The following is a 144,179-nucleotide window of genomic DNA, read 5'->3' as shown; positions in this document are numbered from 1 at the left end:
TTGGCAAACTTCAGACGGCATGTATATGTATTCTTGAGCAGGGGGACCTTGCGGGCGCTGCAGGATTTCAGTCCTTCACGGCGTAGTGTGTTACCAATTGTTTTCTTGGTGACTATGGTCCCAGCTGCCTTGAGATCATTGACAAGATCCTCCCATGTAGTTCTGGGCTGATTCCTCACCGTTCTCATGATCATTGCAACCCCACGAGGTGAGATCTTGCATGGAGCCCCAGGCTGACGGAGATTGACAGTTCTTTTGTGTTTCTTCCATTTGCGAATAATCGCACCAAATGTTGTCACCTTCTCACCACGCTGCTTGGCGATGGTCTTGTAGCCCATTCCAGCCTTGTGTAGGTCTACAATCTTGTCCCTGACATCCTTGGAGAGCTCTTTGGTCTTGGCCATGGTGGAGAGTTTGGAATCTGATTGATTGATTGCTTCTGTGGACAGGTGTCTTCTTTACAGGTAACAAGCTGCGGTTAGGAGAACTCCCTTTAAGAGTGTGCACCTAATCTCAGCTCGTTACCTGTATAAAAGACACCTGGGAGCCAGAAATCTTTCTGATTGAGAGGGTGTCAAATACTTATTTCCCCATTAAAATGCAAATCAATTTATAACATTTTTGACATGCGTTTTTCTGGATATTTTTGTTGTTATTCTGTCTCTCACTGTTCAAATAAACCTACCATTAAAATTATAGACTGATCCTTTCTTTATCAGTGGGCAAACGTACAAAATCAGCAAGGGATCAAATACTTTTTTCCCCCACTGTATGGGACTTTGGTGACAAAACGGATGGCACTGTGATAAACTGCATCCAATTTGCTTAGTAGAGTTTTGGAGGCTATTTGGTAAATGACATCGCCGAAGTCAAGGATCGGTAGGATAGTCAGTTTTACGAGGGTATGTTTGGCAGCATGAGTGAAGGATGCTTTGTTGCGAAAATAGGAAGGCGATTCTAGATTTAATTTTGGATTGGAGATGCTTAATGTGAGTCTGGAAGGAGAGTTTACAGTCTAACCAGACACCTAGGTATTTGTAGTTGTCCACATATTCTAAATCAGAACCGTCCAGAGTAGTGACGGACGGGGCAGGTGTGGGCAGCGATCGGTTGAAGAGCATGCATGTAGTTTAACTTGCATTTAAGAGCAGTTGGAGGCCACAGAAGGAGAGTTGTATGGCATTGAAGCTCATCTGGAGGTTTTTTAACACAGTGTCCAAAGAAGGGCCAGACGTATACAGAATGGTGTCGTCTGCGTAGAGGTGGATCAGAGAATCACCAGCAGCAAGAGCGACATCATTGATGTATACAGAGAAAAGAGTCGGCCTGTGGATTGAACCCTGTGGCACCCCCATAGAGACTGATAGAGGTCATTTGAGAAACCAAGGCTGTTGAGTCTGCCGATAAGAATGTGGTGATTGACAGAGTCGAAAGCTTTGGCCAGGTTGATGAATACAGCTGCACAGTCATGTCTCTTATCGATGGCGGTTATGATATAATTTAGGACCTTGAGCATGGCTGAGGTGCACCCATGACCAGCTCGGAAACCAGATTGCATAGCGGAGAAGGTACGGTGGGATTCGAAATGGTCGGTGATCTGTTTGTTAACATGGCTTTCAAAGATCTTAGAAAGGCAGAGTAGGAAAGATATAGGTCTGTAGCAGTTTGGGTCTAGAGTGTCTCCCCATTGAATAGGGGGATGACTGCGGCAGCTTTCCAAACTTTGGGATCTCAGACGATAAGAAAAAGAGAGGCTAGTAATAGGGGTTGCAACAATTTCGGCTGATAATTTTAGAAAGAGAGGGTCCAGATTGTCTAGCCCGGCTGATTTGTAGGGGTCCAGATTTTGCAGCTCTTTCAGAACATCAGCTATCTGGATTTGGGTGAACGAGTGAAGGAGAAATGGGGGAGGCTTGGACAAGTTGCTGTGGGGGGTGCAGGGCTGTTGACCGGGGTAGGGGTAGCCAGGTGGAAAGCATGGCCAGTCGTAGAAAAATGCTTATTGAAATTCTCAATTATCGCAGATTTATCGGTGGTGACAGTGTTTCCTAGCCTCAGTGCAGTGGGCAGCTGGGAGGAGGTGCTCTTGTTCTCCATGGAGTTTACAGTGTCCCAGAACTTTTTGGAGTTTGTGCTACAGGATGCAAATTTCTGTTTGAAAAAGCTAGCCTTTGCTTTCCTAACTGCCTGTGTAGATTGGTTCCTAACTTCCCTGAAAAGTTGCATATCGCGGGGGCTATTCGATGGTTGTGCAGTACGCCACAGGATGTTTTTGTGCTGGTCAAGGGCAGTCAGGTCTGGAGTGAACCAAGGGCTATATCTGTTTTTAGTTCTACATTTTTTGAAAGGGGCATGCTTATTTAAGATGGTGAGGAAAGCACTTTTAACGAATAACCAGGCATCTTCTACTGATGGAATGAGGTCAATATCCTTCCAGGGCACCCGGACCAGGTCGATTAGAAAGGCCTGCTCGCTGAAGTGTTTTAGGGAGCGTTTGACAGTGATGAGGGGTGGTCGTTTGACCGCAGACTCATTACGGACGCAGGCAATGAGGCAGTGATCGCTGAGATCCTGGTTGAAGACAGCAGAGGTGTATTTGGAGGGCAGGTTGGTTAGCATGATATCTATGAGGGTGCCCGTGTTTACGGATTTGGGGTTGTACCTGGTGGGTTCATTAATAATTTGTGTGAGATTGAGGGCATCAAGTTTAGATTGTAGGATGGCCGGGGTGTTAAGCATGTCCCAGTGTAGGTCACCTAACAGCACAAGCTCTGAAGATAGATGGGGGGCAATCAATTCACATATGGTGTCCAGGGCACAGCTGGGGGCAGAAGGCGGTCTGTAGTAAACAGCAACGGTGAGAGACTAGTTTCTGGAAAGGTGGATTTTTAAAAGTAGAAGCTCGAATTGTTTGGGCACAGACCTGGATAGTAAGACAGAACTCTGCAGGCTAGTAGATTGCAACTCCACCCCCTTTGGCAGTTCTATCTTGTCGGAAAATGTTATAGTTAGGGATGGAAATTTCTGGGGTTTTGGTGGTCTTCCTAAGCCAGGATTCAGACACGGCTAGGACATCCGGGTTGGCAGAGTGTGCTAAGGCAGTGAATAAAACAAACTTAGGGAGGAGGCTTCTAATGTTAACATGCAAGAAACCAAGGCTTTTACGGTTACAGAAGTCAATGGGAATGGGACAGTGGGAATGGGCCAAAATTCACCCAACTTATTGTGGGAAGCTTGTGGGAGCCTACCCGAAACGTTTGACCCAAGTTAAACAATTTAAAGACAATGATACCAAATACTAATTGAGTGTATGTAAACTTCTGACCAACTGGGAATGTGATGAAAGATATAAAATCTGAAATAAATCATTCTCTCTGCTATTATTCTGACATTTCACATTCTTAAAATAAAGTGGTGATCCTAACTGACCTAAGACAGGGAACTTTTACTGGGATTAAATGTCAGGAATTGTGGAAAACTAAGTTTAAATGTATTTGGCTAAGGTGTATGGAAACATCCGACTTCAACTGTAGATCATTGCAGATCATTAGAAATGAAAACAAAATTGTATAAAAAAATCCTTAAGGCTTCTCTGAAGGCCCTCACAGATCCCCACTGGGAAAGGGGATACCTAGTCAGTTGCAGAACTGAATGCATTCAACCGAAATGTGTCTCCGCATTAACCCAAACCCTCAATTAAAGAGGTGCGGGGGGCTGCCTTAATCAACGTCCATGTCATCGGCTCTCAGGGGCAGTTGTAACTGCCTTACTCTAGGGCAGAACCACCTTGCCAGCTCGAGGATTCGAACCAGCGATGTTTCGGTTACTGGCCCAGCGCTCTTAACCATTAGGCTACCTAGTGTACGTGTTGGTGTGCAGCGATCCACTAGGTCAATATGTATAGAGAGTTGCCCTTCAGAACAATACAGGAAGTTATTTACCTCACATTATGCAACTTAAATGACCAAACAATTCAAATACACAACGTGCACAATTATTAGGCAAATTGTATTCCTCAGGATTAATTTTATTGTTGAACAAACACAATGCTCTCAGTCAATCCAACATGTTATTGAACCTCAAACCTGAATGTTTAACAAAGGAAAAGTGAGTTTTGTCTTTCTCAGGGAAATATATAAGTGTGCACAATTATTAGGCAACTATTCGTGTGCAGAATTATTAGGCAACTAAATTACAAAAATAATTTATCTCAACTCACTTGTTTATTCTCAATTTTTAGAGTAAGTGTAACAGATAAGTAACACAAAATGACAATTATATAACATTTTTGGCCTTTCAAAAATATTCAGTGACCAATATAGCCACCCTTATTTTCAATAACTGCCATGAGCCTTCCATCCATGGAGTCTGTCAGTTTCTTGATTGGTTCACGATCAATTTTCGCTGAAGCAGCAACCACAGCCTCCCAAATGCTGTTCAAAAAGGTGTATTGTCTTCCATCACTGTAAATCTCACGTTTGAGAAGGGCCCACAAGTTCTCAATAGGATTTAAGTCAGGTGAAGAAGGGGGCCAGGTCGTTATTCAGGCATCTTTGAGGCCTTTGCTGGCTAGCCAAGCAGTGGAGTACTTGGATGCATGTGATGGAGCATTGTCCTGCATAAAGATCATGGCCTTCTAGAATGCTGAGGACTTCTTCCTGTACCACTGTTTGACGAAAGAATCTTCCAGAAACTGGCAGTAGGTTTGGGAGTTGAGTTTCAGTCCATCTTCAACCTGAAAAGGTCCAACTACCTCATCCTCAATGATAGCAGCCCATACCAGTACTTCTCCTTCACCTTGCTGGCACCTGACTCAAAGTGGTGCCCTGTGTCCATTACTGATCCAGCCACGAGCCCATCCATTTGGTCCATCAAGAGTCACTTTCATTTCATCTGTCCATAAAACCTTTGAAAAATCTGTCTTCAGGTATTTCTTTGCCCAATCTTGACGCTTCAACTTGTAAATCTTATTCAGTGGTCGTCTTGTTTCAGTCTTCTTGACCTTGGCCATGTCTCTGAGCACTTGACACCTTGTACTTCTGAACACTCCAGGTAGGTTGCAGTTCTGGAATACGGTGGCACTGGAGGATAATGGGTTCCTGGTAGTTAGACGTTTAATTCTTCTCAAGTCTTTTGCAGATAATTTACACCTTTTCTTCCCCATGCGGTTTTTGTGCCCCAGTTGACTATTCGCAACAAAACGTTTGAATGTCCGGAGGTCACACCTCAATAGTTTAGCTATATAAAGAATGTTGCATCCGTCTGAAAGGCATTTTACATTTTTAGTTTTTCAGTGTCAGTTAAATTTATTTTTTGGCCCATTTTACCTGAGGTAATGAGGCTGCCTAATAATTATGCACACCTTGATATTAGGTGTTATTCACTTTCACCACACCCTCCCTCATTACACAAATACATATCACCTGAAAATGATTAAATCCAATAAGCATTCAAGTTTATATGGTTTGGAGTTCGAAAATGTGAATAGAAACAATGATAAGATCAGAATACTCACTTGCCTAATAATTGTGCACGCAGTGTACAGTGGCTTGCGAAAGTACTCACCCCATTGGCATTTTTCCTATTTTGTTGCTTTACAACCTGGAATTAAAATGGATTTTTGGGGGGGTTTGTATCATTTCATGTACACAACATGCCTACCAATTTGAAGATGCAAAATATTTTTTATTGTGAAACAAACAAGAAATAAGACAAAAAAAACAGAAAACTTGAGCGTGCATAACTATTCAACCCCCCAAAGTCAATACTTTGTAGAGCCACCTTTCGTAGCAATTACTGCTGCAAGTCTCTTGGGGTATGTCTCAAAAGCTTGGCACATCTAGCCACTGGGATTTTTGCCCATTCTTCAAGGCAAAACTGCTCCAGCTTCTTCAAGTTGGATGGGTTCCGCAGCAGCAATCTTTAAGTCATACCACAGATTCTCAATTGGATTGAGGTCTGGGCTTTGACTAGGCCATTTCAAGACATTTAAATGTTTCCCCTTAAACCACTCAAGTGTTGCTTTAGCAGTATGCTTAGGGTCCTTGTCCTGCTGGAAGGTGAACCTCCGTCCCAGTCTCAAATCTCTGGAAGACTGAAACATGTTTCCCTCAAGAATTTCCCTGTATTTAGCGCCATCCATCATTCCTTCAATTCTGACCAGTTTCCCAGTCCCTGCCGATGAAAAACATTTTTTCTTTAAGCAATGGCTTTTTCTGGCCACTCTTCCGTAAAGCCCAGCTGTGTGGAGTGTACGGTTTAAAGTGGTCCTATGCACAGATACTCCCATCTCCGCTGTGGAGCTTTGCAGCTCCTTCAGGGTTATCTTTGGTCTCTTTGTTGCCTCTCTGATTAATGCCCTCCTTGCGTGGTCTGTGAGTTTTAGTGGACGGCCCTCTCTTGGCAGGTTTGTTGTGGTGCCATATTCTTTCCATTTTTTAAGAATGGATTTAATGGTGCTCTGTGGGATGTTTAAAGTTTCGGATATTTTTTTATAACCCAACCCTGATCTGTACTTCTCCACAACTTTATCCCTGACCTGTTTGGAGAGCTCCTTGGTCTTTCAAGGTGCCGCTTGCTTGGTGGTGCCCCTTGCTTAGTGCAAACTCTGGGGCCTTTCAGAGCAGGTGTATATATACTGAGATCATGTGACAGATCATGTGACACTTAGATTGCACATGGGTGGACTTTATTTAACTAATTATGTGACTTCTGAAGGTAATTGGTTGCAGCAGATCTTATTTAGGGGCTTCATAGCAAAGGGGGTGAATACATATGCTTGCACCACTTTTCCGTTTTACATTTTTTATAATTTTGAAGTAATTTCACGTCACCAATTTGGACTATTTTTTGTATGTATGTCCATTACATGAAATCCAAATAAAAATCTATTTAAATTACAGGTTGTAATGCAACAAAATAGGAAAAACGCCAAGGTGGATGAATACTTTTGCAAGGCACTGTAGATCTATAACATGTGACCCTAATCTAAACATCATGTAAAAACACCTGGTGTAGCGTAACACATTCATCTACATTTTATGCAAGGACATTTTAATCAAATGTCATTCTGGAGAAAAACGAAAGAGTATAGTGTGATGAAGAGGCAGGCCTAAAGGCAGCAAACACTCAAACACAATATACATTAAAAAATGTAATATTACACTTTGAATAGAAGTTAAACACAAAAGTCCTGTTTAACGTTGTAACAGCATTTGTGAATGTGAAGTTAGCCTCCATCTTTTTGCATAGGTTCCAAGAGATAGGCGGCAGGTGGCCTAATGGTTAGAGCATTATGCCAGTAACCGAAAGGTTGCTGGATTGAATCCCTGAGGTGACAAGGTAAAAATCTGTCATTCTACCCCTGAACAAGGCAATTAATCCACTGTTCCCCGGTAGGCCGTCATTGGAAATAAGAATTTGTTCTTAACTAACTTGCCTAGTTAAATATAATAATGATAGGCTTAAGGGCAATTCCATGGTAACGGAATTGTGCTGAGACTCTGATTTTTCACTTAAAATGTATGCCAAACAAAAACCATTGATTTCAAAGTTCAACAAAAAGTGCACCTCTACAAGGACTACTTTAAAAATGTATACCGAAAATATTGAACACCTATTACCATCTAGTATGCTCGCTGGAGCTCTGAGGAAGGTGGGTTACCCTGTCCCTAACCTTAACCAGTCAGAATGAATGCCTAAACTTAACTGTCAAAATTGTACATTTACCCCCCCACCAGACAAACCATGATACCTTGTTGAACTTACAAGCCCAGTTCAAGCCAACAAGAGACAGATAGGTCCTGTTAATTGCTTTAATTTGATTAGCAACAGTGCTTCAGATGATGATAAAATAGAGAGAAATCCCTCCCCTCTGCTATCCTGGCTGACCTCTGTAATGAATAACGAGCTGACAGTACAGTGATCTCCTTATATCACACTGTGCATGTTCCCACATTAATAGAATAACAGTGAGGAAGCGATGTGTTTGTGTGCGCGTGAACTCTCTCTCTCTGTATGAAATCTCTGCAGAGAGACTAGAGCATGCCCCTGAGGTCTGTGTATCAGTGATAACCTTTAGAATAAGGTGTAGTTCACGCCTCCTGCCCTCCGCTCTGCCCCTATCTATCTTATGAAAGGATAAGGCAGTGGTGCAGATAGATTGTCATGCAGAGGAAGGGAAGACAGGCAGGCTGTCAGGCGGGCTGTCAGAGTCTGTCAGGCAGGCTGTCAGGCAGGCTGTCAGGCAGGCTGTCAGGCAGGCTGTCAGGCAGGCTGTCAGAGGCTGTCAGGCAGGCTGTCAGGCAGGCAGGCTGTCAGGCAGGCAGGCTGTCAGAGGCTGTCAGGCAGGCTGTCAGGCAGGCTGTCAGAGGCTGTCAGGCAGGCTGTCAGGCAGGCTGGAATGTGTGATTGATGTCATCTTTTTGTAGGTTTAGGTTTCATAAGGTGTAGCAGAGTATATATTCATTGTATCTTAGCTTCCTGTAAGGGTTGTATTTGACTGAAAGGAGGGTGATGTCATGTAAGGGTTGTATTTGACTGAAAGGAGGGTGATGTCATGTAAGGGTTGTGTTTGACAGAAAGGAGGGTGTTGTCGTGTAAGGGTTGTCTTTGACAAAAAAAAGGTGTTGTCATATAGGGGTTGTCTTTGACTGAAAGGAGGGTGCTGTCATGTAAGGGTTGTATTTGACTGAAAGGAGGGTGATGTCATGTAAGGGTTGTCTTTGACAGAAAGGAAAGTGTTGTTTTTCAGTTGATTGACACTCTCCTCTTTATTTCTTGTAATGGTCGTAGCTGCCTCTTTTGTGTGATATGCCTATGGCTGTGCCATGAAGAGCTCAGCTACAGTAAGTCAAAGTTTCATTCATTCATCTTGTGTAATTCTACTCTCTCACTCTCTGACAGGAAAATAAATAAATATTTGAACACATACACACACACACTTTCCTTACCAGACACTCACATTTCAATTAACTTTGATTGAGTTATGAAATATGAGTCTACAACTAAACCCTGACAAAATGACAAGACATTTTCTTGTTTGTGACATTCGTCTTCTAAGATTTTCTTAGAGTAATCTACATGACATTAAATTAATTCCGTTTGCAGTGAGACAGGTGGATTGTCAGTAAAAGTCATTTAGTCTATCAAATTTTCCGGGCCTTGTCTTCTATTTTTCAAACTAAAAAATATGTTGCTAATTTTGCCTGTGCTCTTCCTAGACACTGCAGGTTTAATTGCTAATTGTTAACTGCGAATGAATATATTTGCATATTAATTAGTTAGACCATTTGCATTTTTAATTTGCTGCCTTCAAAGGGGGTGAGATAAAAGGTCGAGCAATTCTGAATAATTTAAATAATTTATGCTCCATTGGTGAAAAGAAGCCGAACAGAAGTGCTTTGCGGATGTTAACCCCGGAGAGCTTTTAGCGAATAAAGCACTCCAAAAATTGTTTTTACAAATCTAATTAAAAGGAAAAAGGTCTGAACATACAGCCACCACCCAGAGCAGTAGAGGAGAGGGAGGGTAGTGTCCTCAGGAAGAGAGATGGAGGGATGGAGAGACGGCGAGAGAGAGGGGAGAGCGGGAGTAGAGAGAGAGGTCTGAAGATGCCACCCAGAGCAATAGGAGAGGGAGAGAGAGTAGTGTCCTCAGGAAGGGAACAGAGAGAGATATGGAGGGATGCGAGAGAGAGAGAGAGAGAGAGAGAGAGAGAGAGAGAGAGAGAGATGGAGAGAGAGATGGAGAGATGGAGAGAGAGAGAGATGAGAGAGAGATGGAGAGATGGAGAGATGAAGAGAGAGAGATATGGAGAGAGAGAGAGAGAGAGATATGGAGAGAGAGAGAGGGAAGGGGGGTGGAGAAGGTGGCCTAAGATGTCATCCTTCACATTGATCATAAAGCCCTAAAAAGATTAAGCTGATGGAGTTACTACAGTGTTGCAGTACTTGTGTCACTTTCCCACCGTTAACGTTTCTGGATCTACAATGTATTGTGTTTTAAGATCCTCCCATGGCTTTGCAGTCATCAACACCAGTGGTTCTGATTGTACAGTAAATGAACCAGCTACCTTTCCTTTCCCTGGGACGTGAGATCACTCACACAAACACACAACACAAACACACAGGGACCATCCATGCGTTCAGCGCTCCTTGTCCATGCCACAGCAGAGGTGAAACACACCAACACACCCTGGACACCCGAGACGGAGGACAGCTAGTTCCAGGGTGTGATTCCATCCCTCTCCATGGTCGTTGTGGATAACAAAAGGTTAATTACAGTGGTTCACCGTGTCATATTTGACATGACCAGTCATCGCTCTAATTACAATCATTACAAAGGTTGTCTAGTTATCCCCTCTAAACACACGGCCGCACAAAGACAAACTATTATTCAATCAGAGCAGAGCCATTCAGATCAGACCTGCCCGAGTTCACTTCATCTATAGGCCTGCCATGGCGAATACGCCCTCTGAATCCTGGATACGGAGAACCATAAAAGAGCAGTCATTTGAACCCTTTCAGACGGTCAATCACGTTATCAAAGGAATGCTTTAAGTTTATTCTGACAATCAGGATATGTGAATGCATTTCATCTGCTGTTTAACATGAGACTGAGAGGATGGGCTGTCAGGTTGGTGATGTGACATACCCACCTCTGGGCTTCCTCTCTGTTCCTCCCCCTCTTCATTCCCTCTCTCACCTCACCTCTCCCATATCCTCCATCTACTGTACCCAGTGCCCACAGAGATTGGCAGTATGTAATTTAAGAGCAATGGGTTACAAAGGCCAAATGCCAAGCAGGCATCCCCACAATGGAGGCTGGTGTGATGTGTTCTGATTTAAATGCGTTCGGCTCGCAGCACAGTAATTAAGATCACCAAGGACAAAGTAGAGGAGACAGTCTCACAATGCATAGACAGGACCTGGGAAGTGGAGGAGGAGCAAATATCATCTCCATTCACCCAGAATGGAAAAGGGGAGATTTTTATGGACACTTGAGTAGCTGAATAAAAGAAAGTGTCACAGAGGTAAGGAAGTCCTTTATATATCTAGTCTACTTCATCGCTACTGTGTCTTAGTACTTCAGATCGGCTGATTACTCAGGTGATTCATTTCTATATGATATTATGATAATTGTGGACTGGTTGAAACATCACGGCTACTGTAAGCAAATGATCTAGACTGTCCTCTCCTTAAGTTTGTTTATAGAATGTGAAATTCTGCAAAGAGCAACTTAACTTTAGAGCAACCCAAGAATGGCTGCACAGCACCCACCGCAGAATCAGCCAGTGAGAGAGAGAGAGAGGCCTCCACCTCAGTCTCAGCCAGTGAGAGAGAGAGAGAGGCCTCCACCTCAGTCTCAGCCAGTGAGAGAGAGAGAGAGGCCTCCACCTCAGTCTCAGCCAGTGAGAGAGAGAGAGAGACCTCCACCTCAGACTCAGCCAGTGAGAGAGAGAGGCCCCCACCTCAGACTCAGCCAGTGAGAGAGAGAGGCCTCCACCTCAGACTCAGCCAGTGAGAGAGAGAGGCCCCCACCTCAGACTCAGCCAGTGAGAGAGAGAGGCCCCCACCTCAGACTCAGCCAGTGAGAGAGAGAGGCCTCCACCTCAGTCTCAGCCAGCGAGAGAGAGAGGCCTCCACCTCAGTCTCAGCCAGCGAGAGAGAGAGGCCTCCACCTCAGTCTCAGCCAGCGAGAGAGAGAGGCCTCCACCTCAGTCTCAGCCAGCGAGAGAGAGAGGCCTCCACCTCAGCCACAGCCTCCTCCTCTCCTTGTCACCAACACTTCGAGCCCCATCGTCGCCCTCCTGACAAACCCCCAGAGGCGGAGCTGCCAGGCTGTGTGCCAGCAGCTGTGGAGACACTCATTTGCATATGAAGGCCTTAATTAGGCTCTGTGTAGTGCAAGCACCCGTGAGAGAGAGCGCGCTCATGTAGGGAGAGTGTGACCAGCGGGTGTGAGGTGGCACACGACTAGGGGGTGGGATGGCAACTGGGCGGTGGTATAGGGACTGGGGGTGGGGGTATTGGTGCTGAGGGATAGGCACAGTACCAGGGAGGAAGTTAGAACAGGGATAAGTTGCAGGGCAGAGGTTGAGACGGGCTCGCCAAATCAACAGCTCAAGGTGGGAGCTCAAAACATTGTCCTGCTAACAAATAAACACACAACTTTGATAACATATTAAAATTTACCTTGACATAAATAATGATGATGATCTCAAAACCAAAGTATTGATAAAACAACTACATCAAAATATTGGTTTGAGACCCATTCTCCTGCTACAGTATAGTTTATTTTATGTAACCTTTATTTAACTAGGGCAAGTCAGTTAAGAACAAATTCTTATTTATAATGACAGCCTACCGGGGAACAGTGGGTTAACTGCCTTGTTCAGGGGCAGAACGACAGATTTTTACCTTGTCAGCTACGGGGATTCGATCCAATGCTCTACCCACTAGACGGTATAGTACGTGTGTGTTCCTTAACGACTCTATAACCTGTTATCAGTGTTTATCTGACTCCAGACCTGTCTTCCAGATAGACCCAGTCAGAGAGCCATCCTGGGCAGAGTCTCCTGGCAGACACTGGCCTTTCCCTCGATGCCATGGTGACGGTTGCTGTAGTGGACTTCAGTTAAGCCCTTTATGTCTTTCATACTATTTGAGGGCCCATAACGTCCAATGAATATTTTTCTGTTAACTATATGATAAACATTCCTAGTGCTCCAAATACAATAGTTGGTTCTATTCTTCTATTGGTTAAAGGCCCAATGCAGTCAAAAATGTGATTTTGCTGTGTTTTATATATATTTCCACACTATGATGTTGGAATAATACTGTGAAATTGTGAAAATTATGATAATGCCATTTTAGTATAAAAGCTGTTTGAAAAGACTGTCTGAAATGTCCGCCTGTTTTGGTGGGATGTATTTTTGGCGACATCCCCAGGCGATAAATGAGTTAATAGACCAATAAGAAAGATAGTTCCAAACCTCTCTGCCAATAACAGCTAGTTTTCACCTCCCCACTCAGACCACTCCCAGACAGTCCTAGCAAAATTCTTGTTTGAGAAATTGTTCTTTGCTAAGAAGCTATTTTTGTTTTTGACCATTTTAATTGAAATCAGTACTACAAAACAGCCCTCCACATCCTCCTCTACATACATGTCCTCCCCACCAATACACCTGTCTGAAAAGTTGGCGAACGTTGCTACTGTCTCCTCTTACCTCCAACAGTACAACAAATTATCCACACACCCTCAACCAGTTATGACTAGATAGGATACAGCTTTTATGTCAAAATTGACTTTTCATAGCAAGTTAGGAGAACTTACGCAAGTTAGGAGAATTAATGTAGCAGGTTAGGAGAATAAGGTTAAGGTTTGGAAAAATTGTTAGGTTAGTTCAAATGAAGGAGAAAAAAAAAGTATACTTTTGAAGTTAATTTGACATCAGCTGTATTCCATCTAGACATGACCTCATCAACCTGTCTGCCATGACACCACTGTCTTCTCTCCTCTACAGCACTGGTGCAAAAAATGGATGTAGCAACTGCAGATTGTAACCTTCTGTCTTACGGTGCATTCAGAAGGTTTTCAGATCCCTTGACTTTTTCCACATTTTGTTACGTTACAGCCTTATTCTAAAATTGATTCAATTGTTTAATCTACACACAACACCCCATAATGGCAAAGCAAAAACTGGTTTTTAGATTTTTTTTCGCAAATGTATAAAAAAAAGAAAAAAACGGAAATATCACATTTGCATAAGTATTCAGACCCTTTACTCAGTACTTTGTTGAAGCACCTTTGGTAGCGATTACAACCTCGAGTCTTCTTGGGTATGATGCTACAAGCTTGGCACACCTGCATTTGGGGAGTTTCTCCCATTCTTCTCTGCAGATCCTCTCAAGCTCTGTCAGGTTGGATGGGGAGCATCGCTGCACAGGTATTTTCAGGTCTCTCCAGAGATGGTCGATGGGTTCAAGTCCGGGCTCTGGCTGGGCCACTCAAGGACATTCAGAGACTTGTCCCAAAACCCCTCCAGCATTGTCTTGTCTGTGTGCTTAGGGTTGTTGTCCTGTTGGAACGTCAACCTTCACCCCAGTCTGAGGTCCTGAGCGCTCTGGAGGAGGTTTTCATCAAGGATCTCTCTGTACTTTTCTCTGGTCATCTTTCCCTCGATCCTGACTAGTCTCCCATTCTCTGCCGCTGAAAACATCCCCACAGCATGATGCTGCCACCACCATGCTTCACCGTAGGGATGGTGCCAGGTTTCCTCCAGACGTGACGCTTGGCATTCAGGCCAAGCAAATGCACTGTATGTAAACATACAAAACGTAACATATCATACCCCTTTGAATGTCCCGGATTTGCATTTAAAGTACTATGTTACGCCTAGTCTAGAAGACCAGGCTGGGTCAGATCACTCAGTGCATCACATCACCATAACACACCTCAGTTTATCTTCTCTGATCTCCCTGAGTAGACAACTCTTTAATATTCCTGCCTTTCTGTCTCACAACAGACATTATGGTGTTTCCCTTCCTGTCTCCCAAAAGCCTCACATTATGGTGTTTCCCTTCCTGTCTCCCAACAGTCTCACATTATGGTGTTTCCCTTCCTGTCTCCCAACAGGCTCACATTATGGTGTTTCCCTTCCTGTCTCCCAACAGTCTCACATTATGGTGTTTCCCTTCCTGTCTCCCAACAGTCTCACATTATGGTGTTTCCCTTCCTGTCTCCCAACAGTCTCACATTATGGTGTTTCCCTTCCTGTCTCCAACAGCCTCACATTATGGTGTTTCCCTTCCTGTCTCCCAACAGTCTCACATTATGGTGTTTCCCTTTCTGTCTCCCAACAGTCTCACATTATGGTGTTTCCCTTCCTGTCTCCCAACAGTCTCACATTATGGTGTTTCCCTTTCTGTCTCCCAACAGTCTCACATTATGGTGTTTCCCTTCCTGTCTCCCAACAGCCTCACATTATGGTGTTTCCCTTCCTGTCTCCCAACAGTCTCACATTATGGTGTTTCCCTTCCTGTCTCCCAACAGCCTCACATTATGGTGTTTCCCTTCCTGTCTCCCAACAGCCTCACATTATGGCGTTTCCCTGCAATTGCATTTCTTTTGAAGGTATACAGTACAGTAGCATCCATCGTTTCATTGTTTTCACCTCACCTCTCAGTTTGTGAAAGCCGTTCCCGCTTTTATCACCTGTTTGCCGAGTGGAGATGCTTGAAAACAGTCAGGAGAGATTTCTTTTCAACTTGGACAATGACAGCCAGGCATCTAAGAGGGGTGCATCAATAGCAGATATAGCATGGTAAAGACGATAGCATCCATAGCAGATATAGCATGGTAAAGACGATAGCATCAATAGCAGATATAGCATGGTAAAGACGATAGGATCAATAGCAGATATAGCATGGTAAAGACGATAGGATCAATAGCAGATATAGCATGGTAAAGACGAGAGCATCAATAGCAGATATAGCATGGTAAAGACGATAGGATCAATAGCAGATATAGCATGGTAAAGAGGATATCATCAATAACATATATAGCATGGTAAAGAGGATAGCATCAATAGCAGATATAACATGGTAAAGAGGATAGCATCAATAGCAGGAATACCATGGTAAATAGGATAGCATCAATAACAGGTATAACAGGTATACCATGGTAAAGAGGATTGCATCAATAACAGGTATACCATGGTAAAGAGGATCGCATCAATAACAGGTATACCATGGTAAAGAGGATAGCATCAATAACAGGTATAACAGGTATACCATGGTAAAGAGGATAGCATCAATAACAGGTATAGCAGGTATACCATGGTAAAGAGGATAGCATCAATAACAGGTATAGCAGGTATACCATGGTAAAGAGGATAGCATCAATAACAGGTATAACAGGTATACCATGGTAAAGAGGATAGCATCAATAACAGGTATAGCAGGTATACCATGGTAAATAGGATAGCATCAATAACAGGTATAACAGGTATACCATGGTAAAGAGGATCGCATCAATAACAGGTATACCATGGTAAAGAGGATAGCATCAATAACAGGTATACCATGGTAAAGAGGATAGCATCAATAACAGGTATAGCAGGTATACCATGGTAAAGAGGATAGCATCAATAACAGGTATACCATGGTAAAGAGGATAGCATCAATAACAGGTATAGCAGGTATACCATGGTAAAGAGGATAGCATCAATAACAGGTATAGCAGGTATACCAGGGTAAAGAGGATAGCATCAATAACAGGTATACCATGGTAAAGAGGATAGCATCAATAACAGGTATAGCAGGTATACCATGGTAAAGAGGATAGCATCAATAACAGGTATACCATGGTAAAGAGGATAGCATCAATAACAGGTATAGCAGGTATACCATGGTAAAGAGGATCGCATCAATAACAGGTATACCATGGTAAAGAGGATAGCATCAATAACAGATATAGCAGGTATACCATGGTAAAGAGGATCGCATCAATAACAGGTATAGCAGGTATACCATGGTAAAGAGGATAGCATCAATAACAGGTATAGCAGGTATACCATGGTAAAGAGGATAGCATCAATAACAGATATAGCAGGTATACCATGGTAAAGAGGATAGCATCAATAACAGGTATAGCAGGTATACCATGGTAAAGAGGATAGCATCAATAACAGGTATAGCAGGTATACCATGGTAAAGAGGATAGCATCAATAACAGGTATAGCAGGTATACCATGGTAAAGAGGATAGCATCAATAACAGGTATAGCAGGTATACCATGGTAAAGAGGATCGCATCAATAACAGGTATAGCAGGTATACCATGGTAAAGAGGATAGCATCAATAACAGGTATAGCAGGTATACCATGGTAAAGAGGATAGCATCAATAACAGGTATAGCAGGTATACCATGGTAAAGAGGATAGCATCAATAACAGGTATAGCAGGTATACCATGGTAAAGAGTATAGCATCAATAACAGGTATAGCAGGTATACCATGGTAAAGAGGATAGCATCAATAACAGGTATAGCAGGTATACCATGGTAAAGAGGATAGCATCAATAACAGGTATACCATGGTAAAGAGGATAGCATCAATAACAGATATAGCAGGTATACCATGGTAAAGAGGATAGCATCAATAACAGGTATACCATGGTAAAGAGGATAGCATCAATAACAGGTATAGCAGGTATACCATGGTAAAGAGTATAGCATCAATAACAGGTATAGCAGGTATACCATGGTAAAGAGGATAGCATCAATAACAGGTATAGCAGGTATACCATGGTAAAGAGGATCGCATCAATAATAGGTATAGCAGGTATACCATGGTAAAGAGGATAGCATCAATAACAGGTATAGCAGGTATACCATGGTAAAGAGGATAGCATCAATAACAGGTATAGCAGGTATACCATGGTAAAGAGGATCGCATCAATAACAGGTATAGCAGGTATACCATGGTAAAGAGGATAGCATCAATAACAGGTATAACAGGTATACCATGGTAAAGAGGATAGCATCAATAACAGGTATAGCAGGTATACCATGGTAAAGAGGATCGCATCAATAATAGGTATAGCAGGTATACCATGGTAAAGAGGATAGCATCAATAACAGGTATAGCAGGTATACCATGGTAAAGAGGATAGCATCAATAACAGGTATAGCAGGTATACCATGGTAAAGAGGATAGCATCAATAACAGGTATACCATGGTAAAGAGGATCGCATCAGTAACAGGTATAGCAGGTATACCATGGTAAAGAGGATAGCATCAATAACAGGTATAACAGGTATACCATGGTAAAGAGGATTGCATCAATAACAGGTATAGCAGGTATACCATGGTAAAGAGGATAGCATCAATAACAGGTATAGCAGGTATACCATGGTAAAGAGGATAGCATCAATAACAGGTATAGCAGGTATACCATGGTAAAGAGGATAGCATCAATAACAGGTATACCATGGTAAAGAGGATAGCATCAATAACAGGTATAACAGGTATACCATGGTAAAGAGGATAGCATCAATAACAGGTATAGCAGGTATACCATGGTAAAGAGGATAGCATCAATAACAGGTATAACAGGTATACCATGGTAAAGAGGATAGCATCAATAACAGGTATAGCAGGTATACCATGGTAAAGAGGATAGCATCAATAACAGGTATACCATGGTAAAGAGGATAGCATCAATAACAGGTATAGCAGGTATACCATGGTAAAGAGGATAGCATCAATAACAGGTATAGCAGGTATACCATGGTAAAGAGGATAGCATCAATAACAGGTATAGCAGGTATACCATGGTAAAGAGGATAGCATCAATAACAGGTATACCATGGTAAAGAGGATAGCATCAATAACAGGTATAACAGGTATACCATGGTAAAGAGTATAGCATCAGTAACAGGTATAGCAGGTATACCATGGTAAAGAGGATAGCATCAATAACAGGTATAGCAGGTATACCATGGTAAAGAGGATTGCATCAATAACAGGTATAGCAGGTATACCATGGTAAAGAGGATAGCATCAATAACAGGTATAGCAGGTATACCATGGTAAAGAGGATAGCATCAATAACAGGTATAGCAGGTATACCATGGTAAAGAGGATAGCATCAATAACAGGTATAGCAGGTATACCATGGTAAAGAGGATAGCATCAATAACAGGTATAGCAGGTATACCATGGTAAATAGGATAGCATCAATAACAGGTATAGCAGGTATACCATGGTAAAGAGGATAGCATCAATAACAGGTATAGCAGGTATACCATGGTAAAGAGGATAGCATCAATAACAGGTATAGCAGGTATACCATGGTAAAGAGTATAGCATCAATAACAGGTATACCATGGTAAAGAGGATAGCATCAATAACAGGTATAGCAGGTATACCATGGTAAAGAGGATCGCATCAATAACAGGTATAGCAGGTATACCATGGTAAAGAGGATAGCATCAATAACAGGTATAGCAGGTATACCATGGTAAAGAGTATAGCATCAATAACAGGTATACCATGGTAAAGAGGATAGCATCAATAACAGGTATAGCAGGTATACCATGGTAAAGAGGATAGCATCAATAACAGGTATAGCAGGTATACCATGGTAAAGAGGATCGCATCAATAACAGGTATAGCAGGTATACCATGGTAAAGAGGATAGCATCAATAACAGGTATAGCAGGTATACCATGGTAAAGAGGATAGCATCAATAACAGGTATAGCAGGTATACCATGGTAAAGAGGATAGCATCAATAACAGGTATAGCAGGTATACCATGGTAAATAGGATAGCATCAATAACAGGTATAACAGGTATACCATGGTAAAGAGGATAGCATCAATAACAGGTATAGCAGGTATACCATGGTAAAGAGGATCGCATCAATAACAGGTATAGCAGGTATACCATGGTAAAGAGGATAGCATCAATAACAGGTATAGCAGGTATACCATGGTAAAGAGGATAGCATCAATAACAGGTATAGCAGGTATACCATGGTAAAGAGGATAGCATCAATAACAGGTATACCATGGTAAAGAGGATAGCATCAATAACAGGTATACCATGGTAAAGAGGATAGCATCAATAACAGGTATAGCAGGTATACCATGGTAAAGAGGATAGCATCAATAACAGGTATACCATGGTAAAGAGGATAGCATCAATAACAGGTATAGCAGGTATACCATGGTAAAGAGGATAGCATCAATAACAGGTATAACAGGTATACCATGGTAAAGAGGATAGCATCAATAACAGGTATACCATGGTAAAGAGGATAGCATCAATAACAGGTATAGCAGGTATACCATGGTAAAGAGGATAGCATCAATAACAGGTATAGCAGGTATACCATGGTAAAGAGGATAGCATCAATAACAGGTATAGCAGGTATACCATGGTAAATAGGATAGCATCAATAACAGGTATAACAGGTATACCATGGTAAAGAGGATAGCATCAATAACAGGTATAGCAGGTATACCATGGTAAAGAGGATCGCATCAATAACAGGTATAGCAGGTATACCATGGTAAAGAGGATAGCATCAATAACAGGTATAGCAGGTATACCATGGTAAAGAGGATAGCATCAATAACAGGTATAGCAGGTATACCATGGTAAAGAGGATAGCATCAATAACAGGTATACCATGGTAAAGAGGATAGCATCAATAACAGGTATACCATGGTAAAGAGGATAGCATCAATAACAGGTATAGCAGGTATACCATGGTAAAGAGGATAGCATCAATAACAGGTATACCATGGTAAAGAGGATAGCATCAATAACAGGTATAGCAGGTATACCATGGTAAAGAGGATAGCATCAATAACAGGTATAACAGGTATACCATGGTAAAGAGGATAGCATCAATAACAGGTATACCATGGTAAAGAGGATAGCATCAATAACAGGTATAACAGGTATACCATGGTAAAGAGGATAGCATCAGTAACAGGTATAGCAGGTATACCATGGTAAAGAGGATAGCATCAATAACAGGTATACCATGGTAAAGAGGATTGCATCAATAACAGGTATAGCAGGTATACCATGGTAAAGAGGATAGCATCAATAACAGGTATAGCAGGTATACCATGGTAAAGAGGATAGCATCAATAACAGGTATACCATGGTAAAGAGGATAGCATCAATAACAGGTATACCATGGTAAAGAGGATAGCATCAATAACAGGTATAGCAGGTATACCATGGTAAAGAGGATTGCATCAATAACAGGTATAGCAGGTATACCATGGTAAAGAGGATAGCATCAATAACAGGTATAGCAGGTATACCATGGTAAAGAGGATAGCATCAATAACAGGTATAGCAGGTATACCATGGTAAAGAGGATAGCATCAATAACAGGTATAGCAGGTATACCATGGTAAAGAGGATAGCATCAATAACAGGTATAGCAGGTATACCATGGTAAAGAGGATAGCATCAATAACAGGTATACCATGGTAAAGAGGATAGCATCAATAACAGGTAGAGCATGGTAAAGAGCAGGGCATCTAAAAGGAAAGGATTAACTGGGAGGGAAACTAATTAGTCAGGATACCAGAGGATTTAGCAGACTTCACAGACAGCAACTCAGAGAGGAAGAGGAGGATGTAGGGGAGGAGAAGGCAGGGTAGGAGGAGGAGGCATCCAAGGCAAAGGAAAGTCTGGTCTGTCTGTCTGTGTAGATATACATAGCACCTAATGCATGGTTGCAATATGAACTGGGCTGCACTCTCCTGGGTGCCACTTAGAGGAGAGGTTATTAAGGTCACTCTAAACCTATGTCAACTCATAATATCACTATGGCCCTATGTTAACTCGTAATATCACTATGGCCCTATGTCAACTCGTAATATCACTATGGCCCTATGTCAACTCGTAATATCACTATGGCCCTATGTCAACTCGTAATATCACTATGGCCCTATGTCAACTCGTAATATCACTATGGCCCTATTTCAACTCGTACTATCACTATGGCCCTATGTCAACTCATACTATCACTATGGCCCTATGTCAACTTGTAATATCACTATGGCCCTATTTCAACTCATTATATCACTATGGCCCTATTTCAACTCATATCACTATGGCCCTGTGTCAACTCATTATATCACTATGGCCCTATGTCAACTCATACTATCACTATGTCCCTATGTCAATTCATGATAACCCTATGTCAACTCATAATATCACTATGTCCCTATGTCAACTCATAATATCACTATGGCCCTATGTCAACTCGTAATATCACTATGGCCCTATGTCAACTCGTAATATCACTATGGCCCTATGTCAACTCGTAATATCACTATGGCCCTATTTCACTATGGCCCTATGTCAACTCGTAATATCACTATGGCCCTATGTCAACTCGTAATATCACTATGGCCCTATGTCAACTCGTAATATCACTATGGCCCTATGTCAACTCGTAATATCACTATGGCCCTATGTCAACTCATACTATCACTATGGCCCTATGTCAACTCATGATATCACTATGGCCCTATGTCAACTCGTAATATCACTATGGCCCTATTTCAACTCATTATATCACTATGGCCCTATGTCAACTCATACTATCACTATGGCCCTATGTCAATTCATGATAACCCTATGTCAACTCATAATATCACTATGGCCCTATGTCAACTCATAATATCACTATGACCCTATGTAAACTCATACTACACTATGGCCCTATGTAAACTCATACTACACTATGGCCCTATGTCAACGCATATCATTATGGCCCTATGTCAACTCATATCACTATGGCCCTATGTCAACTCATAATATCACTATGGCCCTATGTCAACTTTGTAATTAAATTAATTAATTAAAAAGTCAACGTAGAAAATAAGGAAAATGTTCTATTCATTCACTGATAGAATCCAGGCGTGCCAATAAACCAGACTTCCTAAAGACAGTACAGTACTCTCAAAAGGAGCTGAACTAAAATACAAGTCCCAGTATGCATTGCCAGACTATTCCCTCCTGGTGACCATAGTGTGTGGTCATGGCAACATAGAAGTGTGCCAGTATGTGGTACAGAGCCCCTCTGTCACTCACATGGTACACGTGTCACTTCCTCCTTGTCCCGTCAATCTGGTGGTCTAACAACCTCCAGCAGATGGAGGCCCAGCAGGAGGACAGGGGGCAATGCCCTGGGCCTCTACCCCACACAGAGAACACTCTGCTGGGCTGAGGGGCCACAACACCAGGGGTAACCCATGGCCCAGACCATTTCTCTCCCACAGAGCAAACACACCTCTGGATGAAGGCCTAACGTAGAGGATGATTTATGAGAACAGCATATAATTAAATACAACAGTAATTGAATGTGTTTCTATGGAGAATGGTATGGACGGACATCCACGCATAGAACTAGGATCACTAGAATGGACATTCTATGGTGCAGTGTCACTGCTGTGGTTAAAACGTACACGGTGGGTTATGATGAGGAGCCATCTGAATTAACCCAGCTAGAGCACCACTGAGTCTACATGTGATCACGATGCCATAGATCCATCTGAATTAACCCAGCTAGAGCACCACAGTCTGCATGTGATCACGATGCCATAGATCCATCTGAATTAACCCAGCTAGAGCACCACTGAGTCTGCATGTGATCACGATGCCATAGATCCATCTGAATTAACCCAGCTAGAGCACCACTGAGTCTACATGTGATCACGATGCCATAGATCCATCTGAATTAACCCAGCTAGAGCACCACTGAGTCTACATGTGATCACGATGCCATAGATCCATCTGAATTAACCCAGCTAGAGCACCACTGAGTCTACATGTGATCACGATGCCATAGATCCATCTGAATTAACCCAGCTAGAGCACCACTGAGTCTACATGTGATCACGATGCCATAGGAACAGCCAGCAGAGACAGTCATACAAACTACCAAGTTTAGTATTTCTTATGTACCTCTGCCTCTTTATGTAAGGGATTGCTGATTGAAAGCTGTGTGCCACATATACAGTTAGCTGTAAATACATAGGACCTATAGAGTCTAAGTTAGGTCCTATGTAAAGCAGAGACATGAACACCTTACCATATTGAAGCAATAAGTTAAAGGAGTGATAATGATGATCTGGGAGTGAATAAGGTGGTGTGTGTATACCATAATATTATTCAAAAGAAGACAAGACCACCTGCTGAGCAAGGAGGAAGGCTGTTCCTAAGCAACAAGAAACTCTTGTAAGATCCGTATAACGTCTTGGGAAATTCGGACCGAATCAGGATGCAGACAGGAATAACAACAGACTACAGACACCTTTAACTAGGCCGAGTTATGAGCCTGCTCTCTGGGTAGCCAGTTTCCAGTCTTTTACATTTCCTTTGTGATATTTCAGAAACTATTGTCTGACTTGTGATTCTACTCTCTGGGTAGGAGTCTCTTCATCTACTAGGAGTTGAAACTTTTTCTACTTTATAATTTTCTCAGATTTTTAGGATTTCTTCTGTGATTTCACAGAAAAATTTTAACCACATTTTAAATAGTAATGAAAATGTCAAAACCACCAGCAATTATTCAAAAATGTGATGAAACATCTGATGTAAGCACTGCCAAAGTAATTTGAACCATCTCCTACGGCACCACGAGGCTCCTTCGGCACCACGACGATCCTTCGGCACAAATGAAAGAACGAAAACCGATGACTCGTTGACCCGTGGTGTTGGGAAGCCGCAGCGGGGGGTAAGAGTCCGATGTGGCGTTATGTCGCTGTTTTGGAAGTGCTCACTATTTTTGTTCGCGATGGTGGGGTACTTCGAACAAGAACATAAGACCAATGCATCTTTGCAACAACGTAGAGCTTTATTTTTGAGGGAAAAAAAGTACAATACCTCGTCCTTACAAACACACCTAAGAAAAAACTTTGAACTGAAAAAGAGCATTGTAAGAACGGGAAATAATGTTTCATCATTGAAGAAAATGATCTATTCATGTAGATTAACGCACCATAGGTTGACAGTGGTCTAAATTCAGATTCATCGTTAACATACGAGTCCCACACAATTAGCACAAAACAATCGAGACAAAAGCTACATTTTGTTAATACATCAACAAAATACTGACAAAGTGAAAATTCAGTACACATCGTTTTAAAACTTTTCAAAAAAACTGTGAATCAAAATAACTGTTGCGTCGTCCTCTAACAATACTATCAAGTTTTCAACCCGTTGACTATTCTTGCAAATTCCAATTATGTTATGACCTAGTAAATCAGAAATGAATAGCCAACAAAGAACATTGGTGCTCTTAACCTTCTGCGTGATGGTTGAGTAATTATATTTCTATTCAAAATCGCAACCACTTTATGCAACATTCAAATAATCCATCAATGCGAAAGCTCAAGTCTTTAATGTTCCACGCAAAAGAAAAAGCATTGTTTTTCATCATTTTAATGTTTTTGGTACACGACACTAACAGTTACTGTACAATGCATGTAAACATAGAATCGGAATGAATAGAATGGTCAGAGGTACTACGCCCGTTCTATTCATTCTAATTCTATGCATATATATATATAACTAAATGGTCTACTCAGACACCAGACCACTTCTCCACTCAATTTGCCAGCCATAGCACTCTACTACCATATTTTCCTGTAGCATTCATCTGATATAATCTGAACATTCCTGTAGAACTCAACTCTTAACTCCTTGTCATCTCTAGATTATAGACCTGTATCGCTATTGACTATCCTACCCTGTCCAAATATTGTACTAGAAATTGTGACTTCCTGTTATTATACTTATGATTAAAAAAAAATAAAAAAAAATGGTTTATTCTATTCTACCGAGACATTTACTTCATGTTCCTATTCTTATCTTTTATTTGTTCTTATTATTGTTGCATTGTCCAGAAGGAACCAGTTAGTATTTCGTCAGACGATGTTTTCCAGGTGTATCCTGTACATACGACTAATAAAACATGAAACTCTCCTGAAGAGACTAAGCTATTCTGTTCCCACAGAAGTTGTGAGCTTTTTTGGTCAAAGTTATTGTGTTGTGTATGTACTCAAACCTGAGCTAGTTCCTTTAGCAAGCGGTACTTAAACCTGAGCTAGTTCCTTTAGCAAGCGTTAGCTGCATGTGTCTGACTGTGTCCATGTCTTTTTGATGCATCCCAAACACGCTCATACCCTTTTCTATACATCTCCATACAACCCCAAGGCCACCTCACATCCCAACAGTTGACTGACTGACAGTGATTAGCTTGGGTGTCCCAAACGGCACCCTATTCCCTTTAGTGTACTACCTTTGACGCAGCCATAACCTGTCATCTGTTATACACTACAGTATATCACAACAGTAACAGGAAGACATCTAACACCACTGACCCAATCTTCATTTTCCGTTCTGCTCTTCTCTGTATTACTCAAAGTACGTTTTGACATCATACCAAGGTGCTTCACTCACGCACACACCGTAAACCACCGGGACAAAGAAATCCCAACATCATTAGTCAACAGAGCTTGTTCCGTCATCGTCTGTTCTCTGGACAACACAATGAGGAGAGAAGAAGAGAGAACCAATGAGCATCCACGTACACGCACAGAACACATGTCTGCTTGCACAGGAATGACGACATCTTTGTGCCACGTTGTTTATTCCTGGTAACCAGCAGCTCTGGAAGGAGTAGGATGAAGATGCCTCGACATGTTGATCTAGGGTCCGTTTTGTGTTTTACTAAGACTCAGCGGAAGGTGCGCTGATCCTAGATCTGTGTCTATGGGACAACTTCTACCCTTTAACCAGTAAGGTATAGGTTGGAAGCCACCTAGGAGAATTCAGCAGAGGAGCAACATCGCCCTCTTGTGGAGACAGTTGCAGCTACGTCCTGCATGTCAACTGACAATGTCCCTGGTTGAAAAGAGTGCCGTCTGTCTGTCTAGTCGCCTGTCTGTGTCTTTATCTGCAGCACTGTGGGCATTCCGTGGCAGACTGAGAATGTCTTAGGACATCCACAGTAGAGTTCAGGGTAGGGGGGGCCGGGGAGGCGAGTAGAGGCGTCTGTCTGTCCTCCCTCCTACCTGCTGAGGCGAAGCTTGATAGAGTTCTTCACCACTGGAATTGGGTTGGCTGGCAGGAGGGGCACGTCAGACAGGTCCGCACTGACCATTCGCTGAGGGAAGAGTAAGATAATGAAGTTGTAGTTTGGCTGCAAAACTAACAACAAACAGCCAACCCAATTCCACTCTACTGGAAATACAAACCATATAGAAAATGACCTGTACACTTTTCAGACAGGAATTATGAGTGAGTGAGTGAGTGAGTGAGTGAGTGAGTGAGTGAGTGAGTGAGTCAGAGAGAGTGAGTGAGTGAAACAGACAGAAACAGAGAGAGAGAGAGAAACAGAGAGAGAGAGAGAGAAACAGAGAGAGAGAGAGAGAAACAGAGAGAGAAAGAGAGAAACAGAGAGAGAGAGAGAGAGAGAGAAACAGAAAGAGAAGACAGAGAGAGAGAGAAGACAGAAAGAGAGAAGACAGAGAGGCAGACAGATAAATAGAAAGAGTGCATTGATACCTTAATATCTGCCTCCATCTTGACTTCCCCTTCAGAAGCAGGTATCTCCTCAGACATACTGTCCTCATTGACCTGGGAACAGCAGGACCCACAGAACAGTTTAACACAACTATCTAACCATGTTCATCTGACTCTTCTAAATCTAGCATTAATAAAAAAATATCTGCTTCTTATAATATCATCAACATGTAGCCAAACATATTCTGAAAATACAGAATACAACAATGATTATATTTATACATGATGATGTGACACTATGGATAAGCTTGTTAGGGTACCTGTGCCTCCACAGTGGTGCACTCCTCTCCCTCTCTAGCAGCTGCACCATCCTCTGATGTCCTAGTCTCTGGGACTGGGGAAGGGTCCTCCTCCTCCAGCATCTCCTGGCGAGAGGTCTGGGGGGCCGCTGGGGGGCCCATGGTGGGCAGAGGAGAGGGGGTCAGGCTTGTGGGGACTGTGTCTCCTGAAAGCTTTTTCTCACCGGCTGAATCCTACAAAGGAAGAGAAGTTTATCAGTTAAGAATATTGAGCAGATCAATAAATGGATCAGTGTTGGAGGGTAACGCGTTACGTATTCAGATGACTTTATATGAGTAACGGAGTTAAGTAACGGTTTACTTTTTAAATTGGGTCAATTATTACAGTTACTAGCGTGGTTACTTTCACAATCATATCTCGTTTCCTCATTTAGTTCTCATGCGAGCGTAGAAAAGCTGTTTAGGGAAACGCCATGACAGCTGCTGTCCAATAGAAATGTATAGAGGGTGCACTTCTGATCTTTGCCATTGATCGCTTCTGTGATCGCAAAGCCCACAGAGGACTACCCCGTCTAGTGGGAGGTGTCTCCTCTATACATCTCCATGGGTCTGTGTAGGTGCGGTCTATAACCAGAACTTGAATGAATGTTTTTTGGGGGGGAACATATGTTTGTCTCGCAGTGTACCTGGCTAATTCAGCAGCACAGGAAAGCAGTGCCACAGAGGAGGATGAACTAGTGATCAAACCAGAGATAGTCGTTTTTTTATTTAACCTGTTCAGGATAGGGGGAAGTATTTTCACGGCCGGATAAAAAACGTACCCGATTTAATCTGGTTATTACTCCTGCCCAGAAACTAGAATATGCATATAATTGTTTGATTTGGATAGAAAACACCCTAAAGTTTCTAAAACTGTTTGAATGGTGTCTGTGAGTATAACAGAACTCATATGGCAGGCCAAAACCTGAGAAGATTCTAAACAGGAAGTGCCCTCTCTGACCATTTCTTGGCCTTCTATAGCCTCTTTATCGAAAACAGAGGATCTCTGCTGTAACGTGACATTTTCTAAGACTCCCATAGGCTCTCAGAAGGCGCCAGAACGGGGAATGATGACTCTGCAGTCCCTGGGCGAAAAACAGTAGCGCATTTGGATAGTGGTCGATCTGAGAACAATGAAACGGGCGCTCGCATGCACGTGAAGAGTCCATTTTACATTTTCAGTCTTTGAACGAAAACGACGTCTCCCGGTCAGAATATTATCGCTATTTTACGAGAAAAATTGCATAAAAATTGATTTAAAACAGCGTTTGACATGCTTCGAAGTACGGTAATGGAATATTTTGAATTTTTTTGTCAGGATACGCGCCGGCGCGTCACCCTTCGGATAGTGTCTTGAACGCAAGAACAAAACGCCGCTATTTGGATATAACTATGGATTATTTGGAACCAAAACAACATTGGGTGTAAACTAGAAGTCCTGGGAGTGCATTCTGAAGAAGAACAGCAAAGGTAATCCAATTTTTCTTATAGTAAATCTGAGTTTGGTGAGTGCCAAACTTGGTGGGTGTCAAAATAGCTAGCCATGATGGCCGGGCTATCTACCCAGAATATTGCAAAATGTGCTTTCACCGAAAAGCTATTTTAAAAATCGGACATAGCGATTGCATAAAGGAGTTCTGTATCTATAATTCTTAAAATAATTGTTATGTTTTTTGTGAACGTTTATCGTAATTTAGTAAATTCACCGGAAGTTTCGGTGGGTATGCTAGTTCTGAACGTCACATGCTAATGTAAAAAGCTGTTTTTTGATATAAATATGAACTTGATTGAACAAAACATGCATGTATTGTATAACATAATGTCCTAGGAGTGTCATCTGATGAAGATCATCAAAGGTTAGTGCTGCATTTAGCTGTGGTTTTGGTTTTTGTGACATTATATGCTAGCTTGAAAAATGGGTGTGTGATTATTTCTGGCTGGGTACTCTCCTGACAATCTAATGTTTTGCTTTCGTTGTAAAGCCTTTTTGAAATCGGACAATGTGGTTAGATAAAGGAGAGTCTTGTCTTTAAAATGGTGTAAAATAGTCATATGTTTGAAAAATTGAAGTTTGGGGATTTTTGAGGTATTTGTAATTCGCGCCACGCCCTATCATTGGATATTGGAGCGGTGTTCTAGATGTAAGAGGTTAACCTTTATTTAACTAGGCAAGTCAGTTACCAACAAATTCTTATTTACAATGACGGCCTACCGGGGGAACAGTGGGTTAACTGCCTTGTTCAGGGGCAAAACGACATATTTTTACCTTGTCAGCTCTGGGATTTCATCTAGCAACCTTTAGGTTACTGGTCCAACGCTCTAACCACTAGGCTACCTGCCGCCTAGTAAGTAGACTATCTTTGGTAGCTCGTCCTTGCTCCTCCTGACAGTCAAACAAACAGATTTCTTTAATGAAGGTAACGGAAGGTAATATATAGTGTTACTTTCGTTGAAAAAAAAAAGTTTTATCCCAACACCGCCCACTATGCCAGAAATAAGTGACAGATCTGTAGACAGAAGAGAGGTGTCCTTAACCTGTTGGGGCTAGGGGGCAGTATTTGCACGGCCGGATAAAAAACGTACCCGATTTAAACTGGTTACTACTCTTGCCCAGAAACAGGAATATGCATATAATTAGTAGATTTGGTTAGAAAACACCCTAAAGTTTCTAAAACTGTTTGAATGGTGTCTGTGAGTATAACAGAACTCATATGGCAGGCCAAAACCTGAGAAGATTCCATACAGGAAGTGCCCTGTCTGGCAATTTGTTCTCCTTCTGTGGCATCTCTATCAAAAATACAGCATCTCTGCTGTAACGTGACATATTCTAAGGATTCCATTGGCTCTCAGAAGGCGCCAGAAAGTGGAATGACGTCTCTGCAGTCTCTGGGCGAAAAACAGCAGGAGTTTTTGTGAGTGATCAGGCAGGGAACAATGACACTGGAGATGCGCGTCCATGAGACGACTCCATGTTTTTCTTTCAGTCTTTGAATGAATACAACATCGCCCGGTTAAAATATTATCGCTATTTTACGAGAAAAATAGCATAAAAATTTATTTTAAACAGCGTTTGACATGCTTCGAAGTACGGTAATGGAATATTTTGAAATATTTTGTCACGAAATGCGCTCGCGCGTCACCCTTCGAATACTGACCTGAACGCACGAACAAAACGGAGCTATTTGAATATAACTATGGATTATTTGGAACCAAAACAACATTTGTTGTTGAAGTAGAAGTCCTGGGAGTGCATTCTGACGAAGAACAGCAAAGGTAGTCCAATTTTTCTTATAGTAAATCTGAGTTTGGTGAGGGCCAAACTTGGTGGGTGTCAAATTAGCTAGCCGTGATGGCCGGGCTATCTACTCGGAATATTGCAAAATGTGCTTTCGCCGAAAAGCTATTTTAAAATCTGACACTGTGATTGCAAAGGAGTTCTGTATCTATAATTTTTTAAATAATTGTTATGTATTTTGTGAACGTTAATCGTGAGTAATTTAGTAAATTCACCAGAAGTTTGCGGTGGGTATGCTAGTTCTGAACATCACATGCTAATGTAAAAAGCAGTTTTTTTATATAAATATGAACTTGATTGAACAAAACATGCATGTATTGTATAACATAATGTCCTAGGAGTGTCATCTGATGAAGATCATCAAAGGTTAGTGCTGCATTTAGCTGTGGTTTTGGTTTTTGTGACATTTATGCTTGCTTTGAAAATGGCTGTGTGATTATTTTTGGCAGGGTACTCTCCTGACATAATCTAATGTTTTGCTTTCGCTGTAAAGCCTTTTTGAAATCGGACAATGTGGTTAGATTAACGAGAGTCTTGTCTTTAAAATGGTGTAAAATAGTCATATGTTTGAGAAATTGAAGTTATAGCATTTATGAGGTATTTGTATTTCGCGCCACGCGATTCCACTGGCTGTTGAATAGGTGGGACGCAAGCGTATACAGTTTACAATATTATCTGTAAACTCCTGGCTACACAATGAAAAGGGAATTTCTCTACTGGGACAATAAAGATTGAATACCTCAGCATCTGATTTGAACCTCTTCCTCTCTTCCTGCATAGGGGAGCCAGGTCTCTTCACAGCTGGGGCCTCAGGCTGGCTGGCTGCAGCCGCGATGGGACTTGGAGGGGGACCTAGTGGGCCACACTTCACTGGGGTCGACGTGGGCACAGTGGCTGGCACGGCCGTGGGGGACGGCACTGACATACTGTTGTCACTGTCCAGCGAAAGGTCCAGACTACTGTCATTCATCTGACGAAGCCCCTCTGTCGAGTGCTGGAGGACAGAACAAAATGACACTGGTTACAACTCAATACCGCAAGCAAGCAATCCAGTCAGCTAAGAGACTGTGTGAAAAGCAGAATATAAAAACACTATAAATGAGTGTTACACCTCTATAGATGCTGCAGATGCACATACAAACGTTAACAAGGAGCAGACTAACTAATGAAATGACATGTAGCCTCAGTAGGAAGGCTGTCGTACCTTCCTGCGTTTGGGCATGACCAGGTTGGGCAGTAGCTGGTGAAGTTGTCTCCTCTTCACATGCATGGCCTGGATCTTCATGTCCGCCTCAAACATCTTGCTGTTCATCGCCTGCCGGTACACTGCAGGAAGCATTTAGAAAATATAAAATCACTTTTTAATATAACATTAGCACGCTAGTTTGTGTCAAATAATAGAACTAGATACAAATGCAGAAAACATGACAAATGTCGTTTTCAAATTCTACATCCTGAGTTGAATGAGGTGATTTTATACCTGTGTCAGTAAAGGACTGGATGTCAATGGTCAGGTCAACGTTGAGGTTCTCTGATGCCTCCATCTTCTTAAAGATGACTCCTATCACCCACATGGTGCTGACCTCCTCTCTGGAAAAGACAAGACAGGTGAGAAATAGTCCATTAAGAGCTTACTACAACCTTGCATAATATACTCACTTCTCCCTGCTTTCCTTGGGTCCAGGGAAGGACTGGGGGTTGACATGGGCCAGCGTTATGAACTCATTCTTCTCCAGGTTTCCTACTAAGATCCTGATCTTAGACTCAACCAGACCGACCCTGCCAGGACAGAGAAAAACAGCACTTTTCCTAATGTATTCCCCGACAGTAGGCGAATAAAGGCTTTAAAGAGTAACATTGAAATTGACTCAAATGTAATACACCATGTCTCCACCCTCATTCATTCAGTCAGTATTATAATCTCATCCAAAGGTTTTTCCAGCCCCCCCCCCCCCCACCCACAGTCAGTACTCACCACTCCAAGTGCTGCTTCTCAGTGGGGGCGCTTGCTAGCAACACAATATAATGCCTTGGAACATAAGAGAAAGAACATTACCATTACACCCTAAAGACAGCAGCCAGGCAACGAACCCAGGCTAGGAGAGCCCCAGGCTAGGAGAGCCCCAGGCTAGGAGAGCAGAGCCCCAGGCAGAGAGGCCCGGACCAGATCACCCAGTCCTCGCCACCACCGTACAGCAGGTCATGGAAATAGTTTTCTTTATAAACACACTTCTATCAAACTAAAACAGCCAAAAACTACAAATAATTACCAACGTCTGTGTTAAAAGGCAAACTACATTGTCCTAAACTGAACATGCAGTCGTCTTTTACACAAACATGTCACAGTAACAGTTAAACGCTCCATAGCAAATCCAACTAGCCAGAGAAAACCAATCACTCTACCAAGACAATTCATTCACCAAACCCTCTTCACGTCAACTGAGAACGAACCTAATTTAGTGTAAAATATATCTTCCACAATATTCAAGTGTACTGAGAGTCACTATTATTACACTAACTGTACAAAAGTATTCACTTACATTTCTTGTCTGCCTACATGTACAATCTCCATGCAGTTATCGCAGTAGCACCAAGCATACTGTATGCTCTGCCTTGCACCTGTTGAAAACCACACTACCTCACTGTTAGTCCAATCACTGGAGCTTGTTCTGATCATTTCCCATGAGGTTAGAATATTACAAATAGGATTACATTGCCAAGCAGATGAATGGAAAGGATAGATATTTCATTTTCAGGCCACGTTGAAAATAAAAGGTCTGAGCCCAGGACAAATGATTGATTTATTCAAACAACAACAGTACAGAGAAAGCAGTGCAGTAATCAGCAGGGTGCCAGCCAGATCAGCAGGATGGTCTGATTCTGAAATATGTTCATCTAACCTGGATAACAATCAAAACATACTAACATCTGTCTCCTCTAATGCACCGGTCCAATCCACAGGCTGGATATATACTGTCTCCTCTAAAGCTGCAGTCCAATCCACAGGCTGGATATATACCCTCTCCTCTAACTCTGCAGTCCAATCCATAGGCTGGATTTATTTTAAAATCACTTTAATTGTATCCATTTTTTCAGGCTCTCCAGTGCTGTCAAATGACTGTCCAGAATGTGCTGGTGCATTTTGTCCTTTCCTCTGTCAGCAACCCAGAGGATGAGAAGAGGTGCTTAAGCCAGGGTGTGCTTAAGGCAATACATCAACATGTTCTGATACTTCTCTGTCAAAAGAAAGGGTTACTGGATCAAACTGATTTCCCAAAAGACTTGAGGGGATTTGATTTCAAATAGAGAGACTCAGGAATAGAAGATTTTGGTAAATGAAAGGGGATTGGAACACAAGTCAATCTAGAACACTTAAGGAGGGGACTGGGCAGCAAAAAGATCAGCATTCTGAAAATAGGTCTACATGTTGATCGGGGCTGCAAAAGGAGGAAAGTCCCCTCTTCCAAGGACAAGGCCTCTTCAGTAACATAATTGTTGCCACTGTCCAAGGCTAGCATCATGCTCTTGCATATTACTGATAAACCAATTAACAAAATGATCTTTTCATTTTTACCTTTTCCCCCCCCCACTTCAGATTTCAACATTCAAGTACATTTTCAAGATTGAGCACAACTGATAAGTGAAAAGGGATGTGGTACCCACATGTATAGAATGAAGATCCAATTACTTAAATCTTGTATTCTTCACATGGCTTCCTGCTAATGTTGTGCTACAATTTACGGATTTGTCATGATCAAAACTTGATAAGAAGAAAAAAAAAAAATCTACAAAATGAAGACTAACAAGAAATACATAGTGCAAATGTTTAACTAAAGCATTTTATTTGGGAAGTAGATGTACAGTATAATAAGAAAACCTTACAGCTGAAGTACCTACCTTTAGTAAGATATTAAAATATACAAACATCAAATATTGAGCTGTGCTTACATTAGAGAAGCACAGTCTGTAGGTAATAGCAGTGACTATACTGGGCTTCAGGGTCTGCATAACATTCACATTGGATTTGTTTTTACGATCATCGTTTTGGGAATCAGAGGGTGCTTAGGGCAGAATAAAGCATATTTTGAGTCTAAGCCTGAAGTGTTTATTTAATAATACAAATAAATCAACTGAATGAGTGGATTACATATACAGAGAGGAACAAGAGAACTTCACATTTACTGAAAAAGGTGCGAGTGAGGTGGTTGGTGTATTTTGAAAATCGAAATCTTTATTGAAATAGTTGGTTTGTCTCACCATGCGTGTCCCACAGGATAAGCTGCTTAATACATACTTGTATTTCTGAAAGAAGTTTGGTGCTTCAAATAGCTTGGACCACTCTGCTTTACTCTGCAAAATTTCATCTGTGATGGACAGACCTGTAGAGGGAAGGAAAAGGTGTTTACCAAAACGGAAGGAGAACCAAAGGAAACACTACAGATGAGCCATCGTATCCAAGGCTACAATGAAGTAAGAGGTTAGGAACCCCTTGAGAAGACACCCGACGAGGCTGAATTTACTCGAGATTGGAATAAACAATTTACATTTGATGTAACTTCCCTTTCTGACATCAATGGATAATGTATGTGAATGTTTGAGTATGTTTCTTGCTCAAGTCTCTTAAAATTAGGACTCTGGCCTGAAGGGTGTTGTATTAAGAGCATCCAGTTTCAGAGAGACTACACCTAAGAGTGGATGCAAAAGTCTGTGTTTGAAGTTAGAATTTGAGACGGCTTTACGGACCCTGTTTGAACTCGTCCACCATGACAGCACGTGTAGAAGCAGAGACGTTGTAGGTGGAGTTCTGCTGGGGGTAGGCTGGTGTGATGATGGGCATCAGGTGGTACCGGTCACTGGGGGTCACCTGGAACAGCAGTTAGGACACTCAGAGCCAATCAAAACCCTCCACTACATGCAGAAGGGGTCACTTGGTACGATAGAACTCTGAGAATGTGTGTGACTACCTTGATATTAGTGTTATGAAGCATCTAACGCAGGTGAATCAACTGTGTTTGTACCGGAACAGATGAAAGAAGTGGGACTGATGTTACAGGGGAAAAAACCCTGGCCCTAGACTTTAAATGGTTAACACCATGGGATATGTCCTGGAGGAACAGGGTTTTATAACTACCTGTTTTTATTGTATTTTCCTTAACTTGGCAGCTCTGCTAGTAAAATGCTTGAGGTAGTTAAGTTCATGACAGTCCTTGATGTATCAGTGTTGCTCAGGAGCGGACTAGTATCAGTATGAACACGTGTAGTAGTTATGATCAACATTACCCCGGGGTCGAGACTGGCAGGTTTAACATTATGATCAACATTACCCCGGGGTCCCAGACTGGCAGGTTTAACATTATGATCAACATTACCCCGGGGTCCCAGACTGGCAGGTTTAACATTATGATCAACATTACCCCGGGGTCCCAGACTGGCAGGTTTAACATTATGATCAACATTACCCCGGGGTCCCAGACTGGCAGGTTTAACATTATGATCAACATTACCCCGGGGTCCCAGACTGGCAGGTTTAACATTATGATCAACATTACCCCGGGGTCCCAGACTGGCAGGTTTAACATTATGATCAACATTACCCCGGGGTCCCAGACTGGCAGGTTTAACATTATGATCAACATTACCCTGGGGTCCCAGACTGGTAGGTTCAGGTTGCAGTCCTCTGGCTGCTTCAGGAGAACAGGGTTGGGCCATTCCCTGCATAAAACTCAAGTTTAGTGTGACGATACAGACCAGGTAATACCAGTAGGTCAGTCACCCCTTTAGACATCATCTTGTTTCACTATGTTCCTAAGGAAAACTGCAGCAATAGAGCTGCCACAAGCACCAAGGAGTGAGAAAATGTGAGGACAACGTAGAAAGGATGTTCTAACAGAATCTCAGTTCATAAACACTTCACACTAAAGAGAAACAAAGAAATCTCCCTCAAAAAAGACAGAACAACTAAACGGCCATGAGAAACAGGTCACAGAGTACATCCGAATGGAGAGAGACTGCTTACCATTTGGAGAAGACGAGGAAGAACTTGTGTACGAGGGTGGAGGCCACAGCGTTGGGGTAGAGCTGGCAGGTCCTGGCTACCAGCATGGCCCAGGACACACCACCCAGGAAGCCCAGGATGTTACTGTAGATGTTATGACCTGGAAGAGGACGTGTATAGCACTGTAGATGTTATGACCTGGAAGAGGACGTGTCCAGCCCTGTAGATGTTATGACCTGGGGGAGGACGTGTCCAGCCCTGTAGATGTTATGACCTGGAGGAGGACGTGTCCAGCCCTGTAGATGTTATGACCTGGAAGAGGACGTGTACAGCCCTGTAGATGTTATGACCTGGAAGAGGACGTGTACAGCCCTGTAGATGTTATGACCTGGGGTAGGACGTGTCCAGCACTGTAGATGTTATGACCTGGGGTAGGACGTGTCCAGCACTGTAGATGTTATGACCTGGGGGAGGACGTGTCCAGCACTGTAGATGTTATGACCTGGAAGAGGACGTGTCCAGCCCTGTAGATGTTATGACCTGGAAGAGGACGTGTATAGCACTGTAGATGTTATGACCTGGAAGAGGACGTGTCCAGCACTGTAGATGTTATGACCTGGAAGAGGACGTGTCCAGCACTGTAGATGTTATGACCTGGAAGAGGACGTGTCCAGCCCTGTAGATGTTATGACTTGGAAGAGGACGTGTATAGCACTGTAGATGTTATGACCTGGAAGAGGACGTGTATAGCACTGTAGATGTTATGACCTGGAAGAGGACGTGTATAGCACTGTAGATGTTATGACCTGGAAGAGGACGTGTCTAGCACTGTAGATGTTATGACCTGGAAGAGGACGTGTCCAGCACTGTAGATGTTATGACCTGGAAGAGGACGTGTCCAGCACTGTAGATGTTATGACCTGGGAGAGGACGTGTATAGCACTGTAGATGTTATGACCTGGAAGAGGACGTGTCCAGCACTGTAGATGTTATGACCTGGAACAGGACGTGTATAGCACTGTAGATGTTATGACCTGGAAGAGGACGTGTCCAGCACTGTAGATGTTATGGCCTGGAAGAGGACGTGTCCAGCACTGTAGATGTTATGACCTGGAAGAGGACGTGTATAGCACTGTAGATGTTATGACCTGGAAGAGGACGTGTATAGCACTGTAGATGTTATGACCTGGAAGAGGACGTGTCCAGCACTGTAGATGTTATGACCTGGAAGAGGACGTGTATAGCACTGTAGATGTTATGACCTGGAAGAGGACGTGTCCAGCACTGTAGATGTTATGACCTGGAAGAGGACGTGGATAGCACTGTAGATGTTATGACCTGGAAGAGGACGTGTATAGCACTGTAGATGTTATGACCTGGAAGAGGACGTGTATAGCACTGTAGATGTTATGACCTGGAAGAGGACGTGTATAGCACTGTAGATGTTATGACCTGGAAGAGGACGTGTCCAGCACTGTAGATGTTATGACCTGGAAGAGGACGTGTATAGCACTGTAGATGTTATGACCTGGAAGAGGACGTGTATAGCACTGTAGATGTTATGACCTGGAAGAGGACGTGTCCAGCACTGTAGATGGCTGTAGACTGTAGATTAGCTATGTTGTTGTTGCCCTACATGCCAGTCGGCAGGATAGAGGTGAGTGAGTCGTAGATACATTTTCTGGTAAAGTATACCAGTAGATTCACACGTGATGGTAATTGAGCCATTTGGTCCAGGTGAGAGAAACAAAGACCTAATAAGGGCATTATGTCAATGACCACAAGGCACCAGTGTAATTTTGCTGATTTTGTCATTTAAAAAGGCAATTCCTTGATGGTTCTGCCTTGCCTCCCAATAAACTTGGAAATGCTTATTCCATATAGCTTACATCTATCTAGTTTCTAAAGATCAAAGGGTTGGGGGGGGGGGGGGGTCTGGGGATGTTTTTGGATTGGGCTTAGTTATGCACCTGACCTATCATACAAGCCAGTGAGTGACTCCGCGGCAGGTGTTCCCACAAGACAAAACATGATTGGACAGTTGGTTGCCAGGCAGCGTATGCAAGCCAAACAAATTCACTATGGCCAAGAGGGACGTGGTCTGTCCTGTGTAAAAATGCCATGACTCAGTTTATTTTAGAGGCTAATCCTGTTTAGGGAATAGGACCTGAAGGCTGTCAGTTTGGGCAAAGCTTGTTGACATGCCATTAGTTGATTGTTTGTGTGAAGAGGACAAGGTGAGAATGAGATAATCCCACCTGCCTAGCCAGAACAGTGTTACACAACAAGATGTACAAACTGATATAGTACAGGGACCGACTCAAAACACACAAGTACAGACACGCTTACAGGAGATGCCGACTCAACAGTTGTTTCCACCAAGGCAAATGATTGTATTCCTATGCTTGACACTACACAACACCATACAGATCCAACTCACGTTTAGCCCACAGCTTGATGGTCCTCAGTGTCAGTCTGAAGTTCTCAATGTTGGGCACAAGATGGAGGATTTCATCTGTAACTCTACAACCTGAAAACAGAAAACTTCCAAGTCATTATCACTCACAATAGAGACAGAGAGGGGGGCAACATAGACAATGCAGATTACTTGAAATCTACAACACAGCGGATGCTTTCAACTAAGTGTAGGTAGGGTCAGAGGTGAACCAACAACCAATTGTTAGGCCTTGTGTTTTTAACATGGATCTGATATCAACAACAGTGAAGTGGAGAAACCATGCAGCAGATGATTTTATCCAAAGCGACATCCATTTTACCATGTGACCCCAGCGATAATCGCACCAACACTGTTGACGACAGCTGCACCCTTTTACCAACAGAACCACATCAGGACCAGAGCTCAGGAGATATAAAGAGCTGTGTTACCATTAAGACTCCTTATGCAGCGGATGTCAAGGTTCTTCAGCAACCCGTCATCTCGGAGGTCCAGATTCTCTGGGATGGTTTGCAACGCTAACCGGGCAAACAGGATATCAATCTAGAAATACACAAAACTCATGGGCATTTAAAAAAACAGCAAATCTCAATTCATATTTGATGACTTGAACCAACTTCACATTTAGGCCTATAATGAAATTATAAACAATAAATACTTTCAAATGTCATACCTCAATGCTGTCGAAAGACAGCTTTATCACAGGGACAAACGCCTCCTCAACAGCCTGGGAAAAAGAGAAAAGAGTTGACGAACAGTCTGCACCTCGTTAACTTTCGGGTTCACATCTTCCCCTCCTAGTCTACCAACACCATGGAAGAATCGCAATTACATTACCTTAATTCCTCATGTCCTCTTCTGGCCTCCTTCTCAAAACCCATTGGATAAGAAGGTCAGAGGGGCGGGGCCTCTTACCTTCTCATCAAATAGCATTTGTCACATGCACAGAATACCGTGAAATGCTTACTTACAAGCCCTTAACCAACAATGCAGTTGAAGAAATAGAGTTAAGAAAATATTTAATAAACTAAAAAATAAAGAGTAACAATAGAATAACGAGGCTATATATAGGGGGTACCGGTACCGAGTCAATGTGCAGGGGTAGAAGTTCATCGAGGTAAAAATGGGTTTTGAGAAGAGGAAAGAAGACCCAAGGAATGAAGGCAATGTAATTGAGATAGTCCAGATACCTACCCTCAAATCTTTGACCTCCTCCTGCTCCTTCAGCTTGTCCAGGAACGAGGAGAAGAAGTCTGTTCTCTCCACATGCCGAGGAGCCACACACAGGGCATCAATGTCAGCACCTACACAAGGACAGGGACAAGACATAACAATTCATTTAATAAAGTTCATTTTGATGGTAAGAAGCTTTGTTTACCTTTTTTACCTGTGCGGTATGCCCAGGCTGTGTATAATAAGTATATTATATAGCGTATTATATAGTATATTATAGTGTATTATATAGTATATTATTTGGTATATTATACAGTGCTATTCGAAGAGAATCTCAAAGGAACTTTAAAAACCAAACAGGAGAAAATGTTTTGAAAACAAAAACTACTGTTGCTATTGGACAAGTCCTCCTAAGATAAGAGGACAACATCAGGCTGACCGTACAATAGGCTGACCGTACAATAGGCTGACCGTACAATAGGCTGACCGTACAATAGTTCAGTGTGGACTCCTAACCTGTAGGACCCAAATGTGTTAACCACAACTCAATAACCTGTATCCCTCCTAGAGACGACATAATTACCTTTAGTGTGGACTCCTAACCTGTAGGACCCAAATGTGTTAACCACAACTCAATAACCTGTATCCCTCCTAAAGACGACATAATTACCTTTAGTGTGGACTCCTAACCTGTAGGACCCAAATGTGTTAACCACAACTCAATAACCTGTATCCCTCCTAAAGACGACATAATTACCTTTAGTGTGGACTCCTAACCTGTAGGACCCAAATGTGTTAACCACAACTCAATAACCTGTATCCCTCCTAAAGACGACATAATTACCTTTAGTGTGGACTCCTAACCTGTAGGACCCAAATGTGAAGATCTTCCCTCCAACCGTTTCTATCACTGAGGCAGGCAGATTCTAGGAGGACAAAAAAACAAAAAACTGTACATTCAAATCATTATAACCTGCTGCATCGTGGTAGGCAACACTGTCTTGTTGTTGTAATATCATCCATGTCCCAAATGGCACCCTATTCCAGTCATAGTGCAAAACCCTGGTCAAAAGTAGTACACTAAAAAGGGAACATTTTGGACAAAGCCATTGATCACCAGACCCCTGCTGTAGCAGAGAACCGTCAGGAGGAGGAAGTAAAAGCCTACCTTTGTCTCACTGACGTCACGGATCCATTCCTTCACCAGTGTGTTCAGTTTTCCCAACACGTGTATTCTATGGAAAACGAGGCACGATTTAGAGGAAGTCTTTGGTATTTTCAGATAAAAAAAAAAAAATCATAACTAAACAAGTATAGCACTTTATAACCACAAATACAGTCTACCTAGTACTGACTGAAACACCAACCTAAGAATGTTTTTATTTTACATTTATTTAAATATTTAACTAGGCAAGTCAGTTAAGAACAAATTCTTATTTTCAATGACGGCCTACCGGGGAACAGTGGGTTTAACTACCTTGTTCAGGGGCAGAATGACATATTTTTACCTTGTCAGCTCAGGGATTCGATCTTGCAACCTTTCGGTTACTAGTCCAACGCTCTAACCACTAGGCTACCTGCCACCCCATCAGCCAAGAATAGTTGGCTAATGTACTGGCAAGATATTGGATCAAGTGATTATTCTCCTCATCCTACCACCACCCCTAATAGGCCTCATCCTACCACCATCACTACTTCTCCTAATAGGCCTCATCCTACCACCACCTCTCCTAATCTTCCTCATTCTACCACCACCACTACTTCTCCTAATCTTCCTCATCCTACCACCACCACTACTTCTTCTCCTAATCTGCCTCATCCTACCACCACCACCACTACTTCTCCTAATCTGCCTCATCCTACCACCACCACTAGTTCTCCTAATCTGCCTCATCCTACCACCACCACTACTACTTCTCCTAATCTGCCTCATCCTACCACCACCACTACTACTTCTCCTAATCTGCCTCATCCTACCACCACCACTACTACTTCTCCTAATCTGCCTCATCCTACCACCACCACTACTACTGCTCCTAATCTGCCTCATCCTACCACCACCACTACTTCTCCTAATCTGCCTCATCCTACCACCACCACCACTACTTCTCCTAATCTGCCTCATCCTACCACCACCACTACTATCTCCTAATCTGCCTCATCCTACCACCACCACTACTACTTCTCCTAATCTGCCTCATCCTACCACCACCACCACTACTTCTCCTAATCTGCCTCATCCTACCACCACCACCACTACTACTTCTCCTAATCTGCCTCATCCTACCACCACCACCACTACTACTTCTCCTAATCTGCCTCATCCTACCACCACCACTACTACTTCTCCTAATCTGCCTCATCCTACCACCACCACTACTACTTCTCCTAATCTGCCTCATCCTACCACCACCACTACTACTTCTCCTAATCTGCCTCATCCTACCACCACCACTACTACTACTTCTCCTAATCTGCCTCATCCTACCACCACCACTACTACTACTTCTCCTAATCTGCCTCATCCTACCACCACCACTACTACTACTTCTCCTAATCTGCCTCATCCTACCACCACCACTACTACTACTTCTCCTAATCTGCCTCATCCTACCACCACCACTACTACTTCTCCTAATCTGCCTCATCCTACCACCACCACTACTACTCCTCCTAATCTGCCTCATCCTACCACCACCACTACTTCTCCTCCTAATCTGCCTCATCCTACCACCACCACTACTTCTCCTCCTAATCTGCCTCATCCTACCACCACCACTACTTCTCCTAATCTGCCTCATCCTACCACCACCACTACTTCTCCTAATCTGCCTCATCCTACCACCACCACTACTTCTCCTAATCTGCCTCATCCTACCACCACCACTACTTCTCCTAATCTGCCTCATCCTACCACCACCACTACTTCTCCTAATCTGCCTCATCCTACCACCACCACTACTTCTCCTAATCTGCCTCATCCTACCACCACCACTACTCCTCCTAATAGCCCTCATCCTACCACCCCTTCTCCTCCTAATAGCCCTCATCCTACCACCACCTCTCCTAATCTTCCTCATTCTACCACCACCACTACTACTTCTCCTAATCTGCCTCATCCTACCACTATTTCTCCTAATCTGCCTCATCCTACCACCACCACTACTACTTCTCCTAATCTGCCTCATCCTACCACCACTTCTCCTAATAGCCCTCATCCTACCACCACCACTCCTAATCTGCCTCATCCTACCACCACCACTACTACTACTTCTCCTAATCTGCCTCATCCTACCACTACTTCTCCTAATCTGCCTCATCCTACCACCACTTCTCCTAATAGCCCTCATCCTACCACCACTTCTCCTAATAGCCCTCATCCTACCACCACTTCTCCTAATAGCCCTCATCCTACCACCACCACTCCTAATCTGCCTCATCCTACCACCACCACCACTTCTCCTAATCTGCCTCATCCTACCACCACCACTACTTCTCCTAACCTGCCTCATCCTACCACCCCTTCTCCTCCTAATAGGCCTCATCCTACCACCCCTTCTCCTCCTAATAGGCCTCATCCTACCACCCCTTCTCCTCCTAATAGGCCTCATCCTACCACCCCTTCTCCTCCTAATAGACCTCATCCTACCACCCCTTCTCCTAATAGCCCTCATCCTACCACCACTTCTCCTAATAGCCCTCATCCTACCACCACTTCTCCTAATAGCCCTCATCCTACCACCACTTCTCCTAATAGCCCTCATCCTACCACCACTTCTCCTAATAGCCCTCATCCTACCACTACTTCTCCTAATAGCCCTCATCCTACCACTTCTCCTCCTAATAGCCCTCATCCTACCACAACCACCCCTAATAGCCCTCATCCTACCACCACCACTACTTCTAATAGCCCTCATCCTACCACCACCACTACTTCTAATAGCCCTCATCCTACCACCACCACTACTTCTAATAGCCCTCATCCTACCACCACCACTACTTCTAATAGCCCTCATCCTACCACTACTTCTCCTAATAGCCCTCATCCTACCACCACCACCCCTAATAGGCTTCACCCTACTCCAACCACCACCCCTAATAGGCCTTGATGAAACTTGTGTCCATTCTAACATGACAATTTAGCCAACTAGTGACAACCATCCTACCTGCGCTGTAGTTCCAGCTCCTCTTCAAATACCCCATATGGTTTCAGGGCCTCAGTCAGCCTGTGTGTGAGGACCAGGTCAGCCTCCTTGGCTTGGGCCAGGCTGATAGGAGACGTGATCCCATAGTGCTTGGGTGTCTCCCGACCCAACAACACCTGGTTAGTAGACGGACTGAAAACAGGACAGACGTGGTTGTGATCAGAATAAGAAGACTTTATAGCCATGCAACAAATGTTACTAGGAATTTCTCTTGGTGTTGTCCAAAGAAACGCATTAACAAATAAAGGATTTGAATATCAATAAAAATATACCTGATAACCCGTACAGAAAGTGTTCCATGGTATCAAAAAGCACATAGTGAGCGTGCTTTTAGCTTATTTCTACACCGATTTACATAGCTACATTGCTTGCTGTGGTTTATTTGGATGTGTTAGAAGGTATACGTCTAAAATGTTGGTCTTTGGGTAAAAACATGTATGTCTATTCTCATGCCTCATACGTTATAGTCAAATGTCTTTTGACTGTGTTTGGGTGTAAAGCACCAATAAGGAAATCATGAATATCTATCTATATCGCAGTTTCATGTTGACATGACATTGCAATGGCGAAAAGATTATGTTTTACATGTCTTATTGTGTCCCATTACAATGCACAACAAAAGTAGGAACTCAAGACTCCCAAAAACGTGATTTGTCCTTCGCAATTATGATGGCATCAGCTATAGGTTCGTGTCAGAGACGGCAACAAAACAAAAAACACGATGTAACTTAAGTAGTCTACCTGAAGAATATGATCATGTTTAGTTTGAGAAAATGATTATAAAACTAGTAACGTTACATCTTACAGACAACATGAAATATTGCAAATGTTCCGTCACGTACACTGATGACTATTTAACTAAGTTAACTACTTCTGCGGATATTCATTTACACTTCAACAACATGGACACTAGTAAACACACGTAGTTAGCAGTCAATTGTGATTTGGTAACTAGTTGGGTACTACGTGTGATCACAAAATAGCTACATTTACTGCTGTGCCGAATTGCGGCGTGCTAGCGAAAATAACTAACGTTAGCTAGCGTTGTTATGCTAACTAGCTAACGTTAACATTACTAAACTACAAAATGTAGCTAACTAGCTTGATACCGTTTGGCAACTGTTCAATACCTCTTTAAAACATTTCTAGACTCGACTGTCAGACCTAAGTAACGTTAGCTTAACCAATACTCAAAAACAACGTGTTCCATCTTGTTTCAATGCCATTTCTCGCTACACAACCTACTAGCTCTTCTTTCTTTCTTTCTTTTTTTGTGCAAACATGGACTGGCAACCTCGCATCGGTTAGGCCCAATCAACCCCCTGTCCAAACACACTCAGTGCATTCTGTCCAAGAGAGATACTTACAAGGGCATTGTAACAACCTCCAGCAAATCCACTCAGCCCCCACCAAAATTCCCTTCTCATACTCGTTTTTTCTTTTTTCATCAAACTTAGCTAGCTAGCCAGCGATGTTATTTATTTCACCCGGCAACCAAGCAGTGGAACTTGTCCCTTTTGTTTCCGCTGAACATGGCGTGTGCAGCTGTTCTGTCACCGCAAAACCCCCGCAACCTTCACGGGGCGGGTGTGTTGTGTGGACGTCATGACGTAAAACACACTTTTACTTTATCACATGGGAACTGTAGTCCTTTAAATGACAGCGCCCTTCTTTATTTATTTTAATTACTTTAAAAAATATATATATTCGAATATGATTGTTGATTTCTACCGCCTGTATTCAATCGAGAGCTATGTCATGTCATGAATATGCATAGCCATCTCCAGACTTTTTTTTTTTTTTCTCTCAAAGTTGCTTGGATGTCATGAATCCTACTTATATCAGTACACTCGTGTAACAACTTATGCATTACACAACTTATAGTCAATTAAATAAGCGTCACGTAGCAAATAAGCCATTCATGTTTTTTTTAACAAATTCGACACGCTCTATTGGACTTCCATTCAAAAACTCCTTGCTTGATGGGCAAAACAACGAAAAAGCGCCACATGTTGGAGGGAGACAGATTTTCCGCCGAGTTGGGCCTCTCTTCCACTTCGGTCAAAGTGGCCAAAAGTGAATTTTAGCATGGTCACGCTCGAATGGCACAGATATAAAGATGAATCGTCTATCTATATCGCTACAGTTCCACCTCTGCAGAAGGACAGGGGAATTTCTCGTTTCAACAAAAGTCTGGCCAAATCAACCCCTAGACCAGGGTTCTATTTGGTTTGGTCCCGCAAGTATTCTGAGCAGTCCAAAAAAAACTAAATATATTTTTCATTTATTTATTGTTGGACATAAAAGGAAATCAGCTTTTTTAATTTTGGCCTGCTGACTGCAGGAATGTCCACCAGAGCTCTTGCAAGAGAATTTGATGTAAAGGTTTCTACCATAAGCTACCTCGAACTTCATTTTAGAGAACTTGACAACCGCAGACCACATGTATGGCATTGTGTGAGCAAGCGGTTTGCTGATGTGAACAGAGTGCCCCATTGTGGCGGAGGGGTTATGGTAGGGGCAGGCATAAACTACAGACAACAAACACAATTTGTATTTGATCAATGGCAATCTGAATGCACAGAGATACCATGACGAGATCCTGTGGCCCATTGTCGTCCCATTCATCCACCGCCATTACCTCATGTTTCAGCATGATAATGCACGGCCCCATGTCGCAAGGATCTGTACACAATTCCTGGAAGCTGAAAATGTCCCAGTTCTTCCATGGCCTGCATACTCACCCATTGAGCATGTTTTTGATGCTCTGGATCATTGTGTACGACAGCGTGTTCCAGTTCCCGCCAATATCCAGCAACTTCGCACAGCAATTGAAGAGGAGTGGAAAAACATTCCACAGGCCACAATCAACAGCCTGATCAACTCTATGCGAAAGAGATGTGTCACACTGCATGAGGCAAATGGTGGTCACACCAGATACTGACTGGTTTTCTGATCCACACCCCTACTTTTTTTTTAAGGTACACTATAGATAAAAAAGTATGTGGATTCAGCTATTTCAGCCACACCCATTGCTGACAGCTGTATAAAATCGAGCACACCGCCATGCAATCTCCATAGAAAAACATTTTCAGTAGAATGGCTTTAGTGAGGAGCTCAGTGACTTTCAACGTGGCACTGTCATAGGACGCCACCTTTCCAACAAGTCAGTTCGTCAAATTTCTGCCCTGCTAGAGCTGTCAACTGTTAGTGCTGTTATTGTGAAGCGGAATCGTCTAGTAGCAACAACGGCTCAGCTGCAAAGTGATAGGCCAAACAAGCTCACAGAACGGAACTGCCAAGTGCTGAAGCACGTAGCACAAAAACATTGTCTGTCCTCAGTTGCAACACTCACTACCGAGTTCCAAACTTAACAGGGGTGCCTTAAAAGTTAATTTGTGGAATTTCTTTCCTTCTTAATGCGTTTGAGCCAATTACTTGTGTTGTGACAAGGTAAGGGTGGTATACAGAAGATAGCCCTATTTGGTAAAAGACCATGTCCATATTATGGCAAGAACAGTTCAAATAAGCAATCGCCACTGCAGCATACAATGACATTCTAGACGATTCTGTGCTTCCAACTTTGTGGCAACAGTTTGGGGAAGACCCTTTCCTGTTTCAGCATGGCAATGCCTCTGTGCACAAAGCGAGGTTCATTCAGAAATGGTTTGTTGAGATCGGCGTGGAAGAACTTGTCTGGCCTGCACAGAGCCCTGACCTCAACCCCATCAAACACCTTTGGGATGAATTGGAACGTCAGGCCTCATCGCCCAAAATCAGTGTCCGACCTCAGTAATGCTCTTGTGGCTGAATGGAAGCAAGTCCCCACAGCAATGTTCCACCATCTAGTGGAAATACTTCCCAGAAGAGTGGAGGCTGTTATAGCAGCAAAGGGGGACCAACTCCATATTAATGCCCATGATTTTGGAATGACATTTTCGAAGAGCAGGTGTCCACATACTTTTGGTCATGTAGTGTATCTATGACCAACAAATGCATATCTGAATTTCCAGTCATGTGAAATCCATAGAATAGGGCCTAATGAATTTATTTGAATTCACTGATTTCCTTATAAGAACTGTAACTCAGTAAAATCTTTGAAATTGTTTAATGTTCCATTTATATTTTTGTTCAGTATAGTTGACAGTCCATGCCGTAGACCCTACGCACTTGTGGATGTGACAGGTGAAATCAATATGGTAATAGTTCGTACTTGCCCTCTGATAGGCTGGGTGGAAGTTTCACCCTATTACATAGACCCGTCAAATCATCTCAGGTTTGTACAAGTGAATAGGGCGTAGGGTCTAGGGGTCGATTTGGGATTGGGCCACCGTCCTCTCTCCTCCGTTCTCCATTCTGTCTTCTTCATGACCCGGAAACTGGTTGAGGAGTGTGTGGGCACTTTCTGGTCGATCACTTTTGTCAAGAGGTTGACCAATGTTGGTCACTGCCTTTCAAAGTGTGTTGCATTATGTGCAGGGCCAAAAGTAAGGTGGTCCGGAACGGCATCCCAGCGATGTGGTTCGAAGAGAACACTGAAATTTGAGTGGCCGGCACCGAGATACACACGGCCAGAAGTGGAAACATAAATTCTTGCCTAATGACAATCAGCAAATGTCTTTACACTTTTCGGTGTTTTCAAATGTCTTGTGTAACAAGAATTTAAGCTTTCAGCCGAAATGAGACACTTATATGTACCGACATTTGTTGTTTCTGTAAAATCTGCGATCGTGACACGAGGCGCTGCATGATTTACAACTGTCCCGTTAACGGGACGCCTATCCCTGCATGTCACCACACCCCAATAGGGATTTGTTTTAGCTTAATCATATCACAATCAACTTTTACCAGTTGAACGTAGACACACATTTTTATATATATATATATATATTTTTCAATCAATATTTTATACAAATATGCAAATTAGGTGATGTCTCATTATATGTCCATATTTGCATATCGCACAAATCCCTTTTTCTGGATGCTGGATGGTTTCACTCCAGGACCGGACATTTCCAGAGCAGATTAAAATACTAATGACATTCATTTTTTTCATTTTTCTTTCTTTTCCAAAGAAAATGTTATCTAGAATAAAACATTTACAACATATCAACAATTCCCTCAGGGCAAGTCTGGAGAATATATCTTACCACACACAAATTGGTGAATACAGATGCTTCTGATGCTGAGAAAAATGTGGTGGCAACTTTCTGACAAATACACTGAAATTAGGCTACTAAACACCTACTTAGACCCAATCACCATCTCTTCAAAGTAAGTTACTAAATATAGTCCAGTTGGTAACATTCTCTATGAAATGGGATTTAAATGATGGGGAAATCAATGTAGTGAGCTTTGAAATGATTGATATAATTCCATTTTAAAGTGGTTAAAATTCATTCAAATGAAGGTAGAATATGATCAGCTAAAGAAACTATATATTTTATATTAATAGACCAAAATACAAACAAATCTCAAAATTGATAGACGCAAAAATGTCAGCCTGTGATGCCTGGCCTTAAATGTAAGCTTTTTTTTTTTGTGAGTTTTAATCAGTTGAACTTCTTGTTCAGAAAATCACTAGCTCTGTTTTCACGCTTGTTTTTAATATTCAGCTGTGGGTTTGTAATTGGATTACAATTCATGCTAGGGTTAATGTAGAAGAGGCATTAACACACAATTGAATCAGAATATACATTTAACTTTTATTTAGTTAAAGATCATTATATTCATAAAATTATTTTGTTGTTGTTGTATTTCTTGTGGGGAAAAATAAACAAGGTAGACTTGATCAACACAGAACACTGTCATGACAAAACATTTATAATACCAGTCGACAAGGTCTCATAGACGTTTGGAATGTGTTAACCACATCACACTAATCTTGTGAATTATTCCGGAGGAGATATTCAGCCTGAAATAGATAAACACAAAAAGGTAGTATTTAGAAAAAACTAAAAAGGACAATTCGGTTGGAAACGTGACACTTGTTTACTGTAGGCCTAGCTACTTCGGTACCTGACAACAATTCACATCGGTTTATTGTTGAAGTACAACCTATATAATTGAAGAGTAGAAGTAGGCTACTACTCTATTGAATCCATTTTCTTCTATGGAAGACATGGGTTTTGCTTATTTCGCCAGCCATCAGTGCTCCGTCTACTGGTCTCTGATGTATGCGTGTGTACAGTATATTATTATGTCTCTTGCTGGTGACAAATCTGATTTCTCTTTGTGGGATTAATAATATATATATATATATATTTTAATTAAAAAAGGAATAATAACATTACCAGGAAGTCTACTGGGTCGTCTGGCTTGGCCTTGCAGCACTCCATCATGCCCTCAGTGAGAGAGGGCATTACGTAATTCATCAGGTAGTTCCTCAGGGGGGCGGAGCGAGCCTCCAGCAGCTCATGCTCCTGCCTCTTCACCTCAGTCACGTGACGGTTCTAGAGATAACCACACACAAGGTATGTACAGCTCAGCTACACAGAAACTACAGCTCCAGAAACTACAGCTTTACGTTGTTGCTGGTGGCCCACTCTTCCATGGTATAGGGTGATTCTAAAAGTTTAGAGATCTGAGAGGACTGGATAGGGGTAAGCAATGTGGAGATGAGCCTAAAAGGATTCCACAATGGAATCAAATCTCAATGAGTAATGTGAGAGAGATGTTTCCTGAAATGCCACCCCATTCTAGTATACTACTTCTGATGCAGCCCATCTCTTACCCACTGCTCTAGCTGGGTGGCCATCTTGGCAGCGGTCTCAGCCTCCCTCCTCTTCCACTCTGCTGTCTCCAGTACCAGGCGCTGTGCTGTCTCCTTTATGGACTTCCTCTCCATCTCCTCTCTCTCCTCAGGGGTGGGTCCGTAGTTCCTGGGACGCCCCACCAGCCTGGTGATTTTGTCCATCACAGCACCGTATTCAGGATCGACGGCATTGTTCACCTCTGACAGACAGACAGACTATGAAAGACTGACAGACTTCCTCTCAATGCGTTGAGTTCTAATCAAAATCACTATTTACTACAATTACTGGTTCTCATAATTACAGTTGAATATTAGGGTTTCAAAATGATTCTATCTATCGCATTATTCTCTTTTGGTAAATCAATATCTACAGTATTTCATCCTTACCAATGTGCTCTGGGTGAATCTCCAGCTCGTCAAAGTAGTTCAGAACCGTTTCATCTTCCACGTTGGCCTTTCGAAATTTCTTCAGCCGGGTAAGGTACTCGTCTTTAGAGTAGTGCATTTTCTCTACCACACTCTCAGGTAGGTTCTGCACCCGCTCCTTTAAAAAGTCATCAGATGCCTCCAGGGAGAAAATGAACTCTGCAAAAGAGCAGACGAGGGGCGGGGGGGAAAATCAGTGATAGCCATGCAATACTGTGCAATTCAGTTAAATTAACAATTACTTACCAGGAATTATCTTCTTGTTGTAGGCAGGCATTTTGGACCTGGGATAATCCAGTTCATCTGGAAAACATCAGTGTTTAAGAGAACAAGCAGGATGACAAAGTTATCTTTTTCATCATTTATTTGTAAAGTATTTTACGATATCATCAACGCTTTAATTGTAAATAATGTTCATTTGATTTATGTTTACCATAGAAGATCTCCTTGGCCTGATCGTAGGACTTGGGGAAGCCGTCGAGGACGAAGCCATGGTTCCTGCAAGGCGTTGAGTTCAGCTTATCGCGTATGATACGGTAAACAAGCCCGTCGCTCAGGCGACCTGCAAGAATAATGATGACATTCATCAATCCACTAACCAATAACACTGCTTCAGAAATGTTAGAAAACAAACATCTTCATAACTATGAAGTCAAACAAATTATAGAGATGAGGGGCGGAGTCTAAATTCAATCTACAAACACGCATTCAGGAACAACTCACGGCTGTGTTGTGGAATATTACCTAAGTTAAATCTACAAACACGCATTCAGGAACAACTCATGGCTGTGTTGTGGAATATTACCTAAATTAAATCTACAAACACGCATTCAGGAACAACTCACGGCTGTGTTGTGGAATATTAATATACCTTCATTTTGCTCCATGCTGTCCTTCAGAGAGTCCAGTTGGTCCTGAGCGTTACTGACCGCCTCCTCACTCTCTCCCTCCTGCTCAGCCCCATTCACAGCCTCCTCCTGACATATAATGGACAACTCAAATGAATACCTGGATTAATATATTGTAAGATGTTGTTTTACAAAATGGTTCACACACCTATTGATACTGTAGAGCGTTCGTGTATTGTACAAGAGAGACCTGTAATATCAGAAAATAACAAGGGTGCATTTCTTTTGATCTACCACAAAGGGGAGACATTTCCTATTTTACAAGAGAGAATAAATGTGAAGAGCTTTACAAGTGTCATTGCTTTGCTTTTACTGACCAGATGTTTCATCATCTCATCAATGACCTCTTTGAGGTTGATGTGGTGCAGTTTGTAATGTTTACACAGTTTCTCTGCCACGCTGCTCTTCCCTACTGCTGGAGGGCCCAGGAGACAGATTCTGATGGGCTGATGAGAAAACCAAAGAGCATGTTAAATATTTTAACAATTTCTGACTTGAACATGAGTATATAATATCATATAAAATAATATAATGACACTATCTATAATCTATAATATCTATCTATCTATACATTCTCTGTATTGCTGTGTAATGAAGCTTTCCTTCCAATAAGAGACAATAATCATGTTCACCTTCTAAATCGGTGCTGGGAAAATCTATTCAGACCCAAGCTAAGAACAGAAGAGCTAAACATACAGTAGTTGGTTTGGTCCCTCACCCGTAGTAGTCTCAACAGTTTGTATTCCTCCACCACCCGGTTGATGTTATCAATGATGCCAGCCTCCGACACCCAGTGAAGGTTGAAGGTTTCCTTCAGAAAGATTGGCTCTATCCGCAGGTTGACACTCAGGTAATCCATATCAGCGTTCTGGAAAACAAGGTGAAATTGATGCTCCAACATTGACCAGACCCGGATCTACTGCTGTTCTGTCAATTCCCCATGGTCAACCAAGACCACCAAACAGATCTGGGACCAGGCTAGTTAAGATATGCTCCAACTGACAACGGTCATTTCTGAATTAGCTTTCCTAAACCTGAGATGAGAGATGAAAACAGACAGACCGTCAGAACATTGGTGAGGTAGGCCTCCTCCTTAGGGACTTTCTTGATCTTCCCTGGACCGAGCACAAAGCTTATTATCTAGCAGGGGGAATACAGAAGAAAAAAAACACCAACCATTTTGTAGATCTACAAATCTATTTAAAAAAGAAAGAAATGCAATAATTTGACCAACTTGAAATGATCAACAAGATGTCTGTCTGGCTTAGCCTATTTACCTTCACAATATCCTCAAAAGTATTATTGGAATCATCCACAGCGAGGAAATAATGTATCTTTGGCTTGTGGTCTATTACATTCTGAATAACCCTTGTAGACAAAAGTAGACGATATCATAGAATTAGTCTTTTTTTTTCTTCACCCAAACTCTAACAGATGCCCTTAAATAAGCAATAATTGAACATCGAGACAATGGATTGGACACATTGAAAAATACAAACCCTGCAAGGTCATTGACATGAATAGTAGGGATAACATTTGTGCCAGGCCCAAAAACAGGAGCTCTTGAAAACTCTCCCAGCCAAGACGTCTTGAGGAGTCAAGCCAGAGAAAAGAGTGAGACAGAGAACATCCATCGAAGTATTGATAGAACAACAATGTCTCAGTTACATAGTTCAGATGTACCTTGAAGAAGTAGTGGAGGAGGTTTTCTCCCATTCCATACTGAATACCTGCTGCCACAACATAACTGGACAGCTTGGACTTTTTCTGTATGGTAAAGAAAAGAGTTGTTGTTTTTGCCATTGTTTTTGTTGTTGTTGACATTGTTGTTGACAATTGCCAAACCCTACCCATTATACTTACAGTTTTGCCCAGTTTGAGCACCGTTTTCTCTGCGTTGGTGTGCTCCTTGAAGTTAGGATGATGTTTTTTCCTCCTGTAGTCGTCCTCTGTCAGAGGAATCTCTGGGTCATTCTAAGGACAGAAAATATATTAGTAATATTCAGAAAAGTGTATTGACACATAAATGATATAGTAGTTAGGAAACATAAGATTTGAATAGAAACTTACAGGATCGGCTGGCTTGCTCATTGCCCAGGTCATGACTGATGATATCAAAATGAATATCTTCTGAGACACAAAACTCTCAATATCTGAGTGAAGAGCTGCAGCATAAAAGGAAGAGGAGACAGCTTCTTACCGTAGGTACAGTAGGCTATAGGCCATGCAGTATTTGCAATGTAACTCAAAAGGTCCAGTGAGATAATATGACAGTCTGAGAGTAGGGCTGACAGACTGAGAGTAGGGCTGACAGTCTGACAGTAGGGCTGACAGACTGAGAGTAGGGCTGACAGACTGAGAGTAGGGCTGACAGACTGAGAGTAGGGCTGACAGACTGAGAGTAGGGCTGACAGACGTTAAGAAAAGAACACATCTAGTTCATCGCAGATATTGCTGTGATTAATCACAATGGCAAATTCTGAATTTGCTCAAATTGAGCTGTAATTACATTTTCATTTTTATACAAAAAGCATTACAAGAATATTGACATCTTGATTTTGTCCAAAGTAATGGTTTGCAAAATCAAGCAAATTGATAAAGGTCACTTTTAACCTCAATGTTAACTTGTTTTGACATTGCATTGTTGTTATTATCTGTATAGATGATGTATATTTTGAATGCTTTCAGACTGCGATTAAACACTTTTTTTTTTTTAAATGAACGCAAAAAGTTAACTTGAGTAAAACTGATTAACTCTGACAACCCTATCTGACAGTGAATTTATCATGATGGTTTCATCCAACAGATGGACTGGTCCGTAGCCTACCTGAAATTGCCCAAGTTGCCTCATCTATCAGCTCTGCTGTTGCATGTTCTGAGATGTTGTAAACCACCACATCACATTCCAATAGGCTTGGCAGTAGCTGATCTCGCTTCTGTGACTGGAATGGACATGGAAAGACATCAATGACAGGCCTAGATGAAAATCGCATAGTGCTGAATGATGAAGTGTGTGGATATATCAATATTGTATATTTAATAAATAAGGCAAGAGGGGGTGTGGTATATTGGTCATATACCACAAACCCCTAAGGTGCATTATTGCTATTGTAAACTGGTTACCAACGTAATACGAGCAGTAAAAATAAATGACTTGTCACCCGTGGTATACCACGACTGTCAGACAATCAGCATTCAGGGCTTCAACCACCCAGTTTATAGTTGGTTATTAGCATACTCACTGTATAACATTCTAACGCAAAACTGGGTTTTTCCCCCTCGTTGTTTGAGATAGTTCCAACAATTTGAAAAGTCCCATCTTGCAGTGTTGTCTCATCCTCAGCGGGACCATCTTCATCTGCCTCCTCCAAGGAGCCGCCAACCATGCAGGTTGACAGAAACTATAAACAGTCGCAAAATGTGTCAACAAAAACATTGTCAGCTACATTATGTAATATTTCACCACATCAAACTCTGATACAAAGACTTATAGCGTTGCTATTTTACCTTTGCGATACATTTAGATGAATAGGTATCAATATTGTTGACGAAAACTCGTTTAGTTCGGTAACTTCCTTTCTTTTCATTTGCCATGTTTGCCGTTGCTGGGGAAAGAGGGACGCGTTGGGGTTGCTACGGTCACCACCTCAACAAATGAAATGAGTGCATTTGCAAAAGTGAACAATGAGCAAAGACTGAGCACCAAAAGCGTCTTGCTTAAATACCAGTAAATAATAAAATAGATTTAAAAAAAATACATCATTCAATGTTCATTTCATATTATAACAAATGCAATGCATAAATGTTAACTTTTTACACGGGTTATTTTTGGTGGAGTTTTGTGCAGAAGATAGCACTTGTTCTCCAGTTGTGGTGTAAAATATTAGCTATTTTTGTCAGTCATATTCTCTGTCGTGTCCTGTCATGTGAATGATAAATGCCTTCATCATTTATCTTCCTCTGTGGGAAGGGTGTTGATTGTTTGGTGATTTAAAGTATGTCTTCCTCCAAAACTCACCGCAACTAGTCTTTTAAACTACTCTCTTACGAATAGTGTTGATATTAATGCAATTCAGAATAGGACAGGTGATTGTAGGCTGTTATACAGTGAGCTCCAAAAGTATTGGGAGAGTGACATATTTCTTGTTGTTTTGGCTTTGTACTCCAGCACTTTGGACTTAAAATGACACAACAACTACAAGGTTAAAGTGCAGACTGTCAGCTTTAATTTGAGGGTATTTTCATCCATATCGGGTGAACCGTTTAGAAATTACAGCACTTTTTGTACATAGTCCCCCCACTTTAGGGGACCAAAAGTATTGGGACAAATTCACTTACAGTGCATTCGGAATGTATTCAAATCCCTTCACTTATTCCACATTTTGTTAAGTTACAGCCTTATTTTAAAATGTATTAAATGCATTTTTTTCCCTCATCAATCTACACACAATGCCTTATAATGACAAGTGAAAACTGGTTTTTCGAAATGTTTGCAAATGTATTCAAAATAAAAAACAGTATTCAAACCCTTTGCTATGAGACAAAATTGAGCTCAGGTGCATCCTGTTTCACCAAATAAATTACTGGGAGTTTATTTGTATAGAGTGTGGTACTCTCTTTATTTTTAGAGCAAAAACCAAGCCATGAGGTCGAAGGAATTGTCCGTAGAGCTCCGAGAAAGGATTGTATCGAGGCACAGATCTGGGGAAGAGTACTAAAACATTTCTGCAGTATTGAAGGTCCTAAAGAACACAGTGGCCTCCATCATTCTGAAATGGAAGAAGTTTTGAACCACCAAAACTCTTCCTAGAGCTGTCTGTGTTTATAAACATATTCTATTCTTATTTACAATGGAAATGACTCCAAAATGACACAATACATTATTTACCATTAATTTCTATTGGCACAAAATAATCTGAAACCAAAACAAACAGCAAATGCATCCAACAAATTTGTAGAAAAATATGTCACTGTCCAATTACTTTTGTAGCTCACTGTATGTGCAATGCAACCCATAAACACACACACACACACACCCTCCCCAACCCCCACACACCTGTAGCAGCACAGGACAACAACAGGGTTAGTTAGCGTTGACATGGAAACTTCCGAAGCACTTCACATATTTATAGAGCTGACACTATCTGACAAACTGCTGGCACGGCTTCATCTGCCTTCAAACGGCTCAACTACCTCTTTCAGCACACTGTAAAACACAACTACACAATGGAATGACTGTCAATGACAACACATTGTAAAACACAACCACACAATGGTATGACTGTCAATGACACTATAAAGCATCATTCCAGACATGGCACCTGGCAGTAAGTTGTAACACATATTCATAGAATAGCAAGGTAGAGTGACAAAATTAGGCAGTAGATGCCACTGGCAAACTGTTTAGATATTTCGATTGAGACCTCAGTTCTTATTCAAATAGGCAATACACTTAAATAACTCAAATAGAATACTATAAGTCAAAGTTATTTTCACCCTTTTCAAATTGCATGATTTCAAGCTCCTATCATTCACCTAGTCATTCTTTACACACTACTCAACAAGTGGTCTAGCTGCTCCTAAATCCTGTCTTTACACACTACTCATCAAGTGGTCTAACTGCATCTAAATCCTGTCTTTACACACTACTCATCAAGCGGTCTAGCTGCTCCTAAATCCTGTCTTTACACACTACTCATCAAGTGGTCTAACTGCATCTAAATCCTGTCTTTGAGAGAGTATAGAGCAGGGGTGTGCAAACTTTTTGGCTCGAGGGCCACATCGGGATTTTGAAATTCAACGACGGGCCGCATTTTGGGGGGGACCAATTGTTTGTTAAAATCCATTTGCAGGGGCCTCTGGAGTGGTGCAGCGGTCTAAGGCACTGTATCGCAGTGCTTGAGGAATCACTACAGACATGGGTTCGATCCCATGCTGTGTCACAGCCGGCCATAACCGGGAGACCAATGAGGCAGTGCACAATTGGGCCCAGTGTCTTCCAGGTTAGGGGAGGGTTTGGCCGGCCGGGATTCTTTTGTCCCATCGCGCTCGACTCCTTGTGGCGGGCCTAGCATCTGCAAACAGACTTGTGTTTCCTCAGACACATTGGTGTGGCTGGCTTCCGGGTTAAGCGAGTAGTGTGTCAAGAAGCAGTGCAGGCAGGGTCCTGTTTCGGAGGACGCATGGCTCCCAACCTTCGCCTCTCCCGAGTCCGTAGGGAAGTTGCAGCGATGGGACAAGACTGTAAATACCAATTGGATACCACAAAATTGGGGAGAAAAAGGGGGACTCCTGATACTCTAAACTTTTGAAAAGATATTGACTGAATTATAGCACATAAAACATCTTACTGGTACTGAGTTCAAGGGATTTTGGTGGGAATATTGAATGGAGTTCAGGGATTTTGGTGGGAATTGAGGAATTAAATCTATTGTCATATTCCACTTTTTTTTTCTTAGAATGCACTCAAATATAAATGTTCTAATGATATCAGGTATTTTTTTATTATATTTTGAGTTAAAATAAAGATAATGATATGCGCCTCAATTGCAAAAACACACAGGGATCATTTGCATATATGAATGTATTAACATAAAGGGGTGGAGCAGGGCTGCCACCACCAACAGCTTGCTCTGTTTAGGCCTTCCTGCACTTGCCTGTGCTGTCAAGACTGCCTCGTTAATTACAGTTGTTGTCACATACTGTTGCATCATTCAACAAGTGTGTCAATAGTAGGATAGCCTCTGATTTAAAAAATAAATAAATCAACACGCTAGGCTCTAGATTACACCTCTATACTGAGGGCGAAATTGTGGTGTAGATATTGAGAGGGATTAATATATAGACAGGGGGCTCTCCCCCCGTATCACTATAATCTGACTGTTCATTTTCGGGAAATTGCTTTCATTTCAGCACGTCTAATTTGTAAAAATGTCAACTGTATTGACTATAACTTTTTTCAATTCCACAAAAAATGAACACCCATCAAAACAAAGTTTTCTCTCGTCTCTTTCTTGTGATGTAAATGTCAAGACAATGCATTAAATCCCTGACGAAGCTTTAGGGTTCTTATTGTAATGACCTGACTAGATCATAAAGGAACAATTGTCCAGACAGAGGGTTGAGTTTACGAATTTACGGTTTATTAACCCAACTTCACACAGGCTACTGTTTGGCCGTAGCCCACGCCAAATAAATGAAGGATACCCTACAAAACAACTGTGACCTTCTCTTGAGAAGGCCAGACGTAAGAGAGAGAACAATAGCTAAACCTGGTCTTAACTTCCAATGCTCCATCCCCCTGCCTAACCCCCCTCCACCAACCACCAGGATGCCCGGCATCAGAACATTCCAGGCATTCCCATGATTGGCAGATAGCAGGTTGATTGGCATGTCGGACCCCGCGAACACTGTGTACTGGTCAGTACAACACAACCAACTAATAGCCTAACACATAGCACACAGCTGTCTGTGCGGGTCGCTACATTATAGATGCAACGTAAAGACAATGTGTTCCATTGAGCCCATTTCATCCATTACCAGGGTGTGTTTAACAAACATTTCCGTGGTCGTAACGTTAACGGGGGGAAAAACAACAGGCACAAGCAAGAGTATGAAAGAGTCGCAGGAGTAAAATTAAAGCAATCAATCCAGCAGGATTTAAGTGACAAGTGGAATTTGACCCATCAAACACAGGAAATAGATGGAATTTGACCCATCAAACACAGGAAATAGATGGTTGAAAAGGACAGATCCTCAGGTGGGTGGGGCATGCGTGTGCTAATGCTAAAAAGCCAACAGAACAGCTGCCAACAGTGATGACCACTGCTGCCATACGCGCGCACACACACACACACACACACACACACACACACACACACACACACACACACACACACACACACACACGCACGCACACACACACACACACACACACACAATCCTTGTGGGGACCAAACAATCGATTCCCTTTCAAAATCCTATTTTCCCTAACCCTACGCCTAAACCTAAACCTGAACCTAATGCCTAACCCTAACCATAATTGTAACCCTAACTCTAAACCTAACCCCTAAGCCTAAAATAGCATTTTTCCTTGTGGTGAGCGGCGAAATGTCCCAACTTGTCCGAATGTTCCTTGTTTTACTATCCTTGTGAGGACTTCTTGTCCCCAGAAGGAAAGTAAATCCCAAAACACACACACACACACACACACACACACACACACACACACACACACACACACACACACACACACACACACACACACACACACACACACACACACACACACACACACACACACACACACACACACACACACACAGGGCAGGCCAGGCCAGGCAGCTGTCAGAGACAGACACAGGCAGACATATCCTGGGCCTCCTGCGTTACCTTATAAGGAAGAAGGTCCCTTAAAATGATGACCTGTTTCAGACCTATTCTGATTATCCTGGTCAACTCTCACTGGGCTTGGTGTCACTTGACCGTGAAACAAGTAAAAAAAAAGATTTTACAATGGTGTTCAAAGTGATTTTCTTTTTCCTTTTTCACCCCTGCTGGTATCAGAATATGGTATTTGTTTAGCCTCATTATTGGAGTGGTATTCGTTGTGTATCATTGCTTTGTTGTTTATCTGTTATCTGCTAGCTCCGAATGCAATGTTTTATGTATTTATGATAAATGTAAAACATAAAGTAGTTTGGCTACATATAGTGTCTAATACATGTTGTTGAATGTCTGATATGTCTCCTCTGTGCCTGTCATGGAAGGATTCAACATGGATGTCAGTGCCGGAACTTTTGAGGAACATAAAGGCTGAATGAATCAGAGACATATTTTCACTATTGCCATCCTTTGGTGAATACCCTTCACATTTCACAGCAAACAAATGTATGGTGTTTCATAATGTTTTTATTCTCAAAAGAAAATTATAATTGTGCTTTTTTTTTGTTAGACTTTAAACGGAAACTGTTGACCCTAGCTGTGAACAGACAGTGATCTGTTGTTCAGATCATCCCTCCACCCTCTCTACAGACAGTGATCTGTTGTTCAGATCATCCCTCCACCCTCCCTACAGACAGTGATCTGTTGTTCAGATCATCCCTCCACCCTCCCTACAGACAGTGATCTGCTGTTCAGATCATCCCTCCACCCTCCCTACAGACAGTGATCTGTTGTTCAGATCATCCCTCCACCCTCCCTACAGACAGTGATCTGTTGTTCAGATCATCCCTCCACCCTCCCTACAGACAGTGATCTGCTGTTCAGATCATCCCTCCACCCTCCCTACAGACAGTGATCTGTTGTTCTTCATCAACATGGTTCCTCATCCCTCATTATGATCCATACTACAGTACAAATACAGGGAATCCTGAAGGGTTGTGTTCACACGCTCTCTATCTACTGCTGTGATAACCCCCAGTAAATATATCCCCCTAGCCTCTTCTCATCACGGTATCCAGTAAATATACCCGCCCCCCATCCTCTCCTCATCACGGTATCTAGTAAATATACCCCCCCAGCCTCTCCACAGCACAGTATCTAGTAAATATAGCCCCCTAGCCTCTCCACAGCACGGTATCTAGTAAATATAGCCCCCTATCCTCTCTTCATCACGGTATCTAGTAAATATACCCCTCTAGCCTCTCCACAGCACGGTATCTAGTACATATACCCCCCTAGCGACTCCACATCACAGTATCTAGTAAATATATCCCCTACCCTCTCCTCATCACGGTATCTAGTAAATATACCCCCCTAGCCTCTCCTCATCACTGTATCTAGTAAATATACCCCCTAGCCTCTCCTCATCACGGTATCTAGTAAATATACCCCCTAGCCTCTCCTCATCACGGTATCTAGTAAATATACCCCCCCTAGCCTCTCCACAGCACGGTATCTAGTAAATATATCCCCTAGCCTCTCCTCAGCACGTTATCTAGTAAATATACCCCTCTAGCCTCTCCACATCACGGTATCTAGTAAATATATCCCCTAGCCTCTCCTCAGCACGGTATCTAGTAAATATACCCCCCCTAGCTTCTCCTCATCACGGTATCTAGTAAATATACCCCCCCTAGCCTCTCCACATCACGGTATCTAGTAAATATACCCCTCTAGCCTCTCCACAGCACGGTATCTAGTAAATATATCCCCTAGCCTCTCCTCAACACGGTATCTAGTAAATATACCCCCCTATCCTCTCCTCATCACGGTATCTAGTAAATATATCCCCTATCCTCTCCACAGCACGGTATCTAGTAAATATATCCCCTATCCTCTCCACAGCACAGTATCTAGTAAATATATCCCCTATCCTCTCCACAGCACGGTATCTAGTAAATATACCCCCTAGCCTCTCCACAGCACGGTATCTAGTAAATATACCCCCCTATCCTCTCCACAGCACGGTATCTAGTAAATATATCCCCTATCCTCTCCACAGCACGGTATCTAGTAAATATATCCCCTAGCCTCTCCTCATCACGGTATCTAGTAAATATAGCCCCCTAGCCTCTCCACAGCACGGTATCTAGTAAATATACCCCCCTAGCCTCTCCTCAGCACGGTATCTAGTAAATATATCCCCTATCCTCTCCACAGCACGGTATCTAGTAAATATATCCCCTATCCTCTCCACAGCACGGTATCTAGTAAATATATCCCTAGCCTCTCCTCATCACGGTATCTAGTAAATATAGCCCCCTAGCCTCTCCTCATCACGGTATCCAGTGAGACTATACTGTGGTTGCATCCCAATGCCACTCTATTAACTAGTGTGCATTTCTTTGGACCAGGACCATACGGGCTTAGGGAAATAGGGTCTAAGGCTCTGGTCCAATGTAGTGCCCTACATAGGGAGAATGGTCCCATTTAGGACGCAGACAGAGAAATGCTCTCACATAATCGTGATGGAACACGGTCAGGCCAATACCTCATAGTGTTGGTTCACTGTCTGAAACGGGACATAGTGTAACACACAACACCTCGCCATCCTTCCACCATCTCTCATCTCTCCCATTTAGATGACTAGACAGGTGTAGGTATCTATACTGTCATGATACATTTCTAAAACAATGTGACCTTTTGTTCTTAAGAGAGACTACAACAATGAGAGTTGTGAAGTAGTGTTGTTGTGTGAAGAGATTCACCAGGAGATTTACATTTACATTTACATTTACGTCATTTAGCAGACGCTCTTATCCAGAGCGACTTACAAATTGGTGCATTCACCTTATGATATCCAGTGGAACAACCACTTTACAATAGTTTCTCAATATGTATTTAACCTAGCTATTATTCTCCAACATAGGTACAAGAAGAGTTGTAGGAAGCCTTGGTTTTAAACAGTTATCTTGTGTAAATGCTTAGAATAGACATATTAAAGTAGGTTGGCTAGAGACACTCCCTTTGGGTACATCAACATCACAACACACACAGTACAGCAGCTACACATGGAATACCGCAGTTCAAAATGGTGACGGTGGGGGGTCCTCGCATTCCTATTGGGCCTTACCGGCCCAAGATTCTATATTGAAAAAACCTTCTCTGTCTCCTGATAAGATACAAAGCCAGAGTGTATGGGGGGATGGAGGGAGGTGACTAATAAGGAGCTGGGGCAGAGTACGTTACTTCCGGAAGCTTCCACAATGTGCAGCCGCCGACCCCTGTTACCCAGCATGCCCCTAAAAGGAGAGAGAGGAGCCAATCGGAAAGAGGCTATCACCCGGCTGCTGCCACAGGCTGGCCCCAAGACACGTTGAGCCAAGCAGACGGAGAGAGAGGAGGGTCTGGACTCTGATTGTTATCCCCTCCTCTCTCCTCTCTCTTGGCTTCCAACCCCATTACTCCTCTCTCTCTCTCTCTCTCTCTCTCTCTCTATCATTCTCTGTGTGTCTCTCTCTCTTTCACTTCCCTCCCCCCTCTTAACTTCTAACCCCCCCTTCCTACCCTCCTTTGCCCCCTCCTCCTCTCAGCTGTCTGGCATATTTTTGGGTCCTCACTCTCAAACATTCCACAACGGCTCTTGGTTGGCAAATATACACAGGCACTATCCCACCACAGACACTATCCCACCACAGACGCTATCCCACCACAGACCCTATCCCACCACAGATGCTATCTGACCACAGACACTATCCCACCACAGACACAGCCCACCACAGACACAATCCCACCACAGACACAATCCCACCACAGACACTATCCCACCACAGACACTACCCACCACAGACACAATCCCACCACAGATGCTATCCCACCACAGACACAATCCGACCACAGGCCCTATCCCACCACAGGCCCTACCCCACCACAGGCCCTATCCACCACAGGCCCTACCCCACCACAGGCCCTACCCCACCACAGGCCCTATCCACCACAGGCCCTACCCACCACAGGCCCTACCCCACCACAGGCCCTATCCCACCACAGGCCCTACCCCACCACAGGCCCTATCCACCACAGGCCCTATACCACCACAGGCCCTATCCCACCACAGGCCCTATACCACCACAGGCCCTATCCCACCACAGGCCCTACCCCACCACAGGCCCTACCCCACCACAGGCCCTACCCCACCACAGGCCCTACCCCACCACAGGCCCTACCCTACCACAGGCCCTATCAGCAGACCCCCTAGGAGGTCTAAAGTTACACCCCCACATCATCTACCCTCTCTGACAGACACCCCATATCTCAGCTTAGTCATTATAACGTGACTGTATCTCGGTCATGGATAGGAGGATAGTTTCAGTGAATGGAGATGAAATTTCAAGCTTCAAGTTTCAGTTATGCTATGTAAATAAAATACAGTGTCTGTGTTAAGTTGTGACTTCAACATTTCACTCCGTGTTGGGATGAGATGACAGCCAGTAAGGAGTCAGTCATGATTGATGTGAATAAATAATGGTTTGCTTGTCTGTTATGAGCCAAAAGGTGTGGGATAGGGTAAACAAATCATGCCATTCATCAACATGATAACAGACCTGACGGATAAATAAGCTTCTGTCACATTCAGTGACAACACTTGTAGGCTATTTGAGATACATTCATACACAAAATAAAAATATCAACACTCTCAATGTATGCTTTAGTCATTTATAATCATTATCAATATGCAAATGAATATGCAAATTATGTAAAAACATGGCGATTAATTGTGTGTCCTCCATTCTTTTCACTTAATTTTCTCTCCTTTATAACACAATAACAAACAGGGTCAAATCTGATACAACAGTAAATTATTTTAGCTCCACCAATAGGAAGGGCCATAAATTCCTTGACAGTTTTAATGTATCTGAATACGGTCATGAATGGTCTGAGCTAATCACAGGTCTTCAAAGGTCAGTCTGTTAACACCTACTTCATCATGACACAACTATAATCAACCATAACACTATAATGGGAAAAAATCTAGAAATAATCCCTTTCAGTTCACTCTGCCAACCAATTGTTATTTTTGTACCAGCCAGCCAGTCAGGGGGCGGGACTAGAACCCTCCGTCTCCTAGGTAACAACACTCAGTTTTAGATGGCGTTCCGTCACAAAGAAGGCCCTGAGTGACACAGGATAGACTTTCTAGTGAACCGTTTATCTAGCAGCTCTTATTTGGGCTTCTGTGAACTCCTGGTCCCGCCCACAGGCCCCAGGCCCCCGGCCCCGGGACAAAGGGGGAATATTTAAGGGACACCTTTCACCCTCACCCTTTGTCCCAGTGGAAACTCCAGTCTTGGCGTACAACTTGGTGAGTGTCTTCCTTCTGTTATTGTTCCTGTTCCAGTACGGATCGGTAACACTGTTTCTCTATTGGACTCAGTACTGTCTATAACACTGTTTCTCTATTGGACTCAGTACTGTCTATAACACTGTTTCTCTATTGGACTCAGTACTGTCTATAACACTGTTTCTCTATTGGACTCAGTACTGTCTATAACACTGTTTCTCTATTGGACTCAGTACTGTCTATAACACTGTTTCTCTATTGGACTCAGTACTGTCTATAACACTGTTTCTCTATTGGACTCAGTACTGCCCTGTGCTTGTAGAAGATGTATTTCACTATTGGACTACCACTACTTCAGAGAGACGACAGAGAGAGGGGAGAGGAGGATGGCTAGATGACTTGGTGGTGTTAGGAAGGATTCACACTTTTGTGAGCTACTCTTGGGAAGCATGGTGCCGCTGTGTTGTTGTGGTTTTGGAAAGGGAAGAAGGATGTTGGTTTATCAGCCGGGAGCTGCTGCTGTGGTTGAAAGAGAGAGCACATCACCACATGTAGAGTTAATTCCTACAACGGATGTCTGTCTACTTCTAATTGGCTGTGAGAGAATGATGTTTTGAGGTTGTTGAGAGAAGGAATAAAGGGTGGAGAAAGAAAGAGAGCTGAAAGGAGCTGAATGGGGAGACAGGAAGACAGTGCATGTAGTTCAGCAGTCTGCAGCAGCTAGGCTTGTTGTCATTGATTGACAGGCCATGCTGGTGGCAACACGTGTGAACATTGATCTGTGGCTCTGGTGGATTGACCAGGGGGTCAGACAGACGAACAGATCGCCCGCTGTGGAGCGCCAGGCCTCCAGACTTCTGACCACTGGACACATCTACCAATGAAGGGAGCTGTCATGCCAGGGCTGGCTGGCCGGTTGGCTGGATGGATGGTTGGTTGGCTGGTTGGTTGGTTGGTTGGCTGGTTGGTTGGTTGGCTGGCTGGCAGGGAAGGAGGGATGAAGCGATGGAAAGATACAGCAAGAGGATAATGGATTGAGGAATAGAGGGATAGAGGGAGAGGGGGATGTAATGGAAAGATGGACTGGAGGGACAGAAACACATGCTCTGAAGGGAGCTGTCAGACCAAGGCTGGCTGAAGAGAGGGATGGAGAGGGACAGTAACTGGAGTATGGAGGGATAGATAGAGGAAAGCAGGGAGGGATAGATGGACAGTAACAGGAGTATGGAGGGATAGATAGATTAAGAGGAGGTTGGGTGGAGGAATAGAGGGACAGTAACACATGCTCTCCAGCTCCCCTACAAAGCATACAGGAGTTACTATTGTGCCGACAGTTACTTGGCCACCACTGTTACTTGTCAACAGACAAGCTACTTCAGCTGTGACATAGCTCTGTTAGAGATAGGGGAGGAGGAGGAGAGAGGGGCGGATGAGGAGAGAGGGGAGGATGAGGAGAGAGGGGAGAAGGTAGTGTTCCGTGTGGCTGCTGTTTGGAATGACAAGGGCCATGGTTAAGAATAGAGACAGTAGTGTGGGGGGGCTCTACTATGTCCCTGTTTGGCTTTACAGGGCAGCTCTGACAAAGAGGGAGAAGATTTGTTATCAGTGGTCAGTAAGAGTACTAGGTTATTTCAATAACACTTTTGAAAAGTTATTTCTAGGAACATTTCAATTTATTTGCACTTTAAAATACTGAAATTACGACAACATATAAAAAACTATATCATGGCACATTAGGCATTATATTAAACAATAATGATAACATATTAATTCACCAGTCACCTCCTTGGAGGATGTCTTTAACGTAACTGATTCCTAAATGTACTGTACAGTGCCTTCGGAAAGTGTTCAGACCCTTTGTCATTTTCCACATTTTGTTACGTTAGAGTCTTATTCTAAAACGGATTCAATCATTTTTTTCACGTCAACAGTGAAGAGGCGACTCTGGGATGCTGGCCTTCTAGCCAGAGTTCCTCTGTTCAGTGTCTGTGTTCTTTTGCCCATCTTAATATTTTATTTTAATTGGCCAGTCTGAGATATGGCTTTTTCTTTGCAACTCTGCCTAGAAGGCCAGCATCCCGGAGTCGCCTTTTCACTGTTGACGTTGAGACTGGTGTTTTGCAGGTACTATTTAATGAAGCTGCCAGTTGAGGACTTGTGAGGCGTCTGTTTCTCAAACTAGACACTCTAATGTACTTGTCCTCTTGCTCAGTTGTGCACCGGGGCCTCCCACTCCTCTTTCTATTCTGGTTAGAGCCAGTTTACTCAGTTATCTGAAGGGGAGTAGTACACAGCGTTGTACGAGATCTTCAGTTTCTTGGCAATTTCTCGCATGGAATAGCCTTATTTCTCAGAACAAGAATAGACTGACGAGTTTCAGAAGAAAGGCTTTGCTTCTGGCCATTTTGAGCCTGTAATTGAACCCACAAATGTTGATGCTCCAGATACTCAACTAGTCTAAAGAAGGCCAGTTTTATTTCTACTTTAATCAGAACAACAGTTTTCAGCTGTGCTAACATAATTGCAAAAGGGTTTTCTAATGATCAATTAGCCTTTTAAAAATGATAAACTTGGATTAGCTAACACAATGTGCCATTGGAACACGAGCTGATAATGGGCCTCTGTATGCCTATGTAGATATTCCATAAAAAAACAGCCGTTTCCATCTACAATAGTCATTTACAACATTAACAATGTCTACACTGTATTTCTGATCAATTTGATGTTATTTTAATGGACAAAAAAATGAGCTTTTCTTTCATAAACAAGGACATTTCTAAGTGACCCCAAACTTTTGAACGGTAGTGTATGTAAATGTGATACTTCAGTTTTAAATTTTATAAATTAGCAAACATTTCTAAAAACCTGTTTTTGCTTTGTCATTATCGGATATTGTGTGTAGGTTGATGAGGAAAATACAATTTAATACATTTTAGAATAAGGCTGTAATGTAACAATCTGGAAAACTTATAGGTGTCTGAATACTTCCCGAAGGCACTGTAGCAATAGTGCATAAATGTAACTGTTAATGCAGTGGTAGCCTCAACTAATGTACATGGTGTTTTCTATAGATAGATAAACTTGGGTAAATACTGTATCTATGTACATCACAGTGTTAACGTGCTCAGACAGAGCTCTTACCAACGTGTCTCTCCTCCTAACAGAAGGCCATCTGAATCAAGACCAATCATGTGTGACGACGACGAGACTACCGCCCTCGTGTGCGACAACGGCTCTGGCCTCGTCAAGGCTGGGTTCGCCGGTGATGATGCTCCCCGCGCTGTGTTCCCATCAATCGTTGGACGTCCCCGTCACCAGGTATGCTAAAAAAACGGATAGCCGTTGGCCGTTACTAACTGATTTGTTTGTTTACTTAGGTCATGACGTTAAAGATACTAGACTATATTTAGATAATGTAGTGCAGTTTACGTTTGTAGCGTTGCGTTGGTAATGAGACCCACATCTAGCCATGCGTAAAAGTTTGCGTAAAGTTCAATTAATGTGTTGTGCGTATTGTGAACTCTCCTGACCGTGTTTGATCTCTATACAGGGCGTGATGGTGGGTATGGGACAGAAGGACAGCTATGTGGGAGACGAGGCTCAGAGCAAGAGAGGTATCCTGACTCTGAAGTACCCCATCGAGCACGGCATCATCACCAACTGGGACGACATGGAGAAGGTGGGTCCCAGAGACAAGACGCTACTAGAGATATTAGACATTTGTGAATGATCGTAAGATGATAAAAGCAGAACTTCATATCTCAAGATACACATATACTTAGAGACAAGAAGCTAATGACACTTGGGATACTATCCAATATGATGCAAATAGCCTTATGAAACTTAAGATATGACGATATTTCAACACACATAACACATCCATATTAAAAATGTATAAAACAAAAAAAAAGGAATATAGGAAATATTTTATGGCTACATTATGCAAAACAACATGACTTCCAATGGGACAGCGAAATCTTTTTCTATCTCACAATGTGTTCTGTTCTCCAGAACTTCTCTGACCATCTCTCTCCTCCTTCTTCTTCCATCAGATCTGGCACCACACCTTTTACAACGAGCTGCGCGTGGCCCCTGAGGAGCACCCCACCCTGCTCACTGAGGCCCCCCTGAACCCCAAGGCCAACAGGGAGAAGATGACCCAGATCATGTTCGAGACCTTCAACGTCCCCGCCATGTATGTCGCCATCCAGGCCGTGCTGTCCCTGTACGCCTCCGGTCGTACCACCGGTGAGATTCCACAGGACACCCGACTATCACATTGCATACCACAATACCATATACACAATAAATACTATACCACAATACCATATACACAATAAATACCATACCACAATACCATATACACAATAAACACCATACCACAATACCATATACACAATAAATACCATACCACAATACCATATACACAATAAATACCATACCACAATACCATATACACAATAAATACCATACCACAATACCATATGCACAATAAATACCATACCACAATACCATATACACAATAAACACCATACCACAATACCATATACACAATAAATACCATACCACAATACCATATACACAATAAATACCATACCACAATACCATATACACAATAAATACCATACCACAATACCATATACACAATAAATACCATACCACAATACCATATACACAATAAATACCATACCACAATACCATATACACAATAAACAAATGGTATAATGCTACAGGCACAATATTTTCTACTCCTATGACGACATGGTTTGACATTAATAAGTGCTGTTTACATTACTCACATAATGTTCTTTAGACCAAGTCTGGGCAACTCCAGTCCATTGGGGGCCTGATTGGTGTCACACTTTTCCCCCATACCCTAACAAACACAGCTGATTTAAACTGATTGCATTCTAAACTGAAGATCATGATTAGGTGATTATTGGAGTCAGGTGTGTTAGCTGGGGACTGGGGCAAAAGTGTGACACCAATCAGGCCCCCAATGGACTGGAGTTGCCCAGGCCTGATTTAGACACTTTAAGGGTAGTGATCCATTGCAGTCTCACAAGACATCCAACCACAAGCTATACGTGAAAAGCAGCAGGTCTGTGTCCACCTCCTTCCTCATCTGATAATCCATCCTCTCCTCAGGTATTGTGCTGGACTCTGGTGATGGTGTGACCCACAACGTACCCATCTATGAGGGTTATGCTCTGCCCCATGCCATCATGCGTCTGGATCTGGCCGGTCGCGACCTCACTGACTACCTGATGAAGATCCTGACTGAGCGCGGCTACTCCTTTGTGACCACCGGTAAGATGGCCACCAAGAACCAAGATTTCTATAGACAGGATCACATTATACAGAGACAAGTTGAGAGAACATGATCTTGGTAAGATAAAGTATAAGCCTATCTATGATATGTTATTTAGTATACTAGGATTCAACCAACATCAAGATAAGCCTATCTATAATATGTTATTTATTATAAACTGGGTGGTTCGAGCACTGAATGCTGATTGACTGACAGCCATGGTATATCAGACCGTATACCACAGGTATGACAAAACATTTATTTTTACTACTCTAATTACGTTGGTAAGCAGTTTATAATAGCAATAAGGCACCTCGGAGGTTTGTGGTATATGGCCAATATACCATGGCTAATGGCTGCATCCAGGCACTCCACGTTGCGTCGTGGTTAAGAACAGCCCTTAGCCGTGGTATACAGTGCCTTGCAAAAGTATTCATCCCGCTTGGCGTTTTCTCCTATTTTGTTGTATTACAACCAGTAATTTAAATAGATTTTTATTTGGTTTTAAAAAATTAAAAAAAACGGAAAAGTGGTGCGTGTATATGTATTCACCCCTTTGCTATGAAGCCCCTAAATAAGATCTGCTGCAACCAATTACCTTCAGAAGTCTATGAGGCTCAATGTAGCGTCTCAGGCTCTATGTAGCGTCTATGAGGCTCTATGTAGTGTCTCAGGCTCTATGTAGCGTCTCAGGCTCTATGTAGCGTCTATGAGGCTCTATGTAGCATCTTTGAGGCTCTATGTAGCGTCTTTGAGGCTCTATGTAGCGTCTTTGAGGCTCTATGTAGCGTCTTTGAGGCTCTATGTACTCGTCTATGAGGCTCTATGTAGCGTATATGAGGCTCTATGTAGCATCTAACGTTGGACTTGATTCACCAACACCCTGAATCTCCCCACTACAGCCGAGCGTGAGATCGTGCGGGACATCAAGGAGAAGCTGTGCTACGTGGCCCTGGACTTTGAGAATGAGATGGCCACCGCTGCCTCCTCCTCCTCCCTGGAGAAGAGCTACGAGCTGCCCGACGGTCAGGTCATCACCATTGGTAACGAGCGTTTCCGTTGCCCAGAGACTCTCTTCCAGCCTTCCTTCATTGGTGCGTATCTCTCGCTCTCTCTCAATTCAATTTCAATGTAATTTAAGGGGCTTTATTGGCATGGGAAACATATGTTAACATTGCCAAAGCAAGTGAAATAGATAATAAACAAAAGTGAAATAAACAATACAAATGTAACAGTAAACATTACAGTAACAAAAGTTCCAAAATAATGAAGACATTTCAAATGTCATATTATGTCTATATACAGTGTTGTAATGATGTGCAAATAGTTAAAGTACGAAAGGGAAAATAAATAAACATAAATATGGGTTGTATTTACAATGTGGGTTGTATTTACAATGGTGTTTGTTCTTCACTGGTTGCCCTTTTCTTGTGGCAACAGGTCACAAATCCATCTTATGGGAGTTTATCAAAATTGGATTTGTTTTCAAATGCTTTTTCTCTCTCTCTCTCACTGTATCTCTGGTTTCTCTACAGTAGACCATGTTCACCTTACCATGTATCTCTTCACACACTTACTTTCAGATTTGACTCCATGTTGCCATACATCACGTGGCAAACTCATTCCACGGAGGGAAGAGTGTCTGTGGGTTTTCAATCCCTCCCTTTTATTTGATTGATGAATTAAGGTCTAATTAGTAAGGAACAGGAAAGACCAAAAACTTGCAGACACTAGGCCCTCCCTGCCATACATGTCACAACACTGTCCTTTAGTGTCCAATGGACATTGCCATTCTGTTACTGTTAGATTCCACACACATAGCCATTTAATGTAAGCATCATTTATCTATTCCTTACATGTCTAACTCCTGTTGGTCACCTACGTCCTGTCTGTGGAGGTGTCGTTGCTCACCAAGTGTCTCTTCTCATCTCACCTGCTCAGGTATGGAGTCCGCTGGTATCCATGAGACCGCCTACAACAGCATCATGAAGTGTGACATTGACATCCGTAAGGACCTGTACGCCAACAATGTCCTGTCCGGCGGTACCACCATGTACCCTGGTATTGCTGACCGTATGCAGAAGGAGATCACCGCTCTGGCCCCCAGCACTATGAAGATCAAGGTGGGGGAACATTTCTATTCAACACAGGAGGAACTAGGTTCCAATGTCCACCAGGGTTGGAGTCAATTCCATTTCAATTCTCTCCTATGCTTTTCACTTAGGAAAATTAGGATTTGATATTGGAATTTGGTGTATTTTCTGAATTGAAATGGAATTGACCCCAACCCTGATGTCCACATTAGTGTACTAATGAATGAAGCCATGTCTTGGACGTGTATTCTATGTGGTATGGTAGTATGGACATTGGAACATTGACTATTTCCAACAATGTCAGAGCCGTGGATAGGCTGTAGGTTTACAGGAGTTGCCCCACTATCCTCCATGTTCAGCCAACTATCCTTTACTTTAAATAACAAACCATGTTTGCCTAATACTGTACACACACAACGCTGGTTGAAATCAGCAACACTCTCTGTCCACTGTGCTAGAGAGCACATAAGACTTCTGAAGAGTTCTTAACCAACCCTCTTTCCATACACTTCACTACAATAACATGCTAAATTGCATTTTGACTAGAATGGCTAACTCTGTATACCCACAGCTCTGATTTAAATAAGCAACACTTGTGCACTGAGCAGCAAAGAACCTTAGCCTCTGAGTTCTTAACCAACCCTCCACATCTCCTCCACCTCCTCCTCTCTTCTCCTCCTCTAGATCATCGCTCCCCCCGAGCGTAAGTACTCTGTGTGGATCGGCGGCTCCATCCTGGCCTCTCTCTCCACCTTCCAGCAGATGTGGATCAGTAAGCAGGAGTACGACGAGGCCGGCCCTTCCATCGTCCACAGGAAGTGCTTCTAAACATCCCATCTCCCCACACCTCCTCCATACACATACACCCTCCTTCTGTTGTCTGCCTTTGTACTGTATATACATGTTCTGTTGTAATAAAATAGTTGCTTGTAACAATAAGCATTGTTGTTGGATGTCTGTTCGGTTTGAGGGAACACATTCAGAATACATAAAATAGTGTTGTCTGATCTTCATTATAATTTGACTATCTGGGCCCTGAGGCTGTGTTTACACAGACCGCCCTCTTCAGACTCCCCCTCCCCACTCCGACCCCCCCATTGGTCTTTTGACCAATCAGATCAGCCCTTTTACCAACAATTGGGCTGCCTTTGTAAACACAGCCTAAGTAACATGAACTGTTGTAAATAATCAATCAACCACATGAGGAATCATAAGCATTTCTACCAAAACAAGATGACAGTAAAAGTGTGCCCATAGATTTCAACGATTCCAACCCTAGAAAACAAACCCACCGTGACCCATTCCTGAAAGTTAGGCCACAACCTTCTTGCATCCCAGCACATCCATGCCCTTTTCATCAAGCCTCTGACAAGCAGTAACCCTTCATTTAGCCAGTTTACCTCATCTGAAATAATAGTCGGGGGCCGGTTTCCCCAAAAAAACATCTTAAGGATAAATTCATCGTTGGAGCCATTAGGATCCATTGGTTCTAAGATTAACTTAGCCTTAATATGCTTTTGAGAAAACAGGCCCAGGTTGGCTTGTATTTGACGGAACTACTTTGTTTTTGAACGTGATACTACAACGCCACCCTCAGTCTGACGGATGTATTGCATCTGCCAGAGAGGCGCTTAATTAAATGGTGTGTTTTCAAAGTGCTACAGGTGATTCTGATGGCAATAATTAAATAGCAGGAACAACTAGCGACTTCTCAGAATCGGCAGCAATTGTGTTAAAATAGTTTGCCTGGCATTTACTGGTCAATGACATTTAGGAAGACTGCTTCGTTTTCACCTGAAAAAAAAAAAGTGACAGAAATATTAAGATTTCAGATCGAGCCGAACCACTTCACTATGCCTATGTTTTGCAACGTCTTCGTGTGGTTCATGGGATAAAACTGGTGAAAACGGGTGTTTGGAGAGCCGCTGGAGAGTTTGCCACAGTGCTACATAGCTGAGTATGGGCTGCTACCCTGGTAAGAACACACCGGTTACAATTTCAATAGACCTCCAATACCTGATTTTATTTATTTTATTATTATTTATTTTTTAAGTGACAAATGATTCATATCCATTTCAATGTGGATTCTTGTGAACACCAACACGCTGGTACTAATGGCCTGTTCAGAAACTCTGGCTCTGTTGTTCGTCTGAGGACCGTAAGTGGTGTGAGTTTAACCATAGGTTCTGTGGTGTAAAATGCATGGGTCGTGGTAGCCCAAGATGTGCTCTTACGGAGCCCGTTACGCTTTAAGGTCCAACGACGTCATGTTATTTATTTTCAGAGGTAGACTGGCTCTGGCAGCCAGAACAGCCAAATATTCCATCTAAGTGTGACTCGTTTCTCAATTGCGATACGGTTCTAGAAATAAAGCCCTTTCATATCACATCAAAACAATCACACATGTGTCAAAGTTGCGTCAATTCGTTTCTGGTATCAGAACAAAATAGTCAGCACATAGTAACTTCTGATTTATTTGTACTTTAATTAACGTGTATGGTAAATATGTCGTTCGTATACGGTCTCTCTGTGACACCTCGCAGGGCAGACAGAAGAGAGCGACACATCCTATTGTTCTCTCTTATATACTCTGACAGTGATAGTTCCCGCTCAATGCTGGCCTGTCAGAGGGAGGAGGAGCGTGGTTTAAACTTGCTCCTCCTATCGTCGGCGTGCAGGCTGGTCCCAGCCTCGTGACGCACTTCCTGTCACCGGTTGTAGTTCTTGTCTTCAGCAGTTGACTTATCCGTAGTTTATATACTTAATAATGTAGCATAGCTTCTCCAGTATATTATATAAGTTATGCAAACAAATATCCAGTTTAACCCTAACAAATGTAGTTAGTTATTTATATATATAAATAACTAACTGGCTATGACAGTTGCAGCCAACAGTATTTTTCAGTGGCTCTGGCAGCCTTCTTCCATTACACCCAGGTGTGGGGACCATGCTAGATAGAAAATTAACACAGGCGGTCCCTCTGTCTTCCGTAAACGGTCTGTGTAACACGGAGATATGGCCGTGTGGGAACAGTAACCCTACGAAGTTGTATTTTTTTGTGTTTCTAAAATTATTTCACACTTATATGAAAGAAGGTCCTTATGATTCCAAAACCGTACTGAAAGAAATGCTTGGTAATGTTCAGACCGAGCGTCAGGGGGCCAAGTCAAAATTACATTTTATTCGTCACGTACACATTTTAGCAGATGTTATTGCGGGTAAACTCACCCATACAGAAGACTCATTCATTCAATGACTCTTGTGTAATGGAACTGAGTCATGGTGGTTGATCCACTGGACTTCAACTCAAGCCTGTTTTGTTGTCTGCTACATCTATTTCACAGGCTAAGCTGGACCACTGGGAAGCCTGCCTATCCACAACCCTCCCTTGTAATGTGGCCAGCCTACTGAAGCTGTTCTGTCTGGCGCTTCCATAACCTCTCTTTCCCCCTCCCTAGACATCCACTCTGCCCTGCTAAAGGCCCAGCTTCTGCCCACGGTGGAGGAGAGGACCTCGGGCCACCCAGCTGCTGCCCTGCCTACTGCCTGACAAGAACTGTGCCTTCCTCAGACACTTTCTCCATTTCCTCTCAAAGGTCTCCCGCAGGTAATGTGTTTAGAGCAGCTCCTGTGCCATTAAGGTCCTGACCTCTTCGAAGAAGCTGTAGTATGCGTACATACTGGGAGCTAAGTTACCATTCTATTTTGGGACTCATGTTCGGTGCTGTGAAATATATTTAAATGCGTTTCCCAGATTGCGACGTGTATAATTTAGCAGATGCTTTGATCCAAAATGTCTTGCTGTATGGTACAGTTCCTGCAGAGATAATGTAATTGTTTCCTCTCTGCCTTTCTTTCCCTTTCTCAGGTGTGCTGAGAACAGATGACTAGCAGTAACCTGGCTGTGGTCTATGCCCTGAGCCACAGCCTGCTTCCCTGTTGGCCAGGCTCCAGTCCCTCCTCATCCCTGTTGGCCAGGCTCCAGTCCCTCATCATCCCTGTTGGCCAGGCTCCAGTCCCCCCTACATCCCTGTTGGCCAGGCTCCAGTCCCTCATCATCCCTGTTGGCCAGGCTCCAGTCCCCCCTACATCCCTGTTGGCCAGGCTCCAGTCCCCCCCTACATCCCTGTTGGCCAGGCTCCAGTCCCCCCACATCCCTGTTGGCCAGGCTCCAGTCCCCCCACATCCCTGTTGGCCAGGCTCCAGTCCCCCCACATCCCTGTTGGCCAGGCTCCAGTCCCCCCCACATCCCTGTTGGCCAGGCTCCAGTCCCCCCACATCCCTGTTGGCCAGGCTCCAGTCCCCCCCACATCCCTGTTGGCCAGGCTCCAGTCCCCCCACATCCCTATTGGCCAGGCTCCAGTCCCCCCCACATCCCTGTTGGCCAGGCTCCAGTCCCTCTTCATCCCTGTTGGCCAGGTCAGGGCAAAAATGTAATTTTGTATGCTATTCTCTTTCGTACAAAGTGAAGGAAAAAAGAGCAAGGTTGGGTCCTGCCCCACTGATAATAGGTGGAACCATGAACTCCCTTTCTTTACTTCCCTCAGAATGGATTCGGTGAAACGTTGGGTGTGTTTCGGCCAAAAGGCTGAGTGACGGTGTCCGCCTGTCTCCTGGTTTGGGGAAAGCTGTACCGAACCCCCCTGGAAGAGCAGGAGACATACGACTCCAGTCTCATCAAATGGATAGAGTTCTATTCATCACATGTGAAGGTCCATATGGCAGTTGTCATTGTTTTTACGATTTTTGCATTGAAGATAAAAATGGAGTCTTATCAATGTTATATTGTATTGCAAAGACATTCTGTTATATCTTTGGAGCCTTTTTGACTGAATATTTAATTTATTTCCCTTTACATATTACCTGTAGCCCACCTGTCCAATATGTCTGTAAAACTAAATGTTTTAATAAATAGGCCTATTTTAATTTTTCTTTGGAGTCAAATTTATTAAAATTGACGACTGTTTTAGCCACAGCTTAGGCTATTGCATGTTTGTCTACTAAATTTGTAAATCACACGAAAACGCCACCCTGATGCGCTAAATTATCGACATTGTTTAATGACATTCACGGAGATGCCAGGGATTTTTTTTTTTGGTGCCTGGCAAGAGCCGGTAAGGTAATGATCCGTGGAGCGACGACTGCATCATCCGTCAGCATCACAAGCTCTTTCTCGCCGCATCCAGGATACACCGTAAGGAAAACGATACATCGTAAAGTCAGATAAATATCGTGTAGGCCTTTTCGATATGTGTAACAGTAGCCTATGAGATCAAAAATATTGCATCTGTTGAATGTCGTTTATTGGTATATCCAGAATATGTATGACTGTTGCGGCCTCTGTAGCATATTTGCCCGGTGGCGCACATTTTTGTTTTCACAGAAAAGAGGCAAACGCACGTATGCCTTAATTCCAGATATAGGTTGATTTTGTTTTATATGGTTAATTAGGATTACGGATGCTACATTTTGCAATGTATTGGGCTATATTACATGTGTTTATGTTCTAGACATGATTTACAAATAAACACTTAGCGTACCTGCGTAATAATGTATTTATTAGGTTAGTTCTAGGTTATGCCCATGTCTACATTAAATTTGGGCATCCGCTGTATTTGGACATAATGCGATTCCTATGGCCGAATGGTGTGATTTTATTATTAGCCTACATGGGGAAGGAACAACAAAAGTGTCTATTTGCACCTGCCTTCTGTTAGTCAACTGTTTATATGTGGGTTAATGATGGTTTCTGTCAGGTGGACATCCCTCTGAAACATAATTAGAACGACGTATTTAGTAGAAAAATGCAACTGAAAACATGATTGATAAGCAACGTTATATTTTTGTCTCTCTATTGCAGACCGCGATGGGTTCGACGGTCAGGTTGAGTAGAACCGTGTTGCTGAGCGTTCTGGTGTGCGTGGCGGAGCTGGCATCGGCCCGGAGCCCCCGCACGGCAGACCAGGTATCTGAGGCCGACATTCAACGCCTCCTACACGGCGCCATGGAGCAGCTTGGCATCGCTCGGCACAGGGTTGAGTACCCCGCTCACCAGGCCACCAACATCGTGGGTCCCCAGAGTATCCAAGGTGGGGTCCATGGTTTAAAATAATAATCTATGAGTTAAAGGAGTTGTCTGTTTTAGTCATAGTGCTGTAGTAGTTGGCTTGACATAAAGTATATTTCAGGCTTGTTGTTAATCTTAATTTTTTTGGTTGTCAATGAAGCAAAAAGTACAGAAACTGGATTGTATCTGACAATTTGGTTGACGACTTGTTTAGTAATCAAACACTATACCTATAAAACAGTATGACGTGTAAGACCACAAGCCTAGTCTGTGTATATCTGGGGTGTGTCATGATTTGGCACATGGGTTATGTCTAAGAAATACTCTCCACTCTATTGCAGGCAATTTTCCATTGTGAAATGAAATTACATCTGTTTTGAAATGTTCCCTACCAGTAATTACACCACAGATCTGTCTTGTGTCCAGTTCATAGCCTTGGATAAATCACTCAGCGACATCCCATATGGTAAAAAGTAGTGCACTTCATAGGGTTATGGGCCCTGGTCAAAAGTAGTGCACTTTATAGTGTTCCATTTTGTACATGGCCATAATGGAGTTTAATAACAGGTCTACATCGATGTGGACCGGCAAGTCAGCTATTTTATATTATACCAAAGCTCCTGCCAAATGTTCAGGAGTATTGAGGGGATATATTCTGTGGGAGAGAGGGCATGCATCTCGGAGCGAGAAAATGTTTTGCCAATGGTTATAGTTCCCAGTACCATTGTGGAGATCACATTTACATTTCTGGCCTTGGGTTTCTGTACTTGGGATTGTGTTTGGAGATGGGACATGTACAGTGAATTTGCAAAGTATTCAGACTCCTTGACTTTTTCCACATTTTGCTACGTTACAGCCTGCTTCTAAAATGTCTTAAATATTGTTTTTTCCCTCATCAGTCTACACACTACCCCATAATGACAAAGTGAAAACAGGCTTTTAGATTTTTTTTTTTACAAATGTATTCAGACCCTTTGCTATGAGACTTGAAATTGAGCTCAGCTGCATCCTGTTTCCATTGATCAGCCTTGATGTTTATACAACTTCATTGGAGTCCACCTGTTGTAAATTCAATTGATTGGACAAGATATGGGCTCCCGCGTGGCGCAGCGGTCTAAGGCGCTGCATCTCAGTGCTTGAGGCTTCACTACAGACACCCTGGTTAGATTCCAGGCTGTATCGCAACCGTCAGTGATTGTGCGCCGCCCTATAGGACGCCCAATTGGCCAAGCGTCATCTATTTGGCCGGTGTAAGACGTCATTGTAAATAAGAATTTGTTCTTAACTAGTTAACCTAGTTAAATAAAGGTTACATAAAAAAATGTGAAGGCATACACTGTAGAGCTCCGAGACGGGGTTTGAATAATTAACGAATGCACTGTACAGAAATAACATCTAGACTTAGTATTGTATTCTGATATTGATTTCACTTTTGACTTATGCTAATCAAATTTTTAAAGCAGCAGTCTGGGATCTTAAGCACAACAAATGTGAAACATATATGAATTGGCTGACGTCCTACACAGTTGGATGACATGCTACACAGAAAACGGGGACCTGTTTTGGCTCGTGAGCGCCACTTTCAAAACTACTGGCTGAAATTAAACAACTTCTGGAGCATCACTCTAAAATGTAAGAATGGTAGTAAACATGCCCCCTCTGTCTCTGTCCCTGTAATGACTAAAAATATATATTCTTGTCATATTCCGTTTCCTCCACTAGGAGGAGCCCATGAGGGGCTGCAGCACCTGGGTCCCTATGGAAACATCCCCAACATCGTAGCTGAGCTGACAGGGGACAACATCCCCAAATACTTCAGTGAGGACCATGGCTACCCCAACCCTTCCAACCCATGTCCACTAGGAAAGATGGGTAAACAAATGGCTATATTTCTGTTTGTGACAAGGATTTCTCCTTTAGGCTTGGTGCCTAACTTTCAGTACCATTAGTCTTGCAAGACAGCAAGACCTCAAGTTAGCTAAAGCAGGAACAGGCTAGCACTCAGCGAGGCTTTATCCTTTGTTTCTGTATGGTTGGTTCTCTGTCCCTGTATCAAATGTTATTTGCCACATGCGCCAAATACAACAGATGTAGACCTTACAGTGAAATGCTTACTTACAAGCCCTTAACCAACAATGCAGTTTAAAGAAAATACCGGCCCCAATTCTTTTTAAACGACACCGTCTGGTATTGAGGTCCTGGATGGCAGGAAACTTGGTCCTGGTGATGTACTGGGCTGTACGCACTAACCTTGCAGTCGGAAGGCTGAGCAGTTGCCATACCAGGCAGGGATGCAACCAGTCTGGATGCTCTCGATGTTGCAGCTGTAGAACCTTCTGAGGACCAATGCCAAATCTTTTCAGTCTCCTGAGGGGGAATAGGTTTTGTCGTGCCCTCTTCACGACTGTCTTGGTGTGTTTAGACCATGTTAGTTTGTTGCTGTTGGGGTGGCAGGTAGTCTAGTGGTTAGAGCATTGGACTAGTAACCGAAAGGTTGCAAGATCGAATCCCTGAGCTAACAAGGTAAAGAAAGATCTGTCATTCTGCCCCTGAACAAGGCATTAACCCACTGTTCCTAGGCCGTCATTGAAAATAAAAATGTGTTCTTAACTGACTTGCCTAGTTAAATAAAGGTTAAAAAAAGAATTGTGGACGCCAAGGAACTTTAAGTTCTCAACTACAGCCCAATCGATGAGAATGGGACGTGCTCGGTCCTCCTTTTCCTGTAGTCTCACGTTGAGGGAGAGGTTGTTGTCCTCACACCACACGGTAAGGTCTCTGACCTCCTCCCTATAGGCTGTCTCATCATTGTCGGGGCTTAGACCCCTGTCATCAGCAAACTTAATGATGGTGTTGGAGTTGTGCCTGACCGTGCAGTCATGAGTGAACAGGGAGTACAGAAGGGGACTGGGCACGCACCCCTGAGGGGCCCGTGTGTTGAGGATCAGTGTGGTGGATGTGTTACCTACCCTTACCTCCTGGGGGTGTTCTGTCAGGAAGTCTAGGATCCAGTTGCAGAGGGAGGTGTTTAGTCCCTGGGTCCTTAGGGATGAGCTTTGAGGGCACTTTTGTGTTGAACGCTGAGCTGTAGTCAATGAACAGCATTCTCACATAGGTGTTCCTTTTGTCCAGGTCGGAAAGGGCAGTGTGGCGTGCAATAGAGGTTGCATCATCTGTGGATCTGTTTGTGCGCTATGCAAATTGGAGTGGGTCTAGGATTTCTGGGATAATGGTGTTGATGTGAGCCATGACCAGCCTTTCAAAGCATTTCATGGCTACAGATGTGAGTGCTACATGTCGGTAGGCAGGTTACCTTTGCTTCCTTGGGCACAGGGACTATGGTGGTCTGTTTGAAACATGTTGGTATTACAGACTCTGTCAGGGACAGGTTGAAAATGTCAGTGAAGACACTTGCCAGTTGGTCAGTGCATGCTCGGAGTACACGTCCTAGTAATCCGTCTGGCCCTGCGGCCTTGTGAATGTTGACCTGTTTAAAGGTCTTACTCACATCGGCTGCGGAGAGCGTCATCAGTCATCCGGAACAGCTGATGCTCTCATGCATGTTTCAGTGTTACTTGCCTCGACGCGAGCATATACAGTTGAAGTTGGAAGTTTACATACACCTTAGCCAAGTACATTTAAACTCAGTTTTTCACAATTCCTGACTTAATCCTATTAAAAATTCCCTGTCTTAGGTCAGTTAGGATCACCACTTTATTTTAAGAATGTGAAATGTCAGAATAATAGGAGTTATTTATTTCAGCTTTTATTTATTTTATATTCCCAGTGGGTCAGAAGTTTACGTACACTCAATTAGTATTTGGTAGCATTGCCTTTAAATTCTTTAACTTGGGTCAAACGTTTCAGGTAGCCTTCCACAAGCTTCCCACAATAAGTTGGGTGAATTTTGGCCCATTCCTACAGACAGAGCTGGTGTAACTGAGTCAGGTTGTAGGCCTCGTTGCTCGCACACTTTTTTTCAGTTCTGCCCACACATTTTCTATAGGATTGAGGTCAGGGCTTTGATGGCTACTCCAATACCTTGACTTTGTTGTCCTTAAGCCATTTTGCCACAACCTTTTGAAGTATGCTCGGGGTCATTGTGCATTTGGAAGACCCACGCTTAAACTTCCTGACTGATGTCTTGAGATGTTGCTTCAATATATCCACATATTTGTCATTCCTCAAGATGCCATCTATTTTGTGAAGGGCACCAGTCCCTCCTGCAGCAAAGCACCCCCACAACATGATGCTGTGCTTCCCGTGCTTCACAGTTGGGATGGTGTTCTTCAGCTTGCAAGCCTCCCCCTTTTTCCTCCAAACATAACGATGGTCATTATGGCTAAACGGCTCTATTTTTGTTTCATCAGACCAGAGGACATTTCTCCAAAAAGTCCGATCTTTGTCCCCATGTGCAGTTGCAAATCGTAGTCTGCCTTTTTATTGGCGGTTTTGGAGCAGTGGCTTTTCCCTTGCTGAACGGCCTTTCAGGTTATGTCGATATAGGACTCGTTTTATTGTGGATATAGATACTTTTGTACCTGTTTCCTCCAGGATCTTCACAAGGTCCTTTGCTGTTGTTCTGGGATTGATTTGTTTTCACACAAAAGTACGTTCATCTCTAGGAGACAGAACTCGTCTCCTTACTGAGTGGTATGACGGCTGCGTGGTCCCATGGTGTTTATACTTGCGTACTATTGTTTGTACAGATGAACGTGGTACCTTCATGCGTTTGGAAATTGCTCTCAAGGATGAACCAGAATTGTGGAGGTCTACAATTATCTTTATTTTCCTTTGGTCTTGGCTGATTTCTTTTGTTTTTCCCATGATGTCAAGCAAAGAGGCACTGAGTTTGAAGGTAGGCCTTGAAATACATCTACAGGTACACCTCCAATTGACTCATATTATGTCAATTAGCCTATCAGAAGCTTATAGAGCCATGACTTCATTTTCTGGAATTTTCCAAGCTGGTTAAAGGCGCAGTCAACTTAGTGTAAAACTTCTGACCCACAGGATTTGTGATCTAGTGAAATAACCTGTCTGTAATCAGTTGGAAAAATTACTTGTCATGCACAAAGTAGATGTCCTAACCGACTTGCCAAAACTACAGCAAGAAATCTGTGGAGTGGTTGAAAAACAAGTTTTCATGACTCCAACCTAAGTGTATGTATACTTCTGACTTCAACTAAGTTATTTAGCTCGTCTGGTCGGCTTGTGTCACTGGGCAGCTCTCGGCTGTGCTTCCCTTTGTAGTCTGTAATAATTTGCAAGTCCTGCCACATCCAACGCGCATCGGGAGGCGGTGTAGTACGATTCGGTCTTAGTCCTGTATTGAAGCTTTGCCTGTTTGATGGTTCGTTGGAGGGCATAGCAGGATTTCTTATAAGTTTCTGGGTTAGAGTCCCGCTCCTTGAAAGCGGCAGCTCTACTCTTTAGCTCAGTGCAAATGTTGCCTGTAATCCATGTCTTCTGGCTGGGTTATGTACGTACAGTCACTGAGCGGACGACGTCTCGATGCACTTATTGATAAAGCCAGTGACTGATGTGGTGTACTCAATGCCACCGGAAGAATCCTGGAACATATTCCAGTATGTGACAGCAAAGCAGTCCTGTAGTTTAGCATCTGACAACTGATGCTTCCTGCTTTACTTCTTGCTTGTAAGCAGGAATCAGATTTGCCAAATGGAGAGCTTTGTACACGTCTCTGTGTGGTTAAAGGTGATCTATAATTTTTTTGCCCTCTGGTTGCACATTTAACATGCTAATAGAAATGAAGTAAAACTGATTTAAGTTTCCCTGCATTAAAGTCCCCGGCCACTAGGAGCGCCGCCTCTGGATGAGCGTTTTCCTGTTTGCTTATGGCGGAATACAGCTCATTGAGTGCGGTTTTAGTGCTAGCATCGGTCTGTGGTGGTATGTAGACAGCTACGAAAAATACAAACTCTCTCGGTAGATATTGTGGTCTACAGCTTATGAGATACTCTACCTCAGGCGAGCAAAACCCTGACTCTTCCTTAGATATCGTGCACCAGCTGTTGTTCACATACATAGGCCCCCGCCCCGTGTCTTACCAGAGGCTGCTGTTCTGTCCTACCGATAGTGTATAACCCGCCAGCTGTATGTTCTTAATGTCGTCGTTCTGCCACGACTCGGTGAAACATAAGATATTACAGTTAATGTCCCGTTGGTAGGATATATGTGCTTTTAGCTTGTCCCATTTATTTTCAAGCGATTGAACATTAGCTAGCAGGACGGAAGGCAAGGACAGATTAGCCACTCATTGCCTGATCCTTGCAAGGCACCCTGATCTTTTTCCACAATCTCCGTTTCCCTCTCCAGTGAATCACGGGGATCTGGGCCTGGTTGGGTGTCTGTAGTAGTGCATCCCTCCCGTCTAACTCATTGAAGAACTCTTCGTCCAGTTTGAGGTGAGCAATCGCAGTTCTGATGTCCAGAAGCTCTTTTCGGTCATAAGAGACGGTAGCAGCAACATTATGAAGAAAACAAGCTACGAACATCGCAAAAAAACGAACAAAATAGCATGGTTGGTTAAGAGCCGGTAATACGGCAGCCCTCCCCTCCAGTCGCCGTGTATGTTCTATCTGAGGAATACTCCTAGTACTTGTCCCTGACTTGTTGTAGCTGCAGATCAGTGGCGGTCAGTGCCGTTTGTGATGGAGTACAATTATTATTATTTTTATCAGCATGGCCTTATTTCTATTACAGCATGTTGGATGACTGTCATTCATATTGCATTCACCCAGTTCAATGGAACATCGATAGGTTTAGGCTACTACATGATACTCACATTATACCCATCATGAGGTTGCTACAACAGCCTACAAATGAAAGTTTACAACGTAGGTGCACGCAGGTCGAGACGACAATGACACATGGACATACAGTGACACATTCAATACCGCCTTGCACACTCTTGTCTGCGTCTAGCTTATCAAGGGTGTAATCATTATTCCAACAGTTGCGAACGAGAGTTTCTATTGGACAAATTGAGTATTTTTATCCCCGTTTCATTTGGTTCTGTTTAAGTAATGTTTTTCAACAGTTGGTGGAATGAATACACCCCTGATCACGCATAAACAGTCACTTTCATAGCAGCCACGTTGTATTCATTCTAGCCTCTGCACTCTCCTCCTCTCACTTTTTCCCTTTGTTTGTGGACTTCAATGAACAACACATCAGCTGTATGTGACCAGGTTAAAAAAAAAACCTTTCCAAGCCAAACCATGTCATAACCACTACACACAGCCTACATCGTTGTCTCCATATTAGCTAAAGTAACGTCTTAGTCAACATAGCTAATATAATTAAAGCGTTAGTAAACCCGCTACAATCATGCAGTAACATTAGTGTATAGTCAGTAAGCAGTTACACCGGTGGACCCCGGGGCAATAAATTAATAAAAGCTTACCTTGACTTGGAGTTCCAGTGTTGTTGGATAGTCATAGCCAGCTAACTAACATAGCATCCCTCTGTTTGAGCCTGGTGTTTGAGAAAATAAACTAGCCAGCTGCATTTGTTAGCTAATTGAGAGAAAAAAATGACTCTTGCTTCGCCTTCATTTTTGAAAAATAATTTGTTAAACTGTTCAACTATTGTGTCTTTGAGTCAACTACTCAATATGTTATGCACTGCAGTGCTAGCTAGCTGTAGTTTATGCTTTCACTACTAGATTAATTCTCTGGTCCTTTGATTGGGTGGACAACATGTAGTTCATGCTGCAAGAGCTCTGATATGTTGGTGGATGTCCTCCAGAAGTTGTTATAATTACGGTGCAAGTATATGGAAGGGGGTGAGAACCACAAGCCTCCTAGGTTGTGTAATGAAGTCAATATACCAAGAGAAGGACGGAAACTAGCCGTCCTCCAGATACATGGTGCTACCCTATAGAGTGCTGTTGAGGCTACTATAGACCTTCATTGTAAAAGTGTTTCAATCAATTATTTGGTGAGGTGAATATATTTAGTTTTATTTAAAGGATGACTTTATCCACATTTTACAATAAATAAATGATATTCACTGAGGATGATGGTCCTCTGAGGAGCCCCCACTGCTGCAGATCAATCTAGGGTTTGCCTTGTCTATGTCCTTTCCTCATTTGGGAAAAGAATCCATCCTCCACCCCCTCTCCTCCGTAGCCCCAGAAACCGATGAGTTGTCGAGGCGATGTCAGTTTGTTAGTGTCCTCCCCTCTAACCACGTTCCATCAGGATAGTCGTGCGTGTCCTACCGGAGTCCTTCACGGAGGAGTTTTGATATCTGCCACACCCCCTTTGAATCAGCTGTTTTTATCGGAGGAGAAAATCTTGCACACGTTTAAAAGGGAAAAAGTTGCATATTGTTTTTATCTATAAAATGTCTTGAACTAACTTCATTTGTTTTTGACTTTACACATTCATTTTGTGGATCCTTCCCCTGTAAACATCATTTGCCTGACGACGCGAGTGGAGGAGTCATTTCATAGAAGTGCATTTTTGTCCACATTCCCCCTCCTCGCCGCCACCTCGATGGACGGATGCAGGAGTTACACAAATCCAATTTTGAAAAAGCTTGACTGTCCTCTCTTTGCTTGTACTGTAGCTGCAGATGGTTGTCTGGAGAACGTCCCGGACACAGCAGAGTTCAGCAGAGAGTTCCAGAAGCATCAGCACTTGTTCGACCCAGAACATGACTACTCTGCTCTGGCTAAGTGGGTGAGTGACTAGGGCAACTTGGTAAAATTGCCTTCAGAGTGTACGGGCAACTTCACCCTACTCCACTAGGCTCAGGTGGTTACAACAAAGCTGTGCCCCCTGTACTATTGAATAAGTCCATGTCCTTACCCTCTTTTAGGAAATGTTTTTCCGCTTGTATTAACTGACACCACACCCCATCTGTGGACACTAGACAAGTCAACCATGGAAAGGTCTTTGTTCCTGTAAAGGCTCAAGCTATGTGTTTATGATTACAGAAAATAAAATAATTTGCTCTAAAACAATAGAAACATTCTTTGTCACTAAACTAACTTTGTCATTTCAGAACAAGGAACTGTTGTACCAGAAACTGAAGGGAGGACCCAAAAGAAGACAAAGGGTTATAACAGCTTTTATGTTTTTTTTGTTTAAGCTTTTGTAGAAATAGTTTTTGTGAAACCACATCACCACCATTGAGTTGTTATACCCTGAAGGGGATAATGCCCTTTTTAAACTCACATTTCTAGATTATGTTGCATGTTGACCGACCAATGTCAATTTTGAATCCGGACTACATTGTCTTTCATTTCTCCGTCAATGATCACAAACACCTCTGGAACACCTATAGCTTACCTCTTTATCGACACCTTTTTCAAGAATGTAATAAGATTTTATTTAAAATCCCAGCACCACAATACAATGTCATATTTTCTCCCTTTTTATTCCAGAGTGTCAATAACCCCTATCTGATGGGTCAGAAACTGGACAACGTTGTGGCCAAGAAGTCTGTTCCCCACTACCCAGAAGAGGAGGACTACAGAACATCCACCTGAACACACCCTGCTGTTCTAAAGTTATTACCCCACCATGTCACGTCACTCAAACGAAACTATATTCACAAAAGTATTGGGAGTGTTCTCTAAATTCTACTTTATCACCATGACATCTTGTTGAACTATGTAGCCTACTAACAATGTTACATGCAGTAACAGCTGTCTATTGATATGTACAACTTGTGTAACAAATAAGGTATTATACTCTTGCTATTTTCAGTTCTCAATCAATAATTGATCAATTATTGATACTCGGTTTATTTGTGTGCCTGTGGTGTACGATTCACCCTATGAAGCTAAATTTTCTGTTTTTATCAAACAAATATGCTGTTGATGTTTTGATATACATTTAATCAAGTTGCTATGGTTTTGCTTTTTTTGTGGCTCAAGCCTTAACTAAGTCTCTTGCTGTTTTCTGATCATTTTCTCTTAATCTAAAATAAATGATTTAATCTGCAAATTTCCCAGGTTTGAGTCGTTTTTACTAGGATCTATCAGAGAGGATGATGGGCGTTGGAGGGGGCGGGAACATCCCTCTACTGTACTTAAATCTGAGACAGTACAGCTAGACAGCAGTTTGTTTTGCCTATTCCAAGAAGAGATCATACAGGAATACTTCAGCAATATCTTAATCCCGCAGGGAATCTTCTGTCGTGTCGTTTGTGTAGGACACAGGTGAGTTAATCTAGCTATTTATCATTTTCGCTCTACCAAATACAATGTTGAAATTATTCTATTAGTCTTAACTGTACGCTTTAACCACTTGGAAATGTATTTGGTGTGACATTACTGCATAAACCTTGATAAAAGTTATGCGTAATTTGTTCTGTTTTCCACGACGGCTTTAAATGTAATTATTTAATATTCTATAGATCAGGATGAAGACGTCAGTCTTTGCCTCGGCCATGGTGTTGGGACTACTCTTCTGTCCGCAAAGGAGCGCAGCGGTAGGTGGCTTCCAGGGTTCCTTTCAGCACCCATACAAATACAACTCCAGTCCCAACCAGTCTGAGCGCTCACCGCAGCAGCCACCACCACAGAACGGATTTGTCTCCCGCCAAATGGGGCCAGTAACTGCCAATGACGAGGTTCTAGAATCCAGCCAAGAAGCCTTACACGTCACGGAGCGCCGGTATCTCAAACTGGACTGGTGCAAAACGCAGCCGCTGAAACAGACGATCCACGAGGAAGGATGCCTCAGCCGCACTATAATCAATCGTTTCTGTTACGGGCAGTGTAACTCCTTCTACATCCCCCGACACATCTACGAAGATGACGGGGCTTTCCAATCGTGTTCCACCTGTAAACCGAAAACATTCACCACCGTCACCTATACCCTCATATGTCCCGGAAAATCACCCAGCTCCCGAAAGAAACGCGTTCAGCGCGTAAAGACGTGCCGCTGCGCTTCCATAGACCTGGATTAGGCCTAGTTAAAACCATAGATGGACACAGTCTCTGTTGGTTTACTTTCCACGGGAAGAATTAAAAGGTACCGACCAATGCATACAATTAAATGTGCTTCCATTGCAAAAACCGAATATGCATGAGGGAGAGAATGTCCAATCTTAATCCTAAAAGGGGAGATCAAAAGACAACGAAACCAAGGGATGGAACTGTTCAAAACCATTCCAAAACCCTGAACTGGTAGCTATGCCAACCCCAACAGACTCCCCAGTGTAATGTATGGGACTATAATGACTGGTTTGGCACATTGTAAATGGCTTATAGCTTCGAGCGTAATTGTTTTTTAATGATATTGCTGGCTTGCGCCTAATACAAATATAACAGTATCACTGTGGAAACCAGAAGATTTGCGCATGTTTGCCATTTAAAATAAGGCGAAAAAGCCACAGTGTAAGAATTTGAGACTCTTTTTGTAAACCGTTCAGAGAGCCTATATTGTTTCCACTGTGTGGAATATGAGTTGGTGGATGCGTTCACTTCCAGAGCGCTAGACGAGTGTGGTGTTAATGAATATTGGCTTTTCTTTTTAAACTTTGCCCTGTTAGACGTCACTTAATGTACTTGTTATTGTATTAATCATGTATATAAAGTGGTTGCTGAATAAACTCATGATTGTACACCTTATTGAACTAGGTTGTGTTGTTGGGGTTGCAATAACAGACTGATGGCAAGATACAATACATAGATGATATATATTAATGATTGACAGTGGAAATGTAAGATTATAAACTTAAATGTATTATAAAACACAAACAACTTCTGATATTTAATATCAGAAAACAGACAACTGAATTTCAAATCTACATGATCAAATCTATATTTCATAGGAAGTTTACCATGATACATCGTCTTATTAATTTGTCCAGTTATCAGCCTTTTTTTTATAAATGTTTTTTTAACAGAGCAGTGCTAGGATGAGGTGCACAATCAAAAAATCAAAATGAACTTAAATATTTATCATCCTGTTGGTCAGTGAATGCATCTGCAACTTTGTGACCTCCGAACCATTGGGTTTCCTCTAGTGTCCAGCGAGGGCAGGGTCAAAGGGCATCCAGTACAGTGTTCCAGGCTTGGTCCATAACAGGGTGGGCAGGATCAGAGACTAGTATGATCCTGATCACCCCCCTGTGTGGGTGGCTAAGGGGCGGTGGTGGGAGAAGTCCCCAGTCCTGTGTGGGTGGCTAAGGGGCGGTGGTGGGAGAAGTCCCCAGTCCTGTGTGGGTGGCTAAGGGGCGGTGGTGGGAGAAGTCCCCAGTCCTGTGTGGGTGGCTAAGGGGCGGTGGTGGGAGAAGTCCCCAGTCCTGTGTGGGTGGCTAAGGGGCGGTGGTGGGAGAAGTCCCCAGTCCTGTGTGGGTGGCTAAGGGGCGGTGGTGGGAGAAGTCCCCAGTCCTGTGTGGGTGGCTAAGGGGCGGTGGTGGGAGAAGTCCCCAGTCCTGTGTGGGTGGCTGAAGGGCGGTGGTGGGAGAAGTCCCCAGTCCTGTGTGGGTGGCTAAGGGGCGGTGGTGGGAGAAGTCCCCAGTCCTGTGTGGGTGGCTAAGGGGCGGTGGTGGGAGAAGTCCCCAGTCCTGTGTGGGTGGCTAAGGGGCGGTGGTGGGAGAAGTCCCCAGTCCTGTGTGGGTGGCTAAGGGGCGGTGGTGGGAGAAGTCCCCAGTCCTGTGTGGGTGGCTAAGGGGCGGTGGTGGGAGAAGTTCCCAGTCCTGTGTGGGTGGCTGAAGGGCGGTGACGGGAGAAGGTGGGAGAAGTCCCCAGTCCTTCACACATCAACTCTTCTCATTAATCTCTTCTCTGTCCTGTTCGGTCTCTCAGCTTGTGGCCACCATGTTTGCTTCTTTCTGACGCAGTCTCTCTTTCTGTCAGGGCAGCGAAAAGGGGTTATTGTTTTCCATTAGGGACAGTAAGCAAATTGTCTCCACATGCTGTACTGTACTGGCTTTTAAGTAAGCCTTATCCAACTAAGTCATTAAGTAAGCCTTGTCCCACATTAAGTAAGCCTTGTCCAACTAAGTCATTAAGTAAGCCTTGTCCAATTAAGTCATTAAGTAAGCCTTGTCCGAGCCAGAACAGCCCATAGGGGGAGGAGAATTTCACACTTTTGAGGCCCATTGCAAGAGTTATTATGCATGTAACAGTAATTCAATTATTCAATCAAAACCAGGTTCCTGAGATCAAAAATAAAATTGCACTGTTTTGTTGAGCCTGAATCCAAAAATCTATAAAATGGATGATGCTTATAACTTAGCCCCAAAACCTGGTTAGCATGATAGAGGATTGATTATGATCTATCGTACTGTGCAGTGCAATGGTGTTGCTTTAAACCCATAGAATTACATAACAGTAATATATCACTATATACACTGAGTGTACAAAACATTAAGGACACCTGTTAAATTCACGTCGGTGAAGGTGAGGAGACAGGTTATAGATATTTAAGCCTTGAGACAATTGAGACCTGGATTGTGTATGTGTGCCATTCAGAGGGTAAATGGGCAGGACAAAAGATTTAAGTGTCTTTGTACGGGGTATGGTAGTAGGTGCAACGGGCATCGGTTTGTGTCAAGAGCTGCAACGCTGACGGGTTTTTCACACTCAACAGTTTCCTGTGTGTATCAAGAATGGTCCACCACCCAAAGGACATCCAGCCAACTTGACACAACTGTGGGAAGGACGCATTGGAGTCAACATGGGCCGGCATCTCTTTGGAACACTTTTGACACCTTGTAGAGTCCATGCCCTGATCAATTGAGGCTGTTCTGATGGCAAAAGGGGGTGCAACTCAAAATAGGAAGGTGTTCCTAATGTTTTGTCCACTCAGTGTATATCTCTATACTCTCACCAGACTATTAGGGTGTACTTCATATCTTTATACCACAGCATTGTTGAACAGTCGTTTCTGATTGGCTTGAAGGGCATCCTTGAGTGTGCATTATTTCTCTTTATAAACTGGGTGGTTCGAGCCCTTATGCTGATTGGCTGACATCCGTGGTGTATCAGACTATATACCACGGGTATGACAAAACATTTATTTTTACTGCTCTAATTACGTTGGTAACTAGTTTATAATAGCAATAAGGCACCTCAGGGACTTGTGGTATATGGCCAATATACCACGGCTAAGTGCTGTTCTTAGTCACGACGCTATGCAGAGTGCCTGGATACATAATTTTTATCTTGCCTATGTCGCTCTGTCATTGCTGATCCATATATTTATATATTCTTATTCCATTCCTTTACTTAGACGTGTGTGTATTAGGTAGTTGTTGTGGAATTGTTAGATTACTTGTTAGATATTACTGCACTGTCAGAACTAGAAGCACAAGCATTTCGCTACACTCGCAATACCATCTGCTAACCATGTGTATGTGAGCTATAAAATTTGATTTGATTTGATATACCACACCACCTCATGCTTTATTGCTTAAGTAATGCACGGCAATAACCAACAGCTATGAAATTCATTCTAACATGTTTGCTGTTTGTGTTGAGTGGTAATGTTTCCCTGAGCCTCACCACACTGGTAGGGTTAATCAGATGTGATGGATAGTGGATAGTGGTGCTCAGAGCTCTATACTGTATGCAGGGGCGCAGCTTTCACTGCGGACGGGGGGAACATGACCCCCCCCCCATATTCTGAAATTGCATTTTTGTCCCCCGCCCTAGTTTTATCATTGGAATGTGATACAAAACGAGGCAACAGTGTGCTTTAGGACCATGTGGACGCCTCAGAGAGGTTGGATAGGATGTTTGGAGTATTTATCCAACCGGATAAAACATCTATGTCCCTCCCACTTCTAAGACCAAAGTTGCGCCCCCTGACTGTATGTCTATCTTAAGTTTGAGTTGTGTTGTTCTCACCAGACTGTTAGGGTTGATCTTCCTAGTCTCCACCTTCTTGTCTGCTGTAATCTTCTTCACCGACAGCTGAGCCTCTTTCAGTCTGGGAGAAGGAGGGAAGGATGGGGAAAAGAGCAGGTTCACATAAGTTTCATAGTGAGAGTGATGATCTACAGTCGTGGCCAAAAGTTTTGAGAATGACACAAATATTAATTTTCACAAAGTCTGCTGCCTCAGTTTGTATGATGGCAATTTGCATATACTCCAGAATGTTATGAAGGGTGATCAGATGAATTGCAATTAATTGCAAAGTCCCTCTTTGCCATGCAAATTAACTGAATCCCCAAAAAACATTTCCACTGCATTTCAGCCCTGCCACAATAGGACCAGCCGACATCATGTCAGTGATTCTCTCGTCAACACAGGTGTGAGTGTTGACGAGGTCAAGGCTGGAGATCACTCTGTCATGCTGATTGAGATCGAATAACAGACTGGAAGCTTCAAAAGGAGGGTGGTGCTTGGAATCATTGTTCTTCCTCTGTCAGCCATGGTTACCTGCAAGGAAACACGTGCCGTGATCATTGCTTTGCACAAAAAGGCAAGGATATTGCTGCCAGTAAGATTGCACCTAAATCAACCATTTATCGGATCATCAAGAACTTCAAGGAGAGCAGTTCAATTGTTGTGAAGAAGGCTGCAGGGCGCCCAAGAATGTCCAGCAAGTGCCAGGACGGTCTCCTAAAGTTGATTCAGCTGCGGGATCGGGGCACCACCAGTACAGAGCTTGCTCAGAAATGGCAGCAGGCAGGTGTGAGTGCATCTGCACGCACAGTGAGGCGAAGACTTTTGGAGGATGGCCTGGTGTCAAGAAGGGCAGCAAAGAAGCCTCTTCTCTCCAGGAAAAACATCAGGGACAGACTGATATTCTGCAAAAGGTACAGGGATTGGACTGCTGAGGACTGGGGTAAAGTCCTTTTCTCTGATGAATCCCCTTTTCGATTGTTTGGGGCATCCGGAAAAAAGCTTGTCCGGAGAAGACAACGTGAGTGCTACCATTAGTCCTGTGTCATGCCAACAGTAAAGCATCCTGAGACCATTCATGTGTGGGGTTGCTTCTCAGCCAAGGGAGTGGGCTCACTCACAAGTTTGCCTAAGAACACAGCCGTGAATAAAGAATGGTACCAACACATCCTCCGAGAGCAACTTCTCCCAACCATCCAGGAACAGTTTGGTGATGAACAATGCCTTTTCCAGCATGATGAAGCACCTTGCCATAAGGCAAAAGTGATAACTAAGTGGCTCGGGGAACAAAACATAGATATTTTGGGTCCATGGCCAGGGAACTTCCCAGACCTTAATTCCATTGAGAATTTGTGGTCAATCCTCAAGAGGCGGGTGGACAAACAAAAACCCACAAATTCTGACAAACTCCAAGCATTGATTATGCAAGAATGGGCTGCCATCAGTCAGGATGTGGCCCAGAAGTTAATTGACAGCATGGCAGGGCCGATTGCAGAGGTCTTGAAAAAGAAGGGTCAACACTGCAAATGTTGACTCTTTGCATCAACTTCATGAAATTGTCAATAAAAGCCTTTGACACTTATGAAATGCTTGTAATTATACTTCAGAATTCCATAGTAACATCTGACAAATATATCTAAAGACACTGAAGCAGCAAACTTTGTGGAAAATTAATATTTGTGCCATTCTCAAAACTTTTGGCCACGACTGTAGGATCAGTACCCCACCCCCCCAACCCCCCCCCCACTCCATGTAATCCTAGGCACTGTGATCTGAATTGATCCTAAATCAGAACTCTGAGACACTTGATACGTACGGCCCCTCAGGAGACAAGTTCACATCAGCCTCGGACCCAGTAACATACAGGAGATTCAACCGATGTTCGAGATAGAACAATGTTTTCCACAAGATCACAATCTTCAGACAGACAAACAGTCTCAGTCAGTCAGTCTGGTCTCGTGTAGCTCAGTTGGTAGAGCATGGCGGTTGCAACTCCAGGGTTGTGGATTTGATTCCCACTGAGGGTCCGGTATGATGAAAATGTGTACACTCACTACTGTAAGTCGCTCTGGATAAGAGCATCTGCTAAATTAATCAAATGTAGAACAGTGTTACTCAACCGTCAGTCAGTCCGTGGACCGGCAGCGTCTTTGTGGGATGTAGCAGATGGGTGATGGCGGCCATCTTAGATAGCCATCTTCCTGATTTAGTCAATTCTCAAGGGGATATAGTTATATAAGCAAAATAATACACAGTCAAATCCAAGTAATATATATTGTATATGTCAATTAGATGTTTTTATCCAGTGACTTACAGTGAATACATATGTTTTCAGTATGTGTAATTGATCCCTGTGGGAATTAAATTACTCTAGTCTTGGAGCTACAGTAGTTCACTGTGTTTGTAGCCGTAACTGACCAGGGTTTTGAACCTGGGTTTTCTGCACGCCACAAGACTGAGCTTGGGGAGCTAATGCAAGTCATCAGTTCTCTGGCAAGGTTACATCACACAAGTGTGGTTCCAAATGTTCTCTTTTGCACGCACGCACACACACCTCTCTTTGGAGATATTCTTGTTCTCTCTCCTCCACCTGGTCATGAAGTCGGTACAGAACTCAAACCACAGCATAAAGAAGTGACCTGTCGCCACCTCGGTCTCTCCTGTCTTGGGCTTCAGCCCTAAGAACGTCACCAGCTTGTGGAAGCTGAGGAACAGACAGAGATAAGGGAAGATGGTGTTAGAACTTCTGGAATCTCTCGTATAATAATTGAATTACTGTCGACGGCAGTATTGCCTTGTGGCGCTCTTCAATTAAACTTACTTCGTCGTACTACAAAGGCTATGTAGAAGTAGAAAGAGAGAGGTGTGTTTTCAAACCTTTTTTGTGCAAACATCAACTGGGCATGCACTTCATCTTGTTCTTTATGCGCTGCAAATGAAATATACACAATTGTTTAACATTTAAATGAACTACATACACCGGCATGCAAAGACAAGCACTGAGAAGGTATTGTACAGTACAATGGTCTTGACAAATGCAAGTTAAATGGAGCCAGACAAACTTTTTCTTCTTAAAAACACGCAATTCTCCCACAAAGGGGCTGTTTTGCTGCCTTAATTGTAACAAGCCCTATCCTTCGGTGTTTCTATAATGGTCTATGATTCTATTTCAATCCAAAGACTTAGAGCCATGCAGAACAGAAGTATCTCTCTCTCGCTCTCGCTCTCTCTCTCTGAACAGTTTCTCCCACTAAACGTTCCTCCTATCTGTCTCTCTCCAGAGTCCCAGTACGCACCGCCTGATCCCTATCTGTGTGTCTAGCCTCTGAACTTCACCGTAAGCTGTCTATCTTCCCCTCAGACCCATATCAAACCTCTAAAAAAGACAGATAAGAAATTCGTCATGGCAACAGGATGTATGCGTCCTTATCTGAGAGCTGAGACAATTGAATAATTATGATAGGAGCAACGTGAGGAGGGAGGGAGGGAGAGAGAGAGCAAAAGAGAGAGAGAGAGTGATATATACAGTGCCTTGCGAAAGTATTCGGCCCCCTTGAACTTTTCGACCTTTTGCCACATTTCAGGCTTCAAACATAAAGATATAAAACTGTAATTTTTTGTGAAGAATCAACAACAAGTGGGACACAATCATGAAGTGGAACGAAATTTATTGGATATTTCAAACTTTTTTAACAAATAAAAAACGGAAAAATTGGCCGTGCAAAATTATTCAGCCCCTTTACTTTCAGTGCAGCAAACTCTCTCCAGAAGTTCAGTGAGGATCTCTGAATGATCCAATGTTGACCTAAATGACTAATGATGATAAATAGAATCCACCTGTGTGTAATCAAGTCTCCGTATAAATGCACCTGCTCTGTGATAGTCTCAGAGGTCCGTTTAAAGTGCAGAGAGCATCATGAAGAACAAGGAACACACCAGGCAGGTCCGAGATACTGTTGTGGAGAAGTTTAAAGCCGGATTTGGATACAAAAAGATTTCCCAAGCTTTAAACATCCCAAGGAGCACTGTGCAAGCGATAATATTGAAATGGGAGGAGTATCAGACCACTGCAAATCTACAAAGACCCGGCCGTCCCTCTAAACTTTCAGCTCATACAAGGAGAAGACTGATCAGAGATGCAGCCAAGAGGCCCATGATCACAGCTGAGGTGGGAGACTCTGTCCATAGGACAACAATCAGTCGTATACTGCACAAATCTGGCCTTTATGGAAGAGTGGCAAGAAGAAAGCCATTTCTTAAAGATATCCATAAAAAGTGTCGTTTAAAGTTTGCCACTAGCCACCTGGGAGACACACCAAACATGTGGAAGAAGGGGCTCTGGTCAGATGAAACCAAAATTGAACTTTTTGGCAACAATGCAAAATGTTATGTTTGGTGTAAAAGCAACACAGCTCATCACCCTGAACACACCATCCCCACTGTCAAACATGGTGGTGGCAGCATCATGGTTTGGGCCTGCTTTTCTTCAGCAGGGGCAGGGAAGATGGTTAAAATTGATGGGAAGATGGATGGAGCCAAATACAGGACCATTCTGGAAGAAAACCTGATGGAGTCTGCAAAAGACCTGAGACTGGGACGGAGATTTGTCTTCCAACAAGACAATGATCCAAAACATAAAGCAAAATCTACAATGGAATGGTTCACAAATAAACATATCCAGGTGTTAGAATGGCCAAGTCAAAGTCCAGACCTGAATCCAATCGAGAATCTGTGGAAAGAACTGAAAACTGCTGTTCACAAACGCTCTCCATCCAACCTCACTGAGCTCGAGCTGTTTTGCAAGGAGGAATGGGCAAAAATGTCAGTCTCTCGATGTGCAAAACTGATAGAGACATACCCCAAGTGACTTACAGCTGTAATCGCAGCAAAAGGTGGCGCTACAAAGTATCAACTTAAGGGGGCTGAATAATTTTGCACGGCCAATTTTTCAGTTTTTAATTTGTTAAAAAAGTTTGAAATATCCAATAAATTTCGTTCCACTTCATGATTGTGTCCCACTTGTTGTTGATTCTTCACAAAAAATTACAGTTTTATATCTTTATGTTTGAAGCCTGAAATGTAGCAAAAGGTCGAAAAGTTCAAGGGGGCGAATACTTTAGCAAGGCACTGTATATATAGAGAGAAAGAGAGAAATAGAAAGAGAGAAATTAAAAGGGGAGCGAAAGAGATGAAGAGGTATATACAGTTGAAGTCGGAAGTTTACATACACCTAAACCAAATACATTTAAAATTCCTGACATTTAATCCTAGTAAAAATTCCCTGTCTTAGGTCAGTTAGGAGCACCACTTTATTTTAAGAATGTGAAATGTCAAAATAATAGTAGAGAGAATGATTTATTTCAGCTTTTATTTCTTTCATCACATTCCCAGTGGGTCAGAAGTTTACATACACTCAATCAGTATTTGGTAGCATTGCCTTTAAATTGTTTAACCTGTTAGGGCTAGGGGGCAGTATTGACACGGCTGGATAAAAAACGTACCCGATTTAATCTGGTTACTACTCCTGCCCAGTAACTAGAATATGCATATAATTATTGGCTTTGGATAGAAAACACCCTAAAGTTTCTAAAACTGTTTGAATGGTGTCTGTGAGTATAACAGAACTCCTATGGCAGGCCAAAACCTGAGAAGATTTCAAGCAGGAAGTGGCCTGTCTGAGAAGTAGTGTTTCATCTTGGCTCTTTTTATTGAAGACTCAGGATCTGTGCAATAACGTGACACTTCCTACGTCTTCCATAGGGTCTCAGAGCCCGGGAAAAAGTTGAACGACATCGAGGCAGGCTCTGGCTGAAACACTTTATCGCTTTTGGCAAGTGGCCACTCAGAGTACTATGGGCTGAGGCGCGTGCCCGCTTCGACCGAATGCTTTCTTTTCCTTTGTCTGTTTATCTAAACGCAGATTCCCGGTCGGAATATTATCGCTTTTTTAATGAGAAAAATGGCATAAAAATTGATTTTAAACAGCAGTTGACATGCTTCGAAGTACGGTAATGGAATATTTAGAATTCTTTTGTCACGAATTGCGCCATGCTCGTCACCCTTATTTAGCCTTTAGGATAGTGTCTAGAACGCACAAACAAAACACCGCTGTTTGGATATAACGATGGATTATTTTGGACCAAACCAACATTTGTTATTGAAGTAGAAGTCCTGGGAGTGCATTCTGACGAAGACAACAAAGGTAATAACATTTTTCTTATAGTAAATCTGACTTTGGTGAGTGCTAAACTTGCTGGGTGTCTAAATAGCTAGCCCTGTGATGCCGGGCTATCTACTGAGAATATTGCAAAATGTGCTTTCACCGAAAAGCTATTTTAAAATCGGACATATCGAGTGCATAGAGGAGTTCTGTATCTATAATTCTTAAAATATTTGTTATGCTTTTTGTGAATGTTTATCGTGAGTAATTTAGTAAATTCACCGGCAGTGTTCGGTGGGAATGCTAGTCACATGCTAGTCACATGCTAATGTAAAAAGCTGTTTTTTGATATAAATATGAACTTGATTGAACAAAACATGCATGTATTGTATAACATAATGTCCTAGGGTTGTCATCTGATGAAGATCAAAGGTTAGTGCTACATTTAGCTGTGGTTTGGGTTTATGTGACATTATATGCTAGCTTGAAAAATGGGTGTCTGATTATTTCTGGCTGGGTATTCTGCTGACATAATCTAATGTTTTGCTTTCGTTGTAAAGCCTTTTTGAAATCGGACAGTGTGGTTAGATTAACGAGAGTCTTATCTTTAAAATGGTGTAAAATAGTCATTTTTGAAAAATTGAAGTAATAGCATATCTAAGGATTTGAATAACGCGCCACAGGATTCAACTGGCTGTTGAATAGCCCATAGAGGTTAACTTGGGTCAAACGTTTCAGGTAGCCTTCCACAAGCTTCCCACAATAATTTGGGTGAATTTTGGCCCATTCCTCCTGACAGAGCTGGTGTAACTGAGTCAGGTTTGTAGGCCTCCTTGCTCGCACATGCTTTTTCAATTCTGCCCACATATTTTCTATAGCATTGACGTCAGGGCTTTGTGATGGCCATTCCAATACCTTGACTTTGTTGTCCCTAAGCCATTTTGCCACAACTTCGGAAGTATGTTTGGGGTCATTGTCCATTTGGAAGACCCATTTGCGACCAAGCTTTAACTTCCTGACTGATGTCTTGAGATATTGCTTCAATATATCCACATTATTGTCCTCCTCATGATGCCATCTATTTTGTGAAGCGCACCAGTCCCTCCTGCAGCAAAGCACCCCAACAACATGATGCTTCACGGTTGGGAGACGAGGAGCGTCCAGGATTTCACCCTGGAATTCAGAACCCTGGCAGCTGGTGCGGGATGGAATCACAGGGCCCTGATTGACCATTACAGCTGCAGTCTGCGTGAGGACGTCCGTCGGGAGCTGGCCTGCAGAGACACCACCCTCACCTTCGACCAGCTGGTGGATCTGTCCATCTGGCTGGACAACCTGCTGGCTGCTCGCGGACGTCCAGATCGGGGTCTGGTGGTTCCATCCTCCCGCACCCCCTCTCCTAGACCCAGGGAGCCGGGAGAGAGGGTGCACAGGGAGACCGGAGGGGGTTCCCGCTCGTGCACCATTGGTGGCCGCAGAGGTCACACTGCTGGTCGGTGCCGGGTGGGTTCCTCTGGGAATCGAGGTAACAGGCAGGGCGCTCTGGCGCCACCCCAGGTGAGTAGGCACCATTCTCATCCAGAGCCCTCTGTTGCTCATATATTTGTGTCTGTTACTTTTCCAGATTTTTCCCCGTGTTCCCAGCATAAGGCGCTAGTAGATTCAGGCGTGGCTGGGAATTTCATTGATCAAGCTCTTGCTCATAGTTTAGGGATCCCCATTGTACCCGTGAATGTGCCTTTCCCCGTTCCCACCTTAGATAGTCGACCATTAGGGTCAGGGTTAATCAGGGAGGCCACAGCTCCTTTGAGTATGGTGACGCAGGGGGGTCACAAGGAAAAAATTTGTATTTTCCTTATTGACACTCCTGCGTATCCCGTAGTGCTGGGCCTACCTTGGTTAACTAGTCATAACCCCACTTTTTCTTGGTCACAGAGGGCTCTCACGGGGTGGTCGCGAGAGTGCTCAGGTAGGTGTGTAGGGTTTTCCGTTGGTGCTACTACGGTTGAAAGTCCAGACCAGGTTTCCACCATGCGCATTCCCCCTGAATATGCCGATTTGGCTCTCGCCTTCTGTAAAAGGAAAGCGACTCAATTACCACCCCATCGACAGGGGGATTGTGCGATAAATCTCATGGTAGACGCTGCACTTCCCAAGAGTCACGTGTATCCTCTGTCACAGGAGGAGACGGCGGCTATGGAAACATACGGGTTTGCCAATTACTACCGGAGGTTTATCCGGGGTTTTGGTCAGGTAGCTGCTCCCATTACCTCACTGCTGAAGGGGGGTTCGGTGCGTTTGCAGTGGTCGGCTGGGGCAGACAGGGCGTTTAGGAAACTGAAGGCTCTGTTTACCTCGGTTCCTGTGTTGGCTCATCCGGATCCGTCTTTGCAATTCATAGTGGAGGTGGACGCGTCTGAGGCTGGGATAGGAGCTGTGCTCTCTCAGCGCTCGGGTACGCCATCTAAGCTCCGCCCCTGTGCCTTCTTTTCTAAGAAGCTCAGCCCGGCAGAGGGAATCTATGATGTGGGGGACCGGGAGCTGTTGGCTGTCGTCAAGGCTTTGAAGGTATGGAGACATTGGCTTGAGGGGGCTAAACACCCTTTTCTCATCTGGACTGACCACCGCAATCTGGAGTACATCCAGATTGTGTTTACCTCTCTTACAGACCAGGTTCCCAGAACGTTAAGGCATACGCACTGTCCCAGCTGTATGACACAGAGGAGCGGTCCATGGATCCCACTCCCATAATCCCAGCCTCGTGTTTGGTGGCACCGGTAGTATGGGAGCTGGACGCGGACATTGAGCGGGCGTCACGTGCAGAGCCCGCTCCCCCTCAGTGTCTATCTGGGCATCTGTACGTTCTGTCTGCTGTCCACGACCGATTGATCTACTGTGCTCACACGTCACCCTCCTCTGGTTATCCTGGGATTGGGCGGACGATGCGCTGTCTTAGTGGGAGGTACTGGTGGCCCACCTTAGCTAAGGACGTGAGGGTTTATGTTTCCTCCTGCTCAGTGTGCGCCCAGTGCAATGCTCCTAGACACCTACCCAGAGGTAAGTTACAACCCTTACCCGTTCCACAACGGCCGTGGTCGCACTTGTCGGTGGATTTCATAACCGGTCTTCCACCTTCACAAGGTAACACCACGATCCTGGTCATTGTGGATTGTTTTTCTAAGTCCTGTCGTCTCCTCCCTTTGCCCGGTCTCCCTACGGCCCTACAAACGGCGGAGGCTCTGTTTACACACGTCTTTCAGCACTACGGGGTGCCTGAGGATATAGTGTCTGATCGGGGTCCCCAGTTCACTTCTAGGGTCTGGAAGGCGTTCATGGAACGTCTGGGGGTCTCCGTCAGCCTTACCTCGGGTTTTCACCCTAAGAGTAATGGGCAGGTGGAGAGAGTTAACCAGGATGTGGGTAGGTTTCTGAGGTCTTATTGCCAGGACTGGCCGGAGAAGTTGGCGGAGTTTGTGCCCTGGGCAGAGATGGCTCAGATCTCGCTCCGCCACTTCTCCACTAACCTCTGTCCCTTTCAGTGTGTGTTGGGGTATCAGCCGGTTCTGGCTCCTTGGCATCAGAGTCAGACCGAGGCTCCTGCGGTGGACGACTGGTTCCGGAGCGCGGAGGATACCTGGGACGCCGCTCATGTCCGCCTTCAGCGCGCCGTGCGGCACCAGAAAATTGGTGCAGACCATCGCCGCAGTGAGGCCCCGGTGCACTGGAGGACAGGGTCTGGCTCTCGACCAGAAACCTGCCCCTCCGCCTGCCCTGTCGAAAGCTGAGTCCGCGGTTTGTGGGGCCGTTTAAAGTCCTGAGGAGAGTGAACGAGGTATGTTATAGGTTAAAGCTCCCCTCCTATTACCGCATTAACCCCTCGTTCCATGTGTCTCTCCTCAGGCCGGTGGTGGCTGGCCCACTCCAGGAGGCTGAGGTGCGGGAGGTTCCTCCGCCCCCTCTGGACATTGAGGGGGCCCCGGCGTACTCCGTTCGATCCATCCTGGATTCGAGACGTCGGGCGAGGGGTCTTCAGTACCTTGTGGACTGGGAGGGGTACGGTCCGGAGGAGAGATGCTGGGTTCCGGTGGAGGATGTGTTAGATCCTTCCCTGCTGTGAGAGTTCCATCGTCTCCATCCGGATCGGGTGGTGTTCAGCGGTCGACTTCACCGGCCTTCTAGCCATCATTGATCAGTTTCTCATTTTGAGTTTGAGTTTATTTTATTTTTACAGGGACAGTGCACATTAATCAACGTTTCAGTAAAAGTGACGGTTTTAGCCAGCCGGCTAATTTTCAACCGCAGTCCCTGGGCAGGTTATTAAAAACAATTACAATATAGACAATTGAACAGTGAGCACACGCAGAGTAACATAGGACAAGCAAGACATAGCATACAGACAGAGAAACATAGGACAAGCAAGATGTAGCATACAGACAGAGCAACATAGAACAAAAAGCAACAAGGCAAAATCCATAAAAACAAAGTGTTTCCACACCTCACAAGCTACAGACAACATGGAAAGCGGCAATACACAGCTAGGGATTATGTTCACAAGTCTGATTGACCTTTAGCCATGTCTTTATGCATTTTGTGAAAGTGTGATATGTGGTGCAGTTATGTGTGTCTGATGGCAGTGTATTCCAGACATGGGAAGCTCTCACAGAGAAAGCAGATTTACTAAAGGTGCTTTTCCTAAAGGGAACTATACAGTCACCTCTCATGGCAGACCTTGTGGATCTGCTGCCATATGTTTGGGTTTTCTGTTTTACAAAAATACTGAGTGGAGGGGGAGCTAGGCCATTTAGGATCTTGAATACAAGACATGCGTCAGTGTATTGCACAAGATTTTCCCAACTCAGGAGCTCATGCTTTCTGAGGATGTAACAGTGATGATGGCTATTGGGCTTTCTATCGAGCACTTTGAGAGCCTGTTTGTAGACAGACTGAATAGGTTTTAATGTTGTATAGCAAGCTTGGGTCCAACTAGTCAAGCAGTATGTTAAGTGGGGGAGTATCATTGATTTGAAATACAGTTTTGCTACCTCTGTGGTCAAACAATTTCGTATAAATCGGAAATTAGCTAGGTTGAATTTGGTTATTTGAATTACCTTTTTCACATGCTTTTTAAAAGAGAGGTGGTACTTAAAATCAGATACCACCTGGAGCTTCTCACCTGACACATAGACATCTGGCTCAGTAGCATCTGTTGCCCTCTTTGTGAAGAACATGCAAACTGTTTTTTTCACATTGAGATGCAAACACGAGTCACTGAGCCACTTTGTAACCTGGACCATTACAGTAGTGAGTTCTTGTGCAGCTTGTTGTTTGCTCTTTGCATGCACATATATCACTGTATCATCTGCATACATTTGAACTTCAGACCCAGTGCAGACGGAAGGCAGATCATTAATGTACAAGCTGAACAGGAGGGGCCCCAGTATTGACCCTTGGGGCACGCCCACATCATTTTCCAGTGGTCTTGTCTTGTTTTCCTACACACCTGTTTCCAATCCCATCAATTACATGTCGTGTATTTAACCCTCTGTTTCCCCTTATGTCCTTGTCAGTGATTGTTTTTGTTATGTTATGTTACGTGTGTTTTGTATCGGTGTGCCTTGAAATACATCCACAGGTACACCTCCAATTGACTCAAATTATGTCAATTAGCCTATCAGAGGCTTCTAAAGCCATGACATCATTTTCTGGAATTTTCCAAGCTGTTTAAAGGCGCAGTCAACTTAGTGTATGTAAACTTCTGACCCACTGGAATTGTGATACTTTGAATTATAAGAGAAATAATCTGTCTGTAAACAATTGTTGGAAAAATGTCCTAACCGACTTGCCAAAACTATAATTTGTTAACAAGAAATTTGTGGAGTGGTTGAAAAATTAGTTTTAATGACTCCAACCGAAGTGTATGTAAACTTCCAACTTCCATTATATATACTGTATATAGAGAGAGAGAAAGAGAGAGAGAGAAAGAGAGAGAGAGCGAGAAAGAATAGATAGGCGAGGAAAACAAGGATAACCCATGGACACTGGGAGGCATGTTGAGATGCTGGCTTTGTGGACGACCTTTGTACATGAGGCCTACCTGCTGATGAAGAAGGCCTTGTACAATGGAAGTTTAAGAACATAAGAATTTGACTGAAAAAACTATTGTGGAAAGTTGGTTGGTAGTTCAAGGCTAAGAGATGTTCCATGATCTACATGTATCTGAGACAGCTCAAATAGCCTTTTTCATCTCTGTTGTTGTGTCCCTATACTACTAACTACTGTTGTTATGTCACTATACTACTAACTACTGTTGTTGTGTCACTATACTGCTAACTACTGTTGTTATGTCACTATACTACTAACTACTGTTGTTGTGTCACTATACTACTAACTACTGTTGTTGTGTCACTATATTACTAACTACTGTTTTTATGTCACTATACTACTGTTGTTGTGTCACTATACTACTAACTACTGTTTTTATGTCACTATACTACTAACTACTGTTGTTATGTCACTATACTACTAACTACTGTTGTGTTACTATACTACTAACTACTGTTGTGTTACTATACTACTAACTACTGTTTTTATGTCACTATACTACTGTTGTTGTGTCACTATACTACTAACTACTGTTTTTGTGTCACTATACTACTACCTACTGTTTTTGTGTCACTATACTACCAACTACTGTTGTTGTGTCACTATACTACTAACTACTGGGGACTACTGTTGTTATGTCACTATACTACTAACTACTGTTGTTTTGTCACTATACTACTAACTACTGTTGTTTTGTCACTATACTACTAACTACTGTTGTTTTGTCACTATACTACTAACTACTGTTGTTATGGCACAATACTACTAACTACTGTTGTTGTGTCACTATACTACTAACTATTGCTGTTGTGTCACTATACTACTGTTGTTGTGTCACTATACTACTAACTACTGTTGTTGTGTCACTATACTACTAACTACTGTTGTTGTGTCACTATATTACTAACTACTGTTGTTATGTCACTATACTACTAACTACTGTTGTTGTGTCACTATACTACTAACTACTGTTGTTGTGTCACTATATTACTAACTACTGTTGTTGTGTCACTACACTACTAACTACTGTTGTTGTGTCACTATATTACTAACTACTGTTGTTGTGTCACTACACTACTAACTACTGTTGTTATGTCACTACACTACTACCTACTGTTGTCATGTCACTATACTACTAACTACTGTTGTTATGTCACTATACTACTAACTACTGTTGTCATGTCACTATACTACTAACTACTGGGGACTAATGTTGTTATGTCACTATACTACTCACTACTGGGGACTACTGTTGTTATGTCACTATACTACTAACTACTGTTGCCATGTCACTATACTACTAACTACTGGGGACTACTGTTGTTATGTCACTATACTACTAACTACCTGGGACTACTGTTGTTATGTCACTATACTACTAACTACTGTTGTCATGTCACTATACTACTAACTACTGGGGACTACTGTTGTTATGTCACTATACTACTAACTACTGTTGTTATGTCACTATACTACCAACTACTGTTGTTATGTCACTATACTACTAACTACTGGGGACTACTGTTGTTATGTCACTATACTACTAACTTCTGGGGACTACTGTTGTCATGTCACTATACTACTAACTACTGTTGTTATGTCACTATACTACTAACTACTGGGGACTACTGTTGTTATGTCACTATACTACTAACTACTGGGGACTATGTCACTATACGTCACTATACTACTAACTACTGGGGACTACTGTTGTTATGTCACTATACTACTACCTACTGTTGTTATGTCACTATACTACTAACTACTGGGGACTACTGTTGTCCTCATTACTGCCCAGTGCTATAGGCTACTCACCAATCAGAATGAACGCCTCCATCTTGTCCTTAAACGGCTGGAGGTGTTCTTCTGGAGAGCTGGAACATACCTTCTGAACACCTTTCTCACACACTGGAAAAACATATATTGTTAGACTTCTCTCGTACACTTTATCCAAATAAACAAATAGAGACATACGGACAGACCGAGAGGTAGCTTCAGTCAGCTCCAACTGTACCAGAGGGGAAGGTTATCGTTATGGTTCCCCTTTTTGATAACAACTGTTTAGATGCACCGATGAACATACAGCTGGCGGCAGCCGATATCTCTCTCTCTCTCTGTGGCTCCTAGACCTGTCCCTGTTCTGTTTGTTCCCTCTGGCTCACTGTTCGTCCAATCAGGGCATCACAGGAGAGCCAGAGGAGCCAGTCTCCAGGTCCAGTCATAATACAGCCTGCTGGGAGTCACAGTAACACACCCCCTCCCTCCTGCCCCCCACGCCACGCTCCATCATCACCACCCAGATAAAATTACAAAGAATACTGTTTTCATTGAGGATTTGTGTAAACTGTGGAGGCGGGTATCTTCATTGTGGCGAGTCTTTCTTTGCTTTGTTTGTTTTTCTCTCTTTTGTGCTGGAGAGGAGTTTGTTCTTGTCAGACTTGAAGAGGGTAATTCCGTCTCAGGTAAACAGAGGCCACATGCCTACTTGACATTAAAAGTGTACTGTAACTACGGTGTAGTAGTGAAGCAACTGTTTGACGCAGCAAAACCAACGTAGCCTCTTCACACAGCCAACGTGGCAAAGTGAGACTAAATCAAACCCACTTTTTGAGTTGTGTTTTTGGGTGATTTGTTTCAGGTTACAATTCTTCTGTGATAGGGCAGTCCCTCTTAGAGCTCTTCACCTGTGTGACCAATCAGTGCTGCCACAAAGATGTGATTTCCTTCCTGACAATGGAACAGCTTTGATTCTACAACCTAGGGATTTGACATGCTCGGTAAGGGTTGTTATGACACTTAATGGAAACTCCTTCAGGAAAATATAACAACTACATTCAAAATGTATTTTGCATGGGCAGACACCCACGCAAAGTGAGTCATTCGTTTGCTACGGCAGTTCATATTTCCCAGCATAATGCTCTGGGATAAACGCCACCACCAAAACCACTGTCCAACAACAATACAAGAAGGTGGAGAAGAGAGTAACACACACACACACACACACACACACACAAACAAACACAAACACACTAACCGAAGAAAAACAAAAGCACGGTTCAATCCAGGCATGAGGGAGGTTCAAACAGCAGAACAAAAGGATCCTGAGATAGATGGAGAGATGTCACGGTGGTTGAGCATCTCACTGATAAGACCTAGTCGTGTTGAGAGGCTGAGAAAGGAATCTGGGACACACATCTGGGGGCCACAGGGGATGCCGTGTGATACGGAGAAGCAGGGTAGAATAGCGCATCTCTGCAGAGCCCCAAACAGAAGATAAGGGGTGTGCGTAGGGTGTTCCGTGTGTGAGCGTGCGTGTGTGTGAGTAGGGCAGTCCGATTGGGTTGATAAGGAGTACCCCCCTCAGATTACATACGGACAGAGCAGCAATGTGAAGCTGTTCAGCTGGCAACATACAGTACAATCACACAAAGACACTCAGGAGCAGGAGGAGGAGGAGGATGAGGGGTAGGAAGAGGAGGAGGAAGAAGAGCAGGATGAGCAAGATGAGGAGGAGGAAGAGGAGCAGGAGGAGGAGGAATATCAGGAGGAGGAGCAGGAAGAGGAGATGGAGGAGCAGGAGGAAGAGGAGCAGGATGAGGAGCAGGAGAATTAGGAGGATGAGGAGCAGGAGGAGAATTAGGAGGATGAGGAGCAGAAGGAGCAGGAGGAGGAGGAGGCACAACACAGAGACAGATCTGATGGGCAGGATAAGAGCTGTATCTGAAAGGCGCCAGAGCAGTATCACAGAGACTCCAAGAGAGACTCCAAGAAGTCTCCACACGACACACATGCAGACTTGCACGTGTGTTCACACACGCATGCACATAAACAGTAACCTAAGAAATATCAAAGCACACACACAATGGCAGAGAGAGTGAGCCATTGTCCTCAGGGCGACCATAGTTGGGGCTGATTGGCTGGCATATGGGCACACTTAAAGACATTCCAGGATGACTGAGGTGGAATAAAAGAGAGGAGGAGGAGAGGAACTCTTTTGTTCTGAAGCTGGGTGGACTGTGGAGGAGAGGAACTCTTTTGTTCTGAAGCTGGGTGGACTGTGGAGGAGAGGAACTCTTTTGTTCTGAAGCTGGGTGGACTGTGGAGGAGAGGAACTCTTTTGTTCTGAAGCTGGGTGGACTGTGAGTAAGTCAAAGATGGTACTTTAGCATTAAAACATGTTTTTTTTAAACGGCTGCTGTGGCCAGTAATGTCTGACGGGAAACCACCCTTATTGCTGTGTGAATGAATGGATGAATGAATGAATGAATGAGGCCTGGTGAGAACAGAACACTGCCAGACTGACTGAGTCTGAGGTTGCGGCTGTTCGGAATCTGAAGCAGCACTAACTACAGAGATAGAGTTACAGAGGCTGAAGGAGGCTCTCAAACACTAACACATAACACACTAACCTCAGAGTAACACCATTCCATTCACATAAATACAAAAAACATGCTGTCACACTTTTCAATCAGTTATTCAAGTGGGTATTGTGATGCCTAAAAGACCTCTCACCATTGGTGGTGGATCAGGTGAGTTTCTCTCTTACAATAGTGAGTTGAATGCCAGGAAAAGGGCTATATCATCCAATCAATAATGAATAATGTATTATGATTCCACCACCTGTCAGGTCCCGTCTCAGCTGCCTCAGCTCCTTGGTGATGTCTTCAAACTTGACCTGGGCTGACAGGAACACATCCTGTGGCTCGGGGAGAGGGAAGACACATTTCTCTGTCCCAGCGTTCTGGAGGGAAACAACAACAACATCAACAACAACATCAGTGACAACAACGTTGATCAACATTCGAGAATGGAAGCAAAAAAGCTAAACCAGAAATCTACCAAACCACCATAGACCAACCAAACCACCATAGACCAACCAAACCACCATAGACCAACCAAACCACCATAGACCAACCAAACCACCATAGACCAACCAAACCACCATAGACCAACTTTGTGTAAAAACGTTCATCACAATAAAGTGACATTACCTCATCCAGGTTGCGGAGATAGTATGATACCACGTAGTCGATCAGACTGATTCGATTGTCCTGAAAAGAGCAAAGACACGACACATCAAAACGACATCAAACAGAATGTTAAAAAACACAACGCACATAATCAAAAGAAAGATCACTGCAAACGAACTCCACATTTGTCTGTCTTCTGCCTCAGGTAGCCTAGTGGTTAGAGCAGGTAGCCTAGTGGTTAGAGTAGGTAGCCTAGTGGTTAGAGTAGGTAGCCTAGTGGTTAGAGCAGGTAGCCTAGTGGTTAGAGCAGGTAGCCTAGTGGTTAGAGCAGGTAGCCTAGTGGTTAGAGCAGGTAGCCTAGTGGTTAGAGCAGGTAGCCTAGTGTTTAGAACAGGTAGCCTAGCGGTTAGAGCAGGTAGCCTAGTGTTTAACTGCCTCGGTTAGAGCAGGTAGCCTAGTGGTTAGAGCAGGTAGCCTAGTGGTTAGAGCAGGTAGCCTAGCGTTTAGAGCAGGTAGCCTAGCGGTTAGAGCAGGTAAGATAGTGGTGAGAGTGTTGGGCCAGTAACTGAAAGGTCCCTGAGCTGACAAAGGAAAAATCCCTGAGCTGACAAAGGAAAAAATCTGTAGTTCTGCCCCTGAACAAGGCAGTTAACCCACTGTTCCTAGGCCGTCATTGTAAATAAGAATTTGTTCTTAACTGGCTTGCCTAGTTAAATGAAGGTAAAATAAAAAATGATGGTACTGGAGAGGATGTATACAAGACGAACTAATAATTAAACCTTGGTATGTGTGTATACTGGGTTACAATGTACACTATTCTGTGATTATTATTGTCAGTCCAACACTTTAGCCACTACACCAAGGGGTTTGAACCTTTTTACATGAGGTTGTTAGGAATTATACTAAAGTCACTACAATACTGTAGAGTTGAGACTTCATTACCCTGCTTTTGACGTCTTTTAGTTTGGGAAGGATCTCCAGTCCGAAGCCGTCAGCCTGTCCTCTGGTCCTGTTGCCCCCATTCATGTGGTTCCCCAGAGCTAGAACTAGACCCATTACTTCCCTCACACTGGAGGTCTCCAACAGATCCTACATTCAGAGATACCAACCTCCTGTTAACTTAGAGACTTTTGACTACACTTCAGAACACTACAGATTCTTTTGAGTCTTTTGAACAATGTGATGTACAGTACACACGCTTCCTGTGGTTACTCTGTTACCGAGCCACCGAAATAGACCATGGAAATGAGGCCTGACACATAGGCTTGAATGTCGTTTAAATGAGCACAGCAAGCTCCTCAATTCATCTGGTAGGGAATCGGGAATCTCTTAATATTCCTTATTATCTTGGAACTACCTTGCAGACGCGAGAGACGATGTCAACCTTCCGCTGTACGGAGGCGATGGCGTCTAGGAAGACAGACTGGAAGATGATACATGAAGCTCTGCCTGGGAAGTCTGGTATCTGAGATAACTCATAAAGGAACCTAGAGACAACACAGGGAGACAGGAAGAAGACTTGATGTAAGTTACTTTGATTCTACAACCATCTTTGTTAAGTCATTTTCCTACATTAGAGTTTAGGGCTGGCAAAATTACCGTATAACCGACGGTTACGGATGAGGACCGTCCTGAAAATGAAATAACCATCATAACCGTTTAAGCTAAGCTTCCCCTAAAGTAAATTGAATTACATTTGCCAAAATAGAGCTTAAATAGCCTATACCGAAATAAATACAATCATTCAAAATAGGCTACTACACCAGAAAGGCTGATTTGGACACAATAAAATAAAACTGTTTATTGTGTTAAATCACATAGTCTGAAGGACCCGCAATTTGGGCCGCGCACGGCAAATACCAAATAGACGATCGTTGAGTTGCGACAGTCAGTGAAAAGTAGAGAGGCCCAGACAGGCATATCGCAATATTTCTAAATACAATCGTGGGAAAACATAGTTTGGAAAGCAAATGGCTATTGCTGTAAAGAGATGACATTTACATTTTAGTCATTTAGCAGACGCTCTTATCCAGAGCGACTTATACCAGTGAATGCATACATTTCATGCATTTCTTTTTTTTTGTACTGGCCCCCCGTGGGAATTGAACCCACAACCTTGGCGCTGCACACACCATGCTGGCATTGCAAACACCATGCTCTACCAACTGAGCCACAGGGAAGGCAAAACAATGAAAAGACTCCAATCTGTCTTTTAGTTATCAAAATTCTCAACTTAATTGTATGAACAGTAGCTTATCCTATTGGCACCAATAGAGAGCATCGGCCATATTCCCGGTTAATGGGTATATTCACTGTCTTCATCATCGTTGGCTCAGTGCCCCTTGAAGATTTGTTTTTGGATAATAAAGTTCTCCTCCAGGTTAGATGGATGTCATATTGTATTTGTGTCTCCCCTTCACATATGTCGATTATATGGATCAGACAACATCCTTTTATTGATCTGTGTGTCAGTGTCAGCAGAGTAGGCTACACTGTCATTATTTTATCAGATTAAAAATGATTCTGCTAATATCTCCAGTCATATCAACTACAGTAGAATTGCATGAAATGTGTTTATAAAAGGCCCCATTGTTTCCCATGCAAAGAAAGGAGCAGAAACATGTGTGATATAGCTTAGACCTCCTCTACATCACTACGTGCTGCATTGAACAGTAAATGAGTTATGTTATTAGCCTAGATTATGACTATCCAATCTGTTCATCACATTAGGAACAGTAAGCTACACTATATATACACAAAAGTATGTGGACACCCCTTCAAATTAGTGGATTCGGCTATTTCAGCCACACACGTTTCTGACAGGTGCTTAAAAATCGAGCACACAGCCATGCAATCTCCATAGACAAACATTGGCAGTAGAATGGCCTTACTGAAGAGCTCAGTGACTTTCAACGTGGCACCGTTATAGGATGCCACCTTTCCCAAAAATGTCTGCCATGCTATAGCTGCCAATGTAAGTGTTGTTATTGTGAAGTGGAAATGTCTAGGAGCAACAGCGGCTCAGCTGCAAAGTGGCAGGCAACACAAGCTCACAGAACAGGACCGCAGACTGCTGAAGCATGTAGAGAGTAAGAATAGTCTGTCCTCAGTTGCAACACTCACACAAACTGCCTCTGGAAGCAACGTCAGCACAAGAACTGTTCATCTGGAGCTTCATGAAAGGGGTTTCCATGGCCGAGAAGTCGCACACAAGCCTAAGATCACCATGCGCAATGACAAGCGTCGGCTGGAGTGGTGTAAAGCTCGCCGCCACTGGATTCTGGAGCAGTGGAAACTCGTTCTCTTGAGTGATGAATCACAATTCATTTGGCGGATACCAGGAGAACGCTACCTGCCCGACTGCAAAGTGCCAACTGTAAAGTTTGTTGGAGGAGGAATAATGGTCTGGGGCTGTTTTTCATGGTTCGGGCTAGGCCCCTTAGTTCCAGTGAAGGGAAATCTTAACGCTACAGCATACAATGACATTCTAGAGGATTCTGTGCTTCCAACTTTGTGGCAACAGTTTGGGAAGGCCCTTTCCTGTTTCAGCATGGCAATGCCTCTGTGCACAAAGCGAGGTCCATACAGAAATGGTTTGTTGAGATCGGTGTGGAAGAACTTGACTGGCCTGCACAGAGCCCTGACCTCAACCCCATCGAATGCCTATGGGATGAATTGGAACACCGACTGTGAGCAAAGCCTAATCGCCTAACATCAGTGCCTGACCTCACAAGTGCTCTTGTGGCTGAATGGAAGCAAGTCCAATGTTCCAACATCTAGTGGAAAGCCTTCACTGATAAGTGGAGGCTGTTATAGCAGCAAAGAGGGGGACCAACTCCATATTAATACCCATGATTTTCGAATGAGATGTTTGACGATTAGATGTCCACATACTTTTGATCATGTGGTATATCTTACATACAGTAAGTCTGCAAATGCAAGGATGCGTAGAATGCTTTATTATAAAGGGGAATTGCAGAATTGCTGCCTGGTACTGTGATGCAATCATTTTCATGGTAAAATCGAATTTTCATTCAAATGATGCCAACTGATGTGGCTCATGAAATTAAATGTATATTTTGGAATGTCAGTTGAGTTGAACCAACAAATCACAGCACGTACTTTTACTTCCTGTTTTGTTCCTATGGGTACACTTACAATCAAATCAAATGTTATTTGTCACATGCTTCGTAAACAGCAGGTGTAGACTAACAGTGAAATGCTTACTTACAGGCCCTTCCCAACAATGCAGAGGAATAAATACACAATGAGATACGATAACTTGTCTATATACACAGAGTACCAGTACTGAGCCCATGACCAGGGGTACGAGGTAATAACTTGTCTATATACACAGAGTACCAGTACTGAGTCCATGACCAGGGGTACGAGGTAATAACTTGTCTATATACACAGAGTACCAGTACTGAGTCCATGACCAGGGGTACGAGGTAATAACTTGTCTATATACACAGAGTACCAGTACTGAGTCCATGACCAGGGGTACGAGGTAATAACTTGTCTATATACACAGAGTACCAGTACTGAGTCCATGACCAGGGGTACGAGGTAATAACTTGTCTATATACACAGAGTACCAGTACTGAGTCCATGACCAGGGGTACGAGGTAATAACTTGTCTATATACACAGAGTACCAGTACTGAGCCCATGACCAGGGGTACGAGGTAATAACTTGTCTATATACACAGAGTACCAGTACTGAGTCCATGACCAGGGGTACGAGGTAATAACTTGTCTATATACACAGAGTACCAGTACTGAGTCCATGACCAGGGGTACGAGGTAATAACTTGTCTATATACACAGAGTACCAGTACTGAGTCCATGTCCAGGGGTACGAGGTAATAACTTGTCTATATACACAGAGTACCAGTACTGAGTCCATGACCAGGGGTACGAGGTAATAACTTGTCTATATACACAGAGTACCCGTACTGAGTCCATGTCCAGGGGTACGAGGTAATAACTTGTCTATATACACAGAGTACCAGTACTGAGTCCATGACCAGGGGTACGAGGTAATAACTTGTCTATATACACAGAGTACCAGTACTGAGTCCATGACCAGGGGTACGAGGTAATAACTTGTCTATATACACAGAGTACCAGTACTGAGTCCATGACCAGGGGTACGAGGTAATAACTTATCTATATACACAGAGTACCAGTACTGAGTCCATGTGCAGGGGTACGAGGTAATAACTTATCTATATACACGGGGTGCCAGTACTGAGTCCATGACCAGGGGTACGAGGTAATAACTTATCTATATACACGGAGTGCCAGTACTGAGTCCATGACCAGGGGTACGAGGTAATAACTTGTCTATATACACAGAGTACCAGTACTGAGTCCATGACCAGGGGTACGAGGTAATAACTTGTCTATATACACGGGGTGCCAGTACTGAGTCCATGACCAGGGGTACGAGGTAATAACTTATCTATATACACAGAGTACCAGTACTGAGTCCATGTGCAGGGGTACGAGGTAATAACTTGTCTATATACACAGAGTACCAGTACTGAGTCCATGACCAGGGGTACGAGGTAATAACTTGTCTATATACACAGAGTACCAGTACTGAGTCCATGACCAGGGGTACGAGGTAATAACTTGTCTATATACACAGAGTACCAGTACTGAGTCCATGACCAGGGGTACGAGGTAATAACTTGTCTATATACACAGAGTACCAGTACTGAGTCCATGACCAGGGGTACGAGGTAATAACTTGTCTATATACACAGAGTACCAGTACTGAGTCCATGACCAGGGGTACGAGGTAATAACTTGTCTATATACACGGGGTACCAGTACTGAGTCCATGACCAGGGGTACGAGGTAATAACTTGTCTATATACACAGAGTACCAGTACTGAGTCCATGACCAGGGGTACGAGGTAATAACTTGTCTATATACACAGAGTACCAGTACTGAGTCCATGTGCAGGGGTACGAGGTAATAACTTATCTATATACACGGGGTGCCAGTACTGAGTCCATGACCAGGGGTACGAGGTAATAACTTATCTATATACACGGGGTGCCAGTACTGAGTCCATGTGCAGGGGTACGAGGTAATAACTTGTCTATATACACAGAGTACCAGTACTGAGTCCATGTGCAGGGGTACGAGGTAATAACTTGTCTATATACACAGAGTACCAGTACTGAGTCCATGACCAGGGGTACGAGGTAATAACTTGTCTATATACACAGGGTACCAGTACTGAGTCCATGTGCAGGGGTACGAGGTAATAACTTATCTATGTACACGGGGTGCCAGTACTGAGTCCATGTGCAGGGGTACGAGGTAATTGAGGTAGATCCAGTATGTACACATAGGTAGGGATATAGTTACTAGGCAACAGGATAGATAATAAACAGTAGCAGCAGGAAATGGGATGAGTCAAAAGAGTTAGTGCAAAAAGGGTCAATGCAGATATTCTGAGTAACTATTGGTTAACTATTTAACTAACTATTTCTTAAGGCTTGGGGGTAGAAGCTGTTCAGGGTCCTGTTGTTTCCAGACTTGGTGCATCGGTACCGCTTTCTGTGCGGTAGCAGTGAAAACAGTCTATGACTTGGGTGGATGGAGTCTTTGACAATTTTTAGGACCTTCCTCTGACACCACCTGGTATAGAGGTCCTGGGTGGCAGGACGTACTACCCTCTGCAGCGCCTTGTGGTCGGATGCCAAGCAGTTGCCATACCAAGTGGTCAGTCAAGATACTCTCAATGGTGCAGCTGTGTAACTTTTTGAGGATCTGAAGGCCCATGCCAAATCTTTTAAGCCTCCTGAGTGGGAAGAGGCATTGTCGTGCCCTCTTCACTACTGTGTTGGTGTGTGTGGGCCATGATAGATCCTGAGTGATGTGGACACCGAGAAACTTAAAGCTCTCGACTTGCTCCACTACAGCCCCTTTGATGTGGATGGTGGCATGCTCGGCCCTCCGTTTCCTGTAGTCCACAATCAGCTCCTTTTTCTTTTGACTGGTACTATATAAAAATGTGGAGATGGTGCCCTGACGTGGAGACGGTGCTTTGAGGTGGAGCTACACACAAGGTTTTCCCCAGCTATCACCCTCCACAGAAAGTTAAAAAGGTGATGAGAAGGGAAAGGAGAACACTCACTGTTCAGGTTTGTCCAGCAACTTGACCAGTTCGTCCTCTGAAGTGTGGTAGTGTCTCTTTATCAGCTCCAGCTCATCGGGCTGGGCTCTCTGGTAGGGGCATAAAACAACACTTAACAAACTGAAGAGAGCTCAAAATCCAAAAAGGACAAGACAAGAAAGAAGTTGTACTCACGTTTTCGTATAAAGCCTGGATGGTTTCCAGGTCCACTACGGAGTTGTCCACCGTCAGCACAGCTACAGGAGTAAACAGGTTCATTGAGTCATGAGCGAAGGTACTGCATGGATGGATACACAGTATACAGTGAATTGCATCTCTACAGGCCTGTGGGGTCACATAAGGGTATTTCTACGACTGGCGGGAGGCTGTAGGTGTAATTGTAAGATTCACACAAAAAACTGAAGCCAACTCTCCTACACGATTCCCAAAGGTGTATTTTCACAGAGCTGAAATCCAACAGGACTGGATCAGATGAACCAACCAAACGTGGATGTTTCCCTATTCTTAAACATGCTGCTGAAACTGATATATCCATGATAGCCCAGTGGACAAGGTCTGTCAATGTTGGGCTGGTGAGAGGTGTGTGAGGGCCAGATGCGCGTGCGCGCACACACACACACACACACACACACACACACACACACACACACACACACACACACACACACACACACACACACACACACACACACACACACACACACACACACACACACACACACACCAAATCTAAAACTCTCCACTTCTGGGAAACTAATTGCTCCCTGCCACAGAAACCAAAGAGACCCACAGTGTAGATTCCTTCCCCTTAAGGTACTGTCTTTCCCAGTTCAAATGGTAACTCTCAGAATCTGTTCCAAATGGCACACTATTCCCTAGATAGGGTGCCATGTAGTGCACTATTCCCTATATAGTGCACTGCTGGGCCCGGGTCAAAAGCAGTTTTCAGGGAAGTATTCAGACCTCTTGACTTTTTCCACATTTTGTTACGTTACAGCCTTATTCTAAAATTGATTAAATATTTTTTTCCCCCTCATCTATCTATACACAATACCCCATAATGACATCACAATACCCCATAATGACATCACAATACCCAATAATGAAAAAGCAAAAACTGGTTTTTAAAACTTATTGCAAATGTATTCAAAATAAAAAACTGAATATCACATTTACATAAGTATTCAGACACTTTATTCAGTACTTTGCTGAAGCACCTTTGGCAGCGATTACAGCCTCGAGTCTTCTTGGGTATGACGCTACAAGCTTGGCACACCTGAATTTGGGGAGTTTCTCCTATTCTTCTCTGCAGATTCTCTCAAGCTCTGTCAGGTTGGATGGGGAGCATCGCTGCACAGCTATTTTCAGGTCTCTCCAGAGATGTTCGATCGGGTTCAAGTCCGGACTCTGGCTGGGCCACTCAAGGACGTTCAGAGACTTGTCCCGAAGCCACTCTTGCATTGTCTTGGCTGTGTGTTTATGGTCATTGTCCTGTTGGAAGGTGAACCTTCGCCCCAGTCTGAGGTCTAGAGCGCTCTGGAGCAGGTTTTCATCAAGGATCTCTCTGTACTTTGCTTCGTTCATCTTTCCCTCGATCCTGACTAGTCTCCCAGTCCCTGCCACTGAAAAACATCCCCACAGCATGATGCTGCCACTGCCATGCTTCACCGTAGGGATGGTGCCAGGTTTCCTCCAGACGTCAAGCTTGGCATTCAGGCCAAAGAGTGCAATCTTGGTTTCATCAGACCAGAGAATCTTGTTTCTCATGACCTGAGTCCTTTAGGTGCCTTTTGGCAAACTCCAAGCGTGCTGTCATGTGCCTTTTCCTGAGTAGTGGCTTCCATCTGGCCACTCTACCATAAAGGCCTGATTGGTGGAGTGCTGCAGAGATGGTTGTCCTTCTGGAAGGTACTCCCATCGCCACAGAGGAACTCTGGAGCTCTGTCAGAGTGACCATTGGGTTCTTTATCACCTCCCTGACCCAGGCCCTTCTCCCCCGATTGCTCAGTTTGGCCGGGTGGCCAGGTCTAGGAAGAGTCTTGGTGGTTCCAAACTTCTTCCATTTTAGAAAGATGGAGGCCACTGTGTTCTTGGGGACCTTCAATGCTGCAGACTTTTTTTGGTACCCTTCCCCAAATCTGGGCCGGATCTCTACGGACAATTCCTTCAACCTCATGGCTTGGTTTATGTTCTGACAAGCACTGTCAACTGTCAACCTTACATAGACAGGTTTGTGCCTTTCCAAATCCTGTCCAATCAATTGAATTCACGACGATTAAGTTATAGAAACATCTCAAGAATGATCAATGGAAACAGGATGCACCTGAGCTCAATTTCGAGTCTTATAGCGAATGTCTGAATACTTATGTAAATATGGTATTTCTGTTTAAAAAAAATAAAAAAAAAAAAAAATGTTCGCTTTGTCATTATGGGGTATTGTCTGTATATTGATGTGGAAAAACATTTATTTAATTAATTTTAGACCAAGGCTGTAATGTAACAAAAGATGGACAAATTCAAGGGTGTCTGAATACTGTCTGAATGCACTGTTTATCCTGATGTTGCATTTGTGTAATACTGATCATATATCCTGATGTTCCACTTGGTCTGACTAGATCAGATATGACAGTATTACAGTACAGCTGAATGGAGATTTGGTGGTGGTTGGAGTTAGGCCCTGTCTGTCTGTCTGTCTGTCTGTCTGTCTGTCTGTCTGTCTGTCTGTCTGTCTGTCTGTCTGTCTGTCTGTCTGTCTGTCTGTCTGTCTGTCTGTCTGTCTGTCTGTCTGTCTGTCTGTCTGTCTGTCTGTCTGTCTGTCTGTCTGTCTGTCTGTCTGTCTGTTTGAAGTCAAATACAGGGTAGAGGGGTCCAGAGTCAGACTTGAAGTTGTGGTTCAGATGACTCACTTGGTTGGAACATAGACTAGTGCTTGAGTGTGGGTTTGAGTCCTACACGGACCACACATATTGAATATGCTGTATGTGTAAACTGTTAATTGTGTTATCTTAGATTAAGTTGTGGGTTCGCATCCTACATGGGCCACATAGGCATTCAGCTACTATTTATGTAATAGCTTTGGATAAAGGCCTCTATTGAATCTCTGGATTACGTTTTTTTTAAAAGAGGGTATGCACCCTTCTTCTCAGAGATGATTTTAGGTGCACAGTACATGCCAGGGTTTTCAAACCTCACCTCAGGGACGCCAGACATGTCACAACGTTGCTGTAACCCTGAAAAGCTCACCTGATTCACCTAATCAAGGGCTTGATAATGCCACTCACCTTGCTGTATGTCATTCATCTCCAGGTGCAGACTAGAGATGAGTATCCCTACGGCCTGGGAACGCTTCCCATCCAGCAGCTTGATGACCTGACCAGGGAGAAGAAGACAACACAGTCACCATGACAACAGTGGAGCTCAGCTGACCATCAGATTAGGTAAGAGGAAGGGAGGTGGACTAATGGAAGACTGATGGAGGGGTTGATCATTAATGGAGACCAGAGCCTCTCTCTCTTCTCTGTCCACCCCTCTCTCTTTCTCTCTCTCCACCCCCTCTCTTTCTCTCTGTCCACCCCCTCTCTCACACTCTCTGATGGAGACCAGAGCCTCTCTCTCTTCTCTGTCCACCCCCTCTCTTTCTCTCACTCCACCCCCTCTCTTTCTCTTGTCCCCCCCTCTCTCTCATTCTCTGATGGAGACCAGAGCCTATCTCTCCTCTCTCTCCACCCCCTCTGTATTTCTCCCTTTCTCTTGTCTCCCCCTCCCTCTCTCTTTCTCTCTCTCTCTCCTCTCTCTTCACCCCCTCTCTTTCTCTTGTCTCCCCCCTCCTCTTCACTCTCTCTCTTTTCTCTCCACCCATCATTCTATTGTTTCCCCCTTTCTCTCTCTTTCTATCTCTGATGGAGAATTTAAGCTAGTCAAAAGAGGTACAAGCACATTGAAGGTCACAACATGGTGTACAGTACCTATTAAAGTGGAACACTGTATCTGGAGGAATGTACTTTTCCATGTATCATGGCTGACTATACTATAGATAGATGACCATGGGGACTTCATCATGGCTGACTATACTATACATAGATGGCCATGGGGACTTCATCATGGCTGACTATAGATAGATGACCATGGGGACTTCATCATGGCTGACTATAGATAGATGACCATGGAGACTTCATCATGGCTGACTATAGATAGATGACTATGAAAAGACTTCATCATGGCTGACTATAGATAGATGACCATGGAGACTTCATCATGGCTGACTATAGATAGATGACTATGAAAAGACTTCATCATGGCTGACTATAGATAGATGACCATGGAGACTTCATCATGGCTGACTATAGATAGATGACTATGAAAAGACTTCATCATGGCTGACTATAGATAGATGACCATGGGGACTTCATCATGGCTGACTATAGATAGATGACCATGGAGACTTCATCATGGTTGACTATAGATAGATGACTATGAAAAGACTTCATCATGGCTGACTATAGATAGATGACCATGGGGACTTCATCATGGCTGACTATAGATAGATGACTATGGGGACTTCATCATGGCTGACTATACTATAGATAGATGACCATGGGGACTTCATCATGGCTGACTATACTATACATAGATGGCCATGGGGACTTCATCATGGCTGACTATAGATAGATGACCATGGAGACTTCATCATGGCTGACTATAGATAGATGACTATGAAAAGACTTCATCATGGCTGACTATAGATAGATGACCATGGAGACTTCATCATGGCTGACTATAGATAGATGACTATGAAAAGACTTCATCATGGCTGACTATAGATAGATGACCATGGGGACTTCATCATGGCTGACTATAGATAGATGACTATGGGGACTTCATCATGGCTGACTATAGATAGATGACCATGGGGACTTCATCATGGCTGACTATAGATAGATGACCATGGGGACTTCATCATGGCTGACTATAGATAGATGGCCATGGGGACTTCATCATGGCTGACTATAGATAGATGACCATGGGGACTTCATCATGGCTGACTATAGATAGATGACCATGGAGACTTCATCATGGCTGACTATAGATAGATGACCATGGAGACTTCATCATGGCTGACTATAGATAGATGACCATGGGGACTTCATCATGGCTGACTATAGATAGATGGCCATGGGGACTTCATCATGGCTGACTATAGATAGATGACCATGGGGACTTCATCATGGCTGACTATAGATAGATGACCATGGGGACTTCATCATGGCTGACTATAGATAGATGACCATGGGGACTTCATCATGGCTGACTATAGATAGATGACCATGGGGACTTCATCATGGCTGACTATAGATAGATGACCATGGGGACTTCATCATGGCTGACTATAGATAGATGACCATGCGGAGACTTCATCATGGCTGACTATAGATAGATGACCATGGGGACTTCATCATGGCTGACTATAGATAGATGACCATGGGGACTTCATCATGGCTGACTATAGATAGATGACCATGGGGACTTCATCATGGCTGACTATAGATAGATGACCATGGAGACTTCATCATGGCTGACTATAGATAGATGACCATGGGGACTTCATCATGGCTGACTATAGATAGATGACCATGGAGACTTCATCATGGCTGACTATAGATAGATGGCCATGGGGACTTCATCAACTAATTTTTAAACAAGCATTTTCTGATCAGGTTTCTGGAGCAAAAGTTATAAAATTACTCTCCAGCTTCATGTTTTCACATCATTGTCAGTAAAATAATAATGGTCACATCCAGAACTATCACGTTCATTTGAGGAGGAAATGCACAGGCACGTTTTGGTGTCCAGAAATAAAACATGAATACATTACATTTTGGACTACAACCATATTATCAGCTAGCCTGGGAATCCAAACTGAATTCACAGTTAATTTAGTGAAGACATGAAACAATAGTGGAACTGAATACAGTGTGGATTTCCAGGCTACATTTCAGCTACTGTAAATCCAGACATCAGCCCCCTCTAGAGGTCAACAGACACATTGACACTCCATATTGTGTTACATAGGGAAAGCGGAAACCTAGTGAGCTGCACAACTGAATTCACTCAACCGAAATGTGTCTTTCGCATTTAACCCAACCCCCCTGAATCAGAGAGGAGCCTCACAGTACCTTCCTGGCCTTGGCTTTCTTCTCATAGGCCTCTGACAGAGGTTTTTTCTTGGTCTGTAAGGTGGTCTTGGAGAACAGATCTTCAAACTCTGTGGTGTTGATGATGTCTGGTTCCACAAGAGAGTTCCACAGTGTGTCCTTACTGAGAAAGAGAGAAAGAGAGAAAGAGAGAGAGAGAGAGAGAGAGAGAGAGAGAGAGAGAGAGAGAGAGAGAGAGAGTGGTAGACAGACGGGGAGAGAGTGATAAAAAGAGAGGAATATACAAGGTCTGAGGTCATCTGCCTTTGGCCAAAAGAGCAGGAACCCAGACTTCATCAAAGAAATTGAAAATATAGACATTGTCATCCTACAAGAAACATGGTATAAAGGAGACGGACCCACTGGTTGCCCTCTAGGTTACAGAGAGCTGGTAGTCCCATCCACCAAACTACCAGGTGTGAAACAGGGAGGGACTCAGGGGGTATGCTAATTTGGTATAGAGCAGACCTAACCCACTCTATTAAATGAATCAAAACAGGATTTTACATCTGGCTAGAAATGAAAGAAGGAAATTATTTCAACAGGGAAATATGTCCTCATGTGTGATACCTATATCCCCCACTAGAATCCCCATACTTTAACGATGACAGCTTCTCCATCCTAGAGGGGGAGATCAACAATTTCAACAATCTCTTAGAGCGTTCACAGTCAGTCCACTGATACCCCTATCAGATCACAGCAAAATCACACACACCTCTCAGCTTCCCTATTAAATCTAGACATTCCAAGCAAACAACCTAAGAAAATTAACAACAATGACAAATGGTTTGATGAAGAATGCAAAAACCTAAGAAAGAAATTGAGAAACCTATCCAACCAAAAACATAGAGACCCAGAACACCTGAGTCTACGCCTTCACTATGGTGAATCACTAAAACAATACAGAAATACACTATGGAAAAAGAAGGAACAGCACGTCAGAATTCAGCTCAATGTAATTGAAGAATCTAACCACTTCTGGGAAAATGTGAAAACACTAAACAAACAACAGGAATAGCTATCTATCCAAAACAGAGATGTATGAGTAAACCACTTCTCCAATCTATTTGGTTATATAACAAAGATCAAACAGCAAAAGCATATACATGATCAAATTCAAATCTTAGAATCAACCCTTAAAGACTACCAGAATCCACTGGTTTCTCCAATTACATTGAATGAACTACAGGACAAAATACAAACTCTCCAACCCTAAAAGGCCTGTGTTGTTGATGGTATCCTGAATGAAATTATAAAAAATGCAGACAACAAATTTCAGTTGGCTATAGTTAAACGTTTTAACATCATCCTCACCTCTGGCATCTTCCGCAATATTTGGAACCAAGGACTGATCACCCCAATCCACAAAAGTAGAGACAAATTGGACCACAATAACTACCGTGGGATATGCATCAACAGCAACCTTGGGGAAATCCTCTGCATTGTCATTAACACTGTACTGAGCAAATGTCAAATTGGCTTTTTACCAAATTACCGTACGACAGACCATGTATTCACCCTGCACACCCTAATTGACACACAAACAAATCAAAACAAGGGCAAAGTCTTCTCATGCTTTGTTGCTTTCGACACAATTTGGAATGAGGGCCTGCTATACAAATTGAGGGAAAGTGGTGTGGGGGAAAAACATACAACGTTCTAAAATAAATGTACACAAACCACAAGTGTGCGGTTAAAATTGGCAAAGAACACACTTTTCTTTCCACCGTACCGTTCAAAAGTTTGGGGTCACTTAGAAATGTCCTTGTTTTTGAAAGAAAAGCCTTTTTTTTTGTCCATTAAAATAACATCAAATTGGTCAAAAAAACAGTGTAGACATTGTAAATGACTATTGTAGCTGGAAACGGCTGATTTTTAATGGAATATCTACGTAGGCGTACAGAGGTCCATTATCAGCAACCATCACTCCTGTGTTCCAATGGCACGTTGTGTTAGCTAATCCAAGTTGATCATTTTAAAAGGCTAATTGATCATTAGAAAACCCTTTTGCAATTATGTTATCACAGCTGAAAACTGTTGTTCTGATTAAAGATCAATAAAACTGGCCTTCTTTAGACTAGTTGAGTATCTGGAGCATCAGCATTTGTGGGTTCGATTACAGGCTCAAAATGGCCAGAAACAAAGTACTTTCTTCTGAAACTCGTCAGTCTATTCTTGTTCTGAGAAATTATGGCTATTCCATGCGAGAAATTGCCAAGAAACTGAAGATCTCGTACAACGCTGTGTACTACTCCCTTCACAGAACAGCATAAACTGGCTCTAACCTGAATAGAAAGAGAAGTGGGAGGCCCCGATGCACAACTGAGCAAGAGGACAAGTACATTAGAGTATCTAGTTTGAAAAACAGATGCCTCACAAGTCCTCAACTGGCAGCTTCATTAAATAGTACCCGCAAAACATCAGTCTCAACAGTGAAGAGGCGACTCGGGGATGGTGGCCTTTTATATTGATTTAACTAGGCAAGTCAGTTAAGAACAAATTCTTATTTTCAATGACAACCTAAGAACAGTGGGGTAACTGCCTTGTTCATGGGCAGAACAACAGATTTGTACCTTGTCAGCTCAGGGATTTGATCTTGCAACCTTTCAGTTACTAGTCCAACACCACTAGGCTACGCTGCCTTCTAGGCAGTTGCAAAGAAAAAGCCATATCTCAGACTGTCCAATTAAAATAAAAGATTAAGATGGGCAAAAGAACGCAGACACTGGACAGAGGAAGATGGAAAAAAGTGTTATGGACAGATGAATCTAAGTTTGAGGTGTTCGAATCACAAAGAAGAACATTTGTGAGATGGTGAAAAAATGAAAAGATGCTGGAGGAGTGCTTGACGCCATCTGTCAAGCATGGTGGAGGCAATGTGTTGGTCTGGGGGTGCTTTGGTGGTGGTAAAGTGGGAGATTTGTACAAGGTAAAAGGGATCTTGAAGAAGGAAGGCTATCACTCCATTTTGCAACGCCATGCCATACCCTGTGGATGGCGATTCATTGGAGCCAATTTCCTCCTACAGCAGAACAATGACCCAAAGCACAGCTCCAAACTATGCAAGAACTATTTAGGGAAGAAGCTGGTATTCTGTCTATAATGGAGTGGCCAGGACAGTCACCGGATCTCAACCCTGTTGTGGGAGCAGCTTGACCGCATGGTACGTAAGAGGTGCCCATCAAGCCAATCCAACTTGTGGGAGGTGCTTCAGGAAGCATGGGGTGAAATCGCTTCAGATTACCTCAACTAATTGACAACTAGAATGCCCAAGGTCTGCATGGCTGTAATTGCTGCAAATGGAGGATTATTTGATGAAAGCAAAGTTTGAAGGACACAATTATTATTTCAATTAAAAATCATTATTTATAACCTTGTCAACGTCTTGACTATATTTCCTATTCATTTTGCAACTCATTTCATGTATGTTTTCATGGAAAACAAGGACATTTCTAAGTGACCCCAAACTTTTGAACGGTAGTGTCTATATCAACAAATTGGCGAGGGCACTAGAACAGGCTGCAGCACCCGGCCTCACCCTACTAGAATTTGAAGTCAACTGTTTGCTGATGATCTGGTGCTTCTGTCCCCAACCAAGGAGGGTCTACAGCAGCACCTAGATCTTCTGCACAGATTCTGTTCCGACCTGGGCCCTGAAAGTAAATCTTAGTAAGACAAAAATAATGGTGTTCCAAAAAAGGTCCACTGTTCGTGTTCCTGGCAAGAGGCATCACTGCTGTACCCGGTTCGAATCCAGGCTACATCACATCCGTCTGTGATTGGGAGTCCCATAGGGTGGCGCACAATTGGTCTGGGTTTGGCCGGGGTAGGCCGTCATTGTAAATAATAATTTGTTCTTAACTGACTTGTCTAGTTAAATAAAATAAATAAATAAACATCAGCGCCACTGGTAACTTCCAGAAAGCTGTGAATTATCTGAGAAACAAGGCAAGAAGGGCCTTCTATGCCATCAAAAGGAACATGCAATTTGACAATTAGGATCTGGCAAAAAATATAGTTATAGAACCCATTTCCCTTCACGGTTCTGAGGTCTGTGGTCCGCTCACCAACCAAGAACTCACAGAATGGGACAAACACCAAATTGAGACTCTGCATGCAGCATTCTGCAAAAATATCCTCTGTGTATAACGTAAAAAAACACAAAATAATGCATGCAGAGCAGAATTAGGCTGATGCCCGCTATTTATCAAAATCCAAAAAAGAGCTGTTAAATTCTACAACCAGCTAAAAGGAAGCAATTCCCAAACCTTCCTTAACAAAGCCATCACTTACAGAGAAATAAACCTGGGGCAAGCTGGTCCTGGGGCTCTGTTCACAAACACAAACAGACCCCACAGAGCCCCAGGACTGCAACCCAATTAGACCCAACCAAATCATGAGAAAACAAAAAGATAATTACTTGACATTGGAAATAATTTGACAAAAAAACAGAGCACACTAGAATACTATTTGGCCGTAAACAGAGAGTACACATTGGCAGAATATCTGACCACTGTTACTAACCCTAAATTAAAGAAATATTTGACTATGTACAGACTCAGTGAGCATAGCCTTGCTATTGAGAAAGGCTGCCGTAGGCAGACCTGGCTCTCAAGAGAAGAAACATGTTTCCTTCCCACAGAAAGAGGGAGAGAGAAATAAGTCTAGATCAATTCCATACATAGTGATGTGTTTAAGAATAAGAAGTTGTGGCCAGATGACATGGTCTGCTACCAAAACCTGCAGGCTCTCCTTCACTGCAGCCAACGTGAGTAAAACATTTAAACGTGTTAACCTTCGCAAGGCTACAGGCCCAGACGGCATCCCCTGCCGCGTCCTCAGAGCATGCGCAGACCAGCTGGTTGGTGTGTTTACGGACATATTCAATCAACCCTTATCCCAGTCTGCTGTTCCCACATGCTTCAAGAGGGCCACCATTGTTCCTGTTCCCAAGAAAGCTAAGGTAACTGAGCTAAATGACTACCACCCCATAGCACTCACTTCCGTCATCATGAAGTGCTTTGAGAGACTAGTCAAGGACCATATCACCTCCACCCTACCTGACACCCTAGACCCACTCCAATTTGCTTACCGCCCAAATAGGTCCACAGACGACACAATCGCAATCACACTGCACACTTCCCTAACCCATCTGGACAAGAGGAATACCTATGTAAGAATGCTGTTCATCGATTACAGCTCAGCATTTAACACCATAGTACCCTCCAAACTCGTCATTAAGCTCGAGACCTTGGGTCTCGACCCGCCCTGTGCAACTGGGTCCTGGACTTCCTGACGGGCCGCCCCCAGGTGGTGAGGGTAGGTAACAACATCTCCAGCTCGCTGATCCTCAACATTGGGGCCCCACAAGGGTGCGTTCTCAGCCCTCTCCTGTATTCCCTGTTCACCCACGACTGCGTGGCTATGCACGCCTCCAACTCAATCATCAAGTTTGCAGACGACACTACCGTGGTAGGCTTGATTGCCAACAATGACGAGATGGACTACAGGGAGGAAGTGAGGGCCCTCGGAGTGTGGTGTCAGGAAAATAACCTCACACTCAATGTCAACAAAACAAAGGAGATTATCATGGACTTCAGGAAACAGCAGAGGGAGCAGCCCCCTATCCACATTGATGGGACAGTAGTGGAGAGGGTGGAAAGTTTTAAGTTCCTCTGCATACACATCACAGACAAACTGAAATGGTCCACCCACACAGACAGCGTGGTGAAGAAGGCGCAGAAGCGTCTCTTCAACCTCAGGAGGCTGAAGAAATTCGGCTTGTCACCAAAAACACTCACATACTTTTACAGATGCACAATCGGGAGCATCCTGTAGGGCTGTATCACCGCCTGGTACGGCAACTGCTCCGCCCATAACTGTAAGGCTCTCCAGAGGGTAGTGAGCTCTGCACAACGCATCACTGGGGGCAAACTACCAGCCCTCCAGGACACCTACACCACCCAATGTCACAGGAAGGCCAAAAAGATCATCAAAGACAACAACCACCCGAGCCACTGCCTGTTCACCCCGCTATCATCCAGAAGGCGAGGTCAGTACAGGTGCATCAAAGCGGGGACCGAGAGACTGAAAAACAGCTTCTATCTCAAGGCCATCAGATTGTTAAACAGCCATCACTTTATATAATGTTTACATACCCTACATTACTCATCTCATATGTATATACTGTACTCTTTACCATCTACTGCATCTTGCCTATGCCGTTCGGCCATCACTCATTCATATATTTTTATGTACATATTCTTATTCATTCCTTTACACTTGTGTGTATAAGGTAGTTGTTGTGAAATTGTTAGGTTAGATTACTTGTTAGATATTACTGCATGGTGGGAACTAGAAGCACAAGCATTTCACTACACTCGCATTAACATCTGCTAACCATGTGTATGTGACAAATAAAATTTGATTTGATTTGATTTATATTGGCACCGTTGCACTTTTCTTAAATAATCCCTTATTTCTTCTCAAATAAATTGAAATTGAAAAAAATGCTATTGGATTGTCAACATTGCAGAACCAATTTTAATTTAGTTCACAATTTCAATTTAGAAGCAGATTATTAAGGTTTTTTGGAGTGCAATGTTCAACCCAGTGTCCAAATACTGTATCTCTGTTGAAGGTTGTGGATCTTCCAGCGGGACAACAACCCCAATCACACATTAAAAAGCACCCAAGCCAGCAAAGTACACATCTGAATCACATCTAAAACCTATGGCGAGATCTGAAAATAATTTTGTCCATGCCATTTGTTCTTATTTTCTAAATAAACAATTTAAATCTAACTTTACAAAAATAAATTGGTTCTACAATGTTGAAAATCCATGAACATGATGTGGAGACCAAACGTTTTCTTCAATTTCAACTTATTTTTTAAGAAATAGGGAATTATTTAAGAAAAGTGCAAAGGTGACACTATATTTGGCAGCAACAAATGTTGCGCTATTTTCTCTCTTCCTTTCTCTCTGGCAATCACCACCAGGATGAAAGACCATCCAGGGAGGCTGTTGGTGCAACAGCAATTTAACAGAGCCACACTCATAACATAACAGTTTGCAGTTGTCTACATTGGCTCGATGGAGAGCTGTGGGTGGGTACAAGTTCCTTCAAAAGGTTTCAGATTAAAGTGCAACAATAGAGAGGATGGCCAATGGATTGGACGACACACAAAAATCAATGCCTCCTGTATTACTGGCAGACGACACTAAATTGTCTACTGTACAGCCACCCAAGACGTTTAGACCAGGCTCTTATGAGCCAAACCTAGAAAAAGGTTGGGATGGAAGCAATTTGTCAATGGACCCCATATCCCACAAGGAATGAAAAGGCTTAACAGGAACCAAAATGTGGTTGAACAAAATAGTGCAAGATTGCTAGATTGGTCCTAGGTCTATTTGTCATGAAAACGACCATAGAAGTTGGCTATACTATACAGCACTAACAGACCTGGGAACAGGCTAAGTGATCCGATCTAGACCGGGTTACTGTAAAGTGCTGTGACAACTGCTGATGTAAAATGGCTTCATACACTGAACAAAAAAATATAAACACAACATGTAAAGTGTTGGTCCCATGTTTCATTATCTGAAATAAAAGATCCCAGAAATGTTCCATATGCAGGAATGTCCACCAGAGCTGTTGCCAGAGAATTGAATGTTGTTTTAGAGAATCCGGCAGTACGTCCAACCGGCCTCACAACCGCAGACCACATGTAACAACGCCAACCCAGGACCTCCACATCCGGATTCTTCACCTGTGGGATCGTCTGAGACCAGTCACCCGAACAGCTGATGAAGCTGAGGAGTATTTCCGTCTGTAGTAAAGCCCATTTGTGGGGAAAAACTCATTCTGATTGGTTGGGCCTGGCTCCCCAGTGGGTGGACCTGGCTCCCAAGTGGGTGGGCCTATGCCCTCCCAGGCCCACCCATGGCTGCACCCCTGCCCAGTCATGTGATATCCATAGATTACAGCCTAATGAATTTATTTAAATTGACTGATTTCCTTATATGACCTGTAACTATTGTATTTGCTTGATAATAAGATAACTGACAAATGTCCTATCCCACTGGGCCAAAACTGCTTGAATCAACGTTGTTTCCATATAACTTAAAAACAAAAATGAAATGTGATGACGTTGAATCAATGTGGAAAACTGATTGGATTTGCAAAAAGTCATCAATATAAGGGCTTTTTTTTTAGCACCCAACATTTAACCTACATTCAGTGACATGGTGACATTTATTGTTGATTTCATGTCGTATTCACATGAGCTGACAACTCAAACAAATGTAAATCAAAACTAGACGCTGAAACGTCGTCTGTATCCACTGGGATGGAGTTGTCCATACTTAGGGAACTTTAGGAAAAAGGACCCCAGGATGTGGGTGTTAAGGGGAGATAACCTTGTTAAATATCAACTGCCACTGCTACTGCAGGTAAAATGTACATCTAATCAAAATGGAAATCAAAACATGCTCTATCAACATGACAATGGTGGAACTAGGTGATCACCTAGTATTCTATATGTACTAAATATCCTACCGTGTCAGGAAATATTAAGTGTAGGAAAATCTGGGGTTCTTTTACAGGTTCCTAACATTCAGAACCATGCTAGCTGCTGATTGATGTCTGCTTCTGCTTCTTTTGATTAGAATTATTTTAGACGTGTCCTGTGGTGTATTATTCATTATGAAAAGTGATACGTGTGAACGTCGAGGTGGGCGGGATCAGTGATAAGTGTGAACATCGAGGTGGGCGGGATCAGTGATAAGTGTGAACATCGAGGTGGGCGGGATCAGTGATAAGTGTGAACATCGAGGTGGGATCAGTGATAAGTGTGAACATCGAGGTGGGATCAGTGATAAGTGTGAACATCGAGGTGGGCGGGATCAGTGATACGTGTGAACATCGAGGTGGGCGGAATCAGTGATAAGTGTGAACATCGAGGTGGGCGGGATCAGTGATAAGTGTGAACATCGAGGTGGGATCAGTGATAAGTGTGAACATCGAGGTGGGATCAGTGATAAGTGTGAACATCGAGGTGGGCGGGATCAGTGATACGTGTGAACACCGAGGTGGGATCAGTGATAAGTGTGAACATCGAGGTGGGATCAGTGATAAGTGTGAACATCGAGGTGGGCGTGATCAGTGATAAGTGTGAACATCGAGGTGGGCGGGATCAGTGATAAGTGTGAACATCGAGGTGGGATCAGTGATAAGTGTGAACATCGAGGTGGGCGGGATCAGTGATAAGTGTGAACATCGAGGTGGGATCAGTGATAAGTGTGAACATCGAGGTGAGCGGGATCAGTGATAAGTGTGAACATCGAGGTGGGATCAGTGATACGTGTGAACATCGAGGTGGGTGGGATCAGTGATAAGTGTGAACACCGAGGTGGGCGGGATCAGTGATAAGTGTGAACATCGAGGTGGGCGGGATCAGTGATAAGTGTGAACATCGAGGTGTGCGGGATCAGTGATACGTGTGAACATCGAGGTGGGATCAGTGATAAGTGTGAACATCGAGGTGGGATCAGTGATAAGTGTGAACATCGAGGTGGGATCAGTGATAAGTGTGAACATCGAGGTGGGTGGGATCAGTGATAAGTGTGAACATCGAGGTGGGTGGGATCAGTGATACGTGTGAACATCGAGGTGGGTGGGATCAGTGATACGTGTGAACATCGAGGTGGGTGGGATCAGTGATACGTGTGAACATCGAGGTGGGATCAGTGATAAGTGTGAACATCGAGGTGGGTGGGATCAGTGATACGTGTGAACATCGAGGTGGGTGGGATCAGTGATACGTGTGAACATCGAGGTGGGTGGGATCAGTGATACGTGTGAACATCGAGGTGAGCGGGATCAGTGATAAGTGTAAACATCGAGGTGAGCGGGATCAGTGATAAGTGTGAACATCGAGGTGGGATCAGTGGTTTATCTGTTGTGTTTTGCAAAGTAAAAAACAACAACTTTACAACGGTGTTTGCAATGTAAAAATGGAAGAGCAATAACGATTTTGTTACCTTATACAAGAAAAAGACAACTTTGGGGAAAGAAACATTTGATTGAGTGATTGATTGATAGTTAGATGTAACACGTACTTGTCCTGTATCTGTATCCTGGTCCAGTAGAGAGGCTTCATGGGACAGGCTGGTTCCACAGCAGGCTTCCTGTGGGGTTTATCCACCAACACACTGTAGTTAGGACCTCCTGGAGGGGGAGGGGGAACACAGCCTGGTGGCGGTGGAGGAGGTGGAGGGGGTGGAGGGCTGCAGCCTGGTGGAGAGGTTGGAGGAGGGCTGTCAAGTCCCTGGGTCTGTTTTGGGAAAGGAGGAGGAGGAGGTGGAGGAGGAAGAGGGAGAAGAAGGGGGGAAGAAGAGGGAGAAGAGGGAGAGGTAGCCTGTCCAGACAGATTTAGACTGATAGAAGCCAGGCCCAGTCTCTTAGGCACGTTGAGGGGCGGTTGGGGGCCCAGCCTGACACCTCCCTCCTCATCCTCAGGGGTTCTGATAAAGGTCTGGCGGTCCGTCTGGACGCACACTGTGTGGACGGTCCGGGGTGAGAGGTCATCTCCCGTGGATACGGCCACGTCTCGGAGGTCTCCACGGCGGTGGTGGGCACCCAGTGCTAGGTCGCTCTGTAGCCGGGCAAGGTTGCACTCCAGATGGAATACACGCTCCTCATTGTCCCCTCTCATCTGGCGCAGCTGCTTCCAAAAGTCCTCCTGCAGTTAAGGTTAGGGTTGTGTTAGGGTTGTGTTGGGGTTAAGGTTGTGTTAGGGTTAGGGTTGTGTTAGTGTTGTGTTAGGGTTGTGTTAGGGTTGTGTTTGGGTTAAGGTTGTGTTAGGGTTCGGGTTGTGTTAGGGTTAGGGTTGTGTTAGGGTTGTGTTTGGGTTAAGGTTGTGTTAGGGTTAGGGTTGTGTTAGTGTTGTGTTAGGGTTGTGTTTGGGTTAAGGTTGTGTTAGGGTTCGGGTTGTGTTAGGGTTAGGGTTGTGTTAGTGTTGTGTTAGGGTTGTGTTAGGGTTGTGTTGGGGTTAGGGTTCTGTTAGGGTTAGGGTTGTGTTGGGGTTCTGTTAGGATTGTGTTCGGGTTAAGGTTGTGTTAGGGTTGTGTTAGGGTTGTGTTAAGGTTGTGTTAAGGTTGTGTTAGGTCTAGTGTTAGGAGTGTGTTAGGGTTAGGGTTGTGTTTGGGTTGTGTTAGGGTTGTGTTAGGGTTTGGGTTGTGTTAGGAGTGTGTTAGGGTTGTGTTAGGGTTGTGTTAGGGTTGTGTTAGGGTTGTGTTAGGGTTTGGGTTGTGTTAGGAGTGTGTTAGGGTTGTGTTAGGAGTGTGTTAGGATTGTGTTAGGGTTTGGGTTGTGTTAGGAGTGTGTTAGGGTTGTGTTAGGGTTGTGTTAGGGTTGTGTTAGGGTTGTGTTAGGGTTTGGGTTGTGTTAGGGTTGTGTTAGGATTGTGTTAGAATTGTGTTAGGGTTTGGGTTGTGTTAGGGTTGTGTTAGGGTTGTGTTAGGGTTGTGTTAGGGTTTGGGTTGTGTTAGGGTTGTGTTAGGGTTGTGTTAGGGTTTGGGTTGTGTTAGGAGTGGGTTAGGGTTGTGTTAGGGTTGTGTTAGGATTGTGTTAGGGTTGTATTAGGGTTGTGTTAGGGTTGTGTTAAGGTTTGGGTTGTGTTAGGGTTGTGTTAGGATTGTGTTAGGGTTTGGGTTGTGTAGGGTTGTGTTAGGGTTGTGTTAGGGTTAGGAGTGTGTTAGGGTTGTGTTAGGGTTGTGTTAGGATTGTGTTAAGGTTTGGGTTGTGTTAGGATTGTGTTAAGGTTTGGGTTGTGTTAGGGTTGTGTTAGGGTTGGGTTAGGGTTATGTTAGGGTTGTGTTAGGATGGTGTTAGGGTTGTGTTGGGGTTTGAGTTGTGTTAGTAGTGTGTTAGGGATGTGTTAGGATTGTGTTAGGATTGTGTTAGGGTTTGGGTTGTGTTAGGGTTGTGTTAGGGTTGTGTTAGGGTTAGGAAACTAATTTTTGTATATTATGTAAAGGAATAGGAAAAACAGCTGTATGACCTACAGGTCTGTGGCGAAATCTGTGTCTGGGTCACAGTTAGCAAAGGAGATGTAGTACTGTGCTTTACTGACCTGTATCTTCTCCATCTCCTCATTGCATTCTCTCTTCAGCTGCAGGAGGGCTGCCTGGTGTTCTGGAGGACAAGCAGACCGTGATGAAATATACAACTGAACCACAAGGCAGCAGTAAGTCTGTGTTCTCCTAAACATTCTCATGACAACTATTTATAGATGTACACTGCCACTCATTCTCATTCAAGGGTTTTTCTTTATTTTGACTATTTGACATCAATTCTATGAAATAACACATATGGAATCACGTAGTAACCAAAAAAGTGTTAAACAAATGAAATATATTTTAGATTTTAGATTCTTCAAAGTAGCCACCCTTTGCCTTGATGACAGCTTTGCACAATCTTGTCATTCTCTCAACCAGTTCATGATGTAGTCACCCGGAATGCATTTCAATTAACAGGTGTGCCTTGTTAATTTGTGGAACTTATTTTCTTCTTAATGCGTTTGAGTCCATATTATAACAAGAACAGCTCAAATAAGCAAAGAGAAACGACAGTCCATCATTACTTTAACCTGTTGGGGCTAGGGGGCAGCATTTGCACGTCTGGATAAAAAAAATGTACCCGATTTAATCTGGTTACTAATCCTACCCAGTAACTAGAATATGCATATACTTATTATATATGGATAGAAAACACTCTAAAGTTTCTAAAACTGTTTGAATGGTGTCTGTGAGTATAACAGAACTCATTTGGCAGGCAAAACCCTGAGACATTTTCTGACAGGAAGTGGATACCTGATGTGTTGTATTGACTTTAAACCTATCCCATTGAAAAACACAGGGGTTTAGGAATATTTTGGCACTTCCTATTGCTTCCACTAGATGTCACCAGCCTTTACAAAGTGTTTTGAGTCTTCTGGAGGGAGATCTGACCGAACAAGAGCCATGGAACGGTGATGGCCGATTAGACTCTGACGCGCGAGTTCATGTTGGGTACCCTCGTTCCAATACGTTATAAAAGAGTATGCATTCGTCCACCTTGAATATTATTCATGTTCTGGTTAAAAAAGGCCCTAATGATTTATGCTATACAACGTTTGACATGTTTGAACGAACGGAAATATATTTTTTCCCCTCGTTCATGACGAGAAGTCCGGCTGGCTTACATCATGTGCTAACGAGACGGAGATTTTTGGACATAAATGATGAGCTTTTTTGAACAAAACTACATTCGTTATGGACCTGTGATACCTGGAAGTGACATCTGATGAAGAGAATCAAAGGTAATGGATTATTTACATAGTATTTTCGATTTTAGATCTCCCCAACATGACGTCTAGTCTGTATCGCAACGCGTATTTTTCTGGGCGCAGTGCTCAGATTATTGCAAAGTGTGATTTCCCAGTAAGGTTATTTTTAAATCTGGCAAGTTGATTGCGTTCAAAAGATGTAAATCTATAATTCTTTAAATGACAATATAATATTTTACCAATGTTTTCTAATTTTAATTATTTAATTTGTGACGCTGACTTGACTGCCGGTTATTGGAGGGAAACGATTTCCTCAACATCAATGCCATAGTAAAACGCTGTTTTTGGATATAAATATGAACTTGATAGAACTAAAAATGCATGCATTGTCTAACATAATGTCCTAGGAGTGTCATCTGATGGAGATTGTAAAAGGTTAGTGCATCATTTTAGCTGGTTTTATGGTTTTGGTGACCCTGTCTTTGACTTGACAAAACATTACACACAACTCTTGTAAATGTACTGTCCTAACATACTCTAAATGTATGCTTTCGCCGTAAAACCTTTTTGAAATCGTAAAACGTGGTTAGATTAAGGAGATGTTTATCTTTCAAATGGTGTAAAATAGTTGTATTTTTGAAAAATTTGAATTTTGACATTTATTTGGATTCAAATTTGCCGCTCTTGAAATGCACCTGCTGTTGATGGAGTGCACCACGGGTGGCACGCTAGCGTCCCACCTAGCCCCAAGAGGTTAAGACATGAAGGTCAGTCAATCCGGAAAATGTCAAGAACTTTGAAAGTTTCTTCAAGTGCTGTCGCAAGAACCATCAAGCGCTCTGATGAAACTGGCTCTCATGAAGACCGCCACAGGAAAGGAAGACCCAGAGTTACTTCTGCTGCAGAGGATAAGTTCATTAGAGTTAATTGCATCTCAGATTGCAGCCAAAATAAATGATTCACAGAGTTCAAGTAACAGACACATCTCAACATCAACTGTTCAGTGGAGACTGTGTGAATCAGGCCTTCATGGTCGAATTGCTGCCAAGAAACCACTATTAAAGGACACCAATAAGAAGAAGAGACTCGCTTGGGCCAAGAAACACGAGCAATGGACATTAGACCAGTGGAAATCTGTCCTTTGGTCTGATGAGTCCAAATTTTAGATTTTTGGTTCTAACCGCCATGTCTATGTGAGACGCAAAGTAGGTGAACGGATGATCTCCGCATGTGTTGTTCCCACGGAGGAGGTGTGATTGTGTGGGGGTGCTTTGCTGGTGACACTGTTTGAGCTTAGTGGCACTATCATTTGTTTTTCAACAGGACAATGACCCAACACACCTCCAGGCTGTGTAAGGACTATTTGACCAAGAAGGAGGGTGATGGAGTGCTGCATCAGATGACCTGGCCTCCACAATCACCTGACCTCAAGCCAATTGAGATGGTTTGGGATGAGTTGGACCGCAGAGTGAAGGGAAAGCATCCAACAAGTGCTCAGCATATGTGGGAACTCCTTCAAGACTGTTGGAAAAGCATTCCAAGTGAAGCTGGTTGAGAGAATGCCAAGCGTGTGTAAAGGTGTCATCAAGGCAAAGGTAGCTACTTTGAAGAATGTAAAATATAAAATATATTTTGATTTGTTTAACACTTTTTTGGTTACTACATGATTCCATATGTGTTATTTCATAGTTTTGATGTCTTCACTATTAGTCTACAATGTAGAAAATAGTGAAAATAAAGAAAAACCCTTGAATGAGTAGGTGTGTCCAAACTATTGACTGGTACTGTGTATTTCTTTGATAATCAGCTGGTGCCTGTGTGAGCACAAGGAGTGGCCCCTGCCAAACACACCTGATGTGTTATCGGATGGATAAGAATTGAAGAAGTGAATGTAACAGTTCCTGGCACCACTGTACACACAGCCCTGTCCCAAAACAATACCTTTGTGACATCAGTCATCTAGAATCCAGGCAGCCTTCTACTATGGACAATCACAGGGATAGGGTGGAGGAGTGTTTACCTTCCCATTAGTATAGTATGAGTATTTACCTTCCCGTTAGATCATGGGATTTTACATTTACTACAGAGATACTACAGAGAAAACATTGACTCTCTCTCACACTCTCTCACTCTCATTCCCTCTCTACCTATCCACTGTTCTGTCTCTATTGCATACTGTAACTTTCAGACAGGGTTCATTTCATTTCAATTCCAGTCAATTCAGGAAGTACATTGAAATTCCAATTATTTTCAATGAGAAAAATGTGGAATTGGAATTGACTGGAATTGAAATGGAATTGAAGCCATAGAGCTCAGTTAGTCACAGCAAAGAGCTGGCCTGGCTTGCTGCATGGGTCAAGGCCACAGGCTGAATCCTAACTTGAGACCTGTACATAGAACTTGAATTTCCATCCAAATCTCTCTTTGACATCATTAAATATGTTATATAATCAGAGGTATCTCACACACGTACCTCAAGTTACCGTAGGGTTCCACCCATAGTGAATATTTGTTTACTTTAAGTTGCTTTTTGTCCTTTGGGTCCTTACCGGCTTCTGTGTATTTCAGTCCCACTTTCTCCTCCTTAGTTGGGGGCCAGATGGCCTGCAGACGGCCTGGGGTGGACCGGTCCTCTCCATCACCTGGGGTCGACGCCCGCAACTGGCGGACAGAGGCACAATATTAAAAAAATATTTCAAGACAGTCTATATTTCAGGCATTAAGCACTTAACACAGAAATGAATGTCCCAGCAAACTGTGAAAGTTCCTACAACATTAGGGAACACTTCAACAACATTAAATAACGTTCCAACTGATTACCCCATTCACTCATATCAGACGATAGAGAGAAATCATGGTCAGATCAAGACAACATACTTTTGAATCAGTTATCTTTTCAGGAGTCTTGAAGTTTCTCTCAAAGATCCAGGCCTTCCTCTTCACTGCATCCTGGTCCCTCCTCAGGGGCCTGGGGACAAAAAAGGCCTTGAACGCATCAAATGCCACCTCCGCACTGGAGGGAGGCTTCTGAGGTCCCTTAGGTTCTGAGGGTTCTAGAGTCTCAGAAGGTTCTGAAGATTCCGGTTGCTTTATCACAGACCGTCCTTCAGTCTTCTCTTTCTCTGTATCCTTCTCTGTCTTCTCTTTCTCTGAATCCTTCTCTGTCTTTTCTGTCTCTGTATCCTTCTCTGTCTTCTCTTTCTCTGTATCCTGCTCTGTCTTCTCTTTCTCTGAATCCTTCTCTGTCTTTTCTGTCTCTGTATCCTTCTCTGTCTTCTCTTTCACCCCCCTCCCTTCCTCAGGTTCATCGCTGAATTCTTTAGACTCTTCTGACGGCTCGGACTCCTTCCTCTCCTCTCCTGTAGACTCCCTCCTCTCCTCTCCTGTAGACTCCTTACTCTCCTCTCCTGTAGACTCCTTACTCTCCTCTCCTGTAGACTCCCTCATCTCCTCTCCTGTAGACCCCCTCATCTCCTCTCCTGTAGACTCCTTCCTCTCCTCTCCTGTAGACTCCTTCCTTTCCTCTCCTGTAGACTCCCTCATCTCCTCTCCTGTAGACTCCTTCCTCTCCTCTCCTGTAGACTCCTTCCTTTCCTCTCCTGTAGACTCCTTCCTTTCCTCTCCTGTAGACTCCTTCATCTTACTGTTATCATCCTTCTCTATGTTCAGGAACTGGGAGAGCTGGTCCAAGAAAGTCCCCTGCCTCCTGCGAACCGTCTTCTGCTCTCTCCTCACAGGCTTGTTCACACCCAGGTCTGATGGTGATGGTGGTTTGATCAGGGCCACTCTGTCCTGATCCGGCCCTGCCGCTCCCTTCTTTCGGATCCTCAGACCACTGAAGAGGGCAGGCAGCTGGAGGGGCTTCTCCACCGGAGAACCGAGGGAGAAGGTGGCTCGGATGGAGGTGGTGCCAGGGGGAGGGCCACTGGTTGGACCTGGGGTTGAGGTTGGCCCCTGGGGACTTGTTGGGTGAGAAGGCCCGGCTGTAGACTTTGCCAATACAGGTGCTCTCTCTATCACTTCAGAGCACAGCATAGTTTCAGAAGGACAAGACACCACCCTGTCATTCCCAGTATCGGTCTCTCCTGTCTCCACTACTGCCCCAGTGAGACTGTCTGAATCTGAGTGTGGGTAGGTCTCCTCTCTCACCTTCACCTCAATGCTAGACCCACATCCTGGCTCCTCAGTCTGTCCTGTACCAACAACATGCTCCGTTTCAGCGAATGAATGCTGCTGCTCCTCAGAAACAGGTTCAGTCCTGATCATGGTTAGAACCACAGTTCTGTTGTTTGAAGATGGTGTTCCACTGGTGTCAGGTTTACCAGCTCTTACTGCAGAGGGGTTAGCAAGGTCTCTGGTTAAATCATCATCAGGTGTTGGTACGTCTTGAGGTTTACCAGCTCTTACTGCAGAGGGGTTAGCAAGGTCTCTGGTTAAATCATCATCAGGTGTTGGTACGTCTTGAGGTTTACCAGCTCTTACTGCAGAGGGGTTAGCAAGGTCTCTGGTTAAATCATCATCAGGTGTTGGTACGTCTTGAGGTTTACCAGCTCTTACTGCAGAGGGGTTAGCAAGGTCTCTGGTCACATCATCATCAGGTGTTGGTAAGTCTTGAGGTTTACCAGCTCTTACTGCAGAGGGGTTAGCAAGGTCTCTGGTCACATCATCATCAGGTGTTGGTGAGTCTTGGATTTGATTATCATCTGTACATGTTTCCTGTTTACTGCTGCTTGCTGGATTGGTTTCACTGTCTGTTAACCAGGTCAGTATGTTGTGCTTGTCTGTAGATTCATCTGTGTTGTTGCGAACATCCTTGGCGGTGTCTTTGTCATCAGTGTTACTGATTTCATCACTATTTAACATATCTTGATGAATTTTGTCTGTGGATCTGTACAGACGTTGCTGGTCAGTTATCTCTGACTGGTCTGTACTGGGACAGTCAGTGGCTACGTCCTGATTGGTGCTACCTGTAGCACACTGCGTGTCTGTGTCTATAGGCTCCTCCCTATTGCAGTCTTCTGATGCTCCACTGTTCCTATGTTTGTCTATGGACACTTTCAGTTCATTTTTTAAAGAATCCATTGGCCCCACATATCCTTGTAAGTGAGATGTCCTTTCTGGAATGCAGCCATCCGATTGGTCTGTTGACCCACCATATCCTTGTAAATGGGTCTTCTTATCTGTGATGTAGTCTTTTGACTCGACAAGACATTTACCATTTGCATCATCCTCCTTTAAGTCCATGATGTCACTCGGTGCTTCTGGAATCCATTGAGCCAGACCTCCATTCCTGTCACAATCCACAGAACAGCTAGTCCCTGGTGGCATCCCATCTACAGACTCCAATTCCCTGCAGCCCTCTGTTCCACATACTTCCTCTCTCTCATTGGCCCGTACAACTATGGTGGGGGTGGTGGATTCTCCATTCTTCTGAACCACACCTACTGCACTTGAATCCCCTCCTGTCCTCTCATTTCCATTGACTTCAACAGATGTTCCATGACTGCTGTTGACGTTCCCGGGAGAAGTGTCGGGAGAAGTGTCTGTCTCTTCAGAGAGAGTCCGGAAGAACTTCAGGACCGGCGTCTCGACATCAGGCCTCTGGGACTC

The 144,179-nt window shown here is 43.4% G+C and overlaps 6 protein-coding genes across 7 annotated transcripts; 3 read left to right on the top strand and 3 right to left on the bottom strand.

The window, feature by feature from the left end:
- Positions 1-24,377: 24,377 nt before the first annotated feature.
- papola (poly(A) polymerase alpha) lies at positions 24,378-46,132 on the bottom strand. The gene is made up of 20 exons (XM_045695571.1): positions 45,901-46,132; positions 44,495-44,665; positions 41,497-41,563; positions 41,173-41,254; positions 40,350-40,459; positions 39,829-39,882; positions 39,587-39,698; positions 39,141-39,230; positions 36,722-36,860; positions 36,345-36,417; positions 35,449-35,569; positions 35,000-35,084; positions 32,681-32,734; positions 32,365-32,484; positions 32,186-32,295; positions 31,910-32,031; positions 31,445-31,699; positions 27,393-27,605; positions 27,115-27,186; positions 24,378-26,713 (listed from the first exon to the last, which is right to left on the bottom strand). The coding sequence occupies exons 1-20, from the start codon at positions 45,906-45,908 to the stop codon at positions 26,618-26,620; spliced, it is 2,154 nt and encodes a 717-aa protein (XP_045551527.1). The 5' UTR covers positions 45,909-46,132; the 3' UTR covers positions 24,378-26,617.
- Positions 46,133-50,218: 4,086 nt separating this feature from the next.
- On the bottom strand, positions 50,219-56,258 carry LOC106571115 (adenylate kinase 7). 2 transcript variants are annotated; one of them, XM_014143798.2, is made up of 18 exons: positions 56,129-56,258; positions 55,864-56,022; positions 55,449-55,563; positions 54,692-54,786; positions 54,485-54,595; positions 54,305-54,388; positions 54,121-54,209; positions 53,899-53,989; positions 53,684-53,761; positions 53,340-53,489; positions 52,939-53,067; positions 52,585-52,690; positions 52,147-52,275; positions 51,960-52,016; positions 51,675-51,872; positions 51,267-51,487; positions 50,827-50,985; positions 50,219-50,447 (listed from the first exon to the last, which is right to left on the bottom strand). In XM_014143798.2, exons 1-18 carry the CDS (start codon positions 56,213-56,215, stop codon positions 50,412-50,414), a joined length of 2,094 nt encoding a protein of 697 aa, XP_013999273.1. In that variant the 5' UTR covers positions 56,216-56,258; the 3' UTR covers positions 50,219-50,411. The 2 variants fall into 2 exon arrangements, with proteins under 2 accessions (XP_013999273.1, XP_013999274.1); XM_014143799.2 differs by lacking the exons at positions 53,899-53,989; positions 54,121-54,209.
- A 9,881-nt stretch (positions 56,259-66,139) lies between these two features.
- LOC106571104 (actin, alpha cardiac muscle) lies at positions 66,140-74,687 on the top strand. The gene is made up of 8 exons (XM_014143781.2): positions 66,140-66,365; positions 69,509-69,662; positions 69,895-70,023; positions 70,397-70,592; positions 71,493-71,654; positions 72,558-72,749; positions 73,597-73,778; positions 74,433-74,687. Exons 2-8 carry the CDS (start codon positions 69,534-69,536, stop codon positions 74,574-74,576), a joined length of 1,134 nt encoding a protein of 377 aa, XP_013999256.1. The 5' UTR covers positions 66,140-66,365; positions 69,509-69,533; the 3' UTR covers positions 74,577-74,687.
- A 4,166-nt stretch (positions 74,688-78,853) lies between these two features.
- Positions 78,854-89,717, top strand: 7b2 (Neuroendocrine protein 7B2). Its single transcript, NM_001140648.1, is given in 6 exon segments — positions 78,854-78,942; positions 79,609-79,837; positions 81,538-81,687; positions 88,414-88,526; positions 88,852-88,905; positions 89,234-89,717. Coding segments are annotated over 6 exon segments (723 nt in total). The 5' UTR covers positions 78,854-78,870; the 3' UTR covers positions 89,339-89,717.
- Positions 89,718-89,893: 176 nt separating this feature from the next.
- Positions 89,894-91,429, top strand: LOC106571103 (gremlin-1). The gene is made up of 2 exons (XM_014143780.2): positions 89,894-90,013; positions 90,211-91,429. The coding sequence occupies exon 2, from the start codon at positions 90,217-90,219 to the stop codon at positions 90,763-90,765; it is 549 nt and encodes a 182-aa protein (XP_013999255.1). The 5' UTR covers positions 89,894-90,013; positions 90,211-90,216; the 3' UTR covers positions 90,766-91,429.
- A 49-nt stretch (positions 91,430-91,478) lies between these two features.
- LOC106571113 (formin) lies at positions 91,479-142,016 on the bottom strand. Its single transcript, XM_045695570.1, has 17 exons — positions 141,447-142,016; positions 141,119-141,230; positions 137,376-137,437; positions 135,361-135,983; positions 125,222-125,363; positions 122,330-122,417; positions 119,223-119,284; positions 119,049-119,137; positions 113,247-113,376; positions 112,832-112,978; positions 111,911-111,970; positions 111,540-111,660; positions 108,735-108,827; positions 97,535-97,586; positions 97,212-97,361; positions 94,658-94,739; positions 91,479-92,655 (listed from the first exon to the last, which is right to left on the bottom strand). Exons 1-17 carry the CDS (start codon positions 142,014-142,016, stop codon positions 92,608-92,610), a joined length of 2,631 nt encoding a protein of 876 aa, XP_045551526.1. The 3' UTR covers positions 91,479-92,607.
- Positions 142,017-144,179: the final 2,163 nt, after the last annotated feature.

This window comes from Salmo salar, chromosome ssa15 (assembly GCF_905237065.1).
Source record: "Salmo salar chromosome ssa15, Ssal_v3.1, whole genome shotgun sequence".
NCBI classification, from domain to species: domain Eukaryota; kingdom Metazoa; phylum Chordata; class Actinopteri; order Salmoniformes; family Salmonidae; genus Salmo; species Salmo salar.
The sequence above is the reverse complement of the archived record's forward strand: the minus strand, read 5'-3'. Positions and strand labels throughout refer to the sequence as shown.

Excerpts from the sequence above, each read along its gene's own strand:
- papola (XM_045695571.1), bottom strand. Across the intron at positions 41,564-44,494 it reads GAGCTGGAACTACAGCGCAG|AATACACGTGTTGGGAAAAC; the intron begins GTAGGATGGTTG and ends CGTTTTCCATAG. Across the intron at positions 35,570-36,344 it reads TACCAGTCTGGGACCCCAGG|GTGACCCCCAGTGACCGGTA; the intron begins GTAATGTTGATC and ends CTGCTGTTCCAG.
- LOC106571115 (XM_014143798.2), bottom strand. The coding sequence starts at position 56,215 with ATGGCAAATGAAAAGAAAGGAAGTTACCGAACTAAACGAGTTTTCGTC. Across the intron at positions 53,990-54,120 it reads CATGTCAATGACCTTGCAGG|GGTTATTCAGAATGTAATAG; the intron begins GTTTGTATTTTT and ends TTTGTCTACAAG. Across the intron at positions 53,490-53,683 it reads ACCTCACCAATGTTCTGACG|AACGCTGATATGGATTACCT; the intron begins GTCTGTCTGTTT and ends CTTGTTTTCCAG.
- LOC106571104 (XM_014143781.2), top strand. The coding sequence starts at position 69,534 with ATGTGTGACGACGACGAGACTACCGCCCTCGTGTGCGACAACGGCTCT. Across the intron at positions 69,663-69,894 it reads TTGGACGTCCCCGTCACCAG|GGCGTGATGGTGGGTATGGG; the intron begins GTATGCTAAAAA and ends ATCTCTATACAG. Across the intron at positions 70,024-70,396 it reads ACTGGGACGACATGGAGAAG|ATCTGGCACCACACCTTTTA; the intron begins GTGGGTCCCAGA and ends TTCTTCCATCAG.
- LOC106571103 (XM_014143780.2), top strand. The coding sequence starts at position 90,217 with ATGAAGACGTCAGTCTTTGCCTCGGCCATGGTGTTGGGACTACTCTTC.
- LOC106571113 (XM_045695570.1), bottom strand. The coding sequence starts at position 142,016 with ATGAGGGAGTCTACAGGAGAGGAGAGTAAGGAGTCTACAGGAGAGGAG. Across the intron at positions 137,438-141,118 it reads ACTGAAATACACAGAAGCCG|AACACCAGGCAGCCCTCCTG; the intron begins GTAAGGACCCAA and ends CTTGTCCTCCAG. Across the intron at positions 113,377-119,048 it reads TTGCTGGACAAACCTGAACA|GTTCCTTTATGAGTTATCTC; the intron begins GTGAGTGTTCTC and ends TGTTGTCTCTAG.